This window comes from Molossus molossus, unplaced genomic scaffold (assembly GCF_014108415.1).
Source record: "Molossus molossus isolate mMolMol1 unplaced genomic scaffold, mMolMol1.p scaffold_m16_p_13, whole genome shotgun sequence".
Classification (NCBI taxonomy): Eukaryota; Metazoa; Chordata; class Mammalia; order Chiroptera; family Molossidae; genus Molossus; species Molossus molossus.
In genome coordinates, this window is record NW_023425348.1 from 44,304,632 (window position 1) to 44,405,754 (window position 101,123).

The 101,123-nt window shown below is 42.0% G+C and overlaps 2 protein-coding genes across 12 annotated transcripts; one reads left to right on the plus strand and one right to left on the minus strand.

Annotated features, from left to right (window-relative positions):
* Positions 1-4,419: 4,419 nt before the first annotated feature.
* SPCS2 (signal peptidase complex subunit 2) lies at positions 4,420-25,697 on the minus strand. Of its 2 annotated transcripts, XM_036259834.1 has the most exons (6): positions 25,582-25,697; positions 15,760-15,843; positions 14,994-15,154; positions 12,621-12,755; positions 5,814-5,904; positions 4,760-4,866 (listed from the first exon to the last, which is right to left on the minus strand). In XM_036259834.1, the coding sequence occupies exons 1-5, from the start codon at positions 25,690-25,692 to the stop codon at positions 5,817-5,819; spliced, it is 579 nt and encodes a 192-aa protein (XP_036115727.1). In that variant the 5' UTR covers positions 25,693-25,697; the 3' UTR covers positions 4,760-4,866; positions 5,814-5,816. The 2 variants fall into 2 exon arrangements, with proteins under 2 accessions (XP_036115726.1, XP_036115727.1); XM_036259833.1 differs by lacking the exon at positions 5,814-5,904 and having other exon boundaries at positions 4,420-4,866.
* Positions 25,698-35,940: 10,243 nt separating this feature from the next.
* On the plus strand, positions 35,941-100,432 carry XRRA1 (X-ray radiation resistance associated 1). Of its 10 annotated transcripts, none has more exons than XM_036258030.1 (17): positions 35,941-36,034; positions 39,739-39,920; positions 50,339-50,410; positions 51,380-51,452; positions 54,448-54,545; positions 59,582-59,715; positions 66,397-66,525; positions 67,197-67,414; positions 71,200-71,240; positions 72,555-72,680; positions 82,300-82,393; positions 83,228-83,343; positions 86,038-86,367; positions 98,474-98,675; positions 99,379-99,494; positions 99,691-99,796; positions 100,182-100,432. In XM_036258030.1, the coding sequence occupies exons 1-17, from the start codon at positions 35,941-35,943 to the stop codon at positions 100,430-100,432; spliced, it is 2,382 nt and encodes a 793-aa protein (XP_036113923.1). The 10 variants fall into 10 exon arrangements, with proteins under 10 accessions (XP_036113923.1, XP_036113925.1, XP_036113924.1 ...); XM_036258032.1 differs by having other exon boundaries at positions 82,300-82,348; XM_036258031.1 differs by having other exon boundaries at positions 50,339-50,386.
* The last annotated feature ends 691 nt before the right edge of the window (positions 100,433-101,123 follow it).

The window sequence follows — 101,123 nt, forward strand, 5'->3', positions numbered from 1 at the left end:
AGTGTCTTTGTTCTGATCATCTGTAGTCTTCCAAGTGGAATATTCAAGGCTCATGACAGATTGCCTCTCCCAACAGTTTCTCCTTCTCCAGTAGATCACCTTCAATAACATTATAAATCAAATCCATGCACGAATATTATTCAATACTCAGCAATGGTTACCCAGAAAAGTTTGTCAAAGGGAACTCTCCCCAAAAGGGTCCAAAGTTCCCTTACAGCAGCCAAGGCCCACTGCAAAAAATTCTGAGACCTTTACTGCTGTCTCTAAATGGATTTAAGGTCAACATGATAGAATACAGGATGGGGTTGGCTATAAGACAACCCAAGAGTTGTCATTCTTCCTTCATAAGCATCATGCACTTGAATCCCTACACTCCCAAGCAAACCAGCGAACATTATAACTCACGGTTTCTGCCCACAAAAGTTGGGAAATTTCCCTCCTTTCATGCTTGTCTAGGTGTGTGTCCTTGTAACTGCTATCTGAAGAAAGAAACCTACTGCCCACCCAGGATGAATATTAGTGTCAGTAGTTACAACGGGACAGACCTGAGGCTGACTGCCAGATTAGTGAGGAAGTTCTGCCCAGAGGAGAGTGAGCAAACCATCTTTGAACCTACGTCAGGGTAATCAGAGCCCGTAACCACGTTCCCAGTTCCTCATTAACAGGCAACAATGCACTTATTTTATTTTTTTAATCCTCACCCAAGGATATTTTTTTCCTTTTATCTTCAGATAGAGTGGGGCGAGGAGGACGATGACATTGAAGTGAGAGAGACATATTGACTGGGTGCACACCACCCCGACCAATGCCAGGGGCAAACTGCAACCAAAGTACATGCCCTTGACTGGAATCAAACCCACAACTCTTTGGTCCGTGGGCCGATGCTCTAACACTGAACCAAACCAGCCAGGGTACAATGCACTTACTTTAAAACATTATTCTGAAAAGGGCCACAGACAACACCAGACTATCAGAAAGATCCAGGGTAGAAAAAAAGGTTAAGAATCCCTGTGGATTATTCTTAGGGTAGTTGTAGTTATCAGAGGAGTCACCTGAGCACATGTGCTTTCAGATTGGGTTAAGAATATTTATTTAGCCCTGGCTGGTTTGGCTCAGCAGTTAAGAGCATCAGCCTGCGGTCCAGAGAGACCTGGGTTTGGTTCCCAATAAGGGCACATACATCAGTTACAGTTTGTGCCCAGCCCTGGTTGGGTCGTGCGGGTGGCAGCCACTCGATGTGTCCCTTTCACATCGATGTTTCTCTCTCTCTCTCTCTCCCTCCCATTCTATCTGAACAAAAAATAGAAAAAATGTCCTCAGGTGAGGATAAAAAATATATATTAAAAGGTACCAAACATCAAGTACACATTAGCAGCTAAAATTTGCAAATAATGAAAAACATTAGCTATCTTTCCTCACTCTCCTCAGTTGTCACATATTTTGGAAGACCTAAATCCATCCTAGGCAGGTGTGAGGAGCTGAGAGCCAGGAGGAAAATGTGATAGATGTCCTGATGGGAGGGGTGCTACAGACCTACTGAAGAGGATAAAGAACAGCTCAGCCTTGGCCGGTTTGGCTCAGCGGTTAGAGCGTTGGCCTGTGGTCTGGAGAGACCCAGGTTCGGTTCCCACTAAGGGCACGTACCTTGGTTGCAGTTTGTCCCCGGCCCTGATTGGGTTGTGTGGGTGGCGACCACTCGATGTGTCCCTTTCACGTCGATGTTTCTCTCTCTCCCACTCTATCTGAACAAAATATCAAAAAAAAAAGAGAACAGCCTAGCAGCATTCAAAACAGGCTGGAGGGACCACTCAGAGTGGTATCAAAAGCCAGCCAGAGGCATTCTGCAACCCCACAAACTGCAACCATGAGCCTGTTCAAGTGATTGGAAACTCCTAAAATACCACAAGTGTGGGATTGGGGGGTGGGGTGAAGCACCAAGTGCAACACAGGGCTGCTAACCCACTTTTCATATAGAATCGTCTATACTGGTATCTAAAGCCAGAGAAAAACCTTAAGAGAGTCACACAGCCTAAGACATCTCAAAGTGGGGTTTATGAGCAAATGTAAAAGATTACAGCACTTGCCCAGCCGGTGTGACTTAGTGGTTGAGTGTCAACCCACACACCAAGAGGTGGCCAGTTCAATTCCAGGTCAGGGCACATGCCCAGGTTGTGGGCCCAATCCCCAGGGGGGGCATGCAGGAGGCAGCCAATCGATGTCCTCTCTCATCAGTGTTTCTCTCTCCCTCTCCCTTCCTTTCTCACTAAAAACCAATAAATAAAAAAAATTGCCCTGGCCAGTTTGGTTCAGTGGTTGGAGCATCGGCCTGCGGACCGGAGAGTCCTAGGCTCAGTTCCCAGTAGTGGCACATACTGCAGTTGCAGTTTGTCCCCAGCCCTGGTTGTGGTCGTGTGGGTGGTGGCCAGATTTCTCTCTCTCGCATGGATGTTTTTCTCTCTCTCTCCCCGCTTCTTTCCCTCCCACTCTATCTGAAGATAAATGCAAAAAATGTCCTCAGGTGAGGACAAAAAAGGAAAAAAAAATTACAGCACTCATGTTTTCTATGAGGGTATTTCTGGGGGTTAAGAAGCCTCCATAATCTCAAAAGGGTACGTTATCCAAAACCTCTTTGACAGGTTCAGACACTAAATCCCAGAGCAGGAATGAGGTTTTCCCAAGGTCACAAATTAAACCTAGAAACAACCCAGGTCTCTTGTCTCTCATTTGAGAACCTATTCTTTTCCCTTCTCTTCCAAACCCCCTCCCCTCCCTTGGCATAGTGAAAAGCTAGAAACAAACAACAAGCATGTCTATCAATAGGGAAAGAGTTAAATTAAAAACATTTCTACTATAAAATGCTATGCAACTATTAAAAGTGAGTTTGACTTATATATACTGCCAGAAAAAGTACCTGAAAACAGTAAGTGAAATAAACTATAGAACATATTTCAACATAATACAATTTTTATTTAAAAAAATTAAAAAGTGAAGCTCCAAGGCTTCACATTAAGAGTTCAAAATTGCAGAGCATTACATAGTACTGACAGCATTTCCAAATGCGATGCCTCTGTAATGTTCTCATTTCCTTCCATAAAAGTGAAAGCAGTAAAAAAAAAAAAAAAAAAAAAAAAGTGAAAATACATGTTTGTATATGTAAAGAAAAAGGTATACCCAGTGTGAAAGCCTCCAAGAAATCATTTTGGAGAGGGTTATTCCATGTCTACGTCCACAAGTCTTGAGACCCCTGTGTCTAACAGTAACCTTCATTGTGAGAATATGATTAATCCAACTACTCTTCCACGGGCTTTAAGCAGCTGATAGAATAGAATCGCCAGTTAAAAAGGGGAGTAGGTGAGAGGGGAGCCCTAGAAGCTCAGAGAACTACATGACTTACACAAGTTTGACAGGAATAAACCTCTACCTGGTGATGTCCTACAACCCTCTGAGGGTGTCACTAGATAGGGCAACATTCCCAAATCATTGAGCAAAATATGAGAAACACAGTATTTTATGAGGTGAATATGGTTTTAGGTATTAGGCTGTAAGAATAGAGGGACAATATCCCTACAGGTCACAGGATCTAGGCAAGTACCCAGTTCTTCTCTGACCATAGCAGGAAAGTACTGGAAAAGAAGCTACTCACGAGTTTGGAGCCAGACCACCCAGGTTTAAATCCCAGTTCTATCACAAGCTGTGTGACAAATTATTCAACTTGTATGCCTCAGTTCCTTCAATCTATAAAATGGGGATAGCAATAGTACCTACTTCTTAGGATTGTTAGGAGCATTAATGAGTTAATACATGTAAAGTACTAGAAACACTACCTGACACAAAGTACTGAATGTCTGTCATTATTATTACTAGAAAGCTATCAGTTCTACTACAGGTTCTCAGGTGTTTCTGACCAGTAAAACAGCCTAAAAATGAAAGAAACCTATAGTACAGGAAGATTGTTAACACTTGCTGCTCTATTCCTTCCATCAAAGCTATCCATCAAAACTCCATTTTTCACATCTTCTTTCCTTTTATTGAAAAAAAATTTTAGAAAATGCAGTTAATAAAGGACACAAACAAATCAGCAAATCAACAGTGATATACTAGTGAAAAGCATAAACATAAAACTAAAAATGTCATTGGCTTTTTTAATTGGTTAAGAGCACAAAAAATGTAATAGGCAGGTTTATTTTAAACAAATTAAAAAGCTGTGTGTTTTTCCCAATTTGCCTCAAGTCAGATATACACACACCACAAAAAATGGTGTGTGAAGATGTACATAAGAAATTGTATACTGAATTAAGGGAAAGAGCTATTGAAACAGGAATTAACAAAATAAAGTCAGCAACAGATTAGCAATCTTTAAAATTGAGTCTTAAAATGCTGCATGGCATAAAGCTATACTATACTGCTAGATATGAAGGAGAAAGTCTGTTCAGTTTTTAGCAAAAATGCTTTTCCAGAAAAGCAAATGAAAACAGCGTAATTAGCAGACCAAGAGGCTACAGCTAGATATCAGAGCTATAATTTCTCATATCTCAGACAGAAAATCCTATTTATCCAGAATGGACTAAATTCCAGGTCAAAACAGGAACATTTAACATTTTTTTACTTTTCTCTCCTTCTTTCCTTCTCATCCTGTAATTCCGCATGATCTTGCAAAAGATGGTTGCTCTTAGAATTGGCTATTTTATTTTTCTTTCTGTGGCAAGACTGTCATGGAGCCTGGATATTTCAGGTTCATATGCATCCATGACCAGTGTCCCACTGTGGTCAAAAAACTTAGCAATGGATTTGGTGAACTCAGCTTCTCGCTGCTGCTTTGTTCTCCCACTGATGAAGGTCAGCTTCAGAGTGTATTTGTCATCAAACCTAAGCAAAGATAATAAATAAAAAACCAAACACAGAGATTCAACCAGTAATATAGTAGAGCACCAAGGATTTTCAAAGAACAGAGATGAGAGGTCTACACAGATTTATTTTAAAAAATAAAATAAAATAAAAAATAAAAAAAAGTCCAGGGGCTCCTAACTGCCTTCAAGATACAAATTCTGATTCATAGGTGCTGCATTGTGTCCCTGATTTAATTACTGTGTACCTCCTTTACCTTGTCACAGACTGTTAAGCCATATGGAATATCTTCTCCCATCTCTGGACTTTATTACTTGTTATGCTAGAAGGGTCTTCCTAGCAGACACTTCCCTCCAATCTCAACTGACTGGTTCCTATTTGTTAATACTAGGGCATAAACTTCTCTGAGAAAGCCTTCCCAAACTGGGTCAGATGTCTCTCCTTTTTCTTCCACAGCACCATCAATCAATAGTAAAATATTGAGTGCCTATCATATGCCAAGTTCAATGATAGGCTCCCATGCTATCAATGAAATTACCTATTGAAATAATGTTTATGTATTTGTACTCTTCAGGCGACTCAGATTCTTGAGAGCAAAAATTTTGTCTTCTTTGTATTCTATTCGCAGCTTGGCACATGCTGGGCAATCACATTTTTATAAATAAATGAAGAACTTTTGTTTTCACAGATGTTCCCCAATTTCAGGCTGCTCTGTCCTTATACCCTGTCATCAATCTAGCTCCAGGTTCTACCCTGATACCAACCCAGCCAGGGATGTCTTTTACTCCATGAACTCCACAGAGATTCCTTAGTTACACCTTAAGGTATCTTGAAGGCCTTCACTATCTCCACCCATTCAAGAAAGTTTATACCATCAACCTCTAGCAGGCTGACAATCCTTCCTGACCCCCATGTTTCTGCCTCCATTTAATTAGGACATGTTCAGTGGATTGTCAGGCTGGTATTACCTTTTAAGGAAGCAGTTGCTTGAGCTCATTTCTACACATTAAAATAGGAAAACTGCCGTGGCTGGACTGGCTTAGTGGATGGAGCGTCAGCCTGCGGACCAGAGAGTCCAGGGTTCGGTTCCCATTAGGGGCATGTACCAAAAAAAAAAAAGAAAAGAAAAATAAACTACCCTGGCCGGTCTGGCTCAGCGGTTAGAGCATCGGCCTGCGGTCCAGAGAGACCCGGGTTCGGTTCCCACTAAGGGCACGTATCTCGGTTGCAGTTTGTCCCTGGCCCTGGCTGGGTCATGCAGGTGGCAGCCACTTGATGTGTCCCTTTCACGTTGATGTTTCTCTCTCTCTCTCTCTCTCTCTCCCACCTCTATCTGAACAAAATATGGAAAAATGTCCTCGGGTGAGGATAAAAAAAAAAAAAGGTACTCACTGCATATACAAATATGTAGTTGTACCTGAAAAAAAAAAAAAGGTAAAATAGGAAAACTACCACCTACTTTTCAGGATCACTGTCATGGTTAAAATAGTGCCTATCATTAACCAGCACTGAAAAAAATCACAACTCAATAAACTGCCATCTAGCCAGTTACTTCCGACCTGGATAGCTAGCAGTAAAGGTTCTTGAACTATTTTCAACACCTCAAATTTTTTCTCGAACTCTAACCTACCGCTGCTGATATCACAGCAATATCAGGACACTGGGACCCACTTCCTTTGGCAGTTACATGGCAGTGATGGCAGAACCTGATGAGTTGTGATCCAATGCATTTTAGAAATTGTTAATCACTAATTCAATAACTATTTTATTCAGCCCCAACTATACATGTCAGGCACTTTTAGATGCTAAGGATATACAGCAGTGAACACAACAGACAAATCTCTGCCTTTGGGACTTTTAGTGTGTGTAAGGAAACCAACAATAAAATAAAAAATACGATGTTGCGCCAGCTGGTGTGGCTCAGTGGTTGAGCGTCGATCCATGCACCAAGAGGTCACCAGTTCAATTCTTAGTCAGGACACATGCCCAGGTTGTGGGCCTGATCTCCAGTGGGGGGCATGCAAGAGGCAGCCAATCGATGTTCTCTCTCATCGATGTTTCTAGCTCTCTCTCCCTCTCACTTCCTCTCTCTATAAAATCAATAAAGGGGAAAATAAATACGATACTGCTTTTAAATATGGTAGGTAGGAAAGACTTCACCAGCTGATGTTTGAGCAGAGTCCCAAAGAAGGTAAGAAAACAAGCTACCTGAAAAAAGAAGATTCCAGGTAAAGGAAACAGCAAATGCAAAGGTCCTGGGGCAAAAACATACCTGGAACATGTGAAGAACAGAAAAGAGACCAATGAGAAAGAATGTAATAAAGTGGGAGAGGTTAAAAGCCACAGGAGATGAGGGATATGTGTTTGCATATATGTATGGGAGCAGAGAATAGGTAAGTATGCATTTCTAAGCTATGCTTAAGATTTTAGGTTTTTTTTATTTTCTTTGAGTAGGGTTTTGAGCAGGAGATTAAGCTGATCTACCTTAATTTTTAAAATGATTACTCAGCCTATTGCACTGGGAATAGACTACGAGCAGGGAGAGCAGCTAGAGGTCCATTAGGACTTTATTACAATAACCTAATTGAGAGATGTTGGTAACAGTGGAGATGGTAAGAGGTCAAATTGAATATATTTAGAAGGTAGAGCCGACAAGATTTGTTGGAAGGACTGAGAGAGGATCCAGTGTCAAATAGAAACCTGGGATAGATTTGGAGTTCAGAGTAGAGGGCTAGGATAAAAATTCAGATAGAAAGATCTCCATCATATAGATGGTGTTTAAATTCTTGAAAGTCTAGTAAGATTACACCTAGTGAGTGAATCTAGAGAAGAGGTGCTAGAAAGAAGCACTGGTCACATTTCAAATTTAGAGAAAGGGAATAACGAAGAATTATAAGAGACTAAGGAACAGACATTAAGGTAAAAAGAAAATTAGAAGATTATGGTATGCTAGAAGCCTAGTTTAAAAAAAAAATGTAACAAAAGAGTGATCCACTGTGTCAAATGCTGCTGACAGGTCAAGTACAATAAGGAAAGAGAATTGAATACAAGAGCAGATTAGAAGATAATGGGAGAAGAAGAAATGGGGATCAAAGAAATGAGAACACTGTGGGAGGAGAATAATGGGAAAGAAAAACAACTTTTTTTAGCTGGAAGAAATTACAGCTTGTTTACATGCCAGAAAGAACAATTCAGCAAAAGGAGAAACATCAAGTAAATGAGAAGGGGTAAGAATCTAGTGGACAAACGGAGAGGCAGCATCAGACAAGAAGTTAGAAAGGCGGACTAGGAAGAGCAGGTAATTATGTGGGACTTCTGGTTGCTTCTATCCTCTCAGGAACAAAGAGGCTGAGAGTAAAGGTATAGGCGGAGGGGAGGAGGTTTGAAGATTAAGAAGTTATGAAAGATCCTCTAGGACAATAAGAGAGTAACTAGACTACAAAAATACCACGGAATCTAAGCTGGGCAAGGAGGAAATGAGAGGGAAGATGGACAGTGAAAAAGTGGCACGATCAATGGTTGCCAATGGGGCTGAAGAACTATCAGAACAAGAGAACTAACTACAAGGAGATAAACTAGAAAAATAGGAAGCAGCAGTCAGAGAGTGTGATACTTAAAACTGAAATTACTGAAGGTAATTAGTTATCAGTAACAGCAAGTTCTAGTATACGCCCAAGGAAATAAGTGCTTTAGACTTGGTAGAGCTCTGGCAAGTTTTTCCCAGTGGTTAGAACGTTGACCCAAGGACCAAAGGTCATGGGTTCAATTCCCGGTCAAAGGCACGTACCTGGCTTGCAGGTTCAATCCCCAGCTCCAGTCAAGGTCATGTGGAAGGCAACCAATTGAGATGTCTCTCTCATATCGATGTTTCTCTCTCTCTCCCCCTCCCTCCTTCCCTTCCACGCTATCTGAAAGTCATTGGAAAGGTATCCTTGGTTGAGTATTAACAACAACAAAAAAAGACCTGGTAGAAAACAAGACAATCAGAAAAGAAGTGCCCTGGCCAGTTTGGCTCAGCGGTTAGAGCGTTGGCCTGCAGTCCTGAGAGACCCGGGTTTGGTTCCCGCTAAGGGCACGTACCTCGGTTGCAGTTTATCCCCAGCCCTGGTTGGTCGTGCAGGTGGCAACCACTCGACGTGTCCCTTTCACATCGATGTTTCTTTCTCTCTCTCTCTCTCTCTCTCTCTCTCTCTCTCTCTCTCTCTCCCTTCCACTCTGTCTGAACAATAAAATGGAAAAATGTCCTGAGGTGAGTATTAAAAAAAAAAAAAAAGAAGTAGTAAAAGTGAGAGGACAAAGTACTAGAATAATTGTCCATTAGGGTATATTGAATCACCAAGACTTCTCGAAAGAGTTGTTAGAGAGAGTGCCAATGAGCCGGGAGCTTTCTTCAAGGAAAGAGAAGTGGATCTAACTGCAATCAGAAAGAAAAGAGGTGGCATATTTCCTCTCCACAGGTACCAACAATGTGGCAATTGGTAAAAATCAGCAAGGAATATGAAAAAATCAGAACCCTTATACAATGCTAGTTGGACTGTAAAATGGTACAGCTGTTTTGAAAAACTAACTGGTAGTTCTTTAAGCAGTTTAAAAAGAATTACCATTTGATCCAGCAATTCCTCTCCTAGATAAATTACCTAAGAAATGAAAATGCATGTCCACACAAAAAACTTGTACACAAATGTTTAGAGGAGCATTATTCATAATAGCCAAAAGGTGGAATATCCATCAACTAATAAATGGATAGGCAAAATGTGGTATACACATGCAGTGGGACATTATTCAGCATAAAAACGAATGAAATATTGATGCATGCTACACCGTGGATGAGCCTTGAAAACATTAGGCTAAGTGAAAGAAGCCTGTCACAGAAAAGAAATCACACATTATATGATTCATTCATATGAAATAGGCAAAACAGGAAAATCTACAGTGACAGAAAGTAGATTAGTGGTTAACATTGTGAAAAATGGGGAGATAGGGAAATGATAGCTAAGGGTATACAGGCTTTTCTTTTGAGGTGATGAAAATGTTCTAAAGTTGACTGTGGTGACGGGTGCAAATATCTGTACCATACACCAGCAACCATTGAACTGTATACACTTTAAATGGGTAAACTGTATGGTATGTGAACTATATTTCAACGAAACTTTAAAAAACACGTTAGTGCCCTGGCCAATTTGGCTCAGCGGTTAGAGCGTCGGCCTGCGGTCCGGAGAGACCCGAGTTCGGTTCCCGCTAAGGGCACGTACTTCGGTTGCAGTTTGTCCCCGGCCCTGGTCGGTCGTGCGGGTGGCAGCCTCTCGATGTGTCCCTTCACATCGATGTTTCTCTCTCTCTCCCTTCCTCTCTCTCCCTCCCACTCTATCTGTACAAAAAATGAAAAAATATCCTCGGGTGAGGATAAAAAATAAATAAATAAAATAAAAAACACGTTAGTGCGCTGGCTGGTTTGGCTCAGTGGTTAGAGTGTCGGCCCATGGACCAGAGAGACCCAGGTTTGGTTCCCACTAAGGGCATATACCTTGGTTGCAGTTTGTCCCCGGCTCCAGTTGGGGTTGTGTGGGTGGCAACCACTCAATGTGTCTCTCTCACATCAATGTTTCTTTCTCTCTCTTCCTCTTTCTCTCCCTCCCGCTCTATTTGAAGATAAATGCAAAAATGTCCTTGGGTGAGGATAAAAACAAATTAAGATGTTATTCAGGTCTTGAATTCTGCAACTCTGCTTCAGTGGCCTGGCACAAGGTATAGATTTAGGATGGCCAAAGCCAAAAGGGCAGCTAGGAGACCTACCAGGAGGAGATTAAGAACTCAGCTGCAACATCAAAATGAAGGTTTGCTCCTCCTAACAGGCATCCATCAAGTTGGTAACGAGAGGCTTTTTGGCACTGATGCTATACTTACCTTCATATTTGTGAATAATTGTACTTATAATTTGAGAGTCTACTATATGCTAGAAACTGTACCATGTGTTTTTAGGATTGTGACTAAGAGCATGAATTCTTCCCTGGCCAGTGTGGCTCAGTTGGTTGGGTGTCATCCTGTGTACTGAAAGGTTGCTGGTTCAATTCCTGGTCAGGGCACATGCCAGGGTAACAGGCTCAATCCCAGGGAGCATGCAAGAGGGTAGCCAATTGATGTTCTGCTTTCACACTGATGTCTCCCTCTCCCTCCCTCTCCCCTGCCCTACTTCCTCTATCTCTAAAAAAAAAAAATCTATTAAAAAAATCTTTAAAAAAAAAAAAGCATGGCCCTGGCCGGTTTGGCTCAGCGGTTAGAGCGTTGGCCTGCGGTCCTGAGAGACCCGGGTTCGGTTCCCGCTAAGGGCGCGTACCTCGGTTGCAGTTTGTCCCTGGCCCTGGTCGGTTGTGCGGGTGGCAGCCACTTGATGTGAACACATCGATGTTTCTCTCTCTCTCTCTGTTCCTCTCTCTCCTTCCCACTCTACCTGAACAAAAAAAAAAGGAAAAATGTCCTCGGGTGAGGATAAAAAAAAAAAAAAAAAAAAGCATGAATTCTGGGCTCAGGTGTGGGCTGGAATATGTACTAGAATTCATATTTGAGCTGTATGACCCTGGAAGAATTAATTGAACCCTTTAGGCCTGTGTTCTTATGTTACTTTTTTTTTCCTTTACTAATTTTAGAGAGAAAGGAAGGGAGAGGGAAAGATAGAAACATTGATGAGAGAGAACATCGACTGGCTGCCTCCTGCATGCCCCCCACTGAGGATTTGGCCCACAACCTGGGCATGTGCCCTGACCAAGAATCTAACTGGCGGACCTGTTGGTGCATGGGTTGATGCTCTACCACTGAGTCACACTGGCTGGGCCTGTGTTCTTATTTTAAAAATGAGTTGTTCTAAGGTTTATAGGAGATAATATTCTTGGCACAATATCCAGTATATGCTCAGCAGAAATTTGCCATTATTATAACTAGTATCTCATATTCCCAACAACTCCACAAGTCATTATGAACCTGATAAAGCTCAAATAGTTTACATAACATATCAAAAGTCATACAGCTGGAAAGAAATGAGCTGAAATTTGAACCCAATTCTGGATATCTAGAAAGACATCAGTTGTCAGGTGGACAAAGTTATACCCACTGCTGGTCAGAAGCAGACTGAACTGTCCTTCTCTGAGCTGCCTGGTACATTGCTTCAGAGATTCCTGATTGCAGAGTATAGTCATGATCATAAAAGAAATGAAAGCTAATGGGATTCTTTTTTTTTAAATCCTCACCCGAGGACATTTTTCCATTTTTTGTTCAGATAGAGTGGGAGGGAGAGAGAGGAAGAGAGAGAGAGAGAAACATCGATGTGAAGGGACACATCGAGTGGCTGCCACCTGCATGACCAACCAGGGCCGGGGACAAACTGCAACTGAGGTACACGCCTTTAGCGAGAACCGAACCCGGGTCTCTCTGTACCACCGCTGAGCCAAACTGGCCAGGGCGCTAATGGGATTCTTCAAAGATAACTGACTTCCCACCTTTAGCGTTTGCAATTCTGTACCCTAACTGACTCAGTTAATCAGCCACAAGGAAAAAGAGAATCATTCTTCCACCAAAGTACTTTCTCGCAGACTTTATCCTCAGAGCATGTCTGTGATAATGCAAGCTCAGAACTGCAATGCTCAGAAAGTTTCTAAATCATTCATACCCCTTTCTTCATTTTATGTGACTAGTACTATGATTTGCACAGAGTAGGCGTACAATAATTTGTTGCTGAAAATGACTCAATACCAGGATTTAAGAATCTGTGAGGATAGTCATACCTTTTGAGACTGGAGGACAGTTGCCAAATATCATCAGGATCCATCCCTGTAGGATCCTTCCTGTGGGCTACAAGGAAGATGCTTTTCTCCTTATATGAGGTATAAATGGTCAGGATCCCCATCATCACAAAATAGGTTCGAATAAAGTTAAGGGGAAAATACACAAACATATACACAAAAGAGAACAAACACAAATTGACAAGCAAGGACTACAAAAACTACTAAAGAAGAGTTTTGTCTTGCTGCAAAAACACTGAAAATTTTTTTGCATTTATCTTTAGATAGAGCAGGAGGGAAAAAGAGAGGAAGAGAGAGAGAGAAACATCGATGTGAGAGAGACACGTTGAGTGGCTGCCACCCACATGACCCCAACTGGGGATGGGGACAAACTTCAACCAAGGTACACATGCCCTTAGCGGGAACCGAACCTGGGCTAACCGCTGAGCCAAATTGGCCAGGGTTAAAATTTAGTTATTTCATTTTCATTCTTATGTTTATGTACCAAGAGAAGCAAGGCTCTCTCAGGTTAGAATACTTCAAAGGGGAATACTTCAAAAGGGAAGAAAGGAAAATTATAGAAGGCATAAACCAGCTCTTATCTTTTCTGTTTAAGGATAACATGTATAAGATCCAGTTTCCTAGTTTGTCAAGACTTGTGCTTATTTCTCTATAAAATACAAAACTAGCCCTGGCCAGTTTGGCTCAACGGTTAGAGCATCAGCCCGCAGACCAATGAGTTGCGGGTTTGATTCCAGTCAAGGGCACATACCTCAGGGCTGTGGTTCGTCCCCGGGCCTGGTCAGGGTTGTGCAGGAGGCAACAAGTCGGTGTGTCTCTGTCACATTGATGTTTCTCTTTTTCTCCCTCCCTCCCTCCCACTCTATCTGAAGATAAATAGAAGAAATATATATCCTCGGGTGAGGATTAAAACAAAACTAATAATCACAGTGGACTTGACCAAGCTCGATCAATTTCAAGGGTCATTAAAAGAGAAGAGAAGTGACTTCAGATTAGCTTACTATGAGAACAATTACTTCCTATATACACAGATATTATATTCAGTTTTTGACCTATTATGTGCCAGAAATTGGCATAAGAGCTTTGTATACACCATGTTATTTAAATTTTATGACAGTGAGAGGCAGGTAGTATGGTGCAAAGTGTATGGGCTTTGGAGGGAGGCAGTCCTAGATCTGAATTCTGGCTTTTAACCAATGTTAAAATTACTTCCTTCCCCAAGGCTTAATTGTCACCTCTAAAATGGGGATAATACCGACTTCTTAGAATTGTCATGAGATTTAGAGATGACATATATTGTTCAATGTCTAGCACACAGAAAACATAGTAATAGTTTTTACTATTATATATAAAATTAACACAATTATAAAAATGGCAAGATCTTAGTTTTAAACAAATATAACCCAACAAAATTCCATCGAGGTTGTTCTTTTGGGAGGGCCTATTTTCTAGTAATGTTGCTCTCATTCTTCAACCTCTTTAGAACTACTTGGGGAACTGTCTCTAGAACCTATGGCATATTCTTTTGAATTGCCTTAATAGTGGAAAATGTCATAATTGGATGATTTGTAGGTACCAAGTCTGGGGACTATGATTTGGGATCAATTTGGATAATACCATTTTTTAAAAATCAGGATCTGCTTGCTAAATACCTTTGAAGAAAAATTCCCAAAGTAGAGATTTTAGAAATATTTCAGGTTGTGGCAACACTGTTAAGAAAAATAAACTGCCTACCACAATGATAATTCTGAGTGTATATTACTCATATTTATAAATGAGCAGCATTTGAACAGTCTCAAAAAAGTTAAGTTCTTATTAGCACAAGATCAAAAATAGCTTGGATTTCAAGCCCAGGTTTCTCTAGCTCCAGAATAGGTTCTTAATCCCACCGTTACACAAGCCACACCTATACCTCATGCTCAGTAACTCCCAGTCCAGCCCCTCAGCTTCAAGAAAACCTGGCATAGATCTGAACCTCCCAAATCTGGTCCTTTCCTAATATACTGGAATGAGTAACTTGAAGCAATCTGGTCTAATGGGAGAAGTTCTGGACTAGAAATAAGAGCTGGGTTGTTACTATTTCTGTATTTTGCTATCAGGTGCTTAACACTTGGATTATAACAACCTCTATTAATAACTAAATAGAATTAAAAATATAAAATAACCATATTAAATCTAAAATGTCAGTGATAATTACCAGATAAATTTACAGATATTCCCACAGCTAATAATGTTAAATTCTATCATTAGCAGGGTCCCAGATCAAAGTTTGTTTTTTGCAGGGAGGAGGGAGGTTATCAGTAGACATGTTAAAATAGTCGCTAGAAAATAAACTTGAGTATAAATAAAGGATATGATATGACGCACAAAGCCAAAACAGGCTTGGACTCTGGAAAAGGGTGCATATAATCCCAAATCAAAGCCACTATGGCAAAGAAACAGGAGATGGTACAGATGGTGAGGCGACCGTCAATTAGACCAAAATTCTCCACGTACTTGTACTTTTCCAGAAGTACCTAGTGAGAAGAAAAAGGAATCAAGCTAACAGGAATGCTTCCTTCCTAGAACTTGCTTTTATTCTTAATTTCCATGATAAAAGCTACACTGGAGTCATATAAATCACTAAGTAGTTTTCTCTAATCAGAATTTTACCACTCCAAGTAAAAAGACTTAATAGTGGAAAATTTGTTTACAACATATCCCAGAGAAAAAGTTCAACTTCCCATACATTTTTTAAATCCTCAACTTATTCCCTAGGATGAAGCTAAAATTTTATTTTCCCTTTTTAGATGGAGAGATGACCAATCATGGATGAATGTTTTATATTCCTTCCGTGTTCTTGGCTCTTAGCTAATTAACCTAAAAAACAAACAAAATACAGATTCAGAGCTTTCTGAAATAGAAAAGTTAGAGAATTTGAGGAGGGGCTTGAGGTAGATTACTAACATTTATACTTTAACACATGCTCCCCCACATACACTGTTAAGAATTTTAGAAACTGCTTTCTGGCTCAATTCAGAATATTGAAAATTAAGGTCATTCTAAGTGACAGACGAAAAAGATCCTGCAGAAGAGCCACCAGATGTACACATGCTAACAGACCCCCACCTCAAGAAAGTACCTTTTTGGCAGAATCATCCAAAGAATTCTTCACAGCTGATCCATCCCATTTGTCAATTTTTACAGGCTTATCATCAATCTTCCACTGTAAAACAAACAGAAGAATTGTGCATCAGGAGATATAGCATCTTACTGAAAGTAAAATTAACTACTTCCTTAAGAACATCCTTAAGTACAAGTATCATTTACTCTTGCTCTTCTGATGTTGGACATTTAAAAGACAAAACAGCCCTGGCCGGTTTGGTTCAGCGGTTAGAGCGTCGGCCTGTGGTCTAGAGACACCCGGGTTCGGTTCCCACTAAGGGCACATACCGTGGTTGCGGTAGGTCCCCGGCCCTGGTTGGGTCCTGCAGGTGGCAGCCACTCGATGTGTGTACCTTTCACATCGATGTTTCTCTCTCTCTCTCTCTCCCTCCCTCTCCCCGCCTGCTCTGTCTGAACAAAAAATGAGGAAATGTCCTCAGGTGAGGATAAAAAAATAAAAAAATAAAATAAAAGACAAAACACTTTGCCCTGGCTGGTTTTGCTCAGTGGTTAGAGCATTGGCCTGCGGACCTGAGAGTCCTGGGTTCGGTTGCCGCTAAAGGCAGGTTGCCGCTAAAGGCATGTACCTCAGTTGCAGTTTGTCCCTGCCCCATGGGGTTGTGTGGGTGGCAGCCAATGTGTCTCTCTCTCTTCCTCCCTCCCTCTCTCCTTCCCACTATATCTGAAGATAAACACAAAAATGTCCTCGGGTGAGGATAAAATATAAAAATAAAAATAGCCCTGGCCAGTTTGGCTCAGCGGTTAGAGTGTCGGCCTGCGGTCCGGAGAGACCCGGGTTCGGTTCCCGCTTCGGTTGCAGTTTGTCCCCGGCCCTGGTTGGTCGTGCGGGTGGCAGCCACTCGATGTGTCCCTTCACATCGATGTTTCTCTCTCTCCCTCTCCCTTCCTCTCTCTCCCTCCCGCTCTATCTGTACAAAAAATGGAAAAATATCCTCGGGTGAGGATAAAAAAAAAAAAAATAAAAATAATAATAATAAAAATAAAAGATAAAACACTTAGAAATGAAAGTGAAAAAGAGTAGGGTCACTGGAATCAGGTGGTATTTATGATGTTACCAGTCTCCAAGCTGAGAAGTCAAAATCTATAAGCCCAAAACCAGAACGCTTACGTGGGCTACAGAGACTACCGTGTGAACTCACATATCCCATCCCTGTTCTACCCCAATGTGAGGACAGAAAAGATCTCCACTTGGTCATCCTTTCATGCTGTGACCACAAAACTCAGAAAATATATACCCATGGACTTTTAGACAGTAAGTAACAAAATGAGGACGGTCTCCTTTAATAAATCTCTGTCAGCTAACAACTTTTATGTTTTACCAGCATGTCTTAACTGGAAACAGCAAATCCAGTGTAGTCTGTTGGAAAACACATTTTGAATTAAAAACCAAGTTATATCACCAGTGAGTTGTGACTTTTGGACAAACTCTGCTTCAATTTCCATCATCTACAGAGGTTGAGAAAAGTTACCAAATACTGTGCTACTTAGAGGCAAGTGATTCTCTCACACGTTGGCAGAAATTCAAATTGGTACAACACCGATAGAAAACAATTTAACACCTTGAATTCAACTCCCCACTTCTGGTAATTATTCCATATCCACATAGACATGAAATAATACATAGGCTATAAACGTAAGAGCGTTTATAACAGTAATCATTATATATTTATCACATATAAAATATAAATATATAAAAATATATTAGATATCTAAGTGGAGATGGCAAGTAGGCAGTTGGACATATAAGTCTGTGGTTCAGGGGAAAAGTCCAGGTTGGAAATATAAATGTGGAAGTCATCAACTTAAGCCATGACACTGGGTATCTCTTTGGAATGAGTGTAGATAGAGAGGGCCAAAGGCTTGCCAATATTTACAGACCAGAAAGAAGACAAAAAATAAATAAAAATAAAGACAGAGACTAGTGAAGGAGGAAGAAAACCTGGGGCGAGTAGTGTTCTTGAAGCCACATAAAGAAAATATTTCAAGAAGTGAGCAATGAGTCAAATACTACTGAAAGGTCAAGTTAATATGAAAAACTATTATTGAGATTTTACAAGATGAAGGACACAGCAGAGAAATGGTGCAGACTATAGCCAAAAAAGGGACCTGGGCAAATGGAAGTTGTTAACTTCAGTGCTATCACAGAGTTACATGAGAGTGAATAAGCAGTTAATAATAATATTAATAATTTGAAGCTTCAAAGGTTACTTGATAAGCACTGTAGAGATTTTTAAAAAGAATTTCAATTAAAATACAATTCACATACTATAAAACTGGCCACTTTAAAATGTACAATTCAGTAGTTTTTTAATTATACTCACAAGGTTGTGGAACTATCACCACTAATTCCAGAATACATTCTCATCATTCAAAAAAGAAACCCCATACCCATAAGCAGTTTCTCCCCTCCCAGCTGCCCTCCAGCCCTGGCAACCACTAATCTACTTTTTGTCTGCTTGGATTTGCCTATTCTGGACATTTCATATACTAAATGGACTCATACAATATGCAGTCTTTTGTGACTGACTTCTCGCACTGAACATGTTCTGAAGGTTCATCCATGTTGTAAGAGGTATCAGTACTTCATTCCTTTTTATAGCCAAATATTCTACTGCATGGATATACCATACTTTGTTTATCCATACATCTGTCAATGGATACCTGGGTTGTATCCACCTTTTGGTTATTGTGAATAATGTTGCTGTGATCACTTGCATACATGTTTTTGTGCAGCCACACATTTTTTTTTTTTTAAATAAGTTTTTATTGATTTTTTTAGAGAGGGAGGGATAGAAACATCGACGTGAGAGAGACATCAATCGGATGCCTCCTGCACGCCCTCTACTGGGGATCAAGCCTGCAACCCAGCATGTACCATGACCGGGAATCAAACCAGGACCTCTCAGTCCACAGGACGACACTCAATCCACTGAGCAACACTGGCTGGCCAGACATACATTTTCAATTCTCTTGGGTTTATACCTAGAAGTGGAATATGCCCAGTCATATGGTAACTCTATATTTAACTTACTGAAGAATTGATAGTCTTTCAAAGTGGGTGCATCACTTTACACTCCCACCAGCAATGAAAGAGGGTTCCATTTTCTCCACGTCCTCACCAACACTGTTTTGTTTTTTATTATAGCCATACTAGTGGGTGTGAAGAGGTATCTCATTGTGGTTTTGATTTGCATTTCTCTAATGACTAATATGTTGAGCATCTTTTCATGTGCTTATTGGCCATCTGTATATCTTCTGTGGAGAAATGTTTATTCACATCCTTTATTCTTTTAAAAACTGGGCTGTCGCCCTGGCCGGTTTGGCTCAGCGGTTAGAGCATCGGCCTGCGGTCCGGAGAGACCCGGGTTCGGTTCCCGCTAAGGGCATGTACCTCGGTTGCAGTTTGTCCCTGGCCCTGGTTGGTTGTGCGGGTGGCGACCACTCGATGTGTCGCTTTCACATCGATGTTTCCCTCTCTCTCTGTTCCTCTCTCTCCCTCCCACTCTATCTGAACAAAGAATGGAAAAATATCCTCGGGTGAGGATGATAAAAACTGGGCTGTCTTTTTATTATTATGTTATAAGATTATATCGTCTAGATATTGGACCCTTATTAGATATATGATTGAAAAATATTTTCTTCATTCTGTAAGTTGTCTTCACTTTCTTGATAGTGTCCTTTGACACACAAAAAAATGTTTTTAATTTTAAAGTTAAAATAAGTTTTGTAATACTATTAAAGTTTAGTTTGCAACACAATGTTAAGAAGCCAGCACCTTGTTTCTTTAAACACACACACAGTTACAGTAATGCCATAAAAATGTTGATTGTCTTTGTCAGAGCTGGGTCAGGATACAGGCATACCCCCCAAAAGTCTGGCAAGCTAAGATACCATCACTGAGAGTAACAGAGGACATAAATGACCTGTCTACGGAAACATGGTTTGTAGGTGACAAAGCCAAGGCTTAAGTCCAAGTCTTCCAAACTCAAAACAGATATTCTTTCCACTGCTACATTAGCTAGAACATAGCCTGCTCCAGAATGAGAAGCAATGTACTAAGTAAGGTAAGAGAACTGGATTAAGAACTGGGAAAGCCAGGGTCTGGATTGTTACTATGTGATCTTGAGCAAGTTGCTTCTCTTCCCTGTCCAACTGTGTCTATGTCTATAAAATGAGTAGGTTGGGACAGATGAGCTTCAAGGTCTCCTCATTATAAACATTTTCGAGAATACACTATTAGCTAAGCAAAATAGTTAATAAACAAACAAAAACACTTAAAATGTCAGAACGAGAAGATATTTAAAAAGTCATCTAGGATAGTAGTTTTCAACCCAGAAGGAACTATTAAAATGTAGAGGAAATAGCCCTGGCCAGTTTGGCTCAGTGGTTAGAGTGTCAGCCCACGGACCAATGAGTCACGGGTTCAGTTCTGGTCAAGGGCACGTACCTTGGTTGTGGTCCATCCCCGGCCCTGTGGCTCTACTGCACCAATATTTCTCTCTGTCTCTCTCTTTCCCTCCCTCCCTCCCACTTTGTCTGATAATAAGTAGAAAAATATACTCAGGTGAGGAATAAAAAAAAATGTAGTGGAAATAAATAACTATGTGTAAAAACATGCAGATGTCCAGGTTTCACCTCCAGAGAATCTGATTCAGGTCTGGGACGAGGTCTGTATTTTTAACTAGGGCTCCAAAGGGGTCTGATGTAGACAGCCTCCATATCATGTTATGAAAAATATGCTAGTTAGCAGTAGCTATATATATTTTGTTGAGTACTTACTATGTGACAGACACCACCTTTTAGGGTAAATACTATAATTATTGCCACTTTGCAGATGAAGAAATGGATACAAACAGATTTACTAACTTGCCCAAGAACACACCTGGTAAATTGCAGAGAGAGGATTCAAAGACAAACAGATGGCCTGGCTCCAGAGCCTGTGTTCTCAAATACTAAGATAAAAAAGCTGGACTTGAAGATTAAGCTGACAGTCCTGCCAGGAGACAGAAATTCAGCTAGGAGGTTAAAAGGGTCTGGATATAGCTTCTAGAAAGCATGGTTTAATACTACATTTTAATAGCCAAAAGAAATTTTTTTAAGTTGGTATCTTCATAAAATTTTTTTTTAAATTTTTTTCTTTATTGATATATTAGAGAGAGAGGGGAAGGAAGAGGGAGAGAGAGATAGAATCATCAGTGAGAGAGAACCCTGACTGGCCACCTCCTGCATCCCCCAACCTGGCCCCCAACCTGGGCACGTGTCCTGACTGGGAATCAAATCGGCGACCTCTTGGTGCATGGGTTGACGCTCAACTACTGAGCCACACTGTTTGGGCATGCCAAAACAATTTTAATAGCCAAAATAAATCCAGTCAAGATACAGAAAGAATTTGGGTGTAGTTTCTGGACAAAATGGTTTAATACAACATATTAATTTTAATAGCCAAAATGAATTAAGCAATTTTTCTTTATAGCCTGCTATGTAGAACAAAATGCTTTCATGTATTTTGGGCAAAATAACTTCCTGCAATGATCTAAGTTATTCTCTGATGGAGTTTAGAAGATTATATTTGCATACCTATTTTTAAGATCAGGAGACTAGAAGTGCTTTGTTCTTAAAGTCAGTTTCATAGGAACAGAAATTCACATCTGCTTAGGGAAAGCTATAAGCACATTTGTATCTCTTTATTACATTTGTTTATGGCAAGTGAAATTACAGCTAAAGGATATAAAATAAAAACCCTCCAAAAAATCAAGACAAATCAAATCAAAGAGACTATAAGGTAACAGCCTCTCATTCCCACAGAACAGAAATTTCTCTATTCATTCAGATCCTGCCCCACTGTGATGTTCTCTTCCACAGTACCCTGTTTTCAGGCAACTAGAAGCACCATCTTCTAAGGCTGTTTCTCAAGACTGAGGCAGCAGATCTTAAGTGTTTTTTCTCTGCTGAACTCAATACTGCAAGTACTTATTCCAGACTCTCTTCATGGGAAAATGGACACATACAAATTAGGACAATACGAGACAGTATGTCTCATTAAATGATATCTTAATTCCCATGTGCCATAAATGCTAGAGAATTCAAAAGGGAAATAACGCAATGTAAGGCAGAAATGAAGTTTTCCAAAAGGAAGTACCTAAACAGCTCTTGACTTACTTCTATCTTATCAAGTGCTCCTTTGTGAGGCCTTTTTATCTTTTTCTGCTATTCAAGTTGGGGGATTCTCATCATCTTGTCATTCTTTTTTTTACAGTACTTAAAAAAAATTTACCAATATTACACAATTTAATACTTACAAAAATCCTATAATATGTATATATGGACATCCACAATATTTACATAAGGAAATTTAAGTTCAGTAATACCAAGTAACTTATCCAAGGCCATGTAGCTTTTAACATGCTACACTAGTACTTAAACTTGTCTTTCTTTTTACATTAAATCCTATACACTACTATGGTATAAGGCCTTATTAGAATGCTTTTAATTTTTACCTCTCCAAATTATCTGAATAATTTTCCTAAAACCACTTAGTCTCAAAAACCTTCAATAGCTTCCTGCTCCTACTTCAAGCAATCCATACCCTCTTCAATCTTGTCACTACTGGTTTCTTAGAGAACCATCCAGTCAACTCACGACCTGAGAAACACTGAGACAAGCTAGTAAGCTAGGACACGTGGAAGAGAGAAACTGAGACAGATAGCTGAACAACTGACAGAGCAATTTACAGCGGATATAGAAGGTCGCCTCCCTAGAAATAACATCTAGGCCTCAGTGGTATTTCAGCTCCAGACCCAGAAAAGCAGCAAAACCACATAGGCAACACTAGGACGGGTTGCGATAACTAACGACCCCCTGCCCTGACACTGATCAATCAGTGAGGACACACATGACCCTAAAGAAGCACACCTGGAAGACTGACAAATATTCTGTTGAAACTCTCCCCTGAAATCTCCCCTAAGATTCCCACCTGCAAGAGAGAAATAAAAACCTCAAGACAAAGAACCCAGTGTGTGCTCTCCTTCCCAGGAGTACACCTGCGCTTCCCCTTTTCCCTCACAGGTATGCACCTTCTAGACTCTAAGGGACCCACAAGACTTGCAACCAGGGCAGCAATGAGCAGTGGCAGTTCATCCCAGGCAAACCCCCTGAACCTGTCCCCAAGGCTCCCTTTTCTGTCTTCTTAGTGAACCAAAGTAAACCAGCCTAGGTTTACTTCCCCAGGCCTTTCTGTTTCACTGTCCCCAGCTTTAATAAATGTCCTCTAAAATTCACCTGGACTTGTGCTTTGAAACTTTTCCTGCACGAAGTCAAGAATCCACACACAAGCAACCTGGCCCTAGGCAGACTAGCCAAATGCCAGGTCCCCTTTCTGGTAACATCAGGCACCATCTGTGTACCTTTGCCCAAGGACATTAACTGATGTATGCCTTCCCTCTCTCTCCCCCAAAATAAGGCCCCAGCTCCACTCTCAGACAAGAGGTCATCCCCTGGAGCCCTTACTCCCTTATCAACTAGATCTCAGGGATCGTTTTCTCGCTCTCATTTGAACTTCTGTAAAAAGTACACAATACACCAAAAACTTCTATGTTTAATATTCTGGGTACCCCACAATCCTATACTCAACAATACTGAGTATTCTTGATTTACTCCTCTGCCATCACACATTTGTATTAGATACTATAGGTTATAGAGATCATTAATGCATATCATCTCATTTGATTCTTCCAAAAACCCTAACACTTCAGATGAAGAAAGGGAGGCTTAGTGAGGTTAACCAAGCATTCATACCATTGGAAAGTAGCAGAGCTACTTCAAAGCCCAAATCTTAATATCCACAAATCCAGTTTCTTTCAGTAACATAATGATGCCATATACTTTTCAGTAATCAATACCTTAGCAGAATGCCCATGCTTAATGTTTGATGGTGGTAATCCAAATAGAGGGAAGAGCAAAAGGAGGCAATGGAATAGGATGAGCACAAACTGTGAGGTGCTCACCCAGCAGGAAGGCAGGATTTGTGTATGAAAATGACCATCAATTCCGGACACTTTCACATTTTGGAGCAATTTACCATCCCAACTGCCAGAACATGTCCCTGTGCCTTAAGAAGGGTTAAGAGCCCGGCCGGTGTGGCTCAGTGGTTGAGTGTCGACCCATGCACCAAGAGGTCGCTGGTTTGATTCCTGGTCAGGGCATATGCCCAGGTTGTGAGCCAGATCCCCAGCAAGGGACATGCAGGAGGGAGCCAATCAACGTTCTCTCTCACTCATCGATGTTTCTATCACTTTTCCTCTCTCTTTAAAATCAATAAAGAAAAAAAAGGAAGGGTTAAGAGTGTGAAAACTATGTAATTCAAAAGCAATGACAGCCAAAAACAGAAGCAAAAAGATCAAGACCCCTCAACATGATCATGTCTTCACTTTTTAAAAAGATACTTATTTATTTTAATTTTTTTTCCTTTATTGATTTTAGAGAGAGAGGAAGTGAGAGCGAGAGAGAGAGATAGAAACATTAATGAGAGAGAACATCAGTTGGTCACTCCTGCATGCCCCACACTGGGGGTCGGGCCCACAGCCTGGGCATGTGTCCTGACTGGGCATGGAACCAGCGACCTCTTGGTGCATGGGTCGACACTCAGCCACTGAGCCACACCAGCCATACATGTCTTCACTTCTTAAGCACCTACTATGTGTTAGGCACAGGGAAGTCTGAAAGCTGTTTTCAAATAAAGTAAAAAATCCTGACTGTTTACTATATTAAAAACTGCATGCTTAACATGTCTCATCAAACTGGCCCAGGGCCCTACAATGAGAGAACTGGAAGGGACCTTAGGGTACATAAAGGCTAAATCCTCCTTTCACAGATGAGGAAACAGGCATAGGGAGAACAAGCATATTTCAAGGTCACACAGCTAATTAATTAGAGGCAGAACCAATACTAGGACGAGGACCTCTATGCAATTGTTTCTTCCAAGATGCTATGCTATACAAAGAACGAGAAGGACCAATCCAATAACAGTTTTCCTTTTCTTTTAAACCACTATTGCTAGGACCACAGTTTTAAGAAATGGAATAAAATGGATGGGCGGAGAGGTAAAGAGGCAAGCAGGAGCGAGCAGCGAATTCGTGAATTCGATTCACCTAGAGTACTTGGAGGCAGAAAGAGGAAACTGGGAGGGGGTGATGAAAATGGAGAAACGATCAATCTTAAAGGATTCCTGTCAGCCCAGAGGGTAAGTCAATGCTCAAGTAAGTTCAGTATTCGAGGTATCCGTGATAAAAACGCCTAGGAACTTAAGAAAGCAAAGGCTAGGGAGCAGTTTGGAATCCGGAGCGATACACAAGGATGGTGGTAGACGTGGTGGGGAGTTTGGGACTATTGACTTCCAGCAGCTGTTTTCGTTCCTTCGAGCTTCGGTTCTCCCCATCGGTGAAATGGGCACATTCAACAGTAGCCCCAGCACCACCGAAGACAAGCGACGGCCGCGTTGACATGTGGAAATAATCAAGTTATCCTAAGAAGCTGTGGGGACCAACATTCAGAACCAGGAACACTTCGGAAAGGGAAAGATGACCCAAAGAGGAGAGAGCCCTAATCTGAGGTGTAGAGAGAGCGGGCTGTAGGAGCCCGTACGGTTCCCATGGTGGGCCAGACCAGTAATCCCCCTAGAAACCTCTGAAGGAAAGGGGGGCGGGGATGGGATGGTGGGCTCACCGCCTACCGGGCCTCGGATGGCCTGGACTACCCCCCCCCCCAAGAACTGGCTCCTCACCTTATCCAACAAGCCGCTGCGGCCACTGCCTGACCCACAGCTAGGACCACCGCCAGCCCCACTACTTCCTCCGCCACCACCAGTTCTCCCGCCCTGGGTAGCCGACGCCATCTTGTCTGCCACTGCGTCTCCCTCCCACTCCTACTTGTCCGAAGCCGATTGGCTGAAGCCCACGGCGTGACGCGCCGCGCGGAGTCCATCGGGATCCGTAGTTCACAGCTGGCTGACGCGAATTTGCCCTCAAAAGTGGCCGCGGGGCTTGCTGGGATTTGTAGTAGACGCTCCCGCTGCCGGTTGCTGCCCAGACCGCTAGCCGCCGCGTCGTGGTTACTAAGGGGTGGAGAAGGTAGTGGCAGGCGCCACGGTGGAGCAGTTCCGAGATCCCCGTGAGGCTCGCAGGCGCGCATCCCGCCTGGCCGGGACGTCGCCCTCTCGAACGCCTCGGAGGCGGAAGCGACGCAGGAGGCCGGTGCGGCTGGAAACTTAGTTTGCGTGAGGGGTTAGAGTCTCCCCCGCCCCAAATGTAAAATTTCCAAAGGGGCAGCAGGAGCTTGTTCTTCATCCTTTTCTAGGCCTGTTACAGCACTTGCCAGTTCTTCTCTCTGGTGACTGTCATCTTAACCGTTAGTAATGTTTTCGTGTTACAGAGAAGGCATTCACTGACTACTGTGCCAGGCAGTGTCCCATGTGCGTTTACGTATTTTTTATGTTAAATACGTGTTATTTTATGTTAAATATTTTATAGTTGGTATATAATATTATATTCGTTTCCAGCATATAATGTAGTGATTTGGCTTTATATTCCTTACAATGTGATCACCACACTAAGTCTTGTCATCATCTGTCACTGTGAAAACTAATCACAATATTATTGACTACATTCCCCTTCACCTTTTTCACCTCTCCCCCTCTCCCCCTCCCCTCTGGCAACCATCAATTTGATCTCTATTTCTATGAGTCTGTTTTTGTTTTGTTTTCTTTGTTTGTTTGCGTGTTTTTTTTAGATTACACATATAAGTGAAATCATACTGTATTTGTTTTTCTCTGACTTAACTTCACTTAGCATTATACCTTCTAAGTCCATCCATGTGGGAAATGGCAAGATTTCATACATACATACATAAAACTGTCTATTCATTTTCTCCACTGCGGAGCCTGGCATTGGGATCGGTGACTCTGATGGCTAGCTGGGCCACTCTTTCCACAATGGCTTAGCGTTTGTGAGAGGAGACATGATCAGGATCTGCAAAGTAAGATTTGTTGGCCATGAGCAGCACTCCAGACTCTTTGATGTTGTGGACCAGTAACTTTCAATAGCCACTAGGCACCGTGTGCTTTGTTTTCTTGTTGCTCCCATAACCAATGTTGGACATCAAGATCTGGCCCTTCTCTGGCTGGTTTGGCTCAGCAGTTAGAGTATTAGTCCACGGACCAAAGGGTTGTGGGTTCGCTTCCCAGTCAAGGGCATGCACCTGGGTTGCAGGTTCGATCCCCAGCCCCGGTCAGGGTCATGTGGGAGGCAACCAGTCAATGTGTCTCTCTCACATCTATGTGTTTCTCTCTCTCTCTCACATTGATGTGTGTGTCTCTCTCACACGTTGATATCTCTCTCTCTCTCTCTCTCTCTCTCTCTCTCTCTCTCTTCCTCCCTTCCACTCTATCTAAAAAAATCAAGGGAAAAATATCCTCGGATGAGGATTAACACCAACAAAAAAATTGAATCTTCTGTGCACCCTATTGTCAGTGCCTCTAGGTTTTTATCAGTTACATTTAATTTTGACACATCTGCCTAACGTGCCTGATGAGCTTCGTGGTCCTCTTTTTTACCATCTTGGGTTTCACAGGCAGAGTAGGAGATGGCTACCATCTCTGTAGGCAGCCCTGAAGAAAAAAGCTCATTCTTTTTCTATTACTGCCTAATACTCCATTGTGTATGTGAGAGGTGTGTGTGTGTGTATACCACATCTTCTTTACATCCGTTTAGTCCCCTAATAGCATGTCTGATGAAAAAAGTAAGGAATTTACTGAAGGCCAGATAGCATGTATCAGAAACTTATTTAGATGCCAGGTGTTTTTTTCTGAGCATCAGAACCCATGATATGTTCCCTCTGCTGCTCTGCTTTTACAGTTTTAAGATGTGATAGTATTCTAGATTTTTATTAATTCACTTTTTTCCCCACAAAAAATTTTAAGCATCAACATTGCCCAAAACTAAGCAATACAGAGAGGTCAAGACAGATCTGTTTTCTATTGTAGTGACCCAGAGTTATCACAAATAGGATTGTACTATATGATGCTCTACTACATCACATCACTTGTTTTTTTAATCCCCATAAACCCCTCATAAGTGTCTAGATGATTGAACAGCTATTTATTGAGTGCTTAGTATGTAGCAGTCACTAGGGATAGTTAGTTGAATAAAACTGACAAAATACCTATCTTGGCAAAGCTAACATTCATCTGGTAATGATCACTAAATAATATTAGATGAGATTTCTTCACTCTGTTAAGATATCCCTGGAGCTTTTTGTTGTTTATCTTTTATAACTTCTCATTTCTCAAGACCCAGCTCTAATGTCACCTGCTCTGTGAAACCTTCTATGATCCTTCTTCTTTCTTCACAGACAGAATGAAGTGCTCCATAGCATTGTGTTTGTGGTTTAGTTTAGTTCAGTGAATACTCCTTAAGCCTTTTCAGTGGGCTGTGTGAGGTGCTGGGGATAAAGATATATGTAGGACACAGGCCTGGCCTTAGAGGGGCTCACAGCCTGGGGTTGGGGGTGTTTGGAGTGAGGAACAGACAGTTAAGCAGACCATTATAATATACTGGGGTAGAGTGCTTCCATTAACAGGTGGGCCTGAGGTGGGCCTGAGGTGGTAGCACAGAGAAGAGTCAACCTGAGGAGAGGACATCTGCATGAGCCAGACAAAGAAGAGGGGCAGAAGTGTGACAGGCCAAATGAATAGGACAAGCAAATATATGCAGATGAGAAGTGCACGCACGTGTGTGTGTGTGTGTGTTTGGAGCTGAGAGGCATCACAATTGAGATTAGCTGTTTCAAGCTTGCAATAGAGACCAGAAGTAGTTGAAGCTAACTAGGCAGGCAGCCTCTAAGTCTGGAACTTGGTCATTTTTTTCCCACCATCCAGGTAAAGTTCATATTTCTATTTGGGTTACTTTCTAGACAATGTAGCCTGGGAATTATGTTCCCTTTCTAGACCATTAGTTGTAAATCCACACCTTCTCGCCTAGTATTCCTCATAGGAACTGGAATTTCTATGATTAGTTGTGTGCAGGTCTGTGTCCCCCATGAGCATGAGTTTGATTCACTCTTTGTGTTATGTGCGTAGCAACTATCTTTTCCCAGCTTGTGTCTTTCAATATTGTCTTTGCTACTGTTACTATGCATAAATTTATTTTGAGTAAATGATTATATAAACTGATCCTTTTTTTGTTTCAACTTTGCCCTTTTTTTTTTTTTTGAATCCTCACCCGAGGACATTTTTTCATATTTTGTTCAGATAGAGTGGGAGGGAGAGAGAGAAAGAGAAACATCCTCGTGAAAGGGACACATCAAGTGGTTGCCACCCACATGACCCAACCAGGGCCGGGGACAAACTGCAACCAAGGTACGTACCCTTAGCAGGAACCGAACCTGGGTCTCTCTGGACTGCAGGCCGACGCTCTAACCTGCTGAGCCAAACCGGCCAGGGCTAAACTGATTCTTTTTTGTTTGTTTGTTTTGTTTTTATCCTCACCCGAGGACGTTTTTCCATTTTTTGTACAGATAGAGTGGGAGGAAGAGAGAGAAAGAGATATATAGAGAGAAACATCGATGTGAAAGGGACACATCGAGTGGCTGCCACCGCACGACCAACCAGGGTCAGGGACAAACTGCAACCGAAGTACGTGCCCTTAGCGGGAACCGAACCCGGGTCTCTCCGGACCGCAGGCCGACGCTCTAACCGCTGAGCCAAACCTGCCAGGGCTAAACTGATTCTTTTCTTACTGATTTGTGACTCGCACATCTTACTTAAGTACTCTAGCCCCACCCCATTGTGATGAAAGTATTCTGTTCCACCTTCTCATCTATGTCTCTGTCTCTATCTCTACATCTGTATCAATCTACTTATGGGCTTTTTAGTCCTGTGATATTTTTCTAGGCCCTTGGTGAGACACATTTTGGAGCAGAAGAGTAATAATAGAATATAATTAATGAGAAAGGTCAAGAGCTCTGAATGGCAGGCTAAAAAGGAGTGTAATATCTGTTTTACAGGTGAAGAAACAAAAAAAAACAGAAGTCAAGGGACTTTTCCCAAGATCAAATGTCAAGTAAGTACTATGCAGACCAGAAGCAAGGTTCCTCTAGTCTATAAGTTCCTTGAGCCTTCCCCAACAATCATCTCTAACATTTTTCAGCCAGCTGTTTGCTCATTTATTCATTCATTCATTCACTTACCTATCTGGCAGATAGGTATGGTTGGTCACAAGAGAGTTTTCCTAAAAGACAGATTGACTGAATGACTGTTGATCTTTCACCATCTATTCATATAGCCATTATCTTCCCAAAACCTTTTTAATGAATTCTAGGCTCTGTGCTGGGATCCGGGATTACATAGGTTAATAAGGTTTCAAAGGCCCCATAACAGGTGGGAAGTTGGTAAGGGGAGCAAACAGTAAAGTAATAAGTACTATACTAGGCGAAGTATGGGTTGTCATGGGAACACATAGGAGGGGCCTTTTCAGAGTGGTCAAGGATCAGGAAATTCAGAGAGTTGGACCAAAGAAGATATCAACATCACTCATTTATTCCACAAATAATAATGGAATCTGTTATGTGTCATGTGCTTGGAATAAAGAGATGAATATCATAGATGCTATCCTTCCTCTAAAAGAACTTAGAGTCTAATTAAGGAACTCAGAAATGTGTATAAAAAGTCTTGGGCACACCCTGGCCGGTTTGGCTCAGCGGTTTGAGCATTGGCCTGCAGTCCAGAGAGACCCAGGTTCAGTCCCCGCTAAGGGCATGTACCTCGGTTGCAGTTTGTCCCCGGCCCTAGTTGGGTTGTGTGGGAGGCAGCCTCTCGATGTGTCCTTTTTTTTTTATAATTTTTTTTTTATTAATTAATTTTTGTTACAGATGTTTCTCCTTTTTACCCCACTGATTCCCCCCTCCTCCTTTCTCCCTGCCCTGTCCCCAGTTTGTTGTCCATGTCCACTGTTCATGCATACATGCATATAAGTTCTGTCGTTTATCTCTCCCCCACCACCCCCTCTTCTGGGGATTGTCAGTCTGTACCCCACTTCCATGTCTCTGGGACTACCCCATTCCTCAAACTGTTATGTTCATTATATTCCACAAATAAGTGAGATCATATTATACTTGTCTTTCTCTGTTTGGCTTGTTTCACTTAGGATGATACTTTCCAGGTCCCTCCATGTAGTCTCAAAGGATAAGAGATCTTTCTTACAGCTGCGTAGTACTCCATTGTGTATATGTACCACCGCTTTTTTATCCATTTGTCTACTAATGGACACTTGGGCTGTTTCTAGATCTTTTTTTTTTTTTTTTTTTTTTTATCCTCACCCGAGGATATTTTTCCATTTTTTTGTACAGATAGAGAGGGAGGGAGAGAGAGGAAGGGAGAGAGAGAGAGAAACATCAACGTGAAGGGACACATCGAGTGGCTGCCACCTGCACGACCAACCAGGGCCGGGGACAAACTGCAACCGAAGTACGTGCCCTTAGCGGGAACCGAACCCGGGTCTCTCCGGTCCGCAGGCTGACGCTCTAACCACTGAGCCAAACCGGCCAGGGCTGTTTCTAGATCTTAGCTATTGTAAATAGTGCTGCTACAAACATGAGGGTACATATATTCTTTTGGATGGGTGTTTCAGGCTTCTTAGGGTATATGCCTAGAAGTGGGATCACTGGGTCAAATGGAAGTTCAATTTTTAATTTTTTGAGGTAACACCATAGTGTTTTCCATAGTGGCTGCACCAGTCTGCATTCCCACCAGCAGTGTACTAGAGTCCCCTTTTCTCCACACCCTCGCCAACACTTGTTTGATGATTTGTTGATGGCGGCCATTCTGACAGGTGTGAGGTGATACCTCATTGTTGTTTTAATTTGCATCTCTCTGATGATTAGTAATGTTGAGCATTTCTTCATATGTCTCTTAGCCATTTGTATGTCCTGTTGGGAGAGGTGTCTATTTGGTTCCTCTGCCCATTTTTTTAATTGGGTTCTTTGTCTTCCTTTTGTGGAGTTGTATGAGCACTCTATATATATTGGAAATTAACCCTTTATCTGATATGTCATTGGCAATTATGCTCTCCCATACAGTGGGTAGCCTTTCTGTTTTTGATGATTGTATCTTTCGCTGTGCAGAAGCTTATGAGTTTGATGTAGTCCCGTGTGTTCATTTTCTCCTTTGTTTCTATTGCCTTAGGTGATGTATCAGGGAAAATTCTGCTGCGTATGATGTCTGAAATTTTGTTGCCTACAGTTTCTTCTAGGATTTTTCTGGATTTGTGAGTCACATTTAAGTCTTTTATCCATTTTGAGTTTATTCTTGTGTAGGGTGTAAGTTGATGGTCTAGTTTTATTTTTCTGCATGTAGCTGTCCAATTTTCTCAGCACCATTTATTAAAGAGGCTGTACTTACTCCACTGTATGCTCTTGCCACCTTTGTCAAATATTAATTGAGCATATTGCCTTGGGTCCATTTCAGGGTTCTCTGTTCTGTTCCACTGGTCTATATGCCTGTTCTTGTGCCAGTACCAGGTTGTTTTGATTACAGTGGCTTTGTAGTATAACCTGAAATCTGGTAATGTGATCCCTCCAACTTTGTTCTTCCTTTTCAAGATTGCTGTGGCTATTCAAGGTCTTTTTTGGTTCCATATGAACTTTTGAAGTACTTGTTCTAATTCTGTGAAGTATGCCGTTGGTATTTTGATGGGGATTGCATTGAATCTATAGATTGCTTTGGGTAATATGGACATTTTAGTGATGTTAATTCTTCCAATCCATGAACAGGATATGTGTTTCCACTTTTTTATATCTTCCTCTATTTCTTTTTTCAATGACCTGTAGTTTTCTGCGAATAGGTTTTTTATTTCTTTGGTTAAGTTTATTCCTAGGTATCTTAATTTTTTTGCCGCGATGGTAAATGGGATTGTTTTCTTAGTTTCTCTTTCTGTGAGTTCATCATTGGTGTATAAGAATACCATCGATTTCTTGACATTAATTTTGTATCCTGCTACTTTGCCAAATTCATTTATTAAGTCTAGTAAATTTTTGATGGAGTCTTTGGGGTTTTCTACATATAGTATCATGTCATCTGCAAATAATGACAGTTTCACTTCCTCCTTTCCAATTTGGATCCCTTTTATTTTTTCTTCCTGTCTGATTGCTGTGGCTAAGACTTCCAGTACTATGTTAAATAAGAGTGGTGAAAGTGGGCATCCTTGTCTTGTTCCTGTTCTTAATGGAAATGCTTTTAGTTTTTGCCATTGAGTATGATGTTGGCTGTAGGTCTTTCATATATGGCCTTTATTATGTCTAGATATGATTCCTCTACTCCCACATTGCTGAGCATTTTTTATCAGAAATGGATGCTGGATTTTGTCGAAGGCTTTTTCGGCATCTATTGATATGATCATGTGGTTTTTATTCTTCATTTTATTTATGTGGTGTATCACGTTTATTGATTTGCGAATATTGCACCAGCCTTGCATCTCTAGGATGAATCCCACTTGGTCATGGTGGATAATTTTTTTGGTGTATTGCTGGATCTGATTTGCTAATATTTTGTTCAGGATTTTGGCGTCTATGTTCATCAGGGATATTGGCCTGTAGTTTTCTTTCTTTGTAGTGTCTTTTTCTGGTTTTGGAATTAGAATTATGCTGGCTTCATAAAACGAGTTTGGAAATCTTCCTTCTTCTTGAATTTTTTGAAATAGTTTGAGGAGAATGGGTATTAGTTCTTCTTTGAATGTTCGGTAGAACTCCCCCGTGAAGCCATCCGGGCCTGGGCTTTTGTTTGCTGGGAGAGTCTTGATTACATCTTCAATTTCTTCTGTTGTTATTGGTCTGTTCAAGTTTTCTATCTCTTCCTGGTCCAGTTTTGGGAGACTATGTGTTTCTAGAAATTTGTTCATTTCGCTTAGATTGTCAAATTTGTTGCCTCGATGTGTCCTTTTCACATCAGTGTTTCTCTCTCTCTTCCCCTCTCTCCCTCCCACTCTGTCTGAACAAAAAAAAAAAAAGGAAAAATGTCCTCATGTAAGGATAAAAACAAAAACAAAAAAACTCTTGGGCATACCATTGTATCCTTCATTTGGCTCACACATGTTTATTGGATGTTTCCTATGAGCATTCCAAGGGTGGAAGAGAGACAATGAATTGAATATGTGTTCAGACTCAGAGGTTCATAGACAACTGAAGGAGCCCCCTCAAGACTGTTAGTAATCTTATGAGGTAGAAAGGCTCCATCCATAAAAGAGATACAGAAGAGATACTCCAGGGTTTAGCCATAGCAGTAATTACTTCCTACTGGAAGTTCAGTGAAGGCTTTGTGGAAGAGGTAGCATCTGGACTGGATCTAAAAAGAAGCCCCCCCCCCCCATTTTTACCTTATTTAATTTTTTTACAACAGTTCTCTGAGGCACAGGTTTTTATCCTCGTTTTATATGTGAGACATCTGAGGTACACAGAGATAAACTGATTTGCTTAAGGTTCCCTCAGCTTAATGGTAGAAACAACTCAAATTTAAGCCTCCTATCTCCAAAATTGTTGCCCTTTCTACTGCACCACTTCACTTTTCATATTTGTCACTTATGGGAGACATTTCCTCAGGACACCTGATCCCAACTTCCCACCCTATTCCATCCTTTTACTGTATCTCTTCCCAGACCCTCTAACCCAGGGTCCCACATTCTTCCCAGGGCTTCCCTTCCGCTGGCTAGGGGCTTATAGGTTTCCAAACCTCTGCTACCACAAGTTGTCTGAAGCTGTCTCAAACTACTTTGGGAGTGGCTGGGTCCCTTGAATGAAAAATAACAAATCTCTAGAGGTCAAAATTTAAGAAATTTATTTTATTAGAGCTTTATTCCTAAAGGAAGTGGTATTTGAGCTGAATCTTAAAAGATGAAATCAACTAGAAGAACAAGATGGAAAAAGTTATTTTAGGCCAAAGGAGCACTAAGAACAAAGGCAGGCAAGACTGAATGTGAATGGTGTGTTTTAGGGATAGAAAATGATTCTGTGAGCCTGATGGGTAGGGCTGACTGGAGCTGAAAAGGTTAGGATTTAGGACTTTGGGGGCCTTCAACACCAGGCTCAAGCATTTGGCCTTCATGCTCAGTGGGAATCCAGTCAGAAGACTGTTGCAGAATTGAGGGCAGGGGAATGAAAGGTTTAATGAAAGCAGTGAGAGACAGAGAACAGTACATTGAACAGTATTCTTGAGCTGGAATTGTCATGACTCAGTGACCAGTTAATGGAATCCCATTTCACCTAGCATTATTTTTTTATCAGATTTCTCTTTCTAAAGCACAGCTTGGGTCATGGCTCTCCCCAGCTCAGATATCATCCATGGCTCTCTATTACTTACAAGGTGAAACCTGAGCTCCTAGCCTGGCATGGAAGGCCCTTCAGGAGCAGACACCATCCTTTCTGTCTAACTTTATTGTCCAAGACTCCCAAACACACACTGGGTCAGATTGTTTTACTGCGCCAGGCATGCCTACCACCATGTCCTCAGTCCTATGGCTTTTCTGTTTAGAATGCTTATCTTTCTATCTGCAAACTCAATTCATCCTACAAATCCTGCTTATCCAGTTCAAATCTCATTATTTGCCTATCATCTTGCCTAAAATGTGAGCCCTCCCTTTTCCCTGTACTCTGTTAAAACAACATTTCTAGTGAGCACTTAATATGTACCAGACACTACCTTTCTAACTTGATCCTTGTATCTGTCTATTAACGTGGGTGTTATTACCCACATTTTACAGGTGAGGAACAGGCTTAGAGGGGTAGAGTAACTTTCCCACTCATGGAGCAAGGAAAATCACAGCCAGTATTCAAACCAGGTCTGCCTGAACCCGAAGGTGATGCTCTTGCTAGTGTTGCACTGGGTTAAGATTGATTTGAACCCAAAATCCCTGATCCTTGTCTCCCTCTTCATTTAAAGCCCATTTCTGAAGCAGGCAGTGGGCCTCTAGGCACTCAGAGATAGGATGTATATATTGTGTGGTGGTCCTGGGGGGCTCACAAGCCACGTGGGGATGAAAGAGCAATGCTGCACCTTCTCACTCTTCTACTTCCTCTTTTTCCTTGCTTCACTCTCAGGACAATGCCCTCCTCAGGAATCTACAAACTGGATGATGGGAAGCCTTTCCTGAACAACTGCTTTCCAGCCAAAAATCTTCTTCGGAAGCCGGAAGAAGGTCAGGTGACTTCTCAAATTGGTATCTTTGCCTCACAGTCAGCTCCTTCTTTAGACTATCTCTCCCGTCCATTTCTTTTTCTCTAGCCGCTTGACTTCTATTCTCTGCCCTACCCAATCCTACCCCTTCCAGTCCATCTTCCCCAGCAGCCTCAGGGAGCCTTCTAAAGTATATGTCTTACTATTATGTTCCCTTCTGTTCAGCGACTTCTCATTGCTGGCTTCTTCACCTGCTGTTCTGTCTTCAGAGTCTAACCTCTGCTTATCCTTTGTACAACCCCATTTCTTTACTTATGTCCTATTCCATAGTGCTCTCATTTCACACAGCTTTTTTTTCCCCCAGAATGTTTCAGTCCTCATTTCAGTTATCCAAATTCTTCCCATGCCACGAAGCCCAGCTCTTTTCCCACTTCTTCCACATGTCTAGCTACTCTAGCCCTCAGTGCCCACCCTCTCTTGTTAGCCATCTTCCCCTCTTTGTTTCCTGTTTGATGATTAATTATATTCTGCCAAGTTCCGAAATAAAATGGCTTAAACTTGGCTCTGCTGAGTCGTTTTTCAAACTTTTATCTAGTTAAAAGCTTCTCTGCAGCAGGGACTCCTCACAACACTGAGCAGGGCCATACAGGTGGAGCACTGCCAAAGAAGTATGGGTTCACAGATGCTAGAATTACTGGGTCAAAAACTTTGATGAGAAACAGATATTTGCATAGTCTCAAGTTATCTTTATTAATTACAAAGGAAAAAATAGTAACTTCTCAGTAGAGAAACTAAGCCGACACCACCTTACCCTAGTGATCGACATTAACGTCACCAGTAATAAGACACGTTAACATCATGTACCCTCTGTTCTGATGTGCTAACAAGGGCTCAGCGTCACTTCTATGGTAGTTTTGCCAAAGTCCAAGGCCCTAGTCTAATTATGGGAAAGCATCAAACAAATTCAAATTGAGGGACATTTCACAAAATAATTGACTAGTATTCTTCAAAGTGTCAGGATCACTCAAGAAAAAAGAAAGACAGAAGAATTGTCACAAATTGGGGGAAACTAAGGAGACGTGACAACTAAAAGAAATATGAGATTCTGGATTGGATCCTGGAACAAAAAGAGGACATTAGTGAGAAAACAGGCAAAATCCAAAGAAGGGCTGTAGATTAGTTACTAATATTAAACCAGTGTTAATTTCTTGGCTTCAATCATTGTATTATTTATTACATAAGATGTTAGGGAAACTGATGAAAGCTGTACAAGAACTCTGTACTATTTTTACAACTTTGCTGGAAGTCTAAAATGATCTCAAAATGAAAAATTATGAGGGGAAAAAAAACCTTCCCATGGATACTATTTCTGCTATAAGTATACCCCATTATAACCCAAGCTCCTTATTCTGGTCCTCAAAATCTTTTCTGATCTGATTCTGCTGACCTCCCAACCTTATCTCTCTTCCCCCATGTTCATCTCCTGGCACACTCTGGGTCTTCCTTCCTGACTGTGTTGGGTGTTTTGGCACCAACTCAGACTGGAGTTTCTAGGAATCAGGGCTATTGGAATATAGGACAAAGATCCATGCCCCAGATGGGTGCAGCTTTGGGAGATGGAGTGCTGGACTGTCAGGCCCAGAATGGGAATGGGAACTGGCTCACACCAGACATAGGGCAGGAGCTGCATTCAAGAGGTAGGATTGGCAGCATTGGTCAGCTGAGCCAGGGCAAGCGCCGCAGGCGGGGAGCCAGTGGTTAGAGACACCAAGCTCTGCGCTGTTCTTCTGTGTGGTCCCAATCTTTTTTAAATTTTTTTATTTAAATTAATTAATTTATTTTTGTTACAGATATTTCTCCTTTTCCCCCACTGATTCCCCCCTCCTTCTCCCTCCCCGCCCTCTCCCCAGCTCTGTTGTCCATGTCCATTGTTCATGCATACGTGCATATAAGTTCTGTGGTTTATCTCCCCCCCCTCTTCTGGGGATAGTCAGTCTGTACCCCACTTCCACGTCTCAGGGGCTACCCCATTTCTCAGACTGTTATGTTCATTATATTCCACAAATAAGTGAGGTCATATGATACTTGTCTTTCTCTGTTTGGCTAGTTTCGCTTAGGATGACACTTTCCAGGTCCCTCCATGTCGTCTCAAAGGATAAGAGATCTTTCTTTCTTACAGCTGCATAGTACTCCATTGTGTATATGTGCCACTGCTTTCTTATCCATTCATCTACTGATGGACATTTGGGCTGTTTCCAGATCTTAGCTATTGTAAATAGTGCTGCTACAAACATGGGGGTACATATATTCTTCCTGATTGGTGTTTCAGGGGTCCCAGTCATTTATACCTCTGGGTGCTTGTGCTCTTCCCTCTTCCCAGGCTGCTTGGTTTATTCATCTCTACCTAATCAATTTTCAACTTACTAGGTGTAGCTCATGCCTTAGACTGGTAGCTACCCCCTTGAGCTTCCAGAGCACCACTTATATTTTTGAGCTCCTTTGAGTCCGGACCTCTGTCTTACTCTTCTCTATAGCCCCAACTCCCAGCACGAAGTAGATGCCCGGGAAAAGTCTGAATGGATGATTGTGGGTGGGGACTGTGGCTCACGGTTCATTCAGCAACACTCACAGTTTGGCCCTGGCGGGTTTGGCTCAGAGGTTAGAGCATTAGCCCATGGACCAGAGTCCTGGGTTCGGTTCCCGCTAAGGGCACATACCTTGATTGCAGTTTGTCCCCAGCCCCAGTTGGGGTCGTGTGGGTGGCAACCACTCGATGTGTCTCTCTCACATCAATGTTTCTCTCTCTCTCTTCCTCCCTCTCTCCCTCCCACTTTATCTGAAGATAAATGCAAAAATGTCCTCGAGTGAGGATAAAAAAAACAACAACACTCACAGTGTGGTAAGCTCATTGCAGGTCTTAGGAATACTGACATGAATGAATCAAAGTCTGTGCTCTGTGGAACAAGAAAGATAATAAACAAGTGAACAAATGAAATAATTACAGATGGCCATGAATGCCTCACAGTAAAAAACTTCTGATGGAGAGAACAGATTCTAGAATGTTGTCATGATTTTCATTGAGTTTACAAGTAAACCTCATGTTCTTCTTTTTGTTTACATACAATTTCTAGTTCTTTTTTCAGTGAACTTGTATTATTGGTTTGTTTTTTTAAATGACAACTGTGTATCATTTTTTTCCTCCTGAGCCTCTGAAGCAATCTTTCCCCTATAATGATGGGATCCTGGGTAAAGTGTGGGAAGATGGAGGCCACTGAGCTGATGTCACGCATTGAACTTCACCCAAGAGATGACAAATGGGAGAGTAACCAGCTGGCACAGGAAAGAATGATCAGCTCTGCTGAGGGGAGTCAGTAAAGGTTTTACAGAACAGAAAATACTTAATTTGGGGTCTTAAAGAACAAATAGAGTTTAGAGGTGAAAATGTGGAGGAAGGAATTAGGCAAGTCATTTCATCTCTTTGAGTCTTAGCCTTTTCATTTGTGAAATGGGCAGTACCACATCTTCACTGGGCTTGGGGGCCAATAAACGAGATAGTTATGTAAACATCTCTCCCCTACCTCCTGTCTCCAGCAGCAGCACAGTATCTGGTGTATATTAGGCAATGAGAAGTCTTTTTTGTTTTAGTATTATAGACAAATAATCTGTAAGTACACTAACTGTGGCTTTGAAAGAGTTTGCTCCTCACTGTTCTGATCTTCTCAACAGGCCGAGGACACTGGGTAGTGGCTCGGAAATGTAACCTCAAGAAGAAGCGCAAAGGTGCAGTTGAGGCACCAGATGAAGGTCAGAAAAGCCAGAAGATTTCTTTTGAGGTCAGAGGGAAGAAAGGGTCTCAATTGAAAAAACAAGCGGACATTTCTGGACACGTGCTGGACCAGGATTTCCTGGTGAGAGTAAATGCATCCTGGAATGGCTGGCAGTATCAGCTGATGGCTGTCCTGGCTGCTCCACTCTGGTACAACTACCCCCAACCCACCCCAAGCTATTAGAGTGGCAAATTGAGTACAGCCAGGATGATGAAGGGACCCAAAGCTTTCTTTATGTGTAAAGCTTTTTTTTTTTTTTTTTTTTTAACGAAGGGAACTAATGTTTATTGGGCATTTCTGTGCAAAATTACATATTACTTATTTTAACCCTCAAAATAATTTAACAAAAGGAATTACTATTTCCACATCTAAAAAAAAAAAGATGCTCAGAGTTTAATCGGCCCATATCATATAGCTAGTAATTAGAAAAACTTTGATTGAGACAACAGTTTTTACAATAATTGAATGCAATAACTCGTATGAAAATTACCTGTTCTATAGGATACTAAAGTCTAAAAGGCATTCAGTACAAAGTTAATGAATGAATATATAGCTGAATTAAATAATTTAAAAATAATCATCTTGATTGCAATGTATGTATCACCAATTACCTCTAAACACTTCTAAAAATTTATTTTTTATTTTTTTAATTTATTTTTTTGTTACAGATGTTTCTCCTTTTTTTACCCCATTGGCACTTCCCACCCCACCCCCGCCCCGTCCCTGGCTTTGTTGTCCATGTCCATTGGTCATGCATACATGCATATAAGTTCTGTGGTTTATCTCTTCTCACCCCCCCACCCCCTCTTCTGAGGGATGCCAGTCTGTGCCCTACTTCCATGTTTCTGGGTCTACCATATTCCTCACACTGTTATGTTCATTATATTCCATATATAAGTGAGATCATGTGGTATTTGCTTTTTCTGCTTGGCTTATTTCACTGAGGATAATACTTTCCAGGTCCCTCCATGTTGTCTCAAAGGATAAGAGATCTTTCTTTCTTACAGCTGCATAGTACTCCATTGTGTATATGTACCACTGCTTTTTTATCCATTCGTCTGCTGATGGACACTTGGGCTGTTTCCAGATCTTAGCTATTTAAATAGTGCTGCTATGAACATGGGGGTACATATATTCTTCCTGATTGGTGTTTCAGGCTTCTTAGGGTATATGCCTAGAAGCGGGATCACTGGGTCAAATGGAAGTTCAATTTTTAGAGGTAACACCATATTGTTTTCCATCGTGGCTGCACCTGTCTGCATTCCCACCAGCAGTGTACTAGAGTCCCCTTTTCTCCACACCCTCGCCAGCACTTATTGTTTGATTTGTTGATGGCGGCCATTCTGACAGGTGTGAGGTGATACCTCATTGTGGTTTTAATTTGCATCTCTCTGATGATAAGTGATGTTGAGCATTTCTTCATATGTCTCTTGGCCATTTGTATGTCCTGTTTGGAGAGGTGTCTACTTGGTTCCTCTGCCCATTTTTTTTTTTTTTTTTAATCCTCATCCGAGGACATTTTTCCATTTTTTGTACAGACAGAGTGGGAGGGAGAGAGAGGAAGAGAGAGAGAGGGAAACATCGATGTGAAAGGGACACATCGAGTGGCTGCCACCCGCACGACCAACCAGGGCCGGGGACAAACTGCAACCGAGGTACATGCCCTTAGCGGGAACCGAACCCGGGTCTCTCCGGACCGCAGGCGGACGCTCTAACCGCTGAGCCAAACCGGCCAGGGCCTCTGCCCATTTTTTAATTGGGTTATTTGTCTTCCTTTTGTGGAGTTGTATGAGCACTCTATATATATTGGAAATTAACCCCTTATCTGATATATCATTGGCAATTATGCTCTCCCATACAGTGGATTGCCTTTCCATTTTGATGATTGTTTATTTTGCTGTGCAGAAGCTTTTTAGTTTGATGTAGTCCCATGTGTTCATTTTCTCCTTTGTTTCTGTTGCCTTAGGTGATGTATCAGTGAAAACTCTGCTCCGTATGATGTCCGAAATTTTGTTGCCTACAGTTTCTTCTAGAATTTTTATGGGTTCACGGGTCACATTTAAGTCTTTTAGCCATTTTGAGTTTATTTTTGTGTATGGTGCAAGTTGATGGTCTAGTTTCATTTTTCTGCAAGTAGCTGTCCAATTTTCCCATTTATTAAAGAGGCTTTCTTTACTCCACTGTATGCTCTTGCCACCTTTGTCAAATATTAATTGAGCATATTGCCTTGGGTTCATTTTTGGGTTTTCAGTTCTGTTCCACTGGTCTATATGCCTGTTCTTGTGTCAGTACCAGGAGGTTTTGATTACAGTTGCTTTGTAGTATAACCTGATATCTGGTATTGTGATCCCACCTACTTTGTCCTTCTTCTTCAAAATTGCTGTGGCTATTCGGGGACCTTTTTGGTTCCATATGAACTTTTGAAGTATTTGTTCTAGTTGGTATTATGTCGTTGGTATTTTGATGGGGATTGCATTGAATCTATAGATTGCTTTGGGTAATATGGACATTTTAGTGATGTTAATTCTTCCAATCCATGAACAAGGTATGTGCTTCCACTTTTTTATATCTTCCTCTATTTCTTTTTTCAATAACCTGTAGTTTTCTGCGAATAGGTTTTTTATTTCTTTGGTTAAGTTTATTCCTAGGTATCTTAATTTTTTTGCCGCGATGGTAAATGGGATTGTTTTCTTAGTTTCTCTTTCTGTGAGTTCATCATTGGTGTATAAGAATGCCATCGATTTTTTGACGTTAATTTTGTATCCTGCTACTTTGCCAAATTCATTTATTAAGTCTAGTAAATTTTTGATGGAGTCTTTGGGGTTTTCTACGTATAGTATTATGTCATCTGCAAATAATGACAGTTTCACTTCCTCCTTTCCAATTTGGATCCCTTTTATTTTTTCTTCCTGTCTGATTGCTGTGGCTAAGACTTCCAGTACTATGTTAAATAAGAGTGGTGAAAGTGGACATCCCTATCTTGTTCCTGTTCTTAATGGAAATGTTTTTAGTTTTTGCCCATTAAGTATGATGTTGGCTGTAGGTCTTTCATATATGGCCTTTATTATGTCCAGATATGATCCCTCTATTTCCACATTGCTGAGAGTTTTTATCAGAAATGGATGCTGGATTTTGTCAAATGCTTTTTCAGCATCTATTGATATGATCATGTGGTTTTTATTCTTCATTTTGTTTATGTGGTGTATCACATTTATTGATTTGCGAATATTGTACCAGCCTTGCATCCCTGGAATGAATTCCACTTGGTCATGGTGAATAATTTTTTTGATGTAGTGCTGGATCCAATTTGCTAGTATTTTGTTCAGGATTTTGGCGTCTATGTTCATCAGGGATATTGGCCTGTAGTTTTCTTTCTTTGTAGTGTCTTTTTCTGGTTTTGGAATTAGAATTATGCTGGCCTCATAGACCATGTTTGGAAATCTTCCTTCTTCGTGAATTTTTTGAAATAGTTTGTCGAGAATGGGTGTTATTTCTTTTTTGAATGTTTTAAAACTCCCCCGTGAAGCCATCTGGGCCTGGACTTTTGTTTGCTGGGAGAGTCTTGATTACCTCTTCAATTTCCTTAGTTGTTATTGGTCTGTTCAAGTTTTCTATCTCTTCCTGGTCCAGTTTTGGGAGACTATGTGTTTCTAGAAATTTGTTCATTTCGCTTAGATTGTCGAATGTTGCCATATAGTTGTTCATAATAGCTGTTAATGATCTTTTGTATTTCTGTGGTGTTGGATGTTACTTCTCCTCTTTCCTTTCTGATTTTGTGTATTTGGGTTCTCTCTCTTTGTTTCTTGGTGAGTCTATCTAGGGGTCCATCAATCTTGTTTATCTTTTCAAAAAACCAGCTCTTTGTTTCATTGATCCTTCGAATTGTTTTTTTTGTTCTCTATGTCTTTTATTTCTGCTCTGATCTTTACTATTTCCTTCCTTCTACTTGCTCTGGGGTCTTCTTTTGTTTGCTTTCTAATTCTTTAAGTTGTGAGGTTAGACAATCAATTAGAAAATTTTCTTGTTTCTTGAGGTAGGCCTGTAGTGCTATGAACTTCCCTCTCAGAATTGCTTTCGCTGCATCCCATAGATTTTTTGTTGTTGTGTGTTCGTTTTCCTTGGTTTCCAGGAAGTTTTTCATTGCTTCCTTGATCTCCTCGGTAACCCATTCATTGTTTAATAACATGCTGTTTAGCCTCCATGTGTTGAAATGTCTTTGCATGTTCTTGTTGCAATTGATTTCTAGTTTCATGCCATTGTGATCTGAGAAGATGCTTGATATGAGTTCAATCTTCTTGAACTTGTAGAGATTTAGTTTGTGTCCTATCATGTGGTCTATCTTTGAGAATGTCTCATGTGCACTTGAGAAGAATGTGTATTCTGTAGTTTTGGGGTGTAATTCTCTGTAGATATCTATTAAATCCATTTGGTCTAGTGCTTCATTTAGAATCTCTATTTCCTTGCTAATTTTTTGTCTAGAGGATCTATCTAGTGCTGTCAACGGGGTGTTGAAGTCCCCTGCTATGATTGTATTGCTGTCGATTACTCCTTGGAAGTCCTCCAGAAGATTTTTAATATATTTTGGTGCTCCTATATTGGGTGCATATATGTTTATCAAGGTTATATCTTCCTGTTGGATAGATCCTTTCAATATTATGAAGTGGCCTTCTTTGTCTCTAGTTATGGCCTTCATTTTGAAATCTATTTTGTCAGATATGAGTATTGCTACCCCAGCTTTTTTTTCCTTTCCATTTGCTTGACAGATTTTTTTCCATCCCTTCACTTTCAGCCCATGTGAGTCTTTTGTTGTGAGGTGGGTCTCTTGTTAACAACATATAGATGAGTCATGCTTTCTTATCCAGTCAGCTACTCTGTGTCTTTTTATGGGAGCATTCAGTCCATTTACATTTAAGGTGATTATTGATATGTACTTATTTATTGCCATTTTTGTTTAGTGTAGTTCTATTTTTCTTCCCTTTTCTCCTGCTAATTACAGCAGTCCTTTTAACATTTCTTGCAGTGCTGGTTTGGTGCTAATGTATTCCCTTAGCCTTTTTTTGTCTGGGAAGCTCTTTATTTGACCTTCTATTTTGAATGATAGCCTTGCTGGGTAGAGTAGTCTTGGATTCAGATCCTTGTTTTTCATGACCTTGATTACTTCATGCCATTCCCTTCTGGCCTATAGTGTTTTTTGTGAGATGTCAGCTTAGAGCCTTATGGGGTTTCCTTTGTAGGTAACCTGTTGCTTATCTCTTGCTGCTTTTAGGATTCTTCCTTTGTCTTTAATTTTTGGCATTTTAATTACTATGTGTCTTGGTGTGGGCCTGTTTGGGTTCTTCTTCCTTGGGACTCGCTGTGCTTCTTGAACTTGAATGCCTTCTTCCTTCACCAAATTAGGGAAGTTTTCTGTCACTATTTTTTTAATATATTCTCTATCCCTTGCTCATTTTCTTCTTCTTCGGGGACTCCTATGATGCGAATATTATTACGTTTCCAGTTGTCCCACAGTTCTCTTAAGCTGTCTTCCTGTTTTTTAATCATTTTTTTCCTTTTGGTTTTTAGATTGGTTGATTTTTTTCTACCCTGTCTTCTAATTCACTGATCCAGTCCTCAGCTTCCTCTACTCTGCTTTTTAAACCTTCTAATGTGTTTTTCATTTCTGATATGTCATTTTTTATCTCTTTTTGATGGTTTTTAATTTCCAATGGGCTTATTTTCAGCATCTCTATGTCCTTACTCATCCTGTTGAGCTTCCTCAAGATCATGGCTCTGAATTCTAGCTCTGTTAGCATGCCTAACTGCTCCACATTGATCTCATCTTTGGTGGAGATCTCTTGCTCTTTCATTTGGCTTCTGTTTCTGTGTTTCACCATTTTGGCTATCACAGTGGGCTTTGGAGCCTGTCAAGTTTTCCCTGTGGGTGTTGGTATTCTGCTGTTTGTGGCTCCCTCTCCTGGGTTTAGATGAGCGAGGGAGGACCCATGTTAAACACCACTGTCAAGTCTTACTTTCCTGGTTAAAGTTGCTAGCCCAGGCAAGGTACTGTTATTCTCTAGATTTTTGCCTGGAGGCTAGCAGTTGAGGTTACTTGATGAGTTTTGGGTTGTCAGTTGATTGAAAAACTCCCTCAGGTGCTCAGCATAAGGGGATTTCACGAGGGTGGGGCAGATGCTGGTTGTTAATGAGCTTCAATTAGCACTTCAATGGCCCACAGGGTGGGGTTGGATCTCCTTGGGAGGGGCTGCTGCCTCTCCCCAGGGCCCCGGGAAGAAGCAATATGGCCACCGTCCTGCGTGGCAGCAACTCAGCAAAAGCTCTGAGCACCCTCCAAATCCCAAGTGTCCCCACACAGTTTCAGTCCAGTCTGCCCTCCCTTTGCCGGAGCCCAAGGTGAGTGGCTGTGCCTTTTTCGCCTCTGTCCCGGCTCTGCGCTGTGGATCCGCTTGGGAGTGTAACCTGAGGGCGCCGCTCCCAGCTAAGGCCGCTGCCGAGCTGCTGACTGAGCTGATGACCGTGGGCTCCCAGCCCCCGTCTCGCGCCTTCGCAAGCCTACCAGGATCGAGTCAGTGCCCCTGGTTATATGGTCCTCGCGAGCTGCTTTTCTGTTGGTTTTTCCCGTCAGTTTGTCTGTGTTATAGTTGTAATTCCAGTTTGGTTCTGGGAGAAGGTCTGTGTAGCTCTGTTCACTCCGCCGCCATTTTGGAATCCTCTGTAAAGCTTTTTTTACATTCACCTTGCGAGATAGATATTATCTTCCCTATTACATTGTTGCCATTGTTCATTAGGAAAACTGAGGCCCCAAGGGTTAATTTGCCTTGGCCAAGCTAAATTATGGCCAGTAATTAGGACTCTGGTCACTCAGGATTAGAATTCTAGTCTACTGACTCCAAAGCCTGTGACTTTACATTATATCAGATAAAATGAGTTGGGGGGGGGGGGCAAATGAGTAAATCAGGAGGAAGAGTAAATTGAAAATCTCTAGTAGGGTGTAGAGATTCTCTGGGGAGATCTCTCTAGGAGCAGGGTGGATTGGGGAACTCTACACTCCTCAACCTTTGTCCTATGAGTATAGTGTCTGGCTGAAGGCCAGGAGAGCTGACCAGATATCACCCAGTGCCTAGGGCAGGCTTTCCAAAGAGGACTGGGGTGGCTGTGTTGGAGAAGTCAGGTAATTTCACATCTGCTCCATGCAATGCTTCAGTGGCTTTGCAAAGAAAGACACATTTTGTAAGCCAATATTAATGTGTAGTTCAGTTCTCATAGCTCCCTGCGAAGAACTCTCTGGCATCCTACTTTGTCCCAGGCTCTCTTATAGTTCCCAGGAGATGGGTTTCTGTATAAATCAGATGTTGAAAGAGAGCTTTGAGGAGACAGCTGGTTGCATCTCACCTCAAGTGGTGAAGTGTAAGCTTTGTGTGGAGTCCTATGGAATTTTTTTCATGATTTTGTTCATGTCTCATTGGTAGTGAGAAGGACTAAAACAACACTACTAAGGAGGGGCAGAAACACTTCTCATTGTGGTCTTCTTTTCCCCTTTGTTTCCAGCAACAGATACAGTACCACATTGATTGAGATGACTTGTTATCCATGTTGCCACTTTGGATAGCAGGACAACAAGGATGTTTTTCAAAATAATGGGATGCCTACCCACCTGTTAGATAGTTCCACCTGAATGTTTCACCAACTACACTGTCACTATGATGGCATTATTATCTACCCAGTCACCAAGCCAGGGAGCTGGGGTTATCCATGATTCTTGCCTCTGTCTCACTGCCCCCACCTCCACCATTGTTGAGCCCTGACACTTTTATTTAATAGTTGTCAAAAATGTATTCTTCTTCTCATCTGCACTGCCACCACCTTAATCAGGACCACCATCATCTTTTATTAGACTAATCCAGTAACTTCCTAACTAGTTCGAACCAACTAGGAACTTTTGCTTCACTTGAAAAGAATCCAGAGGCATTGTTATTCCACAGTAGGTTAGTTAACTGGTTTAATGACATCTTCCTAGGTCCAGGTTCCTCTGTTTTTCTGCTCTTATAGTTTCAGCATATTAGCTTGTCCTCTTGGGCTCAATGCCTTCATGATCCCAAGATGGCTGCAGCAACTCTGGTCATCACATATAAAGGATAACATCCAGAGGTAGAAAAGGGATTGTCTGTCACTTTCTTAGGTCTATTTTTTTTTTTAATTGATTTTTAGAGAGAGGAAGAGAGGGAGGGAGAGGGAGAGAAACATTGATCGGCTGCCTCCCACACATACCCTGACTGGGGATCAAAACCTCAACCTAAGCATGTGCCCTGACTGGAAATCGAACCCACCACCATTTAGTGTACAAAACAGTGCTCCAAACAACCGAGCCACACTGGCCAGGGCTTTAGATCTATTTTTTTTAAATATGTTGTTATTTAATTTTTAGAGAGAGAGGAAGGGAAAGAGAGATAGAAACATTGATGTGAGAAACATCAATCGACTGCCTCCTGCACACCCCCTACTGGGGATTGAGAATGCAATCCAGGCATGTGCTCTGATGAGGAATCAAATTGGGACCTCTCAGTCCATGGGACAACACTTAATCCACTGAGCCACACTAGCTGAACTAGATCTATTCTTAAAAATAAGAAAAAGCTTCCCACAACTTGCCCCTCACCCTCAGCCACCAGTATTTCATTGGTCTGGCCTAGATCACATGTCCCAGCTGTCATTGTGTAGTGGAATTTGACTCCTATGATTGGATTAGAGAAGTCAGGACTTAATCCTTTGGAGCTGGAGTTTAAGGACTTACCCCCTCAGAGAAGTGTGAATAACATTGGGGTTCTTTAACAAGGAATAAGTAGAGAAGTAGCTCTGGGAAAGGTAACAACAATGCCTGGTAGATTGGTCTCTCCCCTTCCACTCCTGTCTTCTTCTTTTAATGTTTATCAGACATAGCAACCAGCCCCCTGCCAAAAAAGCCTCTGTCAGCTTTCCATTGACTGTCGGATAAAATCCACATTCCTTTACAGAGCCATCATGGACCCAAATGATCTAATGACTGCCTCCCTAGCTTTATCTTGTTTTTTATCCACTCAAAAGCACCTTGCTTTTTCCTGTCTTGATAGCTTTCACAGCCCCTGCTACCCACTTTTATGGGCCCAATTCCTACTTAGCATTTAGGTCTCAGTTGAAATATTACTTCCTCCAGGAAATATGCTCTCACTTCTAGACTGAGATTAGGACCTCCTGCATTGTTTCCCTTAGCATCTTGAATTTCTCATTTAAAATATGTATCACATTATAGAAACTTGCTTGCTACTTGGCATCCATGCACTTACTTGAAAGTTATGTGAAGACATGGAATATTTGTTTTTTCTTCATTATTTTCCCAATGCCTAGTTCATGTCTAAATATAAAAGACATCATAAATAAATGATTAACAGAAAAAAGGAATGATGCTCAGTTTTAAACAGAAATTGAAGCTCCAAAGCTGAAATTTTCTTTCAGTTTTTAGTTATGAGGGGCAACATCTGGTAATCAGAAGAGCACAGAGTTTAGTGATTACAGATTTGGATTCAAATAATCTCTTTCTTACTAGCTATAGGACCTTAAGCAAGGCATTTTATCTCTCTTAGCCTTATTTTTCTCATTAAACGATTTTTTTTTCTTTATTGATTTTTAGAGAGGAACAGAGAGGGAGAGAGAGATAGAAACATTGATGATGAAAAAGGGCCGGCCCTGGAGCTGGCCCACTCCCCCTCCGGGCTTTCGCCCGCCCTCTTTCCTTCTTTCCCTCCCCATTTCGCCTGTCCTGGCCCTGCCCTGGCCCTGCCCCTACCCTTGGTCCTGCCCGGTCCTGTCTGCCCCTCTTTGCCCCCCCCTCAAAAAAAAGAAACATTGATGAGAGAGAACATCGCCTCCAGCATGCCCCCCGACTGGGGATTTGGCCCACAACTTGGGCACATGTCCTGACCACGAATCGAACTGGCGACTTCTTGGTGCATAGGTTGATGCTCAACCACTGAGCCACAACAGCTGGGCTATTTTTATCATTTTAAAAGGGAGATAATAATAGTTAGGATTAGAAGAACGTTTGTTAATATATTTAGCATAATGCACAGCCCAACATAGTGCTTAATAATTATTGGATGAATGAATGAATGAACGAACGAACGAACAAACAAACAAATTATGACAAATATATGAGATTGGTAAAGTTCCAGAAATACAGATTTTTTTAGAGTCAGGTAGAGGAAGTGGAGCCAAAAAGACAAAGAGGAACAGAGAGGAAGGAATCTTCCTAAGAACCCCATAAAGTCAATGTTACTATCCCCATCTTACAGATGGGAAACTGAGAGGTGGAAAAGCTGAGATGGCAGCTCAGTTCTGAACAACTTCAAAGCCCACGCTCTTTCCACTGTATTAGGCTGCCTTCCTCCACAGGGAGTCATTTGTTGTCCTGGCCAATTATATAAACTTTGGTGAGACCTTGAGAGTTGACTCTCTGCACTGTGTTCCAGCTGAAGCACCACTGTGTGAGGAAGCCGTCAGAGCTGTGCACCATTAACGTGAGCGGCCTGAAGTTCTCTAAGGTAAAGCCAGCCAGCAGATATGTGATTGACACGAGCCAGACCTGAAGTGTCTGCTGGCAGCTTGTCCATTGGACCTCCAGTCCCTGGGGAATGGGAATCTGGTCACAAGGGAGGGGGAGGGTCAGACAAGGACTCACTGGGTGGAAATATATAGACATAATCTTTTGCTCTAAATTTGGTATTGTCTTTGTCCCATGTGAGGTGAATTAAAGGAAATAACCTTGTGAAAGTGGGTTTGAATTGGCCTAGAATTTGGTTGGGGTATGATTCATTGTGTGACCAAGTTCTCATCAAAAGAGCCTACAGGAGAAATTTCTGTCAGGTTTCAGTGCCAGGAGTGGTAATGGTTCTCCCAAGATGCTGATTTGTTCTTAATTTACAGCTACCGTGAGTCATGTAATGAGTCTTTCTTTGCATTGGCTAATAGATATCTCAGAAACAAATGTGTGGCCCACCATTAGCCAATGTATATACAGGCTATTGTGGCATGTCTTTTGGTTTTTAGGCTCTCCGTGGCATATGACGAGAGATTGCTTATATACTACTGTGCAGCAATTAAGTGAAGGAACTAGAGCTACATGTAGCAACACAAAAAAAATCTCAAAAACATAGTATTGAGCAAGAAAGGCAGATTGCAGATTATCACAGTATGATTTCATTTAATATAGTTTTAAAAACATGTAGATAATACTATATATGGTTTATGGATACACATATATGTAGTACAAGTATGGGAATGATAATCACCAAATTCAGGGTAGCTGTCATCTGTGGGGGAGAGGGAGAAGAATGTGATTAGGGAGGGATATTCGGGGAAGGGACAACTCTCTGAAATGTTTTGCTTTAAAGAAATTGAAGCAAAGACAGAAAAATATTCAGATTTATTAAAGCTGAATAGTGGTTCCATGGGTCTTCAGAGTATCATTCACTGCACTTTTCTGAACATTCTTTCCAAATGCCTTTCCACAGGCTAAGGAAAAGGACTTCAAGCATTTTAATTCTGTGATTTACATCAATGCCTCAGAAAACCTGCTTCCTCTAGGTGAGCTTTTTCTTCCTGATAACTACCTTCTGCCTCTTGGCAGGCACAGCCAGTCACTGATGTTAGAACCTGCCTTCCTGTCCATCCTTAACTGGCCCCACATCTCTTTCTTGGAGTGTAGTGAGCTGGACGCTGGAGAACACACAGACCTGGATTCTAGCCCAGAGAGGGCACTGTCTACTTAGAACATTTCTATATGAGTTGATGCTTCTCTATCTGTAAATGGATTTAATTTCCTTCCTTTCTTCCTCCCCAAGGCAAGATGCCTGGTAAGCTCAGATGAGATGGATATATAGAGATGTTTTTGAGACAGTAAGAGCAAGCTTTCTTGTTTATTCAGCAAATCCACAGCGACCCCTGCTGGGTGTCAGGACTGTGTGAATGCTTGGCTTTTATAATTGAATGCATCTAGGTTCTGTTCTGGTGAGTCTTAGCTTGGTGGGAGAGATGCACTCAAACACAGTTTTAGCAAAATACGGTAAGTGCAATGATAGAAGGAAACACAAAATATTATGGGAGTATAGAAGCAGGACATCAACCTGGGCCAGAGTATCAGGAGAAACTTCTGCGAAGAGGAGTACCTAAACTGAGATCTACAAAATGGATAGGAGAGACTCAGGAATTAGAAGGTAGGGAGGCATGCCAGGCTGACAGAGCCGATGTGGGATGTCAGTGCCTGATCAGGGTCTCTGGAGAAGCTATGTATGTTTGCAAGGGATGCAGGTAGTAGAGAATGGAGACTAGAAAACTTGGTAGAGACTAGATTATCAAGCGCCCTGAGTGACTTGGACTTAATCCTGCAGGCAAAGAGAGCCTTGGACGGCTTTTAAATAGGGAGGCTCAGTGGTGGCTGTGAGGAAGGTGGAGACCAGGAAAGCTGGGAGCTGGTTTCACTTTTCCAGGTGAGAGAAGGGGAACCAGGGCCATGGCAATAGAGGTGAAAGGGGTTAAGAAAGATTCAAGGGGAGGTAGAGATAATAGGACTTGGTAACTAGAGGGCATATGGAGAGAGGGCAGAACTAAGGGGGTTCACTGAGATAAAGAGCACTAGAGGAGAGGCCGGTTTGGGAAGATATAGGATGAGTTCAATCTGAATGTGTTGAGTTTGAGGGGTGTCTTTATTTTATTTTATTTTCTATTTATTATTATTTCTTAATCCTCACTTGAAGATATTTTTCCATTTATCTTCAGATAGAGCGGAAGGGAGGGAGAGAGGAAGAGAGAGCAAGAGAAACATTGATGTGAGAGAGACAAATCAATTGGTTGCCTCTCACGGGACCCCAACCAGGCCAGGGACGAACCACAACTGAGGTACGTGCCCTTGGCCGCGATTGAACCTGTGACTCTTTGATCCACGGGCCGACGTTCTAACCGCTGAGCCAAACTGGCCAGGGCTGAGGGGTGTTTTTAAAGAAACATGTGATGAAGTCCCTGTCCTTGAAACAGTGAGGTCTGTCAGGAACTTAGGCTTGAAATACAAAGGTCGACAAGCATATGAAAAGATGCTCAACCTCACTAATAATTAAAACAGTATTGAAATACTATTGTCTACCTATCAAATACTGGCAAAAAAAAAAAATGAGAACTGATGGCAGTTGGCATTGGTAGGGAAATGGATACTTTTGTGTTCAACTGGCAGAAGTGTAATAAATTGGTGCAGCATCTTCTGAATGCAATTTGATAGTGTCTCTTAAAACAGTCATTGCCTTTAGTCTAGTTGCTCCACTTTCAGGAATTTATTCTACAGAAACATACTTATACAAGGATGTTCACTGGAAATGACATTCTGACTTACAAGACCACCATAGGCCACACTTCACTTAGAAGGCTCTAAGCAATTCCACGTAGAATGACAGCCACACAGCATCAGCAGTTCCTCTTCGGTGAAGTCCCCATAGCATTTCGTGTAGCATTCCATGTAACCATCCATGAGCCATTCTCTGTGGCCCCCAGCTCAGGTCCAAGACAATGAGACTCTCATTGGGTGGATACAGGAGCCACTCTGGCTTGGAAATGTCATTTGCACTGGAGCAAATAGCTATTGTAACACTCCATAGACATAGCCCCTAGAGTTCCTGCAAAGGACGTGTCTAGCTATACGAGTCACCACACACAGGAAATCCCAAAGTCTGGTGCCTCCTTCAAATGTTTATTGTTCATTTATAGTTTCTCCTAGTTCAGATGTAATTTTTTACCACTGCAATATTGCCTAGTAACACTGTTACCATACCATTTGTTTCAGGTTACCAGGAGAACAGGCTAGAAAGTTAACCCAAGGTCCAGTTGTCATACAGAAGGGGAAAGTTTACCTTTTATCCAGATAGCCTAAAAGGGGAATGGTTAAATAAACTAGAGTCTATAACATAATTCGGACATTATGCAGATCTATATGTTTTGGCATGGGATAATCCTTAAGTCATACTGCTAAGGAAAAAAGCAAGTCACAGTACAATGTGAATGGTATGATTCCATTTCTGTAAAAAGAAGTGTGTGCATTTCAGTACACACATGAGGAAAAAGTCTGGAGTATAAACGTGAAACTTTCAGTAGTTATCTCTGGGTATTGAGGTTCAAGGGAACTATTATTTTTCTGTTTTTTACTTTTTCAGTGGACATGTTTTATAATCAGAAATTATTATTTTTATTTTATATTTTGTTGTAATTTTTAAAGTGGGCTTTGGAGTTAAACAGAGCTAGATTCAGTTTTGGCCCTTCACTTACCGGAAATTCTGAGATAAAAAGCACTAGAGGAGAGGCAAATCACTTAGCCTAGCAGAGCCTCGGATTCCTCAGCAGTAGAATGGAACTAGTAATCCCTATTTCTCAGGATTGTTAGAGATTTAGAGGCTATGTATGTAAAGTGCCTTACACTGTGCCTGGCCTAACCCAGTGGGAATCCAGTAAATGACTACTGTTAATATCTTTTTCTTAAGTTCTTCACAAGCTGAAGATTTTCTTTCTCTCCCCCCCCACCCCCCCACCCCCCACCCCATAGAGGCATTTTACACATTTCCAGCCTTGAGGGAACTGGAGCTCGCATTGAACGGCATCAAAACAGTCTCTGTGAAATATGGAGACTTTACATTCTTGGAAGTAAGTTGGAGGTAGGGAGTTTTGGGTGCCCACCTGTTTCCCTGTAAGGAATGGATGTAGAGGTCTCTGTTTACTGCTTATAATTTTTGGGAAGGGGCTTTGTGGGCCTTTACAGCCAGAGCCTTGCTTCAGGGCAGGTGGCAGGGTTGGTGGTAGAGATGGGGTAATGGGGTGGGTGGTGGCAGCAGTAGCAAATAGATGAGACTATATTATTCCTATGGCCATGGTGCATGGTTCTGGAAAATAAATGCCAAAGGTCATACCCAAAGGAGTGAGTCTATGTGGAAAAGTGAGTTTAAATAGAGTATTAAAGGAAGGAGAGCTTGAGAGGCGATCTGGATCCAGTGGGGGTTGAAGAGCCATGGACGTTAAGTGCTAGGTACAGAAGATAGGACCAGCTGAACTAGAGACATAAGGACTGATTCCAGCAACCCATCCTGGTCTGCGTGAGCCAGATTGGTTCCATCGGGCTTGGATAAGGCAGGCTATAGGCCTAGTCCATAGGCCCAGAGATGAGTGTGAAATAAAATAGGACTCCTATGAGTTCTATAGCAGACTCTTGACATTTGGACATCCATAGCTGTTCTCTAAACCACAGATTCAAAAATACAGGAAAATTAGTTTGCATTCTTGGCTTTCTCCTAAATTAAATTGTCCATAGTCATGTATTTTTTACACATGTTCTTATACTTCAAGTTAATCATCTCTTCAACTTCTATGAAAACTAGTGTCACTTTTCACAAAGAAACAGAGCTTTTGTCACTACCTGAGAATCACAGTATACTTGGAGAGTAAACGACAGCAGAGCTGGAGCAAGGTGTGGAGCTGGGCATCTGGCCAGGCTCACTTGCTGAATAATGGACTCTTCCCCCCATATTGGCCTTATAGCAGAAATGTTTCCGATTCAACCCTTAGTAAAATGTCTGTATGTCATGAACCTTGGGGTTGACCCCAGAGTTGGTAACTTAAAACCTTTGATCTACAAACATCAATAGTCAGCCATTGTTTATAGAAGTCCCACTTAATCTGGTAGAAAGAGAAAGTGCGCGCGCACGAGAGAGAGAGAGAGAGAGAGAGAGAGAGAGAGAGAGAGAGAGAGAGAGAGAATCCACAGTGTATTTTTAGAAAGTTGTTGTCCTTTATTTGCCAAAGTTTTAAAAAAGTTTTAACTGTTTGGGATGGCAATCCTCCAAAAATGGATTATCTATCCTTGCATTCTTAAAGCATGCTATACTGAAGGTAATTGTACTTTCTCTCCGTGTTTTCAATTATATTGAGGATAACAGGGATTTGTATAATTTGGAATGGGAGTGATCCTTAGACTTGTCCAGGAAGCATAGCTCCTAAAAATCCAATAAAACAAAGAGAGTACATTTACAACAACCAATGCAACTTTGTGCTATGTTAAAAACATCTCATATTAGATTTTAGTATAGGTAGCGGGAAACAGGTTCCAGGTACTCTAGAGATATAGAGAGACATTACCCTTACCTACGGGCCTGGGAGCTTCTTATGAACGTTCATTTATTCATTATTTTACTTTTTAAAAAGTAGTTTTTGGGCTCCTTTATGTCATGCATGGTGCCAGGCATCCTGTCTTCTTTAAATCTACTATTTCAAACCCCTATTTCAAGTGCCAATGGACCATGGGGAGAGGACATGATTATAGGCTCTGACCCACAGCTGACTAACTTGGATCTACGGATTGATCATGATTGACTTCTTGGAGGCCCTACTTCATAGTTTGATAGCTTCTGATGCATAGTATTTATCCAGCAGACCCCGCCTTACCCAAGGGGATTTATTTACAGAAGAGGACAGACCAAAGTCATGATGTAGAATATAAATGAGAAGACCAAATCTCTTAGCCAGTCATGTGATTTCATCTCTCTGCAATTTGCAAGGGCTCTCAAAGAAAAAGAATAAACCTGTCAAATGTCCTGCATTTGCAGCTCACAGTAATGAATATTTTGACGTGTGATAAAATTTGATATGACTCAGCAGATGCAGTAGCCAGGTTAGGAATCTTTTGCCCTTATTACCAGAAAGGCTGCCACCTAGAGTAGAATTAATTTTGCGATGATTTTATTCTCTGCAACCAAGTCTGAAAAAGGGTCAGTGGGAGCCCTGCCTGGAGAGTCAGAAAAACTGACTCTTGGTCTTGGTCCTGCCACTACCTTCATACCTCCTTGGCCAAATAACTTACGCTGTCAGGGACTTAAGTTTCCCCCTCTGTAAATTCTGCGCCAGCTGTGGAATTCTGTGACCTGTGATTCTAAGACCATTCATTTCTTGGAGCTGCCTTTAATTCTATGGAAAACAAATTTGGACCCAACATTAAATATCTAAAGTCAGTAAACTTTTTCTGTAAGATGCCAGAGAGTAAATATTTTAGGCTTTGTGGTCCATATGGTTATATCTAGTCAACTCTGCAGTGGTAGAAGGAAAGCAACCATAGACAACACATAAACAAATGAGCAGGGCTGTGTTCCACTACAACTTTAAGAGGCTGAAATGTGAATTTCACATAATTTTCACACAATGTTATTCTTCTTTTGATTTTTTCCAACCATTTAAAAATATAAAAATCATTCTTGGCTCACAGGCCTTAGTTTGCCAACTCCTGAGCCAGAACACTGGAGGAATATCTCAGTATGATTGAAATGAAGAGTGAGATACAGTAGAGTGTAGATAGATGAGCCTGGAGAGGTAACAGAGAGAACCTTGGAAGTCTTACTAAGGAATTTGAACTTTATCCTATGGATAACAGCAATCCATTGAAGGGTTTGGAACTGAGGAGTAATAGGATCAGTACTGTGTTGTAGAAAAACTACTGTGGCTACTGTATGGAAAATGGTTTGGAGGGAACAAGTATGAAAGATATTAAGGAGTCTGTTGACTACCCACATATGTATATGAGGAAGAGAATTTTCCCAACCTTTACATGTGCTTATCAGAGCTAGCTTTCTAGGTCTTTCTCCTTGAAGGCTTGCTTCTCTGCCAAGTGAGACCGGCCTTTGTGTGAACTCTCAAAACTTGGAATTTGCTGCTGGCGGCATGAACTTGGCACTTGTTAGGTGCTTGGCACCTGTCATGAACTGTCCAGTCTTATCAAGCTCTCTCTTAATAATATGGGCTCTAATTATGGCCAGATCATTTATAGTTATCAGAACAAACAAGGCTGCCTTCTGCCTCCTGGCTTCTATGTATGCTACTTGCTACACTGCATGTTTTTTTTGCTCTTAACAATTTGGTGAGTACCAACTAGTCTCTGAGGACAGCTCTAGTGTCACCTGTTCTGTGAAGCTTGTCTGCACCCCTGGTAGAGCTGACCATTCCTCCTTTTGTGCCTCCACTGGTCTGTGCTTAGACATCTGTCCCAGCAGCATTGCTACTTCACACACACACATACACATACACACACACACACACATACACACACACATCTCTCTCTCTAGATATATATATATATGTGTGTGTATATATATACACACACACACATATATACACATATACATGCACACATATATACATATACATATACATATACATATACATATACATATACATATACATATACATATACATATACATATACATATAGCTGCCTGACTAGTTGGTGAACTTGCAGAGGGCAGGAACTGGTTCAAAGTAAACCTTCAGTCTAGGGACCTTTAATAAACGGATGGTGATGATGATGACAGTCAACATCAACTAAGCATGTTCTGTACACTAGACTCTGTGATAAAGGCTTTACCTACATAATTCCTCACAAGAATTCCTCCATTACTAATACTAATTCCTCCATTAGTATTTCCACTTTATAGGTAAGGAAGCTTAAGTTAGGCAATTTACCCAAGATCGCACAGTTAGCCAGGACTTAAACCCAGGTCTACAAAACCCATTACTACAGTGGAGTCAGACCAAACCCAGTCCTCCTCTGGCAGTGACCTGCAGTCAGTTGTATATGTCTGTCTGACTATGCAATACTTAAGTGGCTGACCAAAGACCTTGCTCCTGCACCAGTTCGATAAGATGCTGAGATTGGCTCCATTCAACAGACTCCAATAGGTGTGTGTAGGGGGAGGAGAAGGAAAGGAGCCGACTTGTACATAAGAGCTAAAGTAAGTGTTTAGAGAGGCTCAGAAGAGAGAAAACATAGTCTGGGCTGATATCATTTATCCCGATTCCTTTTGTCTTTGTTGAGAGAAACTCAGTTTCCTGACTGGTCCCCTGGCCCCTGTCAACTATCTCATTAATCTGGGTGGCCAGTTAGAAGGTAGTTGATGATGGAGTGACAAGTGGAGTCATTATCCTCATAAGCCAGTTTATTTCAGTTGATTTTTTATGTGCACCTACTTAGTACCAGGTCCTAAGCTAGTAACAAGGATACAGAGATACAGTGGCATGGCCCTTAACCTTAGAGAATTTGTGGTCTAGTCTACCACTGTGTGCCAGGACTCTGCTAGGCACATCCATGCACCAATACCTTATCCCTCAGACATGTTTCCAGCTATTGTAGATACCTGGCCTACTGTGAGAAACCACCCCCCATCCCGCCCCCCCCAACCCAGAGCAGGCTAGACAAAGCACTAAGTTAGAGGAGAGAGAGATTCCATCTAGCCAGATAATTAGGAAAGGTGTTAGAAGGAGGCAGCTTCTGAGCTAGTCTTCTGGGGCTTAGATTGAGATACATGGAGAAAGGGCATTCCTGGTTGAGTGAAAGGCTTAAGCAAGATCTCTATGTGAGAGAAGGCAATGAGTGGGGAGGAGTCACTTTGGCTGGCATCAAAGGATAAATAAAGGTTTGCAGTGGGAACTTAGGCTGGCAGATAGGTTGGGAACTGATTCTAGTAGACATTAAATGTTAGTCCAGAGAGTCAGGATTATTTTAGCCCATGGGTAATGCCTCCCAAATTCCCAAACCTCCGAAGGTAAAAAAAAAAAAAAAAAAGCTAGCTAGCTCCCACCTCATGTATGAAAATCATTATCACGCATAGTACTTATGTTCTCCCATCTTTATCATTGCATCATAGTTCCTGGACCTTTCCTTCAACAGCCTGGCTACGGAGGCCATCTGTGATCTAGGGATTCTGCCACACCTCCGTGTCCTGCTCCTCACAGGCAATGGACTCACCTCCTTGCCACCGAATTTGGCTGTCACAGAGCAGTAAGTTCTGCAGCCAAGAATCTATCCTGTGTATTCCCTCATGAACTTTGTCTGGGTACAAGTAACCAAGGCAGTACTCCAAAGCAGTTCAGAAGTGTTCTAAAGACAGGCTCTGAGTGCTCAAAGCAGGGAGAATGCCATCTACCGAAGCTCCCAGGAAAGGCAACCATGGGAGCAGGGCCCCAGACGATAGGGAAGCCTCAGATGGGTGTCCCCCACTCCTCTGTGCCAATAGGAGAGACACAGGTGTCTGGCAAGTTGCTCTGATTTGTTACTGGTAAATTATGGATATTGCTCTTGTCAGACTATTCTTCAAGAACCTTCTAAATAAGTTTTGCAAATTCACATTCTGCACATTTGCTGAGGCCATGCCCTCTGGCCAGAATGTACTGATTCTTCCTCTCTTGATAAAAATAACACATATGTAGTGCTTACTATGTGCCAGACACTGTTCCCAGCACTTAACACGTATTAACTCATTTAATCTTCACAGCAACCCTATGTCCTATTATTAACCCCATTTTTTAGATCAGGAAATTGAAGCACAGCTAGGTTAAATAACTCACCCAGAGTTACAAAGCTAGTAAGTGGCAGAGCCAGGATTTGAACCAAGTCTGACTCAAGATACCATGCTTAAGACCATGACATTCTCTTCTTATGTAGATTCTGTATCCATTCCAAGGGCTAACTCCGATCCTCCCCCTTTTCCTGCCAGAAGCTTTCCCATCTTAACCATGTTTAGGTGTACACTTCAGTGGCATTAAGTACATTCAAATTGCTGTGTAACAATCACTACCATCTCTCTCCAGAATTCTTTTCATCTTGCAAAAGTTCCATTAATTTTGACTACTGACCCTGACACTTCTAAAAAGAATACCAGATAATCCCCTGGATTCCTGTTTGCCCTCAAAGTATAACAGCAATCATATCTACTCTTGATAAACAGTATCAATCTCCCAACCAATATACTAAACTTCTCTTTTTCTGCTGATTGGTTCAGTGGAACAAAGAACCCAAGTGGCCAGTCGCAAACTCAACCTCCAGTTAAGTGGAACTATTCTTGTGTTCCCTGTAAAAGCATTTCTCCTTAGGAAACTAAGACCTCGAACTCAGAAGAGCTCCAAGTTGCAGGATAAGAAGCAAAAATGCTGCGAGTGGATTGTTAGGCATACTGGTTAGAGGAGCTACTCTCATTTTCATCATTAATTCCTAGATCCTTCACTCTGGTTGTGAGGCTTTCTCACATCTCAGCACAGTCCTAGTGGAAAAGTGACCCCAAGTAGAACATGAACCCCTTTGCATCTCTTCTTCCAAATATTGACCCTCCCGGTTTTTCACAGCTGGTTAGTTCCCAGATGACTTAAAGAAGATTGTTGTTGTTGTTGTTGTTGTTTGTTTTGCTTTTACATTTATCTTCAGACAGAGCCAGAGGGAGAGAGGGAAGAAGAGAGAGAGAGAAACATCCATGCAGGAGAGACTTATCGAGTGGTTGCCACCCACACAACCCCAACTGGGGCCGGGGACAAACTGCAACCAAGGTATGTGCCCTTAGCGAGAACCAAACCCAGGAATCTCTGGTCTGCAGGCTGATCGCTGAGCTAAACTGGCCAGGGCAAGAAGATTGTTTGTAACGTATATATTTTTGTCTGTATTTTCTAATTTATACTTGGGAGAGTTGGCCTATATTATTTAGTCTGCCACAAACCTTTCCATTTATTTTGGCCAGGTTCCTAGGGGCACTCAGTATGGAACCATTTTAAACTAAACTAAACTAGCTGGATATTTTCTGAATCATTTTGCTGATACAAATTTGAACTACAGTTTCGTGAGAGTAGCAGTCTGCTCTCCCTACTCCCTTTTTCTGTTCACACCAAGGCAGTCCTCCCCTGACTGTGGGATGAGGGAAATGGATGTGGTTCTGGTTCTCTCTTCCAAGGGTGTATCTCTTTAGGATCCCAGATTCATATAGGGCATTCCAATTATAGGCCCCTCCTTCTGTTTCAGCCAGATCAGCAAATGTCCTCAAGACAAAAGTGGCTTCTTGTGCTCAGTTTCTGTCTCTGGACTTTTATTTTATTATTTTATTTTTTGCAATTTTTATTAATTTATTTTTGTTACAGATGTTTCTCCTTCCCCCCGCCCCAGACACCCTCCTCCCAATCCCACCGCCCTCCTCCCCAACCCCCGCAGCATTGTTGTCTATGTCCATTGGTTATGCATACATGCATATAAGTTCTTTGGTTTATCTCGTTCATCCCCCCCACCCCCCTCCTCTGAAGTTTGTCAGTCTGAACCATGCTCCTTTCTTTGTCCCTCGGTCTGTTTTGTTCATCAGCTTATTTTGTTCATTATATTCCACAAATAAGTGAGATCATGTGGTATTTGTCTTTCTCTGATTGGCTTATTTCATGTAGCGTAATGCTCTCCAGGTCCCTCCATGTCATCTCAAAGGATAAGAGATCTCTCTTTCTTACAGCTGCATAGTACTCCATTGTGTATATGTACCACAGCTTTTTTATCCACTCATCTATTGATGTACATTTGGGCCGTTTCCAGACCTTAGCAATTGTAACTAGTGCTGCTGTGAACTTAGGGGTACATTTATTTTTTCTCATTGTTTCAGGCTTCTTAGGATATATTCCTAGAAGTGGGATCACTGGGTCAAATGGCAGTTCAATTTTTAATTTTTTGAGAAAACATATTTTTTTCTATAGTGGCTGCACCAGTCTGCATTCCCACCAGCAGTGTACTTTTCTACACACCCTCACCAACACTTCTTGTTTGATGATTTGTTGATAGCAGCCATTCTGGCAGTTGTGAGGTGATACCTCATAGTTGTTTAAATTTGCATCTCTCTGATGATTAGTGATGTTGAGCATTTTTCTTATGTCTCTTGGCCATTTGTATGTACTTTTTGGAGAGGTGTTTATTTAGGTCCTCTGCCCATCTTTTAATTGGGTTCTTTGTCTTTCTTTTGTTGAGTTGTATGAATACTCTATATATGTTGGGAACTAACCCCTTATCTGATGTATCGTTGGCAATTATGCTCTCCCATTTAGTGGGTTCACTTTCCATTTTGATGTCTGTTTCTTTTGCTGTGCAGAAGCTTTTTGAGTTTGATGTAGTCTCATGTATTAATTTTTTCCCTTGTTTCTCTTGCCTTAGGCATTGTAGCAGTGAAAATTCTACTGCGTGTGATGTCTGAAATTTTATTGCCCACGCTTTCTTCTAGGATTTTTATGGAGTCATGAGTCACATTTAAGTCTTTTATCCATTTTGTCTGTTTGTGGATTTTTAGATTTTGGCGTAATACTTTCTTACTCTCTTCACATCTCCTACATGTTTTTAAATGATAGATCTCTTTTGTTTTTATATTTTATTCATTATTCCCGTTGTTTTCAGTGGGAAGTCTTGTTACATAAAGTAAGGCAAGTCTCCACTACTCCAGACTTCTATTTCCATACATATAAGATGGGGAGAATAAATGCACCCTAGTTACATCAGAGTATCCATTGAAATAATTGTATTATGAAGGCTGTGAGGCTCCAGACAAAAATTATTGTCATTTTCTTTCCACTCTCAATATGTTCTGTAGATCCCTCTTCCTCTACCAACTTCTCAAATGTTGGTGATCCCCAGTTGACCTCTCTTAACCTGCTGTTTTTCTTAATCTTTATACTCTTTTTTAGTGATTTCATCTTGTCCAAAGTCTTAGTTATCTCTCTGCCTCATTTCTATCTTCTGAGCTATAAACTTACCATGCCAGATTCATCACACCATGCCCATACTGTGTGGGCCTCAGTGGTAGGCACTGCTCTCTGTCCACTGTGCAGCTGTCCAGGCTAGAAACCTGGGCCTAGGCCTGAATTCTTCCCTTCCTCACCTCACATCCATTCAGTCAGCAGATGCTGTGAATGGTACTTCCTAAATTTTTCTCAAACTTGCCCATTTCTGTTATCCTCCTGTTTGGTCTCAGTATCCAATTTCTTACCTCCTAACCCATCCTCCTTACCATCAGTCAAAGTAATGTTTCTAAAATGCACCTGATTCTACTACCTCCCTGCTTAAAGTCCTTTAGCAGCTTCTCAGTGTGCTGAAGATAGACTCCATTAACATCCATCACAAGCTTTTCCTGAACTGACTCTGCTTATTCTCCATCCTCCTTTCTCTTCACCTTTCTCCATTTCATGATATATCTCATCTGTTCTGAACTGTTTGCATCTCCATTTCTGGATAGATCACACTATTCTCTCTGTCTGGGTGAGTGAGAAGCATCATAATCGAGCTACTCCATCTTTACACTACTCTCATACTTGTTTTGACTGACAGCTGACACTTGAGCTCTCTCCCATTAGGCCTATTCCCTTTCCCCCTTGGACCACACAAGTTGGCTCTTTCAGGCTTGACCAGCACGGAGCAGAGGGGGATTGTCACCTCCTTTTTCTAATCACTGTGTTCCTAACACCTCCTAAAAGAGCAGTAGCTTTTTAGCAGCTACATCATAAGTCTTTTTCTTCACAAGCAAACTGTTAATCCATGTCTCCATCATCCTGTGCTTGGCATGATGGGTTTTCTGTATCTTAATCACAGATGCTGATCTGACTTTTTTTTTTTAATCCTCACCTGAGGATATTTTTCTATTTATCTTCAGATAGAGAAGGAGAGAGAGAGAAACATCAACATGAAAGGGACACATCGATGAGAGAGGCAACACTGGTTGCCTCCTACACAACCCCGACCAGGGCCAGGGATGAACTGCAACCAAAGCATGTGCCCTAGACCAGAATCGAACCCAGGAGTCATCAGTTCATGGCCAACACTCTAACCAATGAGCCAAACCAGCCAGGGCTGATCTGACACTTGAACGGACCTTAGAACTTGCTAAATTTCATCTTGTTTGCTGCAGCCATTGGTTCAGTCTGTTGAGCAATATTTTTAGCCAAAGTTTTACAATGTAGAATAAAAGAAATCTACTTTAATCATACAAATAAAAGAACTGACCAGGCCCATAGATGCTCTACCCCAGCTAGAACTGACAGCAAGCAAAGCAGCAGCAGCCCCACAACCAGAGCCTAGGGCTCCTAATTCCCATCCATATGCTGCTTCTAAAATGACACACGAATGTCCCATTCCTGAATTCAACCCCAGGAGAATACTCTAAGCTTCTAAAAAAAATGAAGTTCAAGTATCAAGTATCAGGTTTTAAATGCTATTAATTCCTTTGGCCAAGGGAAGGTATAATAAAAATAGCATCACTCTGAACAGCTGGAACCTCAGCCTCTCCACTACTGACAGACTCCTGCTGCTTCAAAGAATTCTGTCTCTCAGCTTTCACATCTGATCCTCTCTGTGACTCACCTCATTTTTCTGTACAGGTGAGCTGCCTGTGTCTCTTTGGGCCCCATGATGGGAAATATGACTTCCCAGAGCTTCTAAATATATTACAGTTCAGCCAAAAGGAGACTGTTTCTCTCCCTATTCCTCACCCTCTCTCACTGTGGTTAAGAGCACAGTAAATTCCCTCTCCATTCTTCATTGTTTAGCTAAACATTGCCTTGCCTGGGTCCTCCTCACCAGAGTAGGTGACCCCCACAAGCTTTGTACCTGCCTCTCTCACAGCAGTTGTCCCACTGCCTGCAGTGTGTCCACCTCCTGCACAGACTGTAAGCACCTCGAGGGGAGGGATGTGTTTGTTCTTTTTTTTTTTTTTTTGTATTCCCAGTAGCGAGCCCCATAATGTTTGTTAAAGAAATGTGTATGAATGGATGAACGAATGGCTATTATATACTCTCTAAATTCTCCTTTGAAATATTCTTGACTTTATGTATACTGTTATAGTCCTTTTGGACTTTTGAACTTACTGCCTCTCTTCGTCAAGCTCTCTCTGGCCCAGACAACAGCTACCCTTCCATCTCCCCACCCTTTAATGTACATGGGGCTTGAAGATGTGACCTGAGAGGTAGTTGCTTCAGGACAGGGCCTGGAGTTTCCATTCAAGTTTGAGCTCTACCACTGTCTAACTATGAGACTTAAGCAAGTCATTCCTTTTGTTCTTGTTAATCCTCACCTGAGGATATTTTTCCATTGATTTTTAGATAGAATGGCAGGGAGAAAGGGAAGAATGAAGGGTGTTTCTGGGAATCCTCAGAGTTTAAGTTTAAAAAGAGACTTCTCAAATTTTTACTGATGTGTGCATTCTATGGAGTCACTTTAGCCTCACTGTGGCCAGCCTACTTACCACACCTGCTCAGTGGCAAAGCTGTGGTCCATGTCAAAGCCATTGTCTCCTGGTGAGCATCCTTGGGGTAATATAGCATACCCAGGTGTCTGCCTTGACCCCACAATATGCAGTGTTCTCCCTGCAGAATGCTTCTTCCCCCCAACTAGACCATACCTCATTCACTCTGGTATTTTCCATGAGCACTACAAGTGCCCTCCCATCCTGCCACAACCTAGTCAGAGAGCCTATCAGTGATATGTGGAACCTTTCTCCATACAGAGTATTATATGTATGAGTGGGGTTGGGGGAGGGAACTACATGTTTCGGTCCTTCTCTGAGGGACCTCTCTTGGCCACTTGAGAAGTTTCCAAGCTGGTTAGATCTCTTGACTGATTTCTTCCTGGGGATCGTGGAGTTTTCCCCCTGCCCTTGCTCATTAACCAAGATCTTTGCACTCACAGGGAGGCATCTGTAACATCACTGACAAGCAAGAGGTACCTCCTGAGGTTCCCAGCCCTGGAGACACTGATGCTGGATGACAACAAACTCTCCAACCCCAATTGCTTTGCCAGCCTGGCCGGGCTCAGGAGGTAAAGCCACAGCCTCTCTCTGCAGGGCTGTCTATAATCCCCAGCCTAGCTCACACCCTGAGTGCTGCTCCGGAAGCCAAAAGGCCTGGGTTTAAATTGCAGCTCCATCACTTATCTCTGCTGTGTGGCCATGGGTAAGTCATTTCTCCCCTCTGAGCTTTCGCTCAGCCATAAAAGCAGAGCATCAATAAAGACATTCCTTATCATGTGACTGGAATAGAAGTCAAAGAGAAAGGAGGCTAGGAGGAGATATTTTCATAGACAGGGTCTTGACCCTGAGAAAGGAGACAGAAAAAGAAGGGTCAGAAGCAGATAAGTTTAACTGCTTTTTTGATTGAAGTAATGAAAATGCTGGCACTTAAATGGTTAAGCTTTAGATCCCTGAAAAATTAACTTTGGATTCAACTACCATTTACTGAACACTACTTTGTGCCAAGCCATTAACATCACCTCATTTAGTCTTCACAAGAACCTTGAAAGGTTAATAAATATTATCGCCATTTTAGAGATAGGGATATTGAGGCCCAGAGAGCCTAAGTCACTGGCTGAAGTTCACACAAGAAGAGTAAGTGTCCAAGACTGATTCCATGTTTCTTCCCTAAAGTTACTTGGTAAGTGTCCCTGATGTATAATTATTGCTGTGATTCTGTATTCACTTTCCTTAATTGAAGACTGAAGAAGTTAAGCCTGGACCAAAACAGGATTTTCCGGATCCCGTACCTACAGCAGGTTCAGTTCCGTGACTGGTCGGGGGATTGGGTTGGAGGCAGAGGGAGTCCTTGGAGAGGCCCCCATTCCATGCTGCAGCCCAAGTCATGGGTGTTTGAGGCCTCAGATGAGCAACCGGATTATACTGTAATGCCCATGAAAAAGGATGATGACCGGACAGGTGAGTGATGCCCCTTGTTCCAGAGACTTGAGCCCCTGTGGTGAGAGTAAGCTTCTGAGAGTTTATTCTGAACGTCTGTGGCTGCCTGGGGAGCTGCCTGCACTTAAGTTATTGGGCCTGGGGAGGTGGACGTCTCACGTGAATTATTTCAGTGACTTCCCAACTAGTTCTCAGTTAAGATGCTTTTAAAATCCAATTAAAAGTTTACTTTTTAAAAAAATCTCAACAAGAAACTCAGAGGTAAGGCTTTCCAGAGATGGTTAATTCTGGAGTACACTGATGTTCTCAAGGGACTCAGGTTCTTTCCAACCTCTTTTCTGCCATCTTTGGCCGCTTGCTTGTCCTTGTAGGTTGATTCCCATTGAGGTCTCAGGATGGCCACCGCAGTGCCAAGAATCACAGCCAGACGGCAACATTCAGAGGCAGAAAAGGAAAGAAATGTCACCTTTATTATATATTCTGCTCCATTGATCTGTTCTCTATTACTGTGCCATTATCACACTAGGTTTTCTTTAAAAAAACATTTATTTATAGAAATAACTTACATAGAGTAAAATGTAGAGATGTGTAAAACTTGAACTTTTATATATATATACTTTTTAAACAACCACCCATATTACAATATAGAACATTTCTAGCATCCCATGTACCCTTCCAATCATACCTCCTCCAGGAATAACTCCATTCTGACTACTATCACCATAGATGAGTTTTGCCTGATTTGGAACTCAAGTACAGTTGATTCTTGAACACAGTGAGTTGTGGCTTAATGAAAAGAAATTTATTTTCTCACAGTTCTGAAGGCCAGAAGTCTAAGATAAAGGTGTTGTTAAATTTGGTTCCTGCTGAGGCCTTTCTCCTTGGCTTATAGATGGCCACATTCTTGCTTTGACCTCACATGGTCATCCTTATGTCTACTGTCTGTGTGCTAATCTTCTTATTTTTTGTTTTAAATAAGAAGGCCATTCATATTGGATTACGTCTTATCCTAACAACCTCATTTAACCTTAATTATCTTTTTAAGGGCTCTATTTTCAAATACAGTTACATTATGAGATTCTGGGGTTAGGGATTCAACATAAGAATTTGGTGGGGATACAACTGAGCCCATAACAAGAAATCTATTCAGTTTTACTTTATGGTTTATGCCTTTGGTTCTTATTTAAGAAGTAACTCCCTTTTTCACAGTCACAAAGGTGGTTTCCTTTTGTATGTTGCTTTCCACTTTTCTGTTTGAATTATTCTTTCAAAGAGGGTTTACATGTAGTAGATTTTTCTTTCTAAAATATCCCCAAATCACCTTTATTTTGTTACCATACTTGAATGCTAGTTTGGTTGAATAGAGAATTCTAGCTTTAAAATAATTTTCCCTTAAAACTTGGACTATATTACTCCATTACTCTCTAAATCTGTTGTTGCCAGTGAGAAGCTTCATGTCAATCTGATTCTCCTCTCTCCGTAGGAAACCTATCTGTGCTTTCTGGAATTTACTATATCCCTTTTACCCTTTGGAAATTTTACTAAGGTGCATCTACACAGACAGCTCTTTTTGTTTATCCTGTGAGGTACTTTAAAGGTTCTTTTGAGCCAAGATGTGTAGTTTTCTTCATCTTGGAGAAATTTTTAAAAATTATCTTTATTCTTGGAAGTATTACAGATGTCCTTCTTTTTCCCCCCACTGAGAAATGTTCTTTATTTTCCCCTTTCCATTTTTTTTTTCATCTTTATCTGAAGTTCCATCATATGCTTAAAGCTCTGGATCTACCTTCTATTCCTCTTTTCTGTTATACTTTATATTTCTTTGCCTTTTCACACTGCGTTCTGAGACAGTCTCTCCACTTAATCTTTCATTTTATGAATTAGCTCTTCAACTGAGTCTGTTCATTTATCCAGCACATTTATTTATTAAGTCTTTTATTTGATTATCCTATTTTAAATTCACAAAATTATTAATAGCTTCTCTCCCCTGTTTTTGTTTTAGGAATGAAATACAGTCGTCCCTCACCACTCCGCGCTTCAACTCTCGCGGCTTCACTCTTTCGCGGTTTTTTCAAATATATTCATTAAAAAGTTGATCGAGACAGTGAAAATGATACAGCGCGTGCTCGGTTGTCTGAGTCTTATACACCCCTGTATTACAATTAAAATTAAAATTACTGTACGTATGGACTGTAGGCCTATGTATTCGAGCACCCCCACAAATCCTTCAACACCGGGTGCAACCGCTAGAGTCTAGAACAGATTAACTGCGATACACGAGGGACGACTGTAGCCTTATGAATTCCTCAGAGGATACAATTATTCCATTTTTAAGTTTTTATTCTTTTTGTTAACTAAATTATCTTGTTTTCCTTTCAGATGCTGGTTCTTCTGTTTTTCATATTTATTGACTGTTTCATAGTGTTAATTTTTTCTCAAATATAAGGAGAGTCTTAATTGTCCATCTTTTTGTTGAATAATCCCCATTCAGAATCTTAGGATGTTCTGATTGTCTGGGGCTCTTCCTGAGATTGTAGGGAAGGGCAGGACATGCATTGGGCAGAGTGTGCTGCTGCTTATCTTTCTAGATGTGGAGGGCTCCTCTGCACCCACACATGTTACCATGACCCATTCTGCTAATTGCAACTTTGTTCCTTGCACAGACTTTCCCAAACTCCTTCTTAGGGGAGAACTTATTTATGCCATATAGTGTTCCACCCATATTATTGTTTACTTTATTTCATGTAACCTTTTTCAGCATATTAACATGTGGAAGGGGTCTCGTTAGCCAGAGCAAAGGTGAGTGTTGCCTGCACAGGACGTGGTCCCAGCCAATGCTCTGATTTATTAGACTGAGCTCAGCTGTTGATTGGCTCATCTCATTCTGATGGTCCCAAGAATTAAATCACTCTGCAGCCTCTTCCTTACTACTGCGCTGCTGGTTATTCTTAGTCTTTCTCCTGAATTCAATGTCTTAATATACTCTATTTATACTAATATAATAAATAGTATTTTCAAATTTTCTAACAGAGTATCTTTTTTCTACATTTCTCTCTTCTAAAATACGTTGGTTTGCCTTCTGATCAGTACTGACTGCCCAATAGTTCTGAGGCTAGAAGGAGCATGCATGTTGCAAAGTCAAAAAGGTCAAGTATGGCCCTGGTCAATTTGGCTCAGTGGTTGGAGCGTCGGCCTGCAGACCAGAGAGTCCTGTGTTCGATTCCCGCTAGGGGCACATACCCCGCCCCAAAAGGTCATGTACGGCTGAGGGGCTCAGGGTAGCATGAGATAAGATTGGATACCCTGGCCAATTCAGTTCAGTGGTTAGAGCATAGGCCTACGGACCGAAGGGTCAAGGGTTTCATTATGGTCTAGGGCATGTACCCAGGTTACAGGTTTGATCCCTGGCCCCAGTCAGGGTAACGCGAGAGGCAACCGAGAGATGTGTCTCATCTCTCATCTCTCTGTCTCTCTCTCTCTGTCTCCCTCTCTCTCTCTCTCTTTCTTCCTCCGTCCTCCTCTCTCTAAAACAATCAATGGAAAAATATCCTCTGTTGAGGCTTAACAAAAAAAATAAAGATTGGAGAAGTAGGCAGGGGTCAGGTCAGGCAGGACCTCAGAGGCCTTGCCAAGGAGTTTGGATTTTATTTTAAGTGCAGAGGGCTTATTACCTGACAGATGTCACAGCTGAGGACCCCTCTAAGGGGCACCCTGCTATACACAGTGGGTGGTAGGCCTAGATCCTGGCCTCTCTGGAGTCACTCCATGCTCTCATCCACCTTTGTTCTGTTTCTCTTTTGTTTCAGAGGTTGTGTTCTCATCCTACCCTGGATTTTCAACCTCAGAAGTAAGAACTGTTTGTTTTATATTTGTGTCCTTGAGTTAGAACATTACTTTTAATAAACAAAAATAAGCTAATGGAGCCATGAGAGACATTTATACATACACATTAGGGAAGGTGATTTGTTGAACAAGGCTTTCCTATGAGCGTGCAGTGGTAGACCAGACAAACAGGTCTGTGACCTCATAGAGCCCACAGGCCACATCATTATGCTCAGATGCTACTCAGTAGGTTGAGGTTGCTGCCCCAAGTGATCAAGCTGGCATTGAAGTGAGGCTGCCATCGGGATGAATTTCATTAGCTCCTAATTAGAGCCCCCAAAAGTGAGTGATTCTTGCCAAATTCACCATCATCCATGGTCTAATCCTTGGTGCTACTGGCTTAGACACTTTATTTTTGTTAGTCTGGAATACTGGTTTTCCTTTAAGGTAGACTCTTACTACCTAAATTCACATAGATTAATGCACTAAATGTTGATTTATTCTTTTACAATATGAAGTCTAACTGTACATTAGTTAATGGAGCTTGGAACAGAATCTTGTTCACTTGAACCTAGTCATTAGCCCAACATCTACCTTGTAATTTCCTTTGGTTCCATGTAACACAAGGGATCAGTGAGTGAACTGAGTTAGGCATGGTTAATCCAGCAATTTCAATTTTCTGTGTGATCAAACATGTTGACCCTCAGGCAACCTGGTTTGTGTTGAGAGGCCAGGACCCTACAAGTTACCCAGATGCACACTGGGCCACACTCAGGCCCTGCAGCCTGACTGAAGTAATTCAGGACTTAGCTGTTCATTCCATCCTGGCATGAACAGCCTCCACTGTAGGATGTGAGCTAACCCAGCAGACCAGATGTTCAAGGCTCAGGTCACTCTTCTCCATCTCCCCACTAGGAAAAGCCCCCTTAACAATTCAAGCAACTTCCCCTTTGTCCTTTGGAGAAATTTTAGCCCAACTGTGTAGAGGGAGGGTCCAGTTCAGGATAAGCTGCTGTAAGACAAGAGTGTGGGAAGTGGGGGCAAAGAACCTCTGATGTCTACACCAGTGCTATATTAGCCTTTGGCCTCAGAGAACTTGGAACAGGAACTATGTGTGCTGGAGAATTAGCTCTCATGTGACCTCAGAGAACTGGAGCCAGAACTCTGGGCCCTTGGAGACATCTTCCTTTATGATCCTAGATGTATGTTTTGGACAAGCCTCTCTACAATGGTCATTCTTTCCACCACATGCCATAGGAAGAGTCAGTTGATCCTCAGCAGCTTTCAACTTCTGTATTATCAAGGCACTTTGACTTTTATTTTTTTTCTTCCTTCTAAGACAACCAAGGTATGTGCACTTCCTCCCATATTCGAGGTTCTTCCCGTGAAGTTACTGAAGGCCAGGAACCAGACTCTGGCCCCACCCTTCCCAGAGCTGAGGTACCTTAGCCTGGCCTACAACAAGGTGACTTTTTGCTTCTCTACCTATTCCCTCAAGGGCACAGATGGGAGGGTGGGATGCCAGCTGCTCTGGCCTGAAGGCCAGACTTCTAATTCTCCGTTACAGGTGTGGAGGCTTAGGAATTTGCAGGGTAGGGGAAGTGGAGTGAGTTTAGGCCAAGGCAGGAGTCCATCCATTCAGTCACAGATATTGATTTAGCACTTGCCATGTATCAGGCTCTGTTTTAGGCACCAGGTATACAGCTATGTAAAGGAATCTTGGGCCTCTGCCCTTATGGGACTTATCACCTACAGGGAAGACTAATACTGGGCAAATAATCACATTATAAGCATGTTTGGTGTTACTAAGAAATTCACAGTGCTGTGAAGTATATGATCGGGGAGGGTGAGGGTCTAACCTAATATTTGGCATTAGGGAAGGTTCTGGAAAGATTGGTATTTAAGCTGAGATCTGAATCAATGAATTTAATGAGGTGAAGAGTAAGGCTACAGTATAGAGAAATGTTCTAGCCCTAAGAATACAGCAGATATCAAGTCCCTAGGACAGATTTAACATGTTTTTCCTTAACATGTTTTATGTTAACATAGTTTGCCAATATCCATGTCCTGTTTGAATTCCTGTAAACCCCACTAATTGAGCCCTACTCAAGTCTGAAATGCAGGCAACTTTTAAGGTACTCTGCTTACATCCCTTCTAAGGCAAGCAGCTAAACTCCCCAAGTGTTTTCTTCTAAGAGTTTTATAATTTTAGCTCTGACATTTAGGTCTTTGATCTATTTTGAGTTAATCTTTATATATGGTATGAAATAGGGATTTTCTCAACACCATTTATTGAAAAGACTATCCTTTTTCCACTGAATGATCTTCTTACCCTGTACAAAGTGGACCATAGATGTATTATGGGTCCCTCTTATATTCTTGAAATTGGTAATTTGTCTCTTTCTTCATATTAATCTAAAATAGAAGTTATCCCTTTTATTGAATGTTTTATTATTAAACTAGCTATTGGTTTTACTGGATTTCTTTATTATGTGTCTGTTTTCCTTTTTATTGATTTCTGCTCAAAACTTTTTGTCCTACTCACAGTGAATTTATTTTGCTTCTCTTATTCTAGTTTCCCAACTAGTGTAATTGTAGGCCAATGATTTAAACCTTTCTTCTTTTTAATATAAGCATATAAAACTAAATTTCTTTCTAAGAAAAATAAATTTAGAAAAAATGTGTATTCTGCAGTTTGGGGGTATAATCTTCATTCCATAAATATCAATTGAGTTAAGGTGGTTGTTTATTGAGAGTTGTGTGTTAAAATCTTCAGTCATGATTGTACATTTGTTTATTTTTTTTCTCCCTTTAGTTTTGTCAGTTTTTGCTGCATGTGTTTTGAAGCTCTACTACTTTTAGAATTTTTATATCTACCTAATATGTTGCTCTTTTCATTATTATGACTGGCATCACTGCCTTTAATAATATAGCTTGTCTTGATATCTATTTTGTCTGATTTTAATATAGATACATAGCATACTCTTACTATTGGCATAGTATCTCTCTATCCTTTTGCTTTAACCGATTTATAGCTTTATATTTAAAGTGCTTCTCTTTGGCCCTGGCCAGTTTGGCTCAGCAGTTAGAGCATCAGCCCATGGACCAGAGAGACCCGGGTTCAGTTTTAGCTAAGGCTCATACCTTGGTTGCAGTTTGTCCCCGAACCCGGTTGGAGTTGTGTGGGTGGTAACCAGTTGATGTGTTTCTCTCACATCAATGTTTCTCTCTCTCTCTTCCTCCCTCTCTCCCTCCCGCTCTATCTGAAAATAAATGCAAAAATGTCCTCAGGAGAGGATTAAAAAATAAATAAATAAAGTGCTTCTCTTTGAGACAGTATATAGTTGGTTCTTGCTGGGGTGCCAGAGCATTTTTCCTTTTTTTAAGAGAAAATCTTTTTCTTTTTTCTTTGATTTTAGAAAGAGAGGAAGGGAGAGGGAGATGGAAACATCAATGAGAGAGAACATCAATTGGCCACCTCCTGCATGCCCCCCACTGGGAATTAGGCCCACAACCTGGGCATATGCCCTGGCCGGGAATCGAACTGGCAACCTCTTGGTACATGAGTCATCGCTCAACCACTGAGCCACCCCAGCCAGGCCAGATCATTTTTCTGTGTTCCTGCTCTATTCTCAGCTTGCAGCCTTCCCTGGGTTCTTACACCTGAGGGATTTATCTCCACACTCTTATTCCTTCCCCATCGATAGACTGTTTTTGCTTGTTACTTAGTGTTAGCTACTCTGGTGGTAATGGGGCCAATGGGAGGGTCCAACCCAGTCTTAAGTAGGCCCTGGGTTCCTGTGTCCCAAGAATTGGCCTTTTACCCTGGCCAGTGTTGCTCAGTGGTTAGAGTGTCGGCCCACATGCTGAAGGGTTATTGGTTCTATTCCCAGTCAAGGGCACATACCTGGGTTAGAGACTTGATCCCCAGCCCTGGTAGGGGCACATGCAGGAGGCAAGCAATCATTGTGTCTCACATTGATGTTTCTCTCTCTGTCTCCCCACCCTTCACTCCCTTCCAGTCTCTCTAAAAACCAATGGAAAAAATACCCTCAGGTGGGGATTAACAAACAAAAGAATGGGCCTTTCTCAGTAGTCCTACCCATCTCCCAGGTGTAGAAGACCTCTAATGTAGTGGGCTCCAGTTGACTTCCTGCCCCTACTCCAGGAAGAGTAGGTTTTATATCTTCCCCCCTTCCCCCCATCCCCTGGGCAGGGCCCTAGACATAACAGAGTTTGCTGACCTTCCTCAGCAACTTCAACCTTTTGTTCACCAGGAAGAAAGGCTGGCAAGAGTTCCTGCCTTACCTGTAATGGCAGCTGCTCAACTCCTCCAGGCCTACACCTGAGGAAGGCATCCTCCAATCTCCCTTGGGTGTCTAGTCTTTCACACACAAGTGGATGTGAATTCCCCTCGTGTCTTCAGCCTGTTCTCTTACTCTGGCCCACATTTGTCCTCTAGCAATTCATTAACATTTTTAGCTGATTTCTTCTTAAATGCTTGTGTGGCACTCACCATCTCTTCCACAATCTGCCACAGGCGAGCCAGTGTCTGTGTCCCATCTTTCCTTCGATGTGCCCCTCTAACTTTAGATTTCAGCCCATTGATTGCGCTGAGACCTTAGCTCTCTGTTGGACTCAAGAAAAGTTATGATATAAGTTATGATATAAGTTACTCAGTTTTTTTTCTCATTGTGAGGAGGGGAGCAGCACTCTTTCCATTTTTCCTGTATTTTCATTTGAGATTTTAAATGATATTTTCCTTTATGACAGTTACCACCTCACACACATAGTTTTGTCTATTATCAGTTGTCTACTGCCAGAATGTAGAGGTTTTTTTTTTTTTTTAAGAATTTTTATTTATTTTTTTTGTTACAGATATTTTACCTTTTTACCCCATTGGCACCCCCCACCCCACCCCACCTCCGCCCCGTCCCCGGCTTAGTTGTCCATGTCCATTGGTCATGCATACATGCATATAAGTTCTGTGGTTTATCTCTTCCCACCCCCCCACCCCCCATCCCCTCTTCTGAGGGATGTCAGTCTGTGCCCTACTTCCATGTGTCTGGGTCTACTGTATTTAGAGGTTTTTTTTGAGACCTAGAACTTCGTTTTGCTTCCAGCTATATCTCCATCATCCAGAACAGTACCTGATACGTGATAGGTATTCATTCAGTAAGTTTGTTGGATGAATGAATTATGTTTTGATGATATGAAGGAATACTCAGAGCTACCTGTGGTAAAATTGAGGTTAACATTCAACATATTAAAGTTACAAATTTTAAAACTAATTTTGCCTTTAAATGGAAACTTATGTTCATAATATCCACTCAGAAATCTAGTAATTTTTTGTGTCAAAAATAGCCTTCAGAATCCACCAAAGAAACTACTAGAGTTGATAAATGAATTCAGCAAAGTAGCAGAATACAAAATTAACATCCAGAAATCGATGACATTTTTATACACCAATAATGATCTCTCTGAAAGAGAAACTAAAAAAGCAATCCCTTTTACCATTGCAACAACAAAAAATAAGATACCTAGGAATAAATTAACTAAGGAGGTGAAAGACCTGTATTCAGAAAACTATAGGATGTTGAAAAGAGAGATAGAGGAAGATACAAACAAGTGGAAGAATATACTGTGTCCATGGATTGGAAGAATTGACATCATTAAAATGTCCATACTACCCAAAGCAATCTATAGATTCAGTGTAATCCCTATTAAAATGCCAATGGCGTATTTCACAGATCTAGAACAATTACTCCAAAAATTTATATGGAACAAAAAAAATAATCTTGAAAAAGAAGAACAAAGTAGGAGGGAATCACAATACTGAATATCAAGTTATACTACCAAAGCCATTGTAATCAAAATAGCCTGCTACTAGCATAAGAACTGGCATATAGATCAGTGGAACAGAACAGAGAACCAAGAAATTGACCCAAGCCATTATGATTAATTAATATTTGACAAAGGTGGCAAGAGCATACAATGGAGTAAAGACAGTCTCTTCAATAAATGGTGTTGGGAAAATTGGACAGCTACATGCAAAAAAATAAAACTAGACTTTCAACTTACACCATACACAAGAATAAACTCAAAATGGATAAAAGACTTAAATGTAACTTGTGAAACCATAAAAATCCTAGAAGAAAACATAAGTGGCAAAATCTCAGACATCTCACGTAGCAGAATTTTCACCAATACATTGCCTGGGGCAAAAGAGACAAAGGAAAAAAGTAAACAAATGGGACTACATCAAACTAAAAAGCTTCTGCATAGCAAAAGAAACCAGCATCAAAATGAAAAGGGAACCCACTGTATGGGAGAACGCATATGCCAATAATATATGTAAGGGGTTAATTCTCAAAATACATAAAGAACTCATACAACTCAACAAAATGAACACAAATAATCCAATTTAAAAATAGGCAGAGGACCTGAATAGAGTCTTCTCCAAACAGGACATACAAATGGCTAAGAGACATAAGAAAAATGCTCAACATCACTAATCATCAGAGAAATGCAAATTAAAACAACCATGAGGTATCACCTCACACCTGCTAGAATGACTTTCATCAATAAATCAACAAATGACAAGTGCTGGCAAGGGTGTGGAGAAAAGGAGACTCTAGTACACTGCTGGTGGGAATGCAGACTGGTGCTGCCACTATGGAAACCATTATAGAGTTTCCTCAAAAAATTAAAAATTGAACTGCCTCTTGATCCAGTGACCCCACTTCTAGGAATATATACTAAGAAGCCTGAAATACCAGTCAGAAAGAATATTTGCACCCCTATGTTCATAGCAGCGCTATTTACAATTGCTAAGATCTGGAAACAGCCCAAGTATCCAACACTAGATGAGTGGATAAAAAAACTATGGTACACCCTGGCTGGTACACCCTCAGTGGTTAGAGCATCAGCCTATGGACCAGAGAGTTCCGGGTTTGGTTCCCACTAAGGGCATGTACCTCGGTTGCAGTTTGTCCCCGCCCTCGTTGGGGTCATGTGAGTGGCAACCACTCGATGTGTCTCTCTCTCTTCCTCCTTCTCTCCCTCTCGCTCTGTCTGAAGATAAATGCAAAAATGTCCTCAGGTGAGGATAAAAAAAAATTAAAAAAGAAAAAGCTGTAGTACATTTACACAATGGAATACTATGTAGCTATAAAAAAGAAGAATCTCTTACCCTTTGAGGCAGCATGAAGAGACCTGGAGAGTATTATGCTAAGTGAAATAAGTAGTCAAAGAAAGGCTAGTATCATGTGATCTCACTTATATGTGGAATCTAATCAACAAAATATATCCAGAGACCCTGGAAGCAGGGAACAGACTGACGATTCTCAGAGGGAAGTGGGGGTGGGAAGAGATAAACCAAAGAACTTATATGCAGATATGCATAGCCCATGGACACAAACAACAGTGCAGTGAAGGGGGAGCCAGCAGGAGCAGGGTGGAGGGGGGGAATGGGAGGAATGGGGGAAAAGGAGGAAGATCTATAATACAACAATAAAGATAAATTTAAAAATAAAATAATCACTTTCAACATGTACTGTGTCCATGGATTTTTTTTTTACTTTAAATAATTTTTTAATTTTTCAATTATAGTTGATATACAGTATTACTTTCAGCTGTACAACCTAATCATTAAACATTTATATAACTTACTAAGTGATCATCCTAATAAACCTAGTACCCATCTGACACTATACATAGTTATTACAATATTATTGACTATATTCCCTATCTCTACTTTACATCCACATGACTATTCTGTAACTATCAATTTGTACTTCTTAATTCCTTCACCTTTTTCACCCATCCCCCCAATGGTTCTCTCATCTGGTAACTATAAAAATGTTCTCTTTATCTGTGAGTCTGTTATTATTCTGCTTGTTCATTTATTTTGTTTTTTAGATTCCTACCTATAAGTGAAATCATGGCATTTGTCTTTCTCTGACTCATTTCACTCAGCACAATACCCTCTAGGTCTATCTATGTTGTTGCAGATGACAAGATTTCATTCCTTTTGTATGTCTCAGTCACTTTCCACTGTATATATGCACCACTTCTTCTTTATCTACACATCTATTTTTTTTATTAATTTATTTTGTTACAGATGTTTCTCCCTTTTCCTCCATTGACACCTTCCTCCCCATCCCTCCCTCCGCCGTCCCCAGCTTTGTTGTCCATGTCCATTGGTTATGCGTACATGCATATAAATTCTGTGGTTTATCTCTTCCCCCTCCCCCCATTCCCTATCCACTCATCTATTGATGAACACTAGGTTGCTTCCATATCTTGGCTGTTGTAAATAATGCTGCAATGAACATATAGATGCATATGTCTTTTTAATACAGTGTTATGGGTTTTTTCAGATAAATACCCAGAATTGGAATTTCTGGGTTCTTCTTTGTCTCTTGTTATATAGCCTTTGTTTTAAAGTCTGTTGTGTCTGGTATAAGTCTTACTACCCCAGCTTGCTTCCATTTTAATGAAATACCTTTTTTCATCCTTTTCAGTGTGTATTTGGCTTTCAATCTGACGTGAGTCTCTTGTAAGCATATGTGTAAGGGTTTTGTTTTGTTACCCATTCAGCCTCCATATGTCTTTTGATTGGTGTATTTAAAGTAATTGTTGAGCCCTGGCCGGTTTGGCTCAGCGGTTAGAGCATCGGCCTGTGGTCCGGAGAGACCCGGGTTCGGTTCCCGCTAAGGGCATGTACCTCGGTTGCAGTTTGTCCCCGGCCCTGGTTGGTCATGCAGGTGGCAGCCACTTGATGTGTCCCTTTCACGTCGATGTTTCTCTATCTCTCTCTCTCTCTTCCTCTCTCTCCCTCCCACTCTATCTGTGCAAAAAATGGAAAAAAAAATGTCCTCGGGTGAGGATAAAGTAATTGTTGATAGATATGCATTTATTGACATTTTATTATTCATATGTTGTATCTTTTTTCTCTTCTTCTTAAAGAAGACCCTTTAACATTTCTTGGAGGTCTCAAAGGTACCTTTAAAGTACATGTATGCAAAGTGAATTAATGATCTTTCCCTTAAAATCTGATATTCTTCTGTTGTTCCATACCTTAGGGAATAGCTTCATCATCTACCCAGTTGCTCAAGCCAAAACCTGGTTGTCATCCTTTATGTTTCTCTCTCCTTTACATTGCTCCCCCTTACCCATTTCTCCTCCATTACCAAGTCTTGTCACATTTAGGTCCTCATGTTTCTAAAATGTCATCCAATAAGTTCCCCCAAGGATCAAAATCTTTAACTAGCTTTAGTCTGGCCCATACTTGCACCATTGGCCTCATTTTGCAAGAAGCACTCTTTTTCTCTGCTTTAGTCACACTGTCTTCTTTACATCCCCCCAACAGGCTGCTTCGTGCTGTTGGGCCTTTCACATATTGTGCTCTTGCATGGAACACTTCCTCTCTGCGTTCATTATCGTAAGTAATACTAGCTACCAAAACAAACTTTAAAATCTCAGTGACTTAACACAATAAAAATTTATTTCTTACTTTTACAAAATCTACTGTGGATATTCCTGGTTGGCTGGTGGCCTTCCACATGATCATTCAGAGACCAGGTTCCTTCTGGCTCTGGCTCTGGCACCTCATAGGGCCTTAAGAGTACTTTATTGGCTCCTAGGCTTCTGTTGGATAGGTGGTTGAGAGATGCAGGGGATCATGCAGGAGGTGTTGAAAGGGCTATGCCTGGAAATGGCATTTATCACTTCCACCAAGGTTGCATTGGCTAGAACTGAGTCTTATGACCACATCCGGCTGCCTAGGAGGCAAGAAGATGCAGTCTCACTGTGTGCCCAGAAAGTAGAGGAAATGATTTTGGGTAATGCAGAGGTTTCTCTGCCACATACTCCATCTCCCACTGCATTTACTAATACCTTCTACTCACCCTTCAGATCTCAAAAATGCCTTATCTCCCTCACTAGGTCAAGTCACCCTAGTACTTCATATGCCTCTCTTTTATGGCACTAGTCACAGTTGTAAATCTACCCTTCTTCCTGTTACTGTTTCTTCCATGCTTGTTTCCCACTAGGCAGTGCTGCGTGAGGACAGGAGTTATATCTGTTTTACTCATTTCCAACCTAATGCTTAGCACATGTAGGCATGCAGGAATTTGACCGAATGAAAAAAAATGAAAGACGATGACTAGGTTAATTGCTCATTGTGCGTAGTGCTACCCAGTGAAGCTCAGAGGAAGCCAAACTGAACCGCCCTCCTCCTTCTGGCCCTCAGACCTTAGCACCTGCTGTGGGTCCTGACTCCGACCCAACAGCTTTCAGTGTATCCAGGCATCTGAAAGGTCACTGCCCACTCCTGGCCCCTGTAATACTGATGGCTCTGATGCTGTTCCATTGCTAACAGACTCCTCCCCAAAGCAGTCCCCAGATGTTCCAGTCACTCTGCTCAACAAGAATGGTGTAATATTTGCCCTTCAGAGGCTGGCCTCACAGGGATGGAGTGGCCTCTGGGCCTCAGACAGCCATAAGGTCTCCCTTACCATGTGCTGTGCTTATTCCTTAGATGGGGGGGTTCCCCTGACCTCCTGTCCCCTTTCCCTCCCCAGATTAGTGCCCAAGCCAGGCCTCAGTGAAAGAGACCATCAGAAATGCTGTTGACAGACTGATGGGGTGTATAGAGGTTGCATTAAGGAAGGTGAAGTGTCAGACAAATTGTATCCTGAAGTGGAAGTCAATGCCCTCCCTACCTTTCAGACTCCTTGCAAGACAAATGCTATATGTGTTTGTCATTATTTTGTTACCAACATCCTCAATACTTGGTCTTGGGTGCATAACCAGTGTGGAGAAGGAAAAAAATGTATTAACTTTCAAACCTGAAACAACTATGGCGGAATTTAGACAGGAGGGGCAAGGTGTTCTGGGTGTGAGCTGGTGAAATTGCAGGGATAAGAGGCTGCCCAGCATGAGTCCCATCCACAGCAGCATCACTTGGCCAGCCCCATCCCAATCCTAGCAAGCATGTAGCCCTGGAGTGTGGGCCCAGGGGCGCTTGGCAGAGGTGAGGGGGAGTGTGGACCTGATGCGCTCTCCTGCCTGCCTCACAGATTTCGAAGGAAGACGCCATCCTGCCAGTAGCTCTCTTCCCATCTCTCTGTGAGCTCGTCTTTCATAACAACCCTCTGGTGGTCCACAGACGAGGTATGGTGCCTGCAAAGCTGCCCCCAACCCAGTGCCCAGGAAGCATTGTGGGCACCTTCATCCCTACCTCACTGATGCCAAGCCCTGGGCTCTGCTACCCATCATGGGTAGACAGGGGGGATGGAGAATACAACAGACACCCATTCATCCTGACAGCAACCCTGTGAGGCAGGCATTAGTGTCCCTGTGCACTGTGGAGGAAACTGAAAATCAGGGAGGTTCGTGACCTACGCAAAGTCACACAGCAAGAAAGAGGCATAACTGGGAATGAAATACAGAATTATCTAGATCCAGCATGAGCTATTTAAGTGACACCCTGCTTTATGGAACAGGTCTATTGTGGCCTCATTTACCAGTTGGGGAGTGTGCAGGTGCTGGGCTGTCCCCTCCCAGAGCACACTGAATGCAGGCGTACTGTGTCAGCAGTGGAATCCACTGTCCAAGATGAGCTAGTGGGAGGCATTTTAGAATCCTGGGCCCTGGAGTGACAACAGCAGAGTTCTAATCCTTGTTCCACACTGTGTTGCCTTGGGCAAATTCCTTTACCTCTCTGTGCCTCAGTTTCCTCACCTATCAAATGGAAATAACATGGCCCTGGCTGGTTTGGCTCAGCGGTTGGAGCGTCAGCCTGCGGACCAGAGAGTCCGAGGTTCGGTCCCCACTAGGGGCATGTACCAAAAAAAAAAGGAAATAATATGGGTACCTGCCTCCTAGGGTTGGTGTGAGAATTAAGTAAGGTAATATATGTACAGCAATTTGAACAGTGTCTGGCACCTAGTAAGCCCCCAGTAAATGTTAGCTAACTGTAATCTTATTTTCCCATCATGACTCTAGGGGTCCCTCCACTGTTAAAAAGCTTCCTCCAGGAGCGGCTGGGGATCCACTTAATTCGAAGAAAGATAGTGAAGGCTAAGCATCATATGTTGATGCCTCGGAAGGCCTCACGGAAGGTAAGGCTTCCAAGGTGGGACCCCCAACCCCAGAGGGGGTGGAGCCTGTAGCAATGCACGTGGACTAACCTGGCGCTAGAGCTGCACTCTCCCACAATGCCTAGGATCCCTCCATTAGGGTTGTAGTAGCAGTAGTCTTCTCCATACCTTGCTCTATTAATACAGATAAACTCAGAAGGGATGAGATGGTCAGAGAGACCCAGAAGGCAGTCAGGAGGAGCCTTGCAGGTCATTGAACCTGACCCCTTAATTTTACAGAGAAACTGAGGCCCAGAGTAGGAGCTGTAAGATGTGGGGAGAATCAGAAGACCCAGGTATGAGCCTGGCCCCATCACATTCCATAGCTGTCTGAACTTGGGCAAGAGTTGCAATCTCTGAGCTTCAGCTTCTCAACTCTAAAACCTCTCAGAGCTGCTGAGAGGACTGGATGAAGCACAGATATGAAAATACACGATAAACTCCCAAACCCATACCAGTGCAAGTTATGGTCAGCGTGTCAGTCATGAAGACTGTGCCAGGCCTAGAATACACCTCTCCTGCCTGGATGGTAAGAAGCATTTCCTTATGTTGAGAGCAGTTGGCTCCTCTGTACCTTCCCAAGCCACTGGTCCTAGAGTTGCCTTCTGGGATGCCTTAAAGTAAGTTAAATCACTCTTTCATCTAATGGATTTCAGAAATTTCTGTGAAATGCTCCTCCCTCCTGAACTTTAGTCTTCCTATAGCCGAAAGCTGGACTGGACATTGCTGGTACCAAAAGTTAAGTACAGTTTTCCCTGTAGCCTGCCTCTGCCCAGCCAAGCTTTTCTTGTCTGGAACCCTCATAGGACCAAAGTAGCATTTAAAATAAGAAATAGACAGAAGTTCAAAGCATTTCTATCACCTTCCCCTTGTCTGTTGCCTCCTCTAAGGATCCAGCTACCTCCCTTCCCAACAGCAGCTGGGGATGGGCAGAATCAGAGTGAGCCGGATGCTAAGTACATAACCTTCTCTCCCATGTACAGAGCACCCATGCCCAGTTCTGTGCTGAGCACTTGCACATGTGCTATCCCATAATCCTCACAACAGACAAGGAAGCAGGTTCAGAGAGGTGAAATAAAGAGTTGTTAAAAATTGGTGTTCAGGTCCAGAGGAACCTCTGAGGTTCCAACTGATAGACGAGAAAGACAAATCCAGTGGCTAAATGAGAAGCGAAGTAGTGCTTTATAAATCTAGGTAAACACCATCTAACGGCCAGTGCAGACTAGACGAGAATGTGGCTAGGCCTTTAGCTAGATTGGAGATGCCTACATGCCCCGGTGTACTCACAGAGGTGGCTGATGCACCTCTGGGCCATTTACTGTCAGTTACACGGACAAGGCCTACTGGCACCCCCTCAGGCCCAGGCATGACAGAACAGGGGTGGAGGACCTTCCAGAGCAGGCCCAGACCCACCAAACATGTAACCAAGAAGCTGTGTAATAAGTCCTTTGCATGTGAGAACACAAATGGAAGATAAAACAGCCTATCCTTGATGTTGGCCAGTCCAGCTCACCAGGGACATAGGGCCCGGTGACTGTCAACCTCTGACCAATTAGGTGATCCAGTCTTTCCTCAAGGAGGAGCTGGGAAAGTGGCAGAGAACTAGACAAAGAGTAGAACCGCATTTCAGCCCTTATTTTTCTAACAGTGCTTACGGTCTTCCCACTACACTACCTCGTCTGTCAAAGTATAGATATATGTGAACCAAATACCCTTGACTAAGAATAAAATCAACCCCCAAGTCACTTGGGTGAGGACAAGTCACTAAGCCCAGCTGAGGGAAACTGAGCTCATGTCTCGCTCCTGGCAGCTGAGGCAGAGGAGGAGGGAGGGAGGGCGACAGGCTTTTTGCTACTTAAGGAAGCTGAACAGTGCAACAGGAAAGAAGTTATTTCCTTGGTCCTGAACCCTGAGATTTAACTTATGGATCTTTTGTTTTTTCTTTATTGATTTTTAGAGAGAGAGGAAGGGAGAGGGAGAGAGAGAAACATTGATGAGAGAGAACATCAATCGGCTGCCTCCTATATGCCCCCCACTGGGGATCGGGCCCACAACCTGGGCATGTGCCCTGACCAGGAATTGAACCGGCGACCTCTTGGTGCATGGGTTGATGCTCAACCACTGAGCCACACCGGCTGGGCTACCTTATGAATCTTTATATAAGGTGCAGGGACCAGCATCCTGAATGGGGCCTGGTGCTGCTGCCTTCCAGAAAATGCAGGACCATCTCCCCCATGCCCTCCTAGGAGTCCCTGAGGAAAGTCAAGGAAACTGTGTTAAACCTTGAACAGAGGAATAAGGCTACTGAAGGCGGGAGTGATACAGTCAGGGGTTTAGAATGAGGCCTGGAGCCCAGGACAGGAATTAGATAGTCCAGGCTCTGCCACTGAATAACTCTGTGACATTGGACAAGTCATTTTACCTCTCTGAGTCCATTTCCTCATCTAAAATGAGGATAATTATTCACTGGGTAATTTTGAGGTATAAATAAAACAACATATGTCATGCATAGGGCACATCATAGGTGCCCAGTAAGTGTGATTTTGCTCTCTCCCTCCCCCTGTGAGCCCTCACCCAGTACTCTGGTCACTGTACCAAGTGGCCTTAGGCTGGCGAGGTCCAGGAGGAGAGATTCCAATTAGGAAGCCAACCAATACAACCCTTCTCCCATGACAGGTGAAAACCCAAGTCCCAAAGGTGCCAAAGCAGCCCCTGATGCTCCATCACCTACCTGCAACCACAGTGGAGTCTCCCTCACAGGAGATGTTGGAGGCACAGCTGGCTGAAGTGCCGCCGACTGCTCTGAGGCCAGATATGCCCATTGAGGGCCTGCGGGGCCTTTCCCTGCACCGCCGGCCCTTCGTGCCACTTCCTCCCATCTGCTCTGACTCCACTGTGCATAGTGAAGAGACCACGTCTCACCCAAGCGACACTGCTGGCCACCTCAGCGTGGAGAACCCATCAGACGAGGACACCAAGAGCACAGAGTCCATCTTCTTGACGCAGGTGCCTGGATCCATCTGGCCGAGCACTTGTTCCCAGTTCCCACAGGTTCCTGCACACCCCTTAGGTAGCTGGAGCGCTGTAGGCAGCTGGAAGCGAGTACTTGGCGGGTCAGGAAATCAGAAGGCAGCACCCTGGCAGGGCCTGCAAGGCCCTTTTAGGAGACCCACTGGTCCATGGCTACTAGTAGGGACACCTGTACGGACAGTCATGGTCCTGTGGCAGAGAAAATACCTGCGGTCTGACTAGGGTATGGTTCTAGCCAGTTTTTAGGAAGGGTTGCTGCTGCCTCTGCCTATCTGCTTAAGGTCACCTCACTTTTGATGCTGCCTCTGAATCCTGGGAATACAAATGGATGAGACATGGTCCTGCCCTTGAGATAGCCTTAGTCTAAAGGGGGAGGTGGGTAAGAACAACGCACATAGTCAGTGCTGAAAGTGAGAAGCCCGGGGGCTGGAAGCCTAGAGGAAGAGGGGAAGCCTCTGTCCCGGACCAGAAGGGCAGGCTTCCTGGAAGAGGTTCGAATGAGATGAGATCTGCAGCCTGAATAGGAGTTAACAAGGTGAGGACATTAGGCAGCAAGGGCGTTCTGGGCAGAGCGAACAGCATGAAGCAGGATACAGAGGAGGGAAATTAAAATGGTATGTGCACGAGCCACAAATAGTTCAGTGTCGGGGCAACAGAAGGGTGACATGTAGGAAAAAGGAAATATAAGGCTGGAGGAGTTGGCAGGGCCCCCTTAAACTTCATTATTGTACCATTGCCCTCCCTGATCTCTGTACCTCCAGTCTTGCCCCTTCAATATGCCAGATCTTTCCAAAATGTACACCTGTCCATTTATGTCTAATTCTCTGTTCACCCATCTCTTACTCCACAGATGATTTATAGTGACATACATATTATATACAGTATAAAAGTATCTTTATGGCCCTGGCCAGTTTTCTCAGTGGTTAGAGCATTGGCCCATGAACCAAAGGGCCATGGGTTTGATTCTGGTCAAAGGCATGTACCTGGGTTGCAGGTTTGATTCCCGGCTCCGGTCAGGGTAGTGCAGGAGGCAACCGATTAATGTGTCTCTCTCACATCAATGTTTCTCTCTCCCTCTCTCCCTTCCACTCTCTCTAAAAAGCAAAAGAAAATATCCTCGGGTGAGGATTTTTAAAAAAGTATCTTTATGAACTGTAACATTTTTGGAGTACAGTGCAAACAAGTAAGCATTAAAAAATAAATAATTGCGCCTGGTCAGTGTGGCTCAGTGGATTGAGCATCATCCCATGGACTGAGAGGTCCCAGTTCCATTCCTGGCCAGGGTACATGCCCCGGTTGTGGACTCGATCCTTAGTAGGGGATGTGCAGGAGGCAGCCAATCGATGTTTCTCACATCATTGTTTCTCTCTTTCTTAAAAATAATAAAATAAACAATTGAGAGAGTTGTATGATAGGAAAATATGGACAGGAAAAAAATAAGTCCAAGGGTAATTCTGTCACTCAAATGTACACATCACCCACTGATGCTCTCATAATAGAGGTGTATTGCCAAAATCAATTCTGAGCTTCCTAGCAATCAAAGCAAAAAATCGAGTCACCATGATTGAAAAAAATACCTTTTCTCCCCTTGCCTAATTGCCAAGGTTATAACCTCCAGTACAATGTTGAGTAGAAATGGCAAGAGCTGACATCCTTGTCTTAGTCCTGATCTTCATAGGAAAGCTTTTAGTTTTTCAACATTAATTATAATGTTAGTAGTGAGTTTTTCATAAGTGGAAGAAATTTTCTTCTATTCCTAGTTTGTTGAAGGGTGTTAGATTTTGCCAAATGCTCTTTCTCTGTCTGCTGAAATGATTATGTGGTTTGTGTACTTTATCTTCTGATATGGTATATATATTACATTTGATTTCTGGGTATTAACCAACCTTGCATACCTGGGAAAAATCCCACTTGGACACAGCATATAATCATTTTTATATGTTGTTCATTTGATTTGCTAGTTTTTTGTTTTTTTTTTAAATCCTCACCTGAGGACATTTTTGCATTTATCTTCAGATAGAGCGGGAGGGTGATAGGGAGGAAGAGAGAAACATCGATGTGAGAGAGAGACATCGACTGGCTGCCACCCACATGACCCCAACTGCGGCCGGGGACAAACTGCAATTGAGGAATGTGCCATTAGCAGGAACCGAACCCAGGACACTGGTCCGCGGGCCAAACCGGCCAGGGCTGATTTGCTAGTCGTTTTTGAGGATTTTTGTGTTTATATTCATAAGGATACGAGTCTGTAGTTTTCCTTTCTTGTGAGATCTTTCCTTAGTTTTAGTTTCAGGGTAAAACTGACCTCAGAGAACTAGTTGGGAGTGTTTCTTCTTCTTATAATTTTTGGAAGAGTCTGTGAAGGATTAGTGTTCTTTTTTTCTTTATTTTTTTCTAACTTCTGTTAAAAAAAAAAACCTTCCCTGAACATGCTTGATTTTTTTTGTTTTACTCCTAATCCCTGTTGTAGTAATTTTTTTTCTTTATTGATATTAGAGAGAGAGAGGAAGGGAGAGGGAGAGATAGAAACATCAATGAGAGAGAACATTGATTGGCCACCTCCTGCATGCCCCGCACTGGGGAATCAAACTGGCGACCTCTTGGTGCATGGGTTGATGCTCAACCACTGAGCCGCACTGGCTGGGCCAACTGCTGTAGTGAATTTATTTTTCATTTTCAATTACAGTTTACTTTTAATATTATTTTGTATTGGTTTCAGTTGTACAGCACTGTGGTTAGACAATCATATACTTTACAAAGTGTTCCCCCAATATTTCCAACACTCACCTGGCACCATACATAGTTATTGCAATATTATTGACTGTGTTCCCTCTGCTGTACTTTACAGCCCTGTGACTATTTTGTAACTACCAATCTGTACTCAGTCTTTTCCTGTCTCCCAACCCTCTCCCCTCTGGCAACCATCAGTCCACAATCTGTGTCTTCTGGTTTAGTTTTGTTTGTTTATTCTGTTCATTAGATTCCATATATAAGTAAAATTATATGGTATTTGTCTTTCTCTGACTTATTTCACACAGCATAATACCCTCTAGATTCATGAATACTTTTGCAAATGGTAAGCTTTCATTCTTTTTTTGTTGAGTAATAGTCCATTGTGTGTGTGTGTGTGTGTGTGTGTGTGTGTGTGTGTGTATACTGCTTTTTTATCCACTTGTCTATTGATGGGCACTTGGGTTGCTTCCATATTTTGGCTATTATAAATAATGCTGCAATGAACATAGGGGTGCATATATTCTTTCAAATTAGTATTTTGAGTCTCTTTGGATATATACCCAGAAGTAGAATGGCTGCATCATAAGGCAGTTTATTTTGAATTTTTTTAGGAACCTCCATACTGTTTTCCATAATGGCTGTTCCAATCTGCATTCCCTCCAACAGTGCACAAGGGTACACTTTTCTCTACATCCTCACCAACAATTGTTTGTTGATTTATTGATGATAGCCATTCTGACAGGTGTGAGGTGATATCTGATTGTGGTTTTAATGTGCATTTCTCTGATTAGTGACATTGAGCATCTTTTCATGTCTGTTCTCTTTGGAGAAATGTGTACTCAGGTCCTCTACCCATTTTTTAATTGGAGATTTTTTGTTTTTTGTTATTTTTTTTTTGGTGTTGAGTTGTATGAGTTCTTTATAAATTTTGGGTATTAACCCGTATCAGATGTATCATTGGCACATATGTTCTCCCAGTAAGTAGGATGTGCAAAAACTTTTTAGTTTGATGTAGTCCCATTTCTTGTTGTTGTTGTTGTTTCCTTGGCCTCGAGGAGATATATCACAAAAAATATTGCTAAGAGAGATGCCAGAGATTTTATTTTATTTATTTATTTATCTTTTTAATTTTTAAAAGACTTGGAATTATTTTTATTAACATCTTTGTCATTTTCTCTTGGGAGGGGCATCTCCTTCCCATAGCTCTACCATTCCCAAACATAAGCTTAATAAAAACAAGAACTGTATCTATTTTGTTCATCATAACACAAGCACTCAATAAATGTCTGTTCGATTAAAAAATTAAAAAAAAATTTTTTTTGTTACAGATGTTTCTCTTTTTTTACCCCATTGGCCCCCCTCTCCCCATTCCCTCCACCCCGTCCCCGGCTTTGTTGTCCATGTCCATTGGTTATGCATACATGCATGTAAGTTCTGTGGTTTATCTCTTCCCACCTCCCCCCACCCCGATGCCAGAGATTTTACTGCCTATATTTTCTTCTAGGAGTTTTATGGTTTTGAATTTTATATTTAAGTCTTTAATCCATTTTGAGTTTATTCTTGTGTATGGTGTAAGGAGGTGGTCTGGGTAGGTTTTTTTATTTTTTGCATGTATCTGTCCAATTTTCCCAGTACCCTTTACTGAATAGACAATTTTTACCACATTATTTGTTCTTGCCTCTTTTGTCAAATATTAATTGACCATATAGATGTGGGTTTATTTCTGTTCCATTGATCTATGTATTTATGCCAGTACCATGCTGTTTTGATCACTATGGCCTTATAGTATAATCTGCTATTAGGTAGCTTGATACCTCCAACTTTGTTCTTCATTCTCAGGATTACTGAAGCTTTTCTGGTGTTTTTGTTTCCACATAAATTTTTGGATTGTTTGTTCTAGTTCTGTGAAAAATGCCATTGGTATTTTGATAGGATTTGTGTTGAATCTATAGATTGCTTTGAGTAGTATGGAGATTTTAATGATGTTAAGTCTTCCTATCCATGAACACAGTATATGTTTCCATTTATTTGTGTCTTCAGTTTTTTTCTTCAGTGTCTTCTTATTTTCCAAGTACAGGTGTTTACCTCCTTGGTTAAATTTATTCCTAATTTTTTTTTTAAAAAATATTTTAATTGATTTTTAGAGAGTGAGGAAGGGAGAGGGAGAGAGACATAGAAACATTGTTAAGAGAGAACATCAATTGGCCACCTCCTGCACACCCCCCACTGGGGACAAAGCCTGCAACCTGGGCATGTGCCCTGACTGGGAATTGAACTGGGACCTCTCAGTCCATGGGATGATGCTCAATCCAGTGAGCCACACAGGCCAAGTGGTGTTTTGTTTTTGTCTTTTTGATGCAGTTATACATGGGATTGTTTTCTTAGTTTCCCTTCCTGATAGTTCATTATTGGTGAATAAAAATGCAACTGATTACTGAATATTAATTTGTATTCTGCTACTTTACTGAATGCATTTATCAGTTACAGTAATTTTTGGGTGGTCTTTAGGTTTCTCCATATGCAGTTCCATCTCATCTGCAAATAATGAGTTTCACTTCTTCCTTTCCAAATTGGATGTCTTTTGTTTCTTCTTCTTGTCAGACTGCTATAGCTAGGACTTAGAGTAGTGAAAGTGGATATCCAGTTTTTGTTTTTGTTTTTGTTTTTTTAATTTTTAAAAAAAATCTTTATTGTTGAATGTAGAATGTATTACAGATGTTCCATATTTTTCCCCCATTGCCCCCCTCCCCCCTTTTCCCACACTATTGTCTATGTCCATTGGTTATGCATATAAGTTCTTTGGTTTATTTCTTCCCACCCCACTCCAACCCCTTTCCTTTTGAGGTTTGTCAGTCCAGCAATGAATTTGTACTTCTTAATTCCTTCACCCTTTTCACCCATTCCCCCAACCCCTCTCCCATCTGGCAACCAACAAAATGTTCTCTGTATAAGATATGAGATCTGTATAATATATGAGAATGTTTCTGTTCTACCTGTTCATTTTGTTTGTAGATTCCATTGTTGATAAATATATATTCATTGCCATTTTGTTTGTTCATATATTTTATCTTTTTCTTCAAAAAGACCCTTCATTTTATATAATAACGGTTTGGTGGTGATGAACTCCTTTAACTTTTTCTTGTCTGGGAAACTCTTTATATGGCCATCGATGCTAAATGACAGCTTTGCAGGATAGAGTAATCTTGGTTGTAGGTTCCTGCTTTTCATCACTGTGAATATTTCTTGCCATTCCCTTCTGGCCTGCAGTTTCTTTTGAGAAATCAGCTGACAGCCTTATGGGAACTCCCTTGTAGGTAACTAGCTGCCTTTCTCTTGCTGCTTTTAAGATTCTCTGTCTTGAACCTTTTGCATTTTGATGATGATGTGTCTTGGTGTGGGCCTTTTGGGGCTCATCTTGTTTGGGACTCTCTGTGCTTCCTGGACTTGTATGTCTGTTTCCTTCACCAAGTTAGGAAAGTTTTCTGCCATTATTGTTTCAAACAGGTTTTTGATTTCTTGTTCTCGCTCTTCTCCTTCTGGCACCCCCAAGATGAGAATGTTGGCACGCTTGAAGTTGTCCCAGAGGCTCCTTACACTATCCTCATTTTTTTGGATTCTTTTTTCTTTTTGCTGTTCTGATTGGGTGTTTTTTGCTTCCTTAGATTCCAAATCGATGGTTTGCTTCTTGGATTTACGTACTCTAGTATAGAAGCTGTGTAAATTATTCTTTATTTCAGTTAATGCCTCCTTCAATTCTGACTGTGCATTCATCATTTCTGACTGGTCCTTTATTATGCTCTTGAGGCCCTCACTAAGTTCACTGAGGTTCTCACTGAGTTCATTGAGCATCCTTATAAGCAGTATTTTGAACTCAGAATCTGTTAGGTTGCTTATCTCCATTTCGCTTAGTTCTTTTCTTGGGGTTTTGTTCTGTTCTTTCATCTGGGACCTGTTTCATTGTCTCCTCGTTTTGGCTGCCTCCCCGTGTTTGTTTCTGTGTATTATTTAACAAGCGGTATGGAGCTAGCTGAGACCAGATGCTGCTCGTTTGAAAGAATTTAGGAAAAACCTGAAGCAGGATCCAAGACAGGCCAATCCTATGGTTAAGCAAGTGACAACAGCTTGGGTGGGCCTGAAAGTTGGGTGGGGTGGGGCGGGGCCTCAGGGTATCACCAGGGCGGGGCTACCAGTGTGAGCCAGGTTGCTGGAGTCCCAGATATGGTGGCTGTCTGCCACCCAGGGAAGGCTCACCAAAGGAACAAAGGCCTCTGACAGCACCTTTGTCCCGGAGAAAACCCTGTCTCCAGCCCTCGCTCCAGTGCCAAACAGCTCAGTTCTTCCCTGTATGTCTCTGGTGACCCTTGAGCTGCCTTCCCTCCAAGCTTAGAGGGAGAGAGTCCGATAAGTCCATGCGCGGGCCCTTTCAGGAGCTGCCTGGGGCTCCAGCTGCTTCAGCTTCCCTGAGCCTCAGTTCCCGCTGGTTTTTCCAGCCAGAAGTTATGGGGACTTCTCTTCCTGGCACTGGAACCCTGAGCGGGGCACCTAGTATGGGACGGGGACCCTTCAATCCTCAGGAAGGACCTTCCCAGCTGAAGTAGCCTCCTTATTTTTATCTGCCACACATGGGTGTGGGACCAGCCTGTCTCGCCGACGGCCCTCACGCCTCCGCCCCTCCTACCAGTCTTGATGCAGCTGCTTTAATTCCGTAGTTGTAGGACTTCCATTCAGCTTGCTTTCAGGCGGTTTTGAATGATGGTTGTTCTGCAGTTTAGTTGTAACTTTGATGTAGTTGTGGGAGGACGTGATACTGCGTTTACCTATGCCGCCATCTTGACCGGAAGTTTGGACATCCCGTTTTGTTTCTGAGAAACACTTTTAGTTTTTCCTTACTGAGTAATGATGTTGGCTGTGGATTTGTCATATGTGGCCTTTATTATATTGTGGTATGTTTACTCTATTCCTACTTTGCTGAGAATTTTTATTATAAATGGGTGCTAGATTTTGGCAAATGCTCTTTCTGCATCTATTGATATGATCATGTGATTTTTTTATCCATTTTGTTTATGTGATGTACCACATTAATTGATTTGCAGACATTGTATCAATCTTGCATCACAGGAATAAATCCTACTTGATCATAGTGTATGATCTTTTTAATGTATTGCTGGATTAATTTACTAATATTTTGTTGAGGATTTTTGCGTCTATGTTCATCAGAGATATCGGCATATAATTTTCTTTCTGGGTAGTGTCTTAATCTGGTTTTGGAATTAGGATAATGCTGGCTTTGTACATTGAAGTTGGGGGGGGGGGTCTTTCCTCCTCTTGAATTTTCAGGAATAGTTTGAATAGGACAGATGTTAGTTCTTCTTTGAATGTTTGGTAAAAATTACCTGTGAAGCCATCCAGTCCAGGACTTTTTTTTGCTGAGAGTTATTTTTTATTACTGCTTCAATTTCATCCATTTTAATTGTTCTGTTCAGATTGTCTATTTCTTCTTGATTCAGTTTTGGAAGATTGCATAATATCTAGGAATTCATCCATTCCTTCCAGATTGTCCAATTTGTTGGCATATACCTGTTTATAATATTTATTATAACCCTTTGTATATCTGTAGTGTCAGTTGTTACTTCTCCTCTTTCATTTCTGAGTTTATTTGGGTTCTCTTCTTTCTTGGTTAATGGTTTGTCAACCTTGTTTATCTTTTCAAAGAACCAGCTCTTGGTTTCATTAATCGTTTGTATTATTTGTAGTCTCTATTTCCTTTATTTTGGCTCTAATCTTTATTCTTTCTTCCCTTCTACTCATTTTGTGCTTTGTTATTCTTTTTGTAGTTCTTTTAGGAGTAAGGTTATATTGTTTGAGATTTTTCTTGCTTCTTGGGGTCAGTCTGTATTGCTATGAATTTTCCTCTTAGGACTGCTTTCACTGTGTCCCACAGATTTTGGGTTGGTGTGTGTTCATTTTCACTTGTCTCAAAGTAGCTCTTGATTTCTTCCTTGATGTCATTGTTAACTCATTTATTATTTAGTAACATGCTATTTAGCTCCCATATGTTTGTGTGCTCTCCAGTTTTTTAAAAGATTATAATTGATATCTAGTTTCATACCATCGTGGTCAGAAAAATGTTTGATATGACTTCAATCTTCTTAAATTTACCAAGACTTGTTTTGTGTCCTAACACATGGTCTATCTTAGAAAATCTTCCATGTGCACTTAAAAAGAATGTATAGTCTGTTGCTTTGGTGTGAAATGTTCTGCAATTAGAGTTGGGCAAAAGGAGTTTTACAGTTGTGAGTACATGGAACAGAGTTTATTCTTTTTTTTTGTTTGTTAATCCTGACCTGAGGATGTTTTTCCATTGATTTTTATTTTTTATTGATTTTTTCAGAGAGAGACAGGAAGGGAGGGAGAGATAGAAACATCAATGTGAGAGAGAGACATCGATCAGCTGCCTTCTGCACACTCCCTACTGAGGATCAAGCCAGCAACCTGGGCATGTGCACTGACCAGGAATTGAACCGGGACCTTTCAGTCCACTGAGCCACACCGACCAGGCCTGTTGATTTTTAGTTAGAGTGGAAGGGAGGGAGGGAGGAGTGAGAAACATCAATGTGAGAGAAAGACATCAATTGGTTGTTTCCCGCACAACCTGACCAGGGCCAGGGATCAAACCTGCAACCCAGGTATGTGCCCTTGACCAGGAATCAGACCCACAACCCTTCAGTCTGTGAACTGATGCTTTAACTGCTGAACCATTCCGACCAGGGCCAGAGTTTATTCTTGTATTATTTTCAATATAAACAACTGTACACCTACTTTTGCCCCACCCTGTATCAATTAAATCCATCTGGTCTAGTGTGTAGTTTAAGGCTGCTATTTCCTTATTGATTTTTTTACTGGGAAACCAATTTATGTATGTATGTATGCATGTATGCATTATGTATGTATGTATGTATGTATGTATTTAAATCCTCACCTGAGGACATTTTCCCATTTATCTTCAGATAGAGAGGGAGGGAGGGAGAGAGAATCGATGTGAGAGAGACTCATCAACTGGTTGTCTCCTGCATAACCCCAACCAGGGCCAGGGACCAAACCACAACTGAGGTACATGCCCTTGACTGGAATCAAACCCACAAGTCTTTGGTCCATGGGCCAATGCTCTAACCACTGAGCCAACCGGTCAGGGCTGGAAGATCAATTTATTAATGTCATTGGGGTGTTAAAATCTGCTACATGACTGTATTAAGTCCATTAAAATTAACTTTATATATTTAGGTGCTCCTTTTTGGGGGCACATAAATGTTTACAAGTGTTAAATCCTCTTGTTGGCTTGATCCCTGTATCAATATGTAATTTTTTTGTTTCTTATTATAGCCTTTGTTTTAAAGTCTATTTTGTCTGATATAAGTATTGCTACCCCAGCTTTTTTTCATTTCTATTTGCATGAAATATCTTTTTTTATCCCTTTACTTTCAGTTTGTGTCTTTCATTCTGAGATGGGTCTTTTGTAGACAGCATATACATAGGTATTGTTTTCTTATTCATTCAGCTACCTTATATTTTTTTCATTGGAGCAATTAAGCCATTTACTTTTAAGGTGATTATTCACAGATACATATTTCTTGCCATTTTATTCTTTATAAGTGTGTTTCTCTCTCTTTTTTCTTTCTTCTTCTTAAAGATCTTTTGACATTTCTTATAATACTAGTTTGGTGGTAATGAACTCCTTTCACTTTTTCTTGTCTGGGAAGCTAGTTCACCTTCAATTTTAAATGATAGCCTTGCTAAGTAGAATAGTCTTGGTTGTAAGCCTTTGTTTACATCACTTTGAATATATCATGTCAATTTCTACAGGCCTGAAATGTTTCTGTTGAGAAATCAGGTGATACTCTTATGGGAGCTCCCTTGTAGGTAATTAACTATCTTTTTCTTGCTGCTTTTAAGATTCTCTCTTTGTCTTTAACCTTTGGCATTTTATTTATGATGTGTCTTGATGTGTGCCTCTGGGTTCATCTTGTTTGGGACTCTCTGTGCTTCCTGGACATGTGTATCTTTTTCCTTTACCAGATTAGGGAAATTTTCAGCCATTATTTCTTCACATAGACTCTGATTCCTTGCTTTCTCTCTTCTCCTTCTGGGACCCCTATGATGCATGTTATCATGCTTCATGTTGTCCCAGAGATCCCTTAAACTATCTTCATTTCTTAAAATTCTTTTTTCTTTTTTCTGCTCTGATAGGGTGTTTTCTGCTACCTTATCCATTCTTCTTTAAATGTTTGGTAGAATTCATTACTGAAGCCATCCTTGGCTTTTCTTTGTGGAAAGTTTTCAAATTACTAATGTAATCTATTTATTATAGGTCTATTCAGATTTTCTATTTATTTTTAGTCAGCCATACGTTTTAATAATGGGTATAACTATATCCCTATGAAATACAGGTTTCATACAGTTGTTTCTTATAAAACCAATTGGGGTAGGCTAAAAATGTGAATTAAGTGTCCACTCACTCCCTTCACACTCTTTGCTGTACATCACAATGAGGATACAGAAAACACAGTGACAAAACAAACACCCTCAGTTTGGCATTTAAAAGTCATTCCTGATTTGGGCTCTGATTATTGCTCCAGCTGCCTATCTCTTCATGGTGCACTCCAACTATATCAAGTTCCTCCCAATGCCTTGCTGTCTTACTGTGCATCTTGCTGTAATAGTATCATGCTTGCTTGCAACAGTCCTCCTTTCTTGTCTCTTGCAGCCCACAACTCTCCCCACCCCTGCCTGGGGATGGCTCTCCTGTTTGTTTGTTTTTTAATCCTCACTCAAGGGTATTTTTACATTTATCTTCAGAGTGGGAGAGAGAGAGAGAGAGAGAGAGAGAGAGAGAGAGAGAGAGAGACATCGACGTGAGAGAGACACATCAACTGGTTGCCACCCGCATGACCCCAATTGGGGCCAGGGACGAACCACAACCGAGATACATGCCCTTGGCTGGAATCAAACCCAGGACTCTTTGGTCCACAGGCTGATGCTCTAACTGCTGAGCCAAAACGGCCAGGGCTCTCCTGGTTCTTTAAGATTTATTTCAGGCTAAGGCATCACTTCCTTCAGGAAGGTTCTTGGCATTCCAGGCTGGGTTAGAGCTTCCTGTGGGTTCACCTGGAACCCCTGTGCTCCATTCTGTTACAGCATTTATCAGGGTATACAGTCATTGTCTATTTTTATGTCTTTCCTCTCACCCAAGTCTTGGTTCTTGTCCTTAACAGGGCCCAACATGGGGACCCACACAGAGTTGATGACAAGAAGTGTTAATGGAATGAATAAATGTGTTTTCTCCTGGGCACAGGTGAGTGGGATGTCTTACTCCGCCCTCCAGAAGGATGATTCAGAGGTAGAGAAAGACCAAATACTACTACCACCATCCCCAGAATCCAGAGAGGCAAAGAAGACTCGGAGGAAGCTTCCATCTGCCTCACTCTCCAGCAAGTACCATGGCTACCAGGAGCTGCTGACAGCCAAGCCTGATCCGACCTTCATTGAGCCGAAGGGTATGTGAGGAGAATGCCTCTAAGGCAGGGGCCTCTCCACAGTCCAGGTCAAGTCAGGGTAAAGCCAAGCTGGTGCCAGAACTCTTTTCCAGACAGGTACTATCTTCTACCTGAATGTCTGTCAAAGGGCCCCTGCATGTCAGGACTCCTGGCCTGGGCCTTGTCTTTGGGGAGCCACAACTGTTCAGAGATTCCAGCCAGTCTGGGTCCAGCTCTGGTTGGAAAAGTTTCTCGAGGAAGGGTTTGATGAACAAACACCCAGAATGGCCAGATTCCCAGTTAATCCCCAAATTGAACATCCAAAATCCTACTTGATTTGAGGCAAGGGAGGCAGTACCCTCTCTGAACCCCTTATTTCAGACTGATGTGAACAGTATTGGTACTTTCAAAGGAAGTGGTGCTCAGCTGTGCGCTCTTGGGTGTCAGTCCCTGCAGTGTAACCTCCCTGAGGTTAATGGGGTTACACTGGGGTCAGCCCCTTTCCCCACTCCAATGTTATTTTCCAGTCGTGATCTTTGCTCTAGGGGACTGTCGTTCACTCAATGAATGATGGAACTTCTGACACTGAAACAGACCAGGGAGAGATGTGGGGCTTCTCATCCTTTTACTCAGGGCCACTATTCTATGGGGATGAAGAAATTGGCGGGGGAAGCGGGGGGCATCTAGGAGAAGTACCCGGACTCTACCTTGCTTCCCGTCCTAGGAATCCAGAAGAACGCACAGGCCCTGCAGCACCTGCTGAAGCACCCGCTCCTGCACTGCTCCTCCAGGCCCAAGCAGGACACTCTTCAGAAATACTGTGTTCCCAAGGAGAAACGGGTACACCTGCACCTCACTGAGTATACAGATACCCCCTCGGGGACAGGGATGGCTGTCACCTCCAAGGCTTCTAAGGGCCATGCTTTCCCAGAGTCCCCAATTGATTCCCCGCCTGTGGCTGTGACTGTGTGAGAGGCGAGGCCAGGAAAGTCTGAGCGTAAGTCTGGGATAACTCTCCTCTCTTACCTTCTGCCAGGCCCAGAGGATCCCTGTTCCACCCCCACGGAAGACTCGAGCCCAGCTGCTGGATGACATTCTCATTCGCATGCGGGACTCCCAGAACATTACAGAAGCTCCACTAGGTATGGCTCTGACCCCCCCGTCCTCAGCTGCCAGAACCCGAGGTCTGCTGGTGTAAGGCACAGGACTTGTGTCAGAGCAAACAGGGCCCTTAGGAGCATCCGTCCCAGCCCTTCCCACGTGCAGATGGAAAACAGGCCTGAGCGAGGCAGGGAGTTTTCTAAAGTCACACAGCATGTTATAGACTAGAACTAAGGCTTGAGATAGAATCACGAGGGGACACTGCTGGCTTCCTAATGTCCCATGTTGGAGAGGCTATTTTCAGTCAGTACCTCAACACCCTTCTCTCACCCAATTCCACTTCTGGGGGCTCTGGATCCAGCCCCCACTGCCTTGGACTAGGCGAGACCCAGAGCTAGCCGGCTCCCCTGGCTTGTCTCCCTGCAGGAGCTGTCCTGCGCCAGCGGGAGCGGCGGCTGGTGAACCAGAAGGAGTACCAGGAGGCCAAGCGGCTGCTGAAGGAGTTTCAGGCACGCTACAGGGAGCTGGTGCGCTGTTCGCTAAAGAAGGTGTTCAAGGCCCCAGCGCCACCTCCGGCCCACCCGGCCCTGAGCGAGGGCCAGCCTAAGTTAGGCCGCTTCCTCCAGTTGGTGGATGAGTTCTGCCCGGAGTCCACGGCCAGTGACTCAAAAGGCTAGAGATGAATACAGGGCCATGCTCGCCACCGGGCCTGTGCCCCACGCCCTCCGAGAGCTCTGCACCCTCAGTGGAGCTGGAGCCTTGGGGTTGGCTTGGCTGGGTGCGGGCCTGAGCTCAGCTCAGCCTTGCTGGCTGGCTGGCTGGCTGCAGAGTGGGGAGCTCAGCAGGACCTCCCCCTTCCCAGGCCCGGCGGGATCCGCACCTGGCCCAGCAGCAATAAAGAGTGGGTGCACTGAGCAGGGCAGGCCACGTTCTTTTTGGAGCCTGTGCCAGGCTGTCACACTGGGGAAAAATTCTGGCTTGATGTGTATTCCTAGAGTCCTTTGGGGAAGCTGCCTGAGTCCCACAGGTCCAACCGAGCTGCACTGACCGCTGGGGTGAAAAGTGGAGTTGATGGAATAGAGAAGCAGCACAGAATCTAAGGCCGAGAGAAGTTAACTTGCCCACAGCCAATGAAGTGTCTGTTTGGGGGTGTGGGAATGGGGCAAAATAGAAGCCATGAAGCTCCAAAAATGGTGCTTTTTCTGTTGGGCAGCTTCTTCTATTGTGAGAGCAAATGTGGGGAAGGAAAAGAGAATTGGGAGTTCCCTTGTCAGATAGTCATGGCCACAAAATTGGGACAAGCTGAGGAGAGGGCTTATCTGGAGTTTCCCAAGGATCTATAATCCAGTACACAAACTGAAGTCCCAT

Bases quoted from the DNA above. Each gene is read 5' to 3' on its own strand.
- SPCS2 (XM_036259833.1), bottom strand. From the start codon at position 25,692: ATGGCGTCGGCTACCCAGGGCGGGAGAACTGGTGGTGGCGGAGGAAGT. The intron at 15,844-25,581 runs GTGAGGAGCCAG...TTTGTTTTACAG, and splicing joins GCAGCGGCTTGTTGGATAAG to TGGAAGATTGATGATAAGCC. The intron at 15,155-15,759 runs GTACTTTCTTGA...TCTTCTCACTAG, and splicing joins TGGATGATTCTGCCAAAAAG to GTACTTCTGGAAAAGTACAA.
- XRRA1 (XM_036258030.1), top strand. From the start codon at position 35,941: ATGCCCTCCTCAGGAATCTACAAACTGGATGATGGGAAGCCTTTCCTG. The intron at 71,241-72,554 runs GTAAGAACTGTT...CTTCCTTCTAAG, and splicing joins CTGGATTTTCAACCTCAGAA to ACAACCAAGGTATGTGCACT. The intron at 83,344-86,037 runs GTAAGGCTTCCA...CTCCCATGACAG, and splicing joins CTCGGAAGGCCTCACGGAAG to GTGAAAACCCAAGTCCCAAA.